Source organism: Epinephelus lanceolatus, chromosome 16 (genome assembly GCF_041903045.1).
Source record: "Epinephelus lanceolatus isolate andai-2023 chromosome 16, ASM4190304v1, whole genome shotgun sequence".
In the NCBI taxonomy this organism is placed as follows: domain Eukaryota; kingdom Metazoa; phylum Chordata; class Actinopteri; order Perciformes; family Serranidae; genus Epinephelus; species Epinephelus lanceolatus.
The window spans coordinates 42,179,358-42,323,536 of record NC_135749.1 but is presented as its reverse complement, the minus strand read 5'-3'; the positions used below and the strand labels follow the sequence as shown (position 1 = coordinate 42,323,536).

The window sequence follows — 144,179 nt, the reverse complement described above, 5'->3', positions numbered from 1 at the left end:
CCACCAGAGTTTCGTGTTAATCCGCCTAACCAATGTTGAGATATAAAATACTTCAATTTAAAGAGTGCCACCTTGTGGTCATCGCCTGACATTTTGCACAGAGCCTCAGGGGCTCATCAGGAAGTAGTAAACTGAGTTTAATGTCATTCGGATACACCAATGTGGAGATATGCAGCACTTCCTGTTTACAACGAAATCTGCAGGAAGTTGTTAATTAATAACTTGAGTATTGTTTGGAATATCAACATTTTCTTAATAACCTTTTGTTGAGAGGGTCCACAGATGCTGTGTGCAAAGTTTCATGCCAATCGGTGAAATTGCCTGGGAGGACAACATAGGTTTGCGACATTTTGCGAATTTGGGGGAAAAAAAAGGTAGGCGGAAATGGGCGTGGCCTATATCACAAGATTCAGCACAATTCACTGAACGCGCGGATATAAGGTTTTTGAATGTGCCACAAAGTATATGGGAGTTTTGACACAAAACGCACTGTCCTTGATTATAGCGCCACCTAGTGGTGGAAATTCAGGACGACAATAGATTATAAAATTTTTCGCCAGATCTAACGCGTGTGCCATCCTTCGCACCTTCACGCAACTCGGGGGAGCTGGCAGGACGCCTTCTGATGTGTCAGTTCATTTCTGTCAAAGTTAGATATTGCATGCAAGAGTGACTCCGCATATCCTTGATACAGTGCTGGAATGACATATTTCACATTTTGTGTCACTTCCTCTTTCCACTTGAGGGAGTTGGAGAGAGCACAAATTATACATCATGTTTTTGTACATCAAATATACACCACAGCATGTAACTTTCAGATAAATTGAAAGATAAGTGTTTGATGAGACCTACTTCCTGTTGCCACTAGATGGGTCTATGAGTATCAGGCAATATGGTAATGAAAATGTGTTCAGGGCGGGACTAATATGAATCATGTGAAGTTTGGTGGACAACGGACCATTTACTCCAAATTTATAGCAATTTCCTGTTTCATAGCGAGACATCAAAAGTAAACCTTCTGCAGCACGCATAGACAGTAATTATATGTCATGTTTGTGTACATCAAATACACACCACAGCACTGAAATTTCAGGTGAATCCAAAGATAAGTGTCTGGAAAGAAGTACTTCCTTTCACCACTAGGTGGCACTATGACTATCATGGAATATTGTCATATACATATGTTCAGGGTGGAACAAATATGAATCATGTCAAGTTTGGTGGACAACGGACCATTTACTCCAAATTTTTAGCAATTTCCTGTTTCATGGCGAGACATCAAAAGTAAATCCTCTGCAGCGCACATAGACACTAATGATATGTCACGTATGTGTACATGAATTATAGATCACAGCACTGAAATTTCAGGTGAATCCAAAGATAAGTGTCTGGTAAGAAGTACTTCCTTTCACCACTAGGTGGCGCTATGACTATCACGGAATATTGTCACATAAATGTGTTCAGAGTGGGACAAATATCAATCATGTGAAGTTTGGTGGACAACGGACCATTTACTCCAAATTTAAAGCAATTTCCTGTTTCATGGCGAGACATCAAAATTAAACCATCTGCAGCACACGTAGACACTAATGATATGTCATGTTTGTGAACATCAAATATAGACCAAAGCATTGAAATGTCAGGTTAATCCAAAGATAAGTGTCTGATAAGAAGTACTTCCTTTCGACACTAGGTGGCGCTATGATTATCAGGAAATTTGGTAATGAAAATGTGTTCAGGGCGGGACTACTATGAATCATGTGAAGTTTGGTGGAGATTGGACCATTTATGCCAAAGCTACAGCAATTTTGTTTTTCATGGTGAGACCTCAAGATTCTTGAGGTCTATGTTGTGACTTTTGGTCAACATAGTCACGCTTACATACACCAAGTTTGGAGCCAATCTGATTAAATCTATAAGACAAGTTTGTTCATTTACAAGCCCTGGAAATGGGCAAAATTGCACAAAAGTGGCACAAGTAAATTCAAAATGGCGGACTTCCTGTTGGGTTTGGAGCATGGCTCCAAGAGGCTTTTTTGTACATGATAGAGTGTTACAGGTGCCCACCAAGTTTCATACATGCAGGTCAAACCAGCTTTGGGGGCTGCTTAATTGAAATATTCTAGGGGGTGCTGTTGAGCCATCTTGGTGCATCAAAGCACAAAAATCACATCAGACAACAGGACTTGCGAGCTGTGATGTGTATGCCATGTTTGGTGAGTTTTCAAGCATCCCTTGTCACTTCAAAACAACATCGTGTTTGATGGCGAACAAGGTGGCGCCACGGTGACAGCGTTTGATGAAAACTCAAAAGCTTCATTTTTAAGCATCATCAAGGTCTAAGAACTTAGACCAGCAAGTTTGAGGTGGGTCTGATTAACCTGCTAGAAGAGGGACATCAAAGAATGTATAAAGTAACTTTCTGTTGCCAGAAGGTGGCGCTATGGCGGTGATTCAAAATTCCTCTGTAGATGTGTTCAGGGCTGGACTGTCATCATATGTGTGAAGTTTTGGCAAGATATTCCCACGTGGAGTCAAGTTACAGCAATCATTATCATCACGGCGAAACATCAAAGTTCGCCACCAGGCCATGGCTACGCCCTTCGACGAAAACTCACAGTTTCCACAATAAAGCGCCATCAACGTCTTATGACTTTTTTGACCAAGTCTGAGATGGATCTGGTCAATTCTGTAGGAGATGTACATTAAAGTCTAAAACATGACATTTCCTGTTGCCAGTAGGGGGCGCTATATTTATCTCTAATTACTGACATGTAGATGTGTTCAGGGCGGGACTGGCATCAATCCTGTGAAGTTTGGGCAAGATTGGACCATGTATGCTGGAGTTATAAACTACTTCCTGTTTAGTGGCGAGACCCCTAATTTTGACGCCATCCCACGGTCACACGCATCGACGAAAACTCAAGCTTTTGATAACTTTTCATCTTCAAGGTCTTGGGGTGGGAAAGACCAAGGTTTGAAGTCGATCGGATGAAATCTCTAGGACTAGTTCATTCATTTATGACCCCTGGAAATGGCCAAAAATGCATCAAAATTGCACAGTAAATTCAAAATGGCCGACGTCCTGTTGGGTTTACAGCATGCCTCCAAGAGGCTTTTTTGTACGTCTCTGGGCGTTACATAAGCCTGCCAAGTTTCATACATGTAGGTTAAACTAGCTTCAGGGGCTGTTTCCTCAAACTTTTGTAGGGGGTGCTACTGAGCCATTTTTTGGAACCCGCGCACGAGACCCTTAAAATATCAAATTTTTCACCAGTTCTGAGATGTGTGCAAAGTTTCATGAGTTTTCGGGTATGTTAAGCCTCCCAAAAAGGCAATTCATTTGGAGGAAGAAGAAGAAGAAGAAGAAGAAAAAATCCTTGCATTTCAATAGGGTCCTCGCACCACTAGGTGCTCAGGCCCTAATAATAAAAAATCCTTGCATTTCAATACAGTCTTCACACCGCTAGGTGCTCGGGCCCTAATAATTAAAGCTGCAGGCAGCGTTGAACAGGCCCTCGCAGCTTCACGCAACTCGGGGGGGCTGGCAGGACGTCTTCTGACGTGTCAGTTCATTTCTGTCAAAGTTAGGCATCGCATGCAGGAGTGACTTGGCATATCCCCGATACAGTGCTGGAATGACATATTTCACATTTTGTATCACTTCCTCTTTCCACTAGAGGGAGTTGGAGAGCGCAGTAATTATACATCAAGTTTTTATACATCAAATATACACCACAGCATTTAACTTTCAGATAAATCAAAAGATAAGTGTTTGAGACCTACTTCCTGTCACCACTAGGTAGCACTATGAGTATCAGGAAATGTGGCCATATAAATGTTTTCAGGGCAGAACTAATATGAATCATCTGAAGTTTGATGGAGATCAGAACATTTACGGCAACAATATAGCAGTTTCCTGTTTCATGGCAAGACCTCAAAATTAAACCCTCTGCAGCACGTATCGACACTAATGATATGTCATGTTTGTATACATCAAATACACACCACAGCACTGAAATTTCAGGTAAATCCAAAGATAAGTGTCAGGTAAGAAGTACTTCCTTTCACCACTAGGTGGTGCTATGACTATCACGGAATAATGTCATATAAATGTGTTCAGGGTGGGACAAATATGAATCATGTCAAGTTTGGTGGACAACGAACCATTTACTCCAAATTTATAGCAATTTCCTGTTTCATGGCAAGACATCAAAATTAAACCCTCTGCAGCACACATAGACACTAATGATACGTCATGTTTATGAACATCAAATATAGACCACAGCATTGAAATTTCAGGTTAATCCAAAGATAAGTGTCTGATAAGAAGTACTTCCTTTCAACACTAGGTGGCGCTATGATTATCAGAAAATATGGTAATGAAAATGTGTTGAAGGCGGGACTAATATGAATCATGTGAAGTTTGGTGGAGATTGGACCATTTATGCCAAAGCTACAGCAATTTCGCTTTTCATGGCGAGACCTCAAGATTCAACGCTCGGCAGCAGGTGCGCCATTCAACATTGGGCAAATCCTGTGATAACTTTTGGTCACAACATAGTCACACTTACATACACCACGTCTGGAGCCAATCTGATTAAATCTGTAGGACAAGTTCGTTAATTTACAAGCCCTGGAAATGGGCAAAAATGCACAAAAGTGGCACAAGTAAATTCAAAATGGCGGACTTCCTGTTGGGTTTGGAGCATGGCTCCAAGAGGCTTTTTTGTACGTGATAGAGTGTTACAGGTGCCCACCAAGTTTCATACATGCAGGTCAAACCAGCTTTGGGGGCTGCTTAATTGAAATATTCTAGGGGGCGCTGTTGAGCCATCTTGGTGCATCAAAGCACAAAAATCACATCAGACAACAGGACTTGCGACCTGTGATGTGTATGCCATGTTTGGTGAGTTTTCAAGCATCCCTTGTCCCTTCAAAACAACATCGTGGTGAGCAAGGTGGCGCCACGGTGACAGCGTTTGATGAAAACTCAAAAGCTTCATTTTTAAGCATCATCAAGGTCTAAGGACTTAGACCAGCAAGTTTGAGGTGGGTCTGATTAACCTACTAGAAGCGGGACATCAAAGAATGTATAAAGTAGCTTTCTGTTGCCAGAAGGTGGCGCTATGGCGGTGATTCAAAATTCCTCTGTAGATGTGTTCAGGGCTGGACTGTCATCATATGTGTGAAATTTTTGCAAGATATTACCACATGGAGTCAAGTTACAGCAACGTTTATCATCACGGCGAAACATCAAAGTTCGCCGCCACGCCATGGCCACGCCCTTCGATGAAAACTCACAGTTTCCACAATAAAGCGTCATCAACGTCTTATGACTTTTTTCACCAAGTTTGAGATGGATCTGGTCAATTTTGTAGGAGATGTACATTAAAGTCTAAAACATGACATTTCCTGTTGCCAGTAGGGGGCGCTATGTTTATCTCTAATTATTGAGATGTAGATGTGTTCAGGACGGGACTGGCATCAATCCTGTGAAGTTTGGGCAAGATTGGACCATGTATGCTGGAGTTATAAACTACTTCCTGTTTAGTGGCAAGACCCCTAATTTTGACGCCATCCCACGGTCACACGCACTGACGAAAACTCAAGCTTTTGATAACTTTTCATCTTCAAGGTCTTGGGGTGAGACAGACCAAGGTTTGAAGTCGATCGGATGAAATCTCTAGGACTAGTTCGTTCATTTATGACCCCTGGAAATGGCCAAAAATGCATCAAAATTGCACAGTAAATTCAAAATGGCCAACTTCCTGTTGGGTTTACAGCATGCCTCCAAGAGGCTTTTTTGTACGTCCTGGAGTGTTACATAAGCCTACCAAGTTTCATACACGTAGGTTAAACTAGCTTCAGGGGCTGTTTCCTCAAACTTTTGTAGGGGGTGCTACTGAGCCATTTTTTGGAACCCACACACGAGACCCTTAAAATATCAAATTTTTCACCAGTTCTGGGATGTGTGCAAAGTTTCATGAGTTTTCAGGTATGTTAAGCCTCCCAAAAAAAGCAATTCATTTGGAGGAAGAATAATAATAATAATAATAATAATAATAATAATAATAATAAAAAATCCTTGCATTTCAATAGGGTCCTCGCACCGCTAGGTGCTTGGGCCCTAATTAAAGCTGCAAGCAGCTGTGATCGGGCCCTCTCTCCCCCATGCAACCGCAGGGGTCTGAGGCATGCGGGGGCTGTGTCGCGAAGCGGGAAAGGAGAAAAAACCTGGCAGGAGTGGAAAAACTCAATGTTTCATTCATCCACCAGGTGGCGCTAAGAGCGTAACCAGATGTTGGCAGGTGCATTCAAGGGTGGACCCTCATCACACTTGAAATTTCGAGCAAATCGGACAATGCATGAAGCATTTATACCAAGCTGATGTTCTGTGGCGAAGGATGAAAAGTTGCCACCACCGCCACGGCAGCCTGCAACATGACAGGACACGTGTGTCACTGTGGAGATTCATCAACTTGATCATCATGTGGCCACAAAATGTAGCTGATCAGGTCAGGAGCTTGAGGTTGGTGTTTGTTAGTGTAAAAGATGGCATTTTCTGTTTCCACAAGGGGGCGCCATGAGCGAGATTGCCTGTGAGCATATGGAGGCATTGAGGGCAGGGCTCTTATCATATACAGAAATTTTGAAGCAGTTTGGATGAATTATGTGGGAGAGAGAGCTGCTTGAATACGCATGGCGATGGATCAAAAATGGCAGTGCCATAGCAGCCACGCCCTTTGACCTACAGATATGCAGAGCACAACTTTTGATCAGCATGGTCTCTGGATGATCTGTAAAAAATTTGAAGTCAATTGGATGAAATCCCTAGGACTAGTTCGTTAAAATACAACATGTGGAAATCACACCAAAATGACAAGTCAAAATCAAAATGGCCGACTTCCTGTTTGGAGTAGACCATTGGTGCCAGAGACTTTTCTGTGCGTCTGGACAACATACACATGTGTACCAATTTTCATGTTCCTACTCCCAAAAAAAAAAACCTATGGGGAGGGGCTTTTGAAAATTTCGAGGGGTCGCTATAGAGGCATTTTGTCTCCCTCATGGGTGACGCCCCTATCAGATGTAAGAGCTTGCCATTCTTGACCTGTGTATTAATTTTCATGAGGATATGAGGTCGCTGAAGCCATCAAAAAGCCAAACGTATTTTGTGGTGAGGGAGGCGCCATAGCGGCCACACCCCTTGACATAGAGAAAAGCTTTTAATAACTTTTCATCAGCATGGTCTCTGGATGATCTGTAAAAAATTTGAAGTCGATTGGATGAACTCCCTAGGACTAGTTCGTTAAAATACAACATTTGAAAATCATGCCAAAATGACGAGTCACAATCAAAATGGCCGACTTCCTGTTTGGAGTAGACCACTGGTGCCAGAGACTTTTATGTGCGTCTGGACAACATACACATGTGTACCAATTTTCATGTTCCAACTCCAAAAAAAAAAACCCTATGGGGAGGTGTTTTTGAAAATTTCGAGGGGTCGCTATAGAGGCATTTTGTCTCCCTCATGGGTGACGCCCCTATCAGATGTAAGAGCTGGCTATTCTTGACCTGTGTATCAATTTACATGAGGAGATGAGGTCGTTGAAGCCATCAAAATGCCAAACGTATTTGGTGGCGAGGAAGGCGGCATAGCGGCCACGCCCCTTGACATAGAGAAAAGCTTTTAATAACTTTTCATCAGCATGGTCTCTGGATGATCTGTAAAAAATTTGAAGTCGATTGGATGAAATCCCTAGGACGACTTCGTTAAAATACAACATGTGGAAATCATGCCAAAATGACAAGTCAAAATCAAAATGGCTGACTTCCTGTTTGGAGTAGACCATTGGTGCCAGAGACTTTTCTGTGCGTCTGGACAACATACACATGTGTACCAATTTTCATGTTACAACTCCAAAAAAAACCTTGTGGGGAGGGGGTTTTGAAAATTTCAAGGGGGCGCTATAGAGGCAGTTTGTCCTCCCCATGGGTGACGCCCCTATCAGATGTAAGAGCTCACCATTCTTGACTGGTGTATCAATTTTCAGGAGGAGATGAGGTCGCTGAGGCCATCAAAATGCCAAATGTATTTAGTGGCGATGGATCGATAGTCGCCACGCCGCCACATGGACACCATTAGACGTAGCTTCACAGCGTTCCTAAGGTAGCTTCACCAACTTGTTCTGCATGCATTAGAAGTGGAATAAAGTTGATGCGGTCAAGTTTGTGGCATTAGTACATGTTAAAGTAAAAACTGGTCACTTCCTGTTACCACCGGGGGGCGCTATGAGTGAGGTGGGATATTAACATATTGGGGCATTCGGGGCGGAGCCATCATCATCATGTGGGCGGGAGAGCCGTTCGAAATTCGATGGCAAGAAAACGAAAATCGCCAAAATTTGTCACACCCTAGCGGCCACGCCCCTTGACATTGAGAAAAGCTTTTAATAACTTTTGATCAGCATGTTCTCAGGATGATCTGTAGCCAATTTGAAGTCGATCAGACGAAATCTCTAGGAGGAGTTCGTTCAAATTTAAGTTGTGGAAATCGCCGTAACGAAAAAATTCAAAACAAAATGGCCAACTTCCTGTTGGGATTTTACCATGACGTCAAGAGACTTTTTTGTGCGTCTCCGTATGATACATGTGCGTACCAAATTTCGTTTGCTTACCACAAACTAACCCCAAAGGGGAGGGTTTTTTGAAAATTTGTAGGGGGCGCTATTTCGATATTTCATGTCGACCATGTGCAACCACCCAAAAATATTGAATTTCGGATGCGGCCGGATGAATGTGGAAAGCTAGAAGCATTTTGAAATTTGGGAAAGGGGCAAAATTGGGGCACCAAGTCCGGTAAAGAATAATAATAATAATTAAAGCTGCAAGCAGCGATGAACGGGCCCTCGCAGTCCACGTGCGTCAGGGCATGCTGCCGTCAGGGGGCGTGCACCTAGAAGTCTTGTCAGCTGTAATAAATAAAAAAATAAACGTTATCTCTTACTTTCATTTCCTGTATACAGGTAGGCACCCAACCCACATATGTATTTTTCCAAAAAGTAGAAGCTGAATACATGCCCGATAGTTCAAGGTCTTCTGACTCTTTAAAAGTTGACATGGTGTCTCTACCTCAAAGTTTGATGGACAAGAAGAGGTTGAAAGTCGATGAGTTTTGAAGAGGATTTGAAGATTTTCCAATTTACTTCCATTCACACTAATTAGACTGCCACCAGAGCGCCACCTATTGGCCGATTTGCACCGAATTTTGCACAAACCCTCATCCGGCCATGGAACACTATCAGCAAAAGTGTTGTGGTAATCCGACTGTATTTGGTCAAGATATGAAAGACTGTCTGTTTTGAAAACAATGTACAGGAATTTGTTGTTTTATATTTTGGCTGTTTTTTGGACGATCAAAATTCTTTTGATAACTTTTTGTCAGGAGGGTCCACAAATGCTACATGCAAAGTTTGGTGCAAATCGGTCAAATTGCCTAGTAGGAGTTCGAAAAAGTACGTTTTTCATTTGTTGCGATTTAGCGAATGGAAAGTTAGTGCGAAAGTGGGCATGGCTTACACCACACAATTCAGCTAAATGCAGAGAACACGTAAATAGAAGGTTTAACAATGTGCGACATATTATGTGGGAGTTATTAGCCAAAAACGCTTTTGCATTGAAAGTAGCGCCACCTGCTGGTCATTTTTGGTGTGTGAGTTACAGGGGCCAGTCTATACCACCCCTATCAATTTTATTTCCATGAGTGTTATGGTGTTGGCACAGTGCCAAATATTAAATTAGACGGCCACCAGAGTGCCACCTAGTGGCGGATCGGTAAGTCCGTCGTCAGATATCCTCAGGAGGCATTGACAATAATTATACCACGTTTCGTGTTAATCTGCCCAACCGATGTTGAGATATAAAATACTTCAATTTAAAGAGCGCCACCTGGTGGTCATCGCCTGATATTTTGCACAGAGCCTCAGGGGCTCATGGGGAAGTAGTAAAGTGAGTTTCATGTCATTTGGACACACCAATGTGGAGATATGCAATACTTCCTGTTTTGTACCAAATCCGCAGGAAGCTGCTATTTAATAACTTGAGTATTCTTTGGAATATCAAAATTCTTTTAATAAATTTTTGTCAGAAGAGTCCACAGATGCTGTGTGCAAAGTTTCATGCAAATCGGTGAAATTGCCTAGTGAAAAAAAACGGTAGGTGGAAATGGGCGTGGCCTATATCACGAGATTCAGCACAATTCACTGAACATGTAGATATAAGGTTTTTGAAGGTGCCACAAAGTATATGGGAGTTATGACCCAAAACGCACTTTCCTTGATTATAGCGCCACCTACTGGTGACCATGTGCAACCACCCAAAAATATCGAATTTCGGATCCAGCCAGACGAATGTGGAAAGTTATAAGCATTTTGAAATTTGGGAAAGGGGCAAAATTGGGACACGAAATGTTGGAATAATAATAATAATAATAATAATAAACAGCGTGATTACAATAGGGTCCCACGGACAACTTTGGCGTCGCTCGGGCCCTAATAAACAGCTCAATTTCAATAGGGTCCACGGACGACTTCGTCGTCGCTCGGGCCCTAATAATAATAATAAACAGCGCGATTACAATAGGGTCCGAACGGACGACTTCGTCGTTGCTCGGGCCCTAATAATAATAATAAACAGCGCGATTACAATAGGGTTCTACGGACAACTTCGTCGTCGCTCGGGCCCTAATAATAAACAGCGCGATTACAATAGGGTCCTACTGACGACTTTGTCGTCGCTCGGGCCCTAATAATAATAATAATAATAATAATAATAATAAACAGCGCAATTACAATAGGGTCCTCATGGACGACTTCGTCATCGCTCAGGCCCTAATTAAAGCTGCTAGCAGCGTTGTCGGGACCTCGGCTTCACGCTTTTTCGGCTTCCAGCTCACGTAGAGATTTTGAATTATTCGTGAGAGGCAAAATGTTGATAAAACAAGGTATGTCACTATAACGCAAGGTCATTTTTGGCAATAAACCCATGACTTGGGAGTAGAACTTTGATGGCTTCTGAAAACCAAATTACTGACAAGGACATCAATCAATCAATCAGTCAATCAATCAATCAATCAATCAATATCACAAATCACAATTTGCCTCACAGGGCTTTACAGCATACAACATCCCTCTGTCCTCAGGACCCCATGAGACAGAAGAGGAGACAGAGAGAGATGCAGGACAGATGATAATGACAGTAGCTTACAACAACATTAATGAAAGTAATAATATTATAACTATAATTCTGGCTATTGTGGTACAGTATGTTGAATTAATATCTGATAGTATACATCTGTCACAATAATCATATGTGTATAATAACAGTAGAAGTATGACACACACACAAACACACACACAGTCAGACAGACTGCATGTATTTAGGTGACAGCACAGGCACTTCAAGATTAGTTGACTAATGACTAATGATAACAGAATCAGCAGGAGGCATTTGACACCACAGCAGCAGCACAACCTCACACGTCACACTTTCCAGGCACCGCTGTGATAGAAATTAACCTGCAAGACAGTGAAGCACAAAGGCTCTGGAGAAGAGGCCGAGTTACTGACATGCAGTACGGCTGAGTTAGTGACATGCAGAGAGGGAAAGAAGGGAGAGAGAGGAGAGAGGGGGGACAGGGAGTGGAGTGTGTGTGTGTGTGTGTGTGTGTGTGTGTTTGTGTGTGTGTGTGTGTAATTGTGTCACTAAAAATTGCAAATTATGAGTTGCAGGTTGCTTTAAGGTTACATTATTTTTTTCTCCATGTCTCTCTCTCTCTCTCTCTCTCTCTCTCTCTCTCTCTCTCTCCCTGTCTTTCTCTCTCATACATACACCCACAATGAATATTTGGTATGTATACTCTGAGTAGGAGTTAAAAATAGAAAAATATATTATTTTTATGGTTGTTTTTCAACAAAGACAAAAAAAGTCCTGAAGGGGAAAAGTGTCTGTTTTTATTGAAAAATTGAAACTGCCCCAAAAAATGATAATGCATCAAAATTGGTGTTGTTATTTATCATTCACATATCACAGACTGTGATAAATAAAATAAAAAAATCCATCCAACATTTATTATATAGGTAATTTTAATTCATGTTTTTTTTCATTAAAGTAACAGTGACTTCATGTAAATAAAATGGCAAATAAATTGTGAAAATCCTCAAAAGGAATGAATATTTGATATGCATAATCTGAGTAGAAGTTGATTAAAAGATTTAAGTAAAAAAAATGTAGAGAAATATATTAATATTTAATATTTGTATGGTTGTTCACACCATCCCGAAGGGGACAGGTGTGATTTTTTTATAAGTGGCCCCGCAGGGTTAAAAAGTACAGGGTTCTTATAAAGGTGGTGTGAGCTTATATTTTGAAAGTTGTAGACATAAGCCATGTGACCTAATGAAACTTTGACATGTGTGATGATCAAACAACACGTCCTGCTGCTGTGAGGATTTAAGTGCAGCAAGCAGACACAAATATATACTAGTTAATGTCAGTGGAGAAACTGAGCAGGACTACATGTATTCCAATTCTTAATGAGGTAAAAGAGTTTCACCAGGACATCTTGTATTTACAGGTTTTTGGTATCAGGCATTTCTTTCAAAGTTTTAGGAATGAGCACCATGAGCTGGACAGTTTGGTAAATGTTATACTGTCATGTGTGTGTGACCACACACATACACACACACACACACACACACACACACACACACACACACACACACACACACACTTCACTCTGACACACAGGCTGCCAGAGTGAAGCTTTTGTTATGCTAATTAATGAGAGCTGCAGCTGACAGAGACAGCAAAATGGGTTGAAAGTTTCTTGAACTAGTCCTTCCAGTTCCCAAACCGTGGGTCCGATCTTCAATCTGAAAGCATCACCAGATAGATAAACTTGTTCTGAATGCAGAAACATAAAGCTTCTTTTCTTACAGAGATCATCATGAGGATTTGTGTCCTGCACCTTAGAACACCTCTCAAATCCAAACCATTTTGTTAATTCGCATTTTCACGTCATTCGCGTGAGTAGCAGGGAAGCCGGCTGTGCTAACTGGAGCTAAGCTAGTGCTAACGTTCATAGTACAACCATTCTGCAAAAAAAATTAAAGACACATATTTACAGAACTTACGAAGTAGACCAGTCTCCTCGGCATCTTTCACCCAAGCCTGCTCCTTTTTGTTGCGGTCTCTGTAGAGTAGACACGTAGTATCATATAGCTCCGGGTAGCCACTGACGACCATGGCTGAAATAGTACCTGCTCTGGAAGTCCCAGATGCATCGGAGGGCCAAACACCGTTGTTTTTGGGTTCACCCTATCCTGCAGAAGCGCAACCAGCTCGGCAAGTTTCACCACCTCCTCCAGGAACTCCGTCTGGATGATAGCCGCTTTCAGCGGTACTTCAGGCTGACTGGGGCCCAGTTTGAGGACCTGTTGGCGAGGGTTGGCGCCAGGATCTCCCGGCAGGACACCAACTACAGGCGCTCCATTTCAGCTGTAGAGCGTCTGTCCATCTGTCTCCAGTGAGTAGCAGTTTATTGTTGTGTCAACAACTGGACATTGTTGACACACGCCAGTGACGTCGGGAGAATTTCAACGCTGATTGGCTTTCGCAGCACAGCATCACGCGAATTCGCTTCAAAAGTTCAATATTTTCAACTCAAGTGATGAGGCGTTGGACGTGAATTTCGCATCTATCGCATCCATTGCGCCATGCTAGACGCCTCTATCGCGTCCATTGTGCCACGTTAGACGCCTCTATCGCGTCCATCGCGTCGCGCTAGACGCGTCCATTGCGCCGCCCGGCGCAAATTCGCGTCTAATCGCGTCTTTGCATTGACTTTGTATATAATCTTGAAGCACAAATTTGCGAATTCGCGTTTGGTGGGAACACAGCATTACATTGAAAGGGTAATACCGCACTTCCTGTTGGACTTAGGTCAAGGGTTGCAGTGCGAGATTTGTAGGTCTTGATGAGACGAACGAGCCAGTGTTGGTTTTTCTACGGGATTCCTACCGGTCACACCGGGCATTTTAGTGTGTCAAGGTGGCACAAAAAATCGTCAGGAGGTTTTGTAAGACATCACCTGGAAGATGCCATTAAATCCAAACCATTCGAATAATGAAAAAGTTATACAGAATATTTGATAAGGACACATTGATCGGTAATGTGTGTGAGTTTGAAGCTGATTTGATAAACGGTGTAGGATGAGTTGATTTTTTAAGGAATTTCTTAAAAAGAGCATTTTTGAGGCGAAATCTTACTTTGAAAGGGAAATAGCTCACTTCCTGTTGGGTTTAGGTCATGGTTGTGAGCGCGTGATTTGTAAGTCTTAATGAGATGAACAAGACAGTTTTGGTTTGATCTTTCTTTCATTCGTACAAGCCACAGCAGCCATTTTAGTGTGCCTAGACTGCTAGGTGGCGCTAGAGAGGCCATTTTGGCACTTTTCGGATTAATTTTTTCATTTCCTAAAATTTTTCGCCAGTCCTGACATGCGTGCCAATTTTGGTGAGTTTTGGAGCATGTTTAGGGGGTCAAATTCCAGTTTAAACTGGCGGCAGATGAAAGAAAGAAAGAAATAATAATAATAATAATCATGATAATGATAATAATAATAAACCTTACAAGAACAAGAGGGTCCTCGCCCTAATAATAATTAAAGCTGCAAGCAGCGTTGGGTGGGACCTCGCACTCGCGCCCGTTTCGGCCTCCAGCTTATGTCGTCATTGTGAATTATTTAGAAATATGAAACATATTGCCACAAACATCTGAAAATCCTTACAGAGCTGAACGGTTTGATGTTCAAATGCTTTCTGTAGCTGTAGGTATGTAGAAGTGATGTCACAATATGGAAATTAGATGTGTGAATTCACTCCCATCAGATTCCTCTTCCTTTATTTTGAGGATGAGATGACAAAAACAACACAAAACAAAATAAATCTATTGTGTAAATATGTTCAAAATGTTGTTTTACTGAGATTTATGAAATCCAATATGGCTGCCACCTAATGACGCCACAATATGCAAATTAGATGAGTTAATTTACTCCTATCACAAACTTTGGGTCATGATGAATAGTTTTCTCATTTACAGTATGCCTTTATCTCTCACCACTTTCAAGCCACAGCCTTTTGAAATGTTGAAATGAAAATGGAATATTTTCCTCAATAAACTCTGGCACCTGAAGGGTTAAAATGGAGATTCTGCCCCTGTCAGGTGTGCATGTCCTTTTCAGACAAAGGACTTGTTTCAGACAAAGGACTTGTCTCTGTACTTGTTTTATTAGATCTTAGTGCGGCGTTTGACACAATTGACCATCAAATTCTACTGCAGAGACTGGATCACTTAATTGGCCTAAAAGGTTCTGCACTAAGCTGGTTTAAATCTTATTTATCTGATCATTTTCAGTTTGTTGACGTTCATAATGAATCATCCTTACGTACCAAAGTTTGTTTTGGAGTTCCACAAGGTTCTGTGCTCGGACCAATCCTATTTACTCTATATATGCTTCCTTTAGGTAACATCATTAGAAATCACTCTATAAATTTCCATTGTTATGCGGATGATACTCAGTTGTATTTATCGATGAAGCCAGAAGAAAGTAATCAATTAACTAAACTCCATAACTGCCTTAAAGACATAAAAACTTGGATGAGCACCAATTTCCTGATGTTAAATTCAGACAAAACTGAAGTTATTGTTCTTGGCCCCAAACAACTCAGAGACTCTTTATCTGATGACATAGTTTCTCTAGATGGCATTGCTCTGGCCTCTACCACTACCGTAAGAAACCTCGGAGTAATATTTGATCAAGATTTGTCTTTTAATTCTCATTTAAAACAAACCTCACGGACTGCATTTTTTCATCTGCGTAATATTGCGAAAATTAGGCCTATCTTTTCGGGTCAGAATTGGTCCACGCTTTTGTTACCTCTAGGCTGGATTACTGTAACTCTCTATTATCAGGTAGCTCTAGTAAGTCCTTAAAAACTCTCCAGCTAATTCAGAATGCAGCAGCACGTGTACTAACAGGAACTAAGAAACGAGATCATATTTCTCCTGTTTTAGCTTCTCTGCACTGGCTCCCTGTAAAATCCAGAATTGAATTTAAAATCCTACTGTTAACTTATACAGCTCTAAATGGTCAAGCTCCATCATATCTTAGTGAGCTCATAGTGCCACATTATCCCACCAGAACACTGCGCTCTGAGAATGCAGGGTTACTCATGGTCCCTAAAGTCTCCAAAAGTAGATCAGGAGCCAGAGCCTTCAGCTATCAGGCTCCTCTCCTGTGGAATCGTCTTCCTGTTATGGTCCGGGAGGCAGACACCGTCTCCACATTTAAGACTAGACTTAAGACTCTCCTCTTTGATAAAGCTTAAAGTTAGGGCTGGCTCAGGCTTGCCCTGTACCAGCCCCTAGTTAGGCTGACTTAGGCCTAGTCTGCCGGAGGACCCCCCTATAATACACCAGGCACCTTCTCTCCTTCTCTCTCTCTCTCTCGTATTCTATTACTGCATCTTGCTAACTCGGCCATTCTGGATGTCACTAACTCGGCTTCTTCTCCGGAGCCTTTGTGCTCCACTGTCTCTCAGATTAACTCATATTGCAGCGGTGCCTGGACAGCGTGACGTGTGTGGTTGTGCTGCTGCCGTGGTCCTGCCAGATGCCTCCTGCTGCTGCTGCCATCATTAGTTATTAGTCATACTTCTACTGTTATTATACACATATGACTATTGTCACACATGTATACTGCCAGATATTAATACATACTTTCAACATATTGTACCACAGTAGCCAGAACTATAACTATAATATTATTACTTTCAATAATGTTGTTGTAAGCTACTGTCATTACCTGCATCTCTCTCTGTCTCTCTCTCTGTCTCTCTCATTGTGTCATGCGGATTACTGTTAATTTATTATGCTGATCTGTTCTGTACGACATCTATTGCACGTCTGTCCGTCCTGGAAGAGGGATCCCTCCTCAGTTGCTTTTCCTGAGGTTTCTACCGTTTTTTTTCCCCGTTAAAGGGGTTTTTTTGGGGAGTTTTTCCTTATCCGCTGCGAGGGTCATAAGGACAGAGGGACGTCGTATGCTGTAAAGCCCTGTGAGGCAAATTGTGATTTGTGATATTGGGCTTTATAAATAAAATTGATTGAATTGATTGATTGATGTAAGATGTAGACACGCACAGACATGGACGTCGGAACTATTTTCTGAGAGGGGGGACGGGATTTTTGTTGGGAGGGGCGGGGGAAGCACGCACACTTATCAATGATTAAGGACTTGATTTGAAGTTATTTTATAAGAGAACTAGAATGGATGAACACGGCATCTTTATTGTTAAGAAAATGAATCTTTGATAACTAAATCAAGCCATTTAAGGAACATAACATTATTTGTAACCTTGAATGCAAAAAAGAAAAGTCTGCGCTCCTGACTCAGGGCCGAATTCACAAAAGGATTGCATGGCTTTTGCAGCCGCTAAATGGAGCAGTAAAAATGGAGCAAACAGATACCGTCTAATTCACAAAGCACGCGCAGAGGGTGAAATGCTCCACTAACTGCGCTGCCAAGCAGATTGCATCTCGGTGCTCCGGTGTTATTTGCATGCATTTAAATGAGGTAATATGCATATATTTGGCGCAAAAATATAATATATATTTATGCAAATGAGCCTCATTGATAAACAACGTCTAATTCACTAACACCAGTGCTAATAGCCACACACAGTTTGAGTGAAGTAAGTAACGTCTTTAGAAAGCTGGTGCAAACTGGGCGCTCCTCTGTGGAAGCCTCTCGCCCAGACTTTCCAGTGATCGTGGCAGCAGTGATCGTCTGTTAAATCAGTCTGTAAATAATATTTTGACATTATTATTATAATCATTATTTCTTTAATGGCATCCGAAGATACTGATGCGTTGAACAGGTGACAGTCTGCGGTCGTTCTCAAAACGCACTTCTGTCACGCACTTCAAAAGCAACTTTCAATAATTTATTTTACGAAACGGGGGAAACAAACGTGAACAAAAACGGTTCCATAATTCATATTAAATTCAAAAGATAACGAAAAAACAGCTACAAGTGAGAGGGAATAGTGATAAAGTGGTCAAACTTGGTCAAATCCACAGCCTCAACCCATCCGACACTGTTAGACTGACTCACCAGCAGACATCACTACATGAGGGTATACAGTATTCAGTAGGCTACTCTGCCAAACAAAGTCTAATTAATACCAGCGCTAATAGCCACACGCAGTTAAGTGAAAAAAATAACTTTGCCATGTGTGGCTTATTGCAATCAGGGGCAAATCAGGGGCAAACTGCACTCAGCTGCCAAACTTTGTGGGCGTGTTTGCGCTGGTATATCATTAGCGCAATATCCTTTGTGAATAGGACGTTAAGACGGAGCAAACTGCGGGTGCATGTGAAGTGCAATTCAAGGTGCTATCAGTGGCCGCAGTTCATTCTTTGTCAGTTCGGCCCTCAGAGCTTTCATGCATTTCCAAAAGTGGACCTTCTCTCAGTTGACCTACTGATGAAGATTTTAAGCAGGGTCGAGACATCGCTCTCATCCATAAGGTCACTGTGAGCGTTCATAATGGCCAAATGTGTTAGTCTCTCCTGCGTCATGGTGTTGGGCAGCCAGGTTTTCAGCCTGCGCAAGGCTGAGAAAGAGCGCTCGGATGCAGGGCAGGGCCAGACAGAGCTTAATGAGCTTCTCCACCTCCGAGGATGGACACAACATCCTGGATGCCAAGGCTACTGTATGTAGTCAGGCAGGTTGCATATCACATCAAAAGCATAGATCTATGCATTAATGATATGAAAGAGATAAATGTAAGTCAGACAAATTGAGTTTAAATTCAGATTCTTTATTTTTTTTAAAGCGTAATGCAGTGGGTAGGGAGGCTGGGGTGCGGGGGTGCGTACCCCTAGTTCCGACGTCCATGCGCACAGACATCATGTTTCTGTGAGTTTGTGTGTGACAGCAGTTGCCATGGTAATTAAGTAAGTGCACCTGGCAGAAGAGCAGAGAGACACAGACAGAACACAGAGAAGAGATCTCTTTTAGTGGAGATTTAACTCCTCGAACAAGTTCTTCCCATTCCCAAACTGTTGGTCCAATCATCAAAATAATGTGATGGTGAGACAGATAAAGTTATACAGAAGAACTGTTTAGCAGCAGTTGAGGTGGCATGTGTGCGTATTTAAAGCCGATACAATTAACAGTGTAAGAGGAGATGTTTTTTTTTAAGAGCACGTTTGAGGCGAAATCTTACTTTGAAAGGGCAAATAGCCCACTTTCTGTTGGATTTAAGTCATGGCGCATGATTTGTAGGTCAAACACGCCAGTTTTGGTTTGATCTTTCTATGACATTCCTATGGGCCGCAGTGGCCATTTTAGTGCACCTAGGTGATGCTAAAGAGCCCATTTTGGCACTTTAGGGGTTAATAATGTGTATTTGCTGTTTCAAATGAAGATTCTGCTGCTGTAATCTGTCCTTTAAAGATTGTGAGACACAGACACAGAGAGCTGTGTGTGCATGTCTGTGTGTGCAGCCGTTGTCATGGTGATTAATGACTTGCCTGCACCCGAGGGGCACACATACCCCCTTTCCACCAAAGCAGTTCCAGTGCTGGTTCGGGGCCAGTGCTGGTGCTGGTTCTCAGTTGGTTCAACTTGCGAACCAGCTGAGAACCAATTTGCTTTTCCACGGTTCGAGGTGATTAGGGTGCCACGTCATTGCGTCACTGTATACGTCAGTTACGTTGAACAACAACAACAACAACACTACGAGGCCTCATCGGCATCCAAACACGGCAGATACATCATATTTGTGCTGCTCGACAAGATTTGTATGGACGGCAATTACGTTCCAGAAGACAGGTAATAACCTAACACAGTTTGTCTCTTACTAACACTGAACGTGAGATTGTTATGTTAGCCTTTGTTGTAAGCTAATGTTAGCAGAGCACAGCTAATTCACAATGCAAATGTGTAAAGTTATGTGTTGTGTACTTATTTAGACAACTGAGGGCTTATTGTAGTTTCAGCTGGACAAAAGAGGATGCTTAGCTATTGATTTTAGTATTGATCACTCTCCACTCAACATGCTTATTTACCTATACGTTTTTGTCCTACCCCATGCAGAGCTGGCTCATGAAGCACTTTGCGGACACTGGCAGATTGACCCCTGAACAACACACCTATGACTACAGATTAAGCAGTGCACAGTTGGTTGTGGAAATGGCTTTTGGGAGATTGAAAGGACGGTGGAGGTGCCTCCTAAAAACCTGCCATTCAAATGTTTGTTATATTTAGTTCTGGTTGTGTATGCTGCACATGTTTTGGCTGCTACTCTCCATTGTTTATGCTGTTTTGTTGCTGCCTACCCGACTACTTTTACCTGTGTTTGCTGGACTACTTCATGTCGCCAATATTGTTTCATCCTTCAGTTCAATAAATTCATATAAATGATTATGACTGTCATGTTCTCATTTTTTTATAAACACAGTGACTGAAGACATCTATGAAAAGCATCTTCATAAATGGGTAACCTGTTGAGGTCTTGACTTGTTTTTACTAGCTTTACTTGAACTTATTACACAGTTAAATTGTACATCATTAAGTGAAAACATACAGAAGCAGACATGTCTCTTTAGAAGGGAATTTATTTAAATACAAACAACATGCTATTGATAAAAGTGACAAGTGTGCATTGAATGTGCAAAACTAAAACTTCCCATGAAGAAACACACTGGTGTCAGTCTCCAGCTTCTGCAGTAGGGCATCATTCAGGTCCTTGCTGCGTTGCTTTGACCTGAGCTGCTGGATGGTGTTGGCGAGCTGCAGTGGAGTAGCGACGTTAGCTCGTAGTTAGCATCGTCTTGTTCGACGGCAGATAACTCTGTAGACCACATGAAAAACAGCGCTTTAAACAGTGACTCGTCGACTGCACATTATACAATGTTTAGCCAACTGAAAGTGGAGCTGGTAGGTGAGCCCATGGCTAAGTAACTTGCTAACATTAGCTAATGTTAGCAAGGCTAACCTGTTGATCAGTTAACATTAACCCCAGCAGATATCACAAACAATAGCTGTGTCCCAATTTAGTGCCGCATCCTCCAAGGGACGCGGGCCTAAATTGGGACACAGCTGTTATCTGAAGAAACTGGTAAAACTAAACAACTATGTGCAAGGCGAAAATGTTCGAAAACAAACTTACCGGGGTCCGTTTGCGGCAGCGTTACGCTTTCGTCCACCATCGCCTCCAGCATTCATTGCAGCGGCTGAGTGGCTCAATAACCCCGCCCCCTTCCCCGTGACGTATTGGTTCTTTCTTCTAGTCCAGCAAAGAACTGGTGCCACTCTGGAACCAGTTTTTCTGGCCCAGAGCCAGTTCTTTTGTCGGTCGAAACAGGAAAACCAGTTCCAAATTAAACACTGGCCCCGAACCAGCACTGGAACTGCTTTGGTGGAAAAGGGGTAACAGAGAGCTCATGAGACAGCAGATCAGGAAAGGCTGTTTAATATGGGTTTGAACTCCTCGAACAAGTTCTTCTAATTCCCAAACCGAATGAAAATAAAGTGATGGTGAGAGAGAGAGCCACTTCTCGTGAACGCACGTTTCATGTTTTATATCTCTAGAGTCAAAAATGTGGTCACACGAGCGAGTTTAAAATGTGTTGCACCTTAGCTGTTTTCCAGAAATTTAGCCTCTCAGTTTACATGGGAGTGAATGAGAAAAAAATCTGCGCTCCCTTCGCTTTGGAGCCACTCAGCAAAAATGTGTACGTGTGAGAGATTCCATGTCAACATATTTGTGACCAGGACAAATTTTCCTATGTTTTTTGGTATAAATTGTGTATGTACAGTGAAATTTGTGGCCTTGGCAGCAAGTTAAAGACAAAAGTTTTAGACGATTTTTAGAGCCCTCTCCACTCTAGCTCACAGCATTCCGTGCAATACACACCCATTATAACCTGACAATTTCTCCACTTTTGCTCATGGTACTTTGAGAGGCACAGATTAAAAACGGTAAAAGATATGAAGAAGATGAAAACATGAGTGAATAGATGAGACCTTTGGCAACATTTGAGTGCTGGAATGGAGTCTGTAGCACAAAGTATGGAGACACTGTAAAGGCTAGACAAAGCCCTAAGATTGGTCCCTTTCTCCCCCTGCTGCCATTCATTTCCTATGGGACAGCTTTCGAAGATCGTCAGGACGTTTTGTGACATGTCACCTTAAGGAGCCCATAAAATCCAAACCATTCGAATAATGAAAAAGTTATACAGAAGATCTGATTAGCACGAGCTGATCTGTCATGTGTGCGAGTTTGAAGCCGATACGATAAACGGTGTAGGAGGAGTGGATTTTTTAGGAAGAGCAGTTTTGAGGCGAAATCTTACTTTGAAAGGGCAAATAGCTCACTTCCTGCTGGATTTAGGTCAGGGGTGTCAGCGCGTGATTTGTAGGTCTTGAGGAGACAAACACGCCGGTATTGGTTTGATGTTTCTACAACATTCCTACGGGCCGCAGCGGCCATTTTAGTGCACCTAGGTGGCGCTAGAGAGCCCATTTTGGCACTTTAGGGGTTAAATTTTGATTTTCTCAAATTTTTTGCCAGGTCTGACATGCATGTCAATTTTGGTGAGTTTTTGAGCATATTTAGGGAGTCAAATTCCAGCTCAAAGAGGCAGCGGGAGAAAGAATGAAGAATAAACGCAGCAAAAATAGGGTCGTGAGGACTGCTCTGTGAGCCTCGGTCCCTAATAACAAAGAATAATAAACGCAGCAAAAACAAGAGGGACTTCGTCCTTCGGCCGAGGTCCCTAATAAAAGCACCAAAAACAAGAGGGTCCTTGCCCTTCAGCCGACGTCCCTAATAAACTCACCAAAAACCAGAGGGTCCTCGCTCTTCAGCCGAGGTCCCTAATAATAAACGCTACAAAAACAATAGGGTCCTCGCCCTTCAGCTGAGGTCCCTAAGAATAATAATAATAATTAAAGCTGCAAGCAGCGTTTGGCGGGACCTCGCACTCGCGCCCGTTTCGGCCCCCAGCTTATGTCCTCACTGTGAATTATTTAGAAATATCAAACATATTGCCACAAACATCAGAAAGTCCTTACAAAGCTGAACGTTTTGATGTTTGAACGCTTTCTGTAGCTGTAGGTATGTAGAAGTGATGTCACAATATGCAAATTAGATGAGCGAATTTCTTCCCATCAGATTCCTCTTCCTTTATTTTGACAAACTTTGGGTCATGATGAATAGTTTTCTTATTTACAGTATGCCTTTATCTCTCACCACTTTCAAGCCACAGCCTTTTGAAATATTGAAATGAAAATGGAAAATTTTCCTCAATAAACTCTGGCACCTAAAGGGTTAAAATGGAGATTGTGCCCCTGTCATGTCTGCATGTAAGATTAATACATACACACACATCATGTTTCTGTGAGTTTGTGTGTGACAGCGGTTGCCATGGTGATGAAGTAGGTGCACCTGGCAGAAGAGCAGAGAGAGAGAGAGACAGAACACAGAGAGACCTGTTTTAGTGGAGATTTAACTCCTCGAAGAAGTTCTTCCCATTCCCAAACCGTTGGTCCAATCATGAAAATAATGTGATGATGAGAGAGATAAAGTTATACAGGAGATCTGTTTAGTAGCAGTTGAGCTAGCATGTGTGCGTCTTTAAAGCCGATACAATAAACGGTGTAGGAGGAGATGTTTTTTTTAAGAGCATGTTTCAGGCGAAATCTTACTTTGAAAGGTCAAACAGGCCATAAAATCCAAACTAATCAAGTAATGAAAAAGTTATGAATAAGATCTGATTAGAAGGAGTTGATCTGTCATCTGTGCAAGTTTGAAGCCGATAGGATAAACAATGTATGACAAGAAGATTTTTTAGGAAAGGCAGTTTTAAGGCAAAATCTTACTTTGAAAGGGCAAATAGCTCACTTCCTGTTGGATTTAGGTCAGGGGTGTCAGCACGTGATTTTTAGGTCTTCATGAGACGAATACTGCAGTTTTGGTTTCATGTTTCTACGACGTTCCTACAGGCCGTAGCGGCCATTTTTGTGTGCCTAGGTGGCGCTAGAGAGCCCATTTTGGCACTTTAGGGGTTAATTTCATGATTTTCTAAATTTTTTCACCGGTTCTGATGTGCGTGCCAATTTTGGTGATTTTTTGAGCATGTTTAGGGGGTCAAATTCCAGTTCAAAGAGGCGGCGGGAGAAAGAATAATAAACGCAGCAAAAACAATAGGGTCGGCGAGGACTGCTCTGTGAGTCCCTAATAACACACCAAAAACAAGAGGGACTTCGTCTTTCGGCCGAGGTCCCTAATAAATGCACCAAAAACAAGAGGGTCCTCGCCCTTCAGCCGAGGTCCCTAATTATTTCTGATAGCCAATTAAATCCCAACATATTTGTTGCCTCTGTGCACTGCTCAGCCTCCCAGGTAAAGTTTACTCCAGGGTGCTGGAAAGGAGGCTCTGACCATTTGTCGAAGCTCAAATTCAGGAGGAGCAATGCAGATTCCATCCTGGCCATGGAACAGTGGACCATTGCAAGGCTGCTGGAGGGGTCATGGGAGTTTGCCCATCCAGTCTACATGTGCTTTGTGGACTTGGAGAAGGCTTACCACCACGTCCCTCGGGTCTTGCGGGGTACTGCTGGAGTACAGGGTGCCGGGCTCGCTGCTACAAGCCATCTGGTCCCTGTATGACCAAAGTGAGAGCTGTGTCTGCACACTTGGTGTAAAATCAAACACATTCTCGGTGGGTGTTGGCCTCCGCCAAGGTTGTCCCTTGTCACCAATCCTGTGATTTTCATGGACAGGATCTCACACTGTGACCTCCAGCAGGCACTGGGGCAGTTTGCAGCTTAGTGTGAAGCAGTTGGGATGAGAGTCAGCACCTCCAAGTCTGAGACCATGGTTTTCTGCCGGAAACCAGTGGATTGCCCCCTACGGGTTGGGAGAGAGTTACTGCCATTAAGTGAAGGAGTTCAAGTATCTTGGGATCTTGTTCACGAGTGAGGGTAGAATGGAGCGTGAGATGGATCAGCGGTCCGTCGTGGTGAAGAGGGAGCTGAGCCAGAAGGCGAAGCTTTCGATTTTCTGGTCCATCTACATCCCAGCTCTCACTATGGTTATGAGCCTCAGAGATAGAGTGAGGAGCTCGGATATCCGGAGGGCGCTCGAAGTAGAGCCGCTGCTCCTTCGCGTTGAAAGGGGTGAGTTGGGGTGGTTCAGGCATCTGACCAGGATGCCTCCTAGGCGCCTCCCACTGGAGGTGTCCCAGGCATGTCCCACTGGTAGGAGGCACCAGGGTAGACCCAGAACACACTGGAGGTATTACATATCTCGTCTGGCCTGGAGCCAGGAGGAGCTGGAAAGCATTGCTGGGGTGCTTTGCTCAGCCTGCTGCCTTTGTGACCCGGCCCCAGATAAGTGGATGAAAATAGATGGATGGATGGATGGATGGATGGATAGTGTCCTTGTCACTACTGGTAGTATGAGGTGGTACCTGCAGCCTAGGTTCACAGGTAGTGCAACCTGACTGTACTATCCAGTACTGGGAGGAGATCCCCCAAGACACCATCCATCGACTCATCAGGAGCATGCCCAGATGTTGGGGGTGCATACAGGCAGGCAGGGGCCATACACACTACTGAGTCACATTATGAGTTATTGTGATAAAATTTACACAAGTTGGATCAGCCTGTGATTTCAATTTTTTCTTTGATTTTCAGTGTGATTTTGAATCCAACCCTCAGTGGGTTGATGATTTTGGATTCCACTGACCCTTGTTATGTTGTTTTGTTCTCAACACATTAAACTTGTACGTCAGTAAAGACTTTCAATTTAAATAATGCATTCATCAAGATCTCATGTGTGACTTAAGTGCTCCCTTAATTTTTTTGAGCAGTGTACAAGGCTGTGAAAGTAAAATGACTTTTAATTAGTATTAAATTTATAGTTAACAGTAATGTGTAATTATGTGGTGTATCAATAAAGTGTATAAACTACACTAGAGAGTGGAGTCTCTACTTACACGGACAAACAGTGACAGCTGACTCATATGAACGGGTTGAATGTGCATTGGCACATTACATCTGGTGTGTGAAATGCTTATACATCTCACCGTCCCATGATAGACCAGCCCATGAATACTAAGTAGAAAAGTGGTGCACTATTGATTCACCTCACACATTAAAACTCAACTCAGGCTTATACACAGTTGCACCCAGAAAGAGAGATGTGCTCCAGACCAGGTTGCCAGGTAATGATATAAATAACGGCTATCTGCAGCATCACGTGGCAAACGATTATTAATAAGTTTAACAACAGAGTCAAGTGTTTGAAAAGTTTGGTGTTGGATGTAGGCCGCTGCTGCTATGTTAGCTCCTGCTAACACTCTGAAGACGGTCCTTCAGCACTGTGTCTAATCTGTTTAACAGCTGCAGGAAGTTTGTTGATCTAGTGGGGTGTTGGGCAGTCGGAGAATAGTCCTTCGGCGCAATCCTGTTGTCTTCCTCTGGAACTGTGAAAGACGTCCACACCGCAACAGATTTTGCCCTCTGGACAGCGTGCTGCAGTTGTTCTTCTTCTTTTCTGTGACTCCTACTGTGTCGGCTGTGTAGATGCTGCCCTTGTTTAGTCAATGAAAGCAGTCTGGCTTTGTATTATTGGCACAATTTATCAGTTGTAACTTTATTTATCATAATAATGCATTATCATAAAAATGTCCCATTATCTGCAAATAATTTATCGACCTGATATATATCATGCATCACTTGGTGAAAGGAGCATGCTAAAATGTTTCCAAACCAGGCAGTGATTGAATGTTTTTGCCATCCCATTATCAAGCACAGCCCGTGAAAGAGACTTTTCCTCAACTTAATTTGTAATTCAAGAACGGAGAACCCAGCTTAATTTGAGTGAATGTAGTCTGTGTGTGTTTAATCATGGGTGCGGGCCAGGCTGCTGGACTTTTATTAACAGATGCGGCTTTGACTTAGACATAATGACGGGTAACAGGTCAGATTTGGTACTGAGCTTTATGGGTATGGGCAGGTGCGGGTTTTCAAAAATGGACCTGTGCAGGACTCTGGCTTGTGGTGCTCAAAGTGCCTAAGAAATACATTTGAAAAACTCAACAGCAAAACTATGACCTACACTCAAGATAGTCCACAGACCTTGTTGTTAGCTGTTTCATGTAGGAGCTATTGTCTTTTTACTGAACAACACCCAAATATAGAGCGTGGACTGGTGGCTGGAGAGGTGCCAGTTCACCTCCTGGGCACTGCCGACTGTTTGTGCATGTGTGTGTATTTTGGACTTGTGTGTTAATGACAACAGAGCGAAAAAATTGAATTTACCCTCAGGGGGATTAATAAAGTATGTATATATCTATATCTATCTATCTATCTATATATAGATATATATATATATATATATATATTTTTTTTTTTTTTTTTTTTTTTAGTGAATTTATTTCGGTCATTTACAACTTGTAGAGTTTGAGTACACAAACAATAACTCATACACATAATTTATACATTGAATAAAACAATAGTTAATTTCCTTTCAGTACTGAAAACCAAAACATAAATATCTACAAATGCACTGACCGAAAAGTTATAGGCTGAAGTCTTAGCTTATTTTGCCTACCCTTCTTACATTAGGTTTTGTCAGCTCTCTTTGAAAAAAGATAGAAATAATGAAAGAAACGAAACAAAATGTGTATATTATGTACATAAAAGGTCCCAATGCAGTTGATGAATGGTGTGAATATGAATAGTGTTCATAATTCTGTTTTGTATTTACTAATAATACTATTATATATTGCAAAATTTCATTTCTATTTCTAAATAATTCCATAAGTTTACACCTTTTACTGTTATACATTTTTGCTTTACATTAGTTCTTGCCTTTGCTTTTTGGAACATGCAAAACCCTCTTAGATATTGACTCACTCTGACCTGAAACATCCTATGGATACTTCCTGGAAGTATTGTTATTGTTACTTACTTTATACATAATTTGTGCAGTTTAAAGTCAACCACATCAGTGAATTTGAGGATCTGTGAATTCATGAATAATATGTTTGTATGTTCATGATAATCAGCTCTGTTAATTATTCTTATTGCTCTCTTCTGTAATATACAAATTGGGTTTGTAATTGTTTTGTAAGTGTGTCCCCAGACCTCCACACAGTAAGTGATGTATGGATCTATGAAGGAGTGATACAGTCGATCTAATGAATTTCTGTTGAGAATGTATTTTGTTTTGTTCAATATTGCAATAGATTTTGTTATTTTGTTCTTAATATGATTTGTACTGTATGTGGTTTCCAGTGGTTTTAATTTGTGATCTATAATAACTCCTAAAATCTTATTTTCCCAGACTCTTTCTATTTCAGTGTTATCTATCATAATTTGTGTTTGATTTTGAGTTTTACGATATACAAATATTATATATTTAGTTTTATTTAAATTTAGTTATAGTTTATTAATATCAAACCATCGTTTTAAAGTTTCAACTTCTTTTTCCATTGTCTATAGAAGTTGCCTCAGGTCAGAACTGGAGTAAAGCAAATTTGTGTCATCAGCAAACAAAACAAAGTGCAACAGCCTGGACAGATTACAAATATCATTAATATAAAGAATAAATAACTTTGGACCGAACCTTGTGGAACTCCACATGTAACTCTCAGTAAGTCAGACTTTTCATCAATTAATTGTATATATTGATATCTATTATCCAGATAGTTACTAATCTATGAGTATGCTATCCATCTGATCCCATATCTGTCCAGTTTCCTCATGAGTAGGTTATGGTCGATGGTGTCGAATGCCTTTTTAAAATCTATAAATACCCCACTGTATATTCCTTATTTTCTATTGCTGTTGTTATTTTTTCTACTAGCTCCATTACTGCCATTGTGGTTGATCGATTGGTTCTGAATCCATATTGATGTTCACTTAATAAATGTTGTTTTGACCTCCTTCAAGCACTGGTTGACTGACTTGACAGACACCTTACATATGGAGAGAATTAGATTTATTCTGAAAGATAAATTGAAGGACTTTCATAAAATTTGGTGACCTTTGGTCTCTCATCTCGAAAGAGAATCTGACTCTAGTTTAAATGCACTCCTAGGGAGGGATGGGTGGGTGGGGGGTTGGGGGGTATGCTCTATTGTTGTTTTGTTTTGTTGTTGTTGGTTTTTGTTTTGATTTTGGTTTTGTTTGCTTATAATGTGCTATTTGTCTCACTTGTCATTTCTGTCAGGGATTGTGTTTGTGGAATTATTATTTTTTATTTTCTGTAAAAAAAAAAAAAAAAAGGAAACGCAACTGTCGATTGTCAATTTCACTGTTAACTGACTGGTTTCCCAATAAACATATTTGGAAACTTAATAAATGTTGTTTTTCTATGAAATTATCAAGTCTATGGGTGAATAGTTTTTCTAGAATTTTTTAAAACTGAGGAAGAAGAGAAATTGGCCTATACTTTGAAAAGAGGTGCTTATCTCCATTTTTGTAAATTGGAATGACTTTTGCTGTTTTCATTTGGTTTGGAAATATGCCTGTTTGAAGTGACTGGTTGCAGATATGGGTCAGAGGGTCAGCTATACTATCTATAATATTTTTTACTAGTGCCATATCAATATCATTACAGTTGGTGGATTTTTTTAAGCTTGAAATTGTTAACAACATCAATTAGTTCCTTTACTGTGATTCTTTTCAGAAAAATGGTATTAGGATATAGGTATATAGGAATAGTTTCATCTACATCATTTTTCATTATTGGGTAACAGTTTCTTTAGCTAAATTATAACCAACTTTCACAAAATATTTATTAAATTCATTTGCAGTCTCTTTTGTTTCGTCTCTTTTGTTTCGTCTCTTTTTAATTGGTTGATTGTTTTTAATGAAGTAATTTGGATAATTTAATTTTCCTGTACCTTTTTTAATTATACCATTAAGCACTTTCCATATACCCTGTGTATTGTTTCTGTGCAGTTCTAATTGTTTGTGGTAATAATCCTTTTTACTGAGTCTCATTATACTTATTAATTTGTTTTTATATTTTTTATACTTATTTTCTTCTTCCTTTGTTCTAGTTTTTTAAAAACTGTAGAGTATTTTTTTTCTTTTTACAGGCATTTTCTAGCCTCCTAGTGATCCAGGGCTTATCTTCATATTTAGCCTTCCTTTTTGTTCTTCTAGGATAGTGTTTGTCATAAAGGGTGGTAAAAGTGGACAGAAAATCCTCATATGCTGTATTTGGGTTATTATTCAAATAAACTTCTGTCCATCTTTGCTCCCTTAAGTCCTCTTTAAGAGCCTCTATGGCCTCTGGTGTTCTGTGTCTGATCATCTTGTAGGTATCAGCATTGATCTGGGTTTTAGTCTCACTGGGGTACTGTAGGGTTGCAAAAACAGGAAGGTGATCACTTATACAGTATCACTGAGAAGCAATCCACTTACTATTCTATTTTCAATTGTGCTGGTAAAGATGTTGTCTATTAATGTTGCACTGTCGGTTGTTATTCTGGTTGGTTTTAAAATGGTGGGAAATAAGCTTATACTGTACAATGTATCAATGAAGTTTTTTGTCTTACTGTGGTCATGTATATTTAACAGATCTATGTTGAAGTCCCCACAAATAAAGATCAATTTTTTTATCATTTATCTTGTTGTACATATCAATAATATTATCATTAAACATTTCAATACAAGATCCTGGTGTCCTATAGATGCAACTTATTATCATATTCTTAGTTTTTTCCATATCTATTTCTATAGTAACACATTCCATAATATTTTCTATTTGTATTGACATACTCTCTATTTTTTTAGATTTTAATTCACTATTTACAAATAGGGCCACTCCTCCTCCTTTTCTATTTAGTCTATTGGTTGTGAATAGCTCATAGCCCTCTAGTTTAACATTAGTTTCCTTCTCATTGTCCAGCCAAGTTTCTGAAATTGCAATTACGTCAAACATGGAAACATGGATATATATACATATATATAGATCTATATATGTGTGTATATATATACTGTATATTTATATACACATAGCACCACTAAGCTAGCTAACGTTACAGGAGGATGCCATTAATGTTTACATCTCGCACAAGACAAGACATCTCAGGAGCACAAGCCTTTCATACATAAGTGGATGCACCCTTTCTTCAGCGCGGTGATATGGTTTGCAGTTGCAGTTCAATAGAAAAAATTTTCCTACATGAAACTGCTCACAACAAGATCTATCTTTGAGGTGAACTGTATATTATGGTTTTGGATTTAAAAAACCTCAACAGAGTCAGGCTGTGATGTCAGCATGATGCATGAGAGGAAAAAGCCTTGCATTTCTACCCATATTCTGAGGCAGAGAGCACACATGTCCGCTGGCTAACTAAAAAACATAAACATAAAAACATTTTTACACAGCGATACATTTACTTTACAATTACATTTACAAAATAGATAAATAAAATATTCTAATTTCTGAGCATTTTTTGTTAAATCCGCATTCTTCGATAAATCCTAATAATTTTTCGTTATTTTCTAATATTTGAGTTAAAATGAGTCATGAATGAACATCTCACAACACAGAAGACTGTGAAATAATACAGAATGCTGTCTTCCTGATGGTACAACAGCAACCATCTCAATAGTTATTGAAACAGTTTTTAATGACTCTTTTTAGAAAATTAACTGTTGCACATTTAAAGAGGCAACAGATAGGATTCAGATTTTTTTTTAGCTTGGCGCCACCTAGCGTCAGCGGTGCTGCTCGCAATGTCGCAACGACCAAATTGACCGTGGGGATCAAAGATAATCAATAAAATGTAGGCTGTAAAGCCACCAGTATACCTCTAGGTATATGTAGAATGAGAAGGTGTGTGGACACTATACTAAATAAATGAGTAAAGAGACCGAGCAACAATTATCAGATTTATCTGAAGAAAAAACAAACAGTAATGCAAATAATTATACCAGAATGCACAGTAACAACTCACAGTAAATTATACCAATATGTACAGTATCAGTACAAACAACAGTAGACACGTAAGGGATAATGTATAGTGAGCCAGTGACTGTTGAAAAGTAAGTCCCGACAGGGGTGTATACTTAATTCTGATTGGCTGCAGGGTGTCCGTTAAAAGGTGTTATAGGACAGCTAAAAAGACGTTCCGGTCAAATTGCCTGATGACATTTTCTAAATTACTGCGCTGGCTCAACTGCTAGTTTGTAACCATAGCAACAGAGACTCAGAGCAGAGGCAACGGATTACAACGGGCATCATGAGTGATTTTATCGTTTCATTTAATTTATTTGGTGAATTTGATCATTTTGATGACTGGGATGCAGAAGAAGAGAGATTAGAGAATGAAAAGAAAAGGGAGAAACAGCACAAGGAGTGCCAGAGAGAACATGGCTTCTGCTACTAAAACATTCAAATGTTACAACTGGCATCAATATTATTAAATTTCTGGCAGAGTGTATTGATTGAGGAGAGGCGTTCACCAGACGAACGGGAGTGGAGGAGAAGATTTTACTCCACTTCTCCCGGTCGGAGATGCTGGGTGCCCAGTAGCTGCGGAGGCTACCCTCACATTTATGGCGAGTGACCGACATGACCTCCCTGCTCTCCAGGCCAGCTTGGGAGAGCTGTGTGGACTAACGTTAACTGATTTTGATGCTCCTCAGTCTAAGGCCGTTGCAGTGAAAAGTCCAGTGTTCACAACTGAGCGTAACTTAGCTGGGCAATGTCCGTCGATAGCTGCCTCAGTGAGAAGAGAACAGAAGGGGGGGGGGGGGGATATCACTGTCCGAGGGCTGCCGTAGAATGGCAACAAGGAGGTCAGCTGACCAACACTCGCTGCCCGGTCCCTGGTCGCGGCGATTTGCGATGCTGGCCAGCTAGGAATGAACTAGCAGCCAGTACAGTACAGTCCTCTCTCGTCTAGCTAACATTTAGCCGTGTTACTTAGGTTTGCTGATCCATTAGAAAGAAAGCTAGCTGGACATCTCTTTGGTCACGGAGCTCCCTCCATCTCTTGAATGCCTGACTGAGGTTTACTCTTGTTTTTCCTCTTCTTTTATCAGTCTCCTTTGCCTCCTCAGACAGAGGAGCTTGTTTTCTTTCACTAGGCTGTTTTTCACTTGTTTCCAAACTTTGTCCGTCTGCCATTGTGCTTGTGACTCAACTATCACATGCCCGATTCCTCATGAGGACCAGCTCCAGTCCCTGATTGGCTGACCGACCAGTTTCGCAATACATGACGCGTTTCCTACCGTAAAGCAGATTTTTTTCTGCAAAATTTCAGCACCGGTGGCAGAAGCTTATTACAAAGATTGCAAAGCCACTAAGTAACCTATGTAAATGCTGACAGACTGATTTTACTGTGGCCACTACCCTGTGCAACCCACATTATTTTCATAATGATATATTTAGGAAAAAATTATATCTGTTGCCTCTTTAACTTTCTAACAATGAATGCTAACCAACTCCTTTCTGCTCAGGGTTTCCCCTTAATGCTAGACTGGACCCCTCTCACCATATACAGTATATGAGCATCATCAGGCCACACTGGTCAGACCCCATAATAGAAAAGGTCACTGTCCAACACAACAACCCACAGACACACCGAGGGAAAACTGATATCCCCCTTTTCATGTGTTTGTCGGTTTGATGGAAAACAAATGAATTTTCCAGAATGTCTTAGAGTTCAGCTAGTGCTTTACAAAGACAGTAACAAACTTTACTGGTAATTCTGTTCCTTTTTCTCTGCATTCATATCTGCCTATTTGTGTGAACAGCTACAGTTTCTTGTACTAATCCTCTGGACAATGTCAGCCAAAAGATGTTTATTAATAACCAAGTGGGGCCTAGCGAGGGGGAATAACTGACATAGTCACCCTGTCGCCCCTGTACTCTATTCATCCCCTGGAGAAATCCAATTATAGGCATTACAGGCCAGGTGATGGAATAGGGTTACAGGACAGGCATTCCTCCCTAGTGTCAGTTTGTATTGTGTTTGTTCTATCTCTCAGCCTCTCACCCCATCACCAAGACAATTCATACAAATAAAAAAAATTGAAATACTCTTCAAACTTAAAAGGAGCATTTTGACAGTTATTTCATACAAGTATGAAAATGTGGTTTTAGTTATGAATTAAAGCATACTTTTCAGACACAGCATTTGCCTTTAAAGTCAATAGCCACGTTTTATAAAGAGAACTCTCAACCATTTCATGCATTTGTCACTTCTGAAAAGTAAAGATGAATGATCAAGAATGCCCTCTACTCTTGGAAAATTAATGAATTAATGTGAAATATATGAAATGACTACATTTATCATTAAGGAGTGGGTGCAGATTGGCGCTGTCATCATCTTGGCTGTGTCAGTGATTTTTTTGTCAGACACCAATGGCAAATGTAACTTTCACTGCGGTAAGATACACCGCCGGGCGACGTAGTTTGTTACGTGGCCGGGAGGAACCTATCACGGTGTTATGATAGTCGCCGGTTGGCTGGACGGCACCTGTTGTGGCAATATGATATGCTGGTGGATGGCGTCAATTTGAAATGCTGCCGGTAATAAAAGGAGCTGAAAAGTCCCTGTAGGGCAGGCAAGAGGAGAGGGGTCCAACAAACCATGTATATTACTCCGGGAGGCCAGTGTTCGCTTCGTGTATGAATGAAGAGCCAAACCATGATGTTTTTTTCTAAACCTAACGACATGTTTCTATTGCCTAAACCTAACCACCTGCTTTTGTTGCCTAAACCTAAGCATGTGCTTCTGTTGTCTAAACCTAACCACGTGCTTTTGTTAATGTCCCCGCATTGGTTGCAGCTTCCCAGAATGTCAGCAGCAGACGCAGGAGGATACCTAGCTTGTAATATCTGGACATAAAAGTCCACTGACAAAGTGGTGATATGTGACATCTTGGAATGGAACAAATAACCCAAATCTACTTTATAAGATGTCCTTGCAGAGAAAAGATAAAACATTTCTGGGGGGTGTAACTATCAATATTTTTTAAAACTCATCTTAGGTCTAACTGTAAGTACTTTGTAAATGAATACTTTGATCTTTCTTATTGATAAGTGTTATACTTGAATGAATTATTAAAGGGGCAATAAGCGAAATCGTTCACCACTAGGTTCGCTGTTGTGCACTGCCTGCAGAGCAAAACCAAGTGTCATAAGCCACTCCTCCCTCTACCTCTGCTCTCCAACACCCCCAACCCCCCCACACGCCTCTTCTGTGCCGGCGAGACGAGTACCGCAGCACGGACTATCACATCCACACGGTCCCGGTGTTTCTTCCGCAGGCTCCGCTTCACTCAGCTGCCCGATATACCCGCTGCTTCTTCCAACATTAACCTGAATAACAAACCAGGGCTCGGTGCTCCGGTTGGATCCAAACGGAGAGCAGCTAGCTGGGAAGCTAGCGGAGGCTAACTAGCTGTGTTAACGTTAGCAGCTGAGTGAAGTGGAGCATGACGAGGAAGCACCGGTTAGCCCCCGCTTTCACTGCAGGCAGATTCACTCGCCACAGGGGCGAGGAAATAAAACCTAAACAGCCAGCTTAGTTTAGCAGTTAGCAATGTCTTTCACTCACTCTCGGTCTCTGCTGTGTTTAGCTATTTCCCTGCTTTCCTGTTAGCGTTAGCACTACTCGGCTACCACGCTAACGCTCCAACTCCAACTGAGCCGGGAGCCGGGCTCACAGTCTCACGGAGAAGAGTTAGAACGTTAACATGGCAGCCCATTAGTGCTAACGTCCCCACGTTTCTCCGCCAGGCTCAGTGAGTCGGAGCCGAGAAGAGTGGGGACGTTAGTGTTAGCAGTAGTCGGCTGCCATGCTAATATTCCGGGAGCCTGCTTCTCGGCTCCAGCAAGCTCTAGCGTGGAGCCTGGCGGGCTCATGGAGAAGAGAGGAATGTTAGCGTTAGCTCCCAGAGTTAGCAGTAGAGCTACTACGGCTACTGGAGTAGCTTGCAGCTATGGAGTGCTTCTACCAGCTCTTCTAGTCACTGAGCCTCGCCTCCATTTCAGCAAATATATTGCATTTATTACAGGGACCATCATCACTGAAGTAGGCAGGGGAATAGCTAAACACAGCCAGCAGGCTGCCCGCCGGGCTACATTTTACAATGCTAATTGCAAATGTTAGCTGAGCTGCCAGGCTACTCACCTAACACAACCGAAACGCTTGACCCATTGCTGGGACTGAGCCGCAAATAACTCAAGCTTCGGACATTAACCCATGCTTTGATTGTAACACTAAATTTAATTGAATCTACATAGCGACGTGTGCCTAACGTTACTGTAACACTAATTAAAACAGACATTTGACTTTATCTTGTACCTGTCCAGGAGAAGAAGAGCTTGCCCCAAGTCAGATTGTATCCCCTTTAGCTCTTGCAGTGCTCTCCACCTTGGAAATGCAAGGCCAATGTTAATCCGAGTTCTGTCCCTTTCTTTATCCGACAACTTCTTTGCCAACAACGGTTGTTTCTTTAGAGGTAATGTCAGATCCTGGTTGTCTTCAGGTGGATGTTGTGCTCTCTGCCATTTCATTTCGAAAATATGCGCTGCCATTGCTCACCGGCTGTAGCCTTTTATAGGGAGGGAGGGCCAAGGGCTCTGAGAGGAGGAGGGGGGGGGGGGGGGGTTCACATGAATGTACATGAACACGCAGCCGGACCGGCTTGTAAACAATGGGCTGGAGATCAACACAGAGAGAGGGTGTCTGAGGTCATGCTATACTCCAGATGAAATTACACCTCTAGTTCTTCACATAGCAATTTTTTAATTTCTTCAATCTAGAAATGATGAATTTTGCTTATTGCTCCTTTAACATTAAAAACAATTGCTTAAACATCTATGAGGCTGCAACTCCTTCCAGTTCCCAGGTCGTCAAGTAATGACACTTGGTCATGCCCCTCAACATCTAACAGCAACGCGCAGCGCACCCTTTAGCAGCTTTATGCGACACACAGCTTCAACACATTGTAACATGTGGCTGATGTTGTGAAATGATCGCAGTCAGGTTTAGGCATCAAAACTACTTGGTTAGGTTTAGAAAAAGATTATGTTTTAGGTAAAAGTAAGTGAGTTTGTTACATATCACTGTGATGTAAATTAGTAATGTCAGTGTGTGACGACTACACATAAATCAGACAAGTTACAGTAAAACAACATTTTGATGGGGTGCCTACTACCTCACCTGGGGCCTGTATCACGAAGCAGGATTAATGTCTTAGGGAGGTAACTTTAGGGTTAACCCTGGGTTTTTGGTCTCACAAAGCCGGTTCAGTTCTTATCGGGGTAGATCACTGTGGTAACTAACTCTGAACAGCTATCCTGCTCCGGAGCAGGGTAAGTTCAGGGTTGAATCTGATCTTATAAAAAGCACCACCCACTGGCCAATCAGCTATTCGGAAAAAAATGACTCCGCTGCCCAATGCAGCCCAGTCATGACGGGAAGTTTAATTAATTTGATTGATTTTGATTTGAAAGTTTATTTTGAACATTAAAAAAGAAAAGAAAGCAACAACAACAGACAATGAAAAGATTGTTCAAAAAGGAGTGGAAAGAAGTCGAAATTTCATCCCACCCCTTCATAGGAAAGAAACTGATAATTTGCGGACACTTAATAGCACCATTAATTAGTGCCAACATTTTGTTTTGTTGGAGGAAATGATTCCTGTTAAAGATAATGGGCCTAATTGACAGCTTTGCTGCTGGAAATGTGGAAAGTAGCCTATCATGTCTACACTTCATGGTGTTTGAGGGATTTTCCTTTTTGTTTTTTAAAGAGGGAGACTAGGTATATCAATATCATCAATATCAGGATGATTTTATTCAGTTTGGTGTTGATATGATTTAATTGTGACGTCAGCTTTAAGCTTTATTGTAGCATATATAACGTTATGACAAAGAAGACCAATTTATCAGACGGGTGCAATCAGTGTCAGATGTATAGGTACAGGTACTGTAGCTACTTGAACCAGTGATGAGTAATTTAACCTACACATAATTTTATTTGCTACCTTGTTTTGTCTTGATTTTTCCCTCTCTCCTCCTCTATTTCTTCTTTCCTTACCCGTTTTTTTTTTCTTCTCTATTATGTGATTTCATTGATGTTTTGACAGGGGAATTTCTTTGATAAGCCTTTAGTGGCTTCTAACCTCTCCGGCACTTTTCTTTTTTTAATCTTGTAAATTTTTTACTGTCTGTTTTTAACATTATGTGCAAATAATCTAATCTAAACTAAAACTAAACATTAGTCATCCCGTTATGCGTTGCCACGCATGTTTCCTCCTCCTGCAGCTGCCACGGTGTTGGCCTTTTCTGTTATGTTGCTTTTCTCCTCCTCATATTAATCTCTGATCCTCACGAGAAATACTTTTTTTTTCCTCACATACGGCGCTCTGTGAGGATGCTCAGTGACACTGCGCTTCTCTCATGATTGTGATTGGTCCGCTGCGTGCACGTTCACGGCTCTTGATAAAGCAACCCTGGGTTGAGTTACCGAGTTGATATCCAGCGTCGTGATACCGATTATCCTGATTGCCACTGTTAGGGTTATTCAACCCAGGATAGGTCTGGGTAACCCAGGAAAGGTTGATCTCGCTTGGTGATACAGGCCCCTGGTAGAGCAGGCACCCCATGTACAAAGGCTATGTCTTTGCCGCAGTGGCTGTAGGGTTGATTCCAACCTGTGGCCCTTTGCTGCATGTCATCCCCCCGTCTCTCTCCCCCTTTCACTCTAATAGGTGTCCTGTCCAATAAAGACTAAATGCCAAAAAACAAAAACAAACAAACAAACAAAAACAACAACAACATTTTGGTTACACACAGGACACGGACTGTGGTCTCCTGGGTAAAAGTCTCCTTATGGGGGTGTCGGTGGCTTAGTGGATAGAGCAGACGCCCCATGTACAAGGCTGTTGCCGCAGGGGCCCGGTTTCAACTCCAGCCTGTGGCCATTTCCTGCATGTCACTCCCTCTCTCTCTCTCTCTCTCTCTCTCTCCCCCCTTCACACTTGTCTGCCCTGTCAATTAAAGCCTAAAATGCCCTAAAAAAATATCTTAAAAAAAAAAGTCTCCTTATGACTGACTAATCCACCTCCCCTGCCTTCTACCCTAGTGGACTTTCTTGCTCTTCATACTACATTAGTTTCTCTCAGCATCAAGTATTAGCACAATGAGTTTAAATGAGAGTTACCTGAGAGCAAGCTGCATCTTATAAAGAAGGTAAAGGGTGCCTTTGGCATTGATATCACACGAAAAGGGGCATTTCAAAGCATCAGTATTTGACAATGGGAATGACAACAGTCTGGGTATTCATTTACTAAAGTGTGATAAAGCTTCCATTCATTCCTGCTGCACTTATAACTCATCTAATACACGAGGTCAGTGAGTTTTAATGATTTCAAAATCTTCCAAAAATCAAAGCAATCACAGTCAGTTCATACAGATATTATCAATACACATATTTTCTTCACTTGTAGGACTCATCAATCCCCATCTGCTGATACAGATCAGGTGATATGATCAAAAGACCCCCAAACAGCCTCTAACTATATTAATTGTTCCTTCTCCAATGTGCTATGATAGAGGATGTAATTCATATCGCCTTCCCTTTAATCCCACAACATGTCTTCCACTGTAAAAGTAAATGGTGTCAAACTGATATGTGATTGTAGCAGTGCTCTGCTCTCTCACTTAATGGCAGTATCAGCTGTTATTTAATTGCATGGTGGCCATAACAAAAAGGAAAATTAAATATGGAAACCTGTTCCATGCTTTTGTATTAAGTGTTCCAAAGAAAACAAGCAGAAGAAGAAGAGGAAGAGGAAGAAGAATCAAGGGAGCCTGAAACATTTTGAAGAAAAAGCATCAACTGAAGTCAATCACAAAGGCACAGGTGCTTTAATTTCTATGACTAAAATCCAACCTTTGGTGTGTACATTGAGCAGTACGTGTCGGACAGAAAACGACTAAAGCATTTTTATCATGTCTATATTAGCATTATGACTCAGCCTCCTTGTATGTCATATTGGATAAACAATATTGATCCCATGCAGGGAAATCAATCAATCAATCAATTTTATTTATAAAGCCCAATATCACAAATCACAATTTGCCTCACAGGGCTTTACAGCATATGACATCCCTCTGTACTTATGACCCTCGCAGCGGATAAGGAAAAACTCCCCCAAAAAAAACCCTTTAACTGGGGAAAAAAACGGTAGAAACCTCAGGAAGAGCAACTGAGGAGGGATCCCTCTTCCAGGATGGACAGACGTGCAATAGATGTCGTACAGAACAGATCAGCATAATAAATTAACAGTAATCCATATGACACGATGAGACAGAAAGAGAGAGAGAGAGAGAGAGAGAGAGAGAGAGAGAGAGAGAGAGAGATGCAGGACAAATGGTAATGACAGTAGCTTACAACAACATTATTGAAAGTAATAATATTATAGTTATAGTTCTGGCTACTGTGGTACAATATGTTGAAAGTATATATTAATATCTGGCAGTATACATGTGTGACAATAATCATATGTGTATAATAACCGTAGAAGTATGACTAATGACTAATGATGGCAGCAGCAGCAGGAGGCATCTGGCAGGACCACGGCAGCAGCACAACCACACACGTCACGCTGTCCAGGCACCGCTGCGATATGAGTTAATCTGAGAGACAATGGAGCACAAAGGCTCCGGAGAAGAAGCCGAGTTAGTGACATCCAGAATGGCCGAGTTAGCAAGATGCAGTAATAGAATATGAGAGAGAGAGAGAGAGAGAGAGAGAGAGAGAGAGAGAAGGAGAGAAATGGAAGTTATCTTTCTATTCTCTCTGATGTTTTCTTCAGTTTTGAACCCATATCACAAGGAATAGGTCAAAATTACAGTAGCTCAAAAGCTGGAATTCTGAGGTATTTGTGTCTCCAAGCACAAAACATACATGTAATCACAAGTTGTTAGAATGCAGCTTGACTTTTTATTAGAGTTGGTACTGCAGAGGATAGTGGAGGGTGCGGTTGTGTGGGTGAGTTAAGGAGCTTAAAAGTGGGAGTGTCTTCTCCTCTGCCATATAAATGATCTCCCTGCTATCTTTGCCTGGGTTTAGTGTCTCTCAGCTCATCCATCCTGCACCCATTTGTCTTCTTGTCTCTACTCATTGTGTGCGGTTGCAAAAGCCCATTAAACCTCAGCAAAAATGGAGGCCATCAAAAAGAAGATGCTTATGCTGAAATTGGACAAAGAGAATGCATTGGACCAGGCTGAACAAGCTGAAGCAGACAAGAAAGCAGCCGAAGACAGAAGCAAGCAGGTGGGTTATGAACACAGATGCAAATCATGTAACGCAAACCCATAAAAGCATGTTTCATCAAACAGACTCTTTAAAATAGTCTTATCAAACAGGTTTGGGATAAACTGACTTAGTATATGATTCTCTGATGCAGAGAAGAATTTCTAGCCATGTTCCTTCCATAAGGTTACCTGTCACTCCTTAAATTCAGTGAGACTGTCTTTTTCATCAACCGTTTCATAAAACTACTATAGGTGAGCAGTTACTGCTTATGCTTTTAATTATTTATTGCTGTCTCTTGTATTTTTTATATCTTTTATATGCCTAGTTTATTTAAATTCTAAATCTGACTCTTTCTCTTCTTGACTGCTGCAACACTGGAATTTCTCAATTGTGGGATTTATAAAGGTATATCTCATCTTATCTCTTACAAAAGCTTAATGATGTCAATTTCTTGTCTTCTGTAGTCAGTTTTATCAGTCTTACAAAGAGTTCTGCAAAGGCCTAAAGCTAAGACCCAAGCCTGGCCTATCTTTAAAATTCAACCCAACTGAATCCTGGAAACCTGGAGCTATTGCTATTATTGCTTTGTTTTACTGCTTTCAATCTTTCCTGTCGTCATTTTTTTTCTACTTGTGGCACATGACATGCTCACAGTCAGCAAGTGAATTAATAATTGCATTTGAAATTCATGAATCCCCTTTAAAAAGTAAACCTGAAACACTCAAGTTTAAAGCTTTACAAAACAAAATGACCCTAAACCTGATATTTTGTTGGGTTCGGTTGAGTAGTTTGTTTGTCTGTTTAGGCTGGAACTCAGCAGCATCTAATGCAAAATTATTTCATATTTTAAAATCAAAACATTGAAAAGTGAAAAGTGACTGCACATTTTGTGAATGCATTAGCTGACCATTACAAGAATTGGGGAAGCGGTTCCACTTTAACTTTAACTTTGGATGTTGCACCTACTAGCAAAATGGATAGAAAGCAGGGTCCCACCCCTGTGCTAGCATCTGTTCCACAATGTGTAATAGCAGATTTGAAACGTGATACTGGGGGTTCTCTGTCCATATTTGGAGTAAAATGACTATCAGCTACTTTACTGGCTGTGGGTGGCTGTGGCTCAGGAGGTAGAGTGGGTCGTCCACTTATCGGAAGCTGGGTGGTTCCATCCATGGCTCCTCCAGGCTGCATGTTGAAGTATCCTTGGGCAGGACACTGAAACCCAAATTGCTCCTGATGGCTGTTCCATCGGTGTGTGAGAGTGTTAAAGCTGAGGAGCTGGTGGCACGTTGTATGGTAGCCTTGGCCACCAATGGGTAAATGTGACATGTAGAGTTAAAGAGTTTTGAGTGATCAGAAGACTAGAAAGGTGCTATACAATGCAGGTCCATTTAGAATTTAAGTGCATGATTAAAAAATACATAGGTAAGAAATATCTGTAAATAGACATGCTGACCACTTTTGTTGAGTTGTTCCTGATTAACTCTGAATCAGCCTCTGAGCTGCACAAAGCTAAAAACAACTCATTACTTCATTCTTAGTGGACAGCTGTCTGTCAACAGTTCCAGATTAATTCAGTTTTTGAATTTGTTTTCATTTAAGTTTGAAGAACCCAAAATCCAGACTTGTGTCAAATCATCGGCATTCTAATAAGGTTAACTCACTTATCCATTTACGAAGAACGGGGTCCAGCATATTTCCACATTTAAAAACCTCACTGGTAACTGTTTAATTTCCAAAAGACATGTTAGAAGAATGATGAATGAGATGTCCTCTAATTGGCAGTCTTCCTGGGAAATGTTCAAGGAGGACTACAAGGAAGATACTGAGGGTCTCTTTCACTGCATTATAGATTCCTTTATAGACTCCATCTGTTACTGTGATGACAGCATTGTACCATCTAAAAAGGAAACTGGAAGACTGCCAACTGGAGGAGGAGCAGCAGCTCTGCCACATTGTTTTCAGACATTTGTCTACCTCACACTTTTGTTAACCAAGAGCATTTTATGCAAGATTATTTTCACTACTGTAGTTTTTTGGTTTTGAAGTAGTAGTTGAGGCCATTTGCATTTTCAGGAAGTTTTTCTGATGTAAAAGTTAGCTGGAGAAAATGGAGCTCCTGGCTAAATTAAGCTACTGGATTACTGGCATGGAGCTGGAGTTTCATATACCGTGTTGGAGAGTAACTCATCATATGTAACAGAGTGATGTAATTATATTACAAAATAAATGTATCTGTAATTTTTTACAGTTGCTGAGAAAAAATATGAAATAAAATTACAGTTTCTTAACAAAATTTTGGTGTTTACAAAGGGGTTACATATGTTTGGGGTTTTTTTGCTCTGTAAAATAAAACATCATTCTGTTGCTTTGCATCTTCACTGTCCAGGAATGGCTTCTTTTGACATATTTTCCGAAAATGCAAACAGCAAAGCCTTTGAGACAAATTTGAGAGCAGCACCAGTGTTTTTAGGACTTTTCAGCTTTATTGACCAGTTTAAAACATTTGTCAGGAAAGTAATCAAATGTAATTAGTTACATTGCTTTAAAGAAATTAAAATAGTACATTACTTATTACATTTGTAACAGGTTAACTAGTAATCTGTAACCTATTACATTTCAAAAGTAACCTTCCCAACACTGCATATAACAGAGATGATATGGAGATATTGTTGCAGTGACAGAACAGCCAGTGTGAAGGTCAAAAAGAGGATCAAGAGGCAAAAGAAATATAAACCTTTCTTCCATGGATTTTCATAGGGCACATGAGGTCACTCAACAACAGGGTTGATGAAGTAAGCGCAATATAGTCAACAGCCATGTTAACACTGAATGAGGAGGTGCTGTGATATGACAACTGTGCCATGAGCAATTGCCTGGTCATTCATACCAGTAGCCCATTTCTCTGTACTGGTCAGCAAGTCTTCTCTGCTCATGTGTGCGTGCGTGTGTGTGTGTGTGTGTGTGTGTGTGTGTGTGTGTGTTTCTGTTAGCCTTGCTCTCTGTTTACACAGTTGACAAATATGTGGAATAAGTAAGCATGGGAAGCATATTTCATCATCTATAAGAATCAGATCCAAATGTAATATATCCTTTTTATAGTTCAGAATAGGTTCAGTCTGTTTTTTTTTAACCAGATTTGCTCACAGCTCGCAGAAAAATAGCCTCACCAACTTAGCCTGAGTGTCAGACTGAAGCTCCCAGAACCTTCAGTCTGACATCGCCTCCATTGAAGGCGATTTACAAGGGGGAGGGAATTTGATTTTTCCCTAACCAATCAGTAGAGATCAACAACTCACCTAGAATCTGATGTCATTAGTATCCATGCCTCAGGGGTGCCGAAAACAAGTGAGCATTGCCCGTTTAAAATGTCTCCATCGTCGTGCATGCCCAGCTGCGTCGCCGTTAAATCCAGTTTAGCAGCTTCCTTAATTTGATCCTCCATTAACACAAGTAGTGGCAAAATACCTCGATAGCATCGTTAATGTGGTCTGTAGGATCTGTAGCGGTCGCCATTGTTGCTATCCTCACCAGTTACTCACCGGCGTACAGCTTGACATCAGCGTGGCGCTGATTGGCTAATCGTTAGACCCGCCCCCACCCCCAGCATTCATTGGTCCGTCCATCATTTGGACGAGATAAATCGCAAATTCATTGCAGTATGCCAGACCAGAGATGCAAGCCTACTCAGTTGAGTGGGCGGGGTCTTTGGTCTGGAACCAGGCTATCACCAACTATGACAATTGATTGCAAGCTGGTGTGTCCAGTGTGAACTACCCAGTTAGTTAACACAGGCACCAAAAGAAAGTGGGCAGTGCTCCACAGAAAATCAGCATGCTTCACAGCAACTCCCTATCAAGTTCACCAATACCAGCTTCATGCTAATATTGGTGGACAGAGAAAAAAACAGAGCAGTGAGAAGAGAAGATGAGGTCTTGCTGTCTTTGTTAAGCCTTTATCCAAAGCGACTTACAATAAGTGCAATCAACTGTGTGGCTACAACCACAGTATTGCAAGAACTGCAGGACTGCCTCAAGTGCTACATTTAGAAACAAAAAAGAAAGGGTTTATTATTTATTTATCCATTTATTTATTTATTTATTTATCATTATTTTATGGGCCAAGGTGTGGTCTGAACAGATGAGTTCTGTGATGAGAGATGTGCAGTTACTGCTGTCCTGATGTCAATGGGGAGTTTGTTCCACCATTGTGGAGCCACCAGCAAACAGTTGTAATTTTGTTAAGCGGTAGCCGAGCCCCTTCATAGTGAGGGAGCAGCAAGCCAGATGGCAGTAGCAGAGCAAAGTGAATGGGTGGGGATGTATAGTGGTCCTGTAATGGGTACGTTGAAAACCAACCGCACTGCTGCATTGGTGTAACCCTGGACTTGTATCTGTGAAAGAATGTATTAAACTCCTGATACTGAATTGATGGCAGTGTGATTAATAGCCACACTGTCAGTTTTCACAGGCCATCGTTTTGACTGTTCACTATTATGTCATATACATATGTTCTACAAGGTGCAGACGTTTGTAGTCACCTCCCTATCAGCTCTGCTAAATTTCTGCTGACTCTGCTACCTGGCCAGTCGAGTATTTCAAATGTAAACATCATGGAAAAGGTGTACCTGCTACGATCCCAGCCACATGGACAAGCAAGTTTATTTCTGCATTCATCTGTACATTGGTGCAATCCCGGCCAAATGGATCTTCTCTGCCAACTAGCATCCTGCTAGCCATTGTACAGGCATTGGGTATTAATCTGGACGACCCTCATGCCCCCATTAGTTTCCAATGGGATATCAGAAAGTGAGATGTTCTTACCTCACTGAAACTTGGCTAAGTGAAGCTCAGCACAAGTTCAATCAGGAAGACCTTCTTTGTGCTTCATCCATTCACAATTCTCTCCATCCAACTCCCACTGCTATACTATGGGTATTCACTCTTGTAGTTATCCAATCAAACTTCACTATGAACTCTATCAGCCAATCAGGATGCTACTGCCAAATTTTAAATCTGCTCTCTCCTCTGCTGTCAGCTGTCATTTTAGGCAAAACTGTTGCGCCTTCCTCCACCCTGTTCACCTCCAGCCATCATATCCAGATCCCAAGACAAGCTCACCAGAAGCCCATTACCCTTTTTATCCAGATCATCAGCGCTTCTCCATCTTCTCAACATCTTCATCTCATCTCATCTTCACCACCTCTTCCACCACCAGTGTATAGACCCTGGGGGGGTTCCCTATTCTACTATGGAGTCATCACCCTCCTTAAATATATACTATCTTGATGGGGTCTAATCCACAAAGACTTTTTCACAATTTACACACTTATGTGTAAGTAAATAAATATTCTTTTCACACAAAAAAAAAGTCTCTCCTGATTGAAATCCTGTTATACCGGACAGTGCCATTCAACTAGGTCACTTTTTGTTTTACATATCGAGCAGAGCAGAGCAGACGACTCAAACAAAGGGTTTGTATGTGCTTTATGGTTATTCGGGATTGGTGTAACAGTAGGAATATTGAAATGTTGTCCCATTCCTGCTTGCCCTGCATCACAAGGAGAATGTACACTCTGGATCACTGCTAAAGCCTGTTCAGAAGCAGCTACAGAGTGGAGTCCCTGTCTGCGTTCAGGAGGAGTGACCATGTGGTCATTCTGCTGAGGTTAAAATATGTGAACAAACTATGATGCATGCCCCCAGTAACTCATGTGATAAAGCCGATCAGATGCCGCCCTACAGTCTGCACTATGTGATTCAGATTGATGTCGCTGATGACATCATGACTGAGTCTATGGTGGAATTTGTTTTTAAAACAACAGAAGCAACTGTACTTAAAACTACAGTTAAATCATTCCAGGACCCATAGCGCCTCATTTTCAAACTGTATAGTTTGCATAAAATGAACAATGCAAGCATTATAGTACTCAATGACTAGCGCTAAAATCAGCCCACGTAGTTGTCCCTCCATTTTGACAATAGAGAGTGTCAATAGAGAGCAGCTTTCTCACGCAAGCCATTTTATTTGGTCCGCTTGTAAATGCTGCCGTGAGAACACAAACCAATTCCAGGCAATTATGCAACTTTACGACAAACTTAGTCCCTGATTCGGACCAAAGCAAGCAAACTCTAGGTCTGAAAGCATCCTTAGTGTACTGGTTGTAGGTTCCATGTTATAAAACTATGACCCATTAATGCTAAAGTGTTAGATTTTTATATAATCAGAGCACCATTAAGGGGACATTGTGTAGCATTTTCAGTTGTTTACTGGCAAAAATTGATGTCTGCATTCATAAATATGTCATCATTGGTGTATTATTACCTCTACCAATAATCTGACTTATTCTCGTTAAAGGTGAATTTCAGATTTGTTTGTACATTGGACGGGTAAGTCGTTTTGGGGGTTCTGTAACGTTTCGCCATCTTGAAAATACATCCACCAGCAAGCGACATATAGCACTACCAGGGACAAGCCCCGCCTTTGGTGTTTTCGTTGAGAGCCAAGCCAGCGCTGCGTAACTGAGAAGCCGAAGGAGAGGAGCAAGAGGTGCTTCATTACTACCCTGGCACTACTGCAGCATAACAAAGTCCCACTCTTTGAGAATAATGCAGGATCATGCATATGCAGCATCACGGGAGGCGGAATCCTCATCACCAAGAAAGCGCAAAAGGGAATCAAAAAGGCAAGGTGACCGGTGAATTCAAAAAACGGGGTAGCCTTTCCCAAGTGGAAAGAGCTGCTGAAGGAGAAAGGTAATGCCAGTGCCGCTGTCAGTGGTGCAGTGATGCGAGGAGAGGGATGAGGTGTGTGAGGTTAAGCCACTTGTCAGTTGTCAAAAGACAAGAAGTGATTGGTTTGTTTCGATTTACACCTGGCAATTTATACAGCCAGCATGATGAAGAGGGGGTTTGTCAACTCGCGTCGCTTGTGTCTGTGTAGGAGCCTGGATGAATACTCCAAGAAGTATCGGATGATATGGTTTCATCAATGTTATCATAGCTTTTTGGTACACAGCGGCTACCATTTCAATACGCGTTTGAAACAGTGAGGCGCTAGAGTGCCCTATCTGTTTGAATGCAATATATGATTTCAATGTTAGATGGGACAAAGTCCTACACACTGTGGCTTTAAAGGTTGTTACTAAGTAATTTTAGCAATCTTGGGTAAAATTTCTCTGCAGTCTGAAGACATCAGTATGCATTACATGAGGTGCTTGTCAGATTGTCAAACAGCATGTGAAACCCGCAACACCTTTCTGATTTCGGAGTTAGGGATGGCTGCATTCAACAGTTATTATCACTTTCTAAAACATACAATTCAGCATGCTCTAACAAGACTTGGTAAGAACTAATTTGAAACATACCTTGGCACTATGTGAGCAAAAATATTTTTTATCAAAATATTCTTTGGGATGTGAGTGCAAGGTAGATCAAAAGCTAGTTAATATGAAATTACAGGCTCACACTTTTCTAAGTCTGTTACTGAAACAGGTTTTGCTAGCTGTAATCCTTACTCTTGTTCACATTAACAATTAAAATGTCTCACTTTAATGCACAGACCTACATTCAAAAGTTTTTTCTGAAGATAACATTGAAGCATAAGTTGGAGTTAGTCAAATCAATTGGGTTTTAGTGCTTAATTCACTTTAGGCACAGAACATAAGCACTGAAAGCATGTCAGGAAGGGATCTATTAATAGCCAGTATGAACAGGAAGAATGATTATATCAAAAAAGAAAAGTGCTTCAGCGTACATATTGGTATGTGAAAATTGTTTTCAGACTGACTTGAAAAAATGTGACCATACTGGAATGACATGAACTTCCTGTAATCCCGGGTATTATATCAATGAATAAAGCATGTCAAAAAGACTCTCATCAATACATTTTGATGGTGTTATTGTAAACCTGCTAACTATGTGTTTGATCTCTTACACCATCAGCATGAAGACGAACTTCTGCAAATGCAAAAGAAGCTGAAGGGGACGGAGGATGAGCTTGATAAATACTCTGAGGCTCTTAAGGACGCTCAGGAGAAGCTTGAGGTGGCCGATAAGAAAGCTGCTGATGTGAGTAATACATCTCCAAAAGTGCAATACACAATTGCTGTGATTAATTCATAATTATTGACATTATTTCGCTTGACTGTTTTTTTCCAGAGAACAGAAACTGTATATACCGTTAGAATGAATTTGGGTCTTTAAGAGGTACAGTGATTGGTTCTGCATCTTGTTTGCTTTCGTGTATTATTTCTTACTGATTAGATAGAGGAACTGTCACACATAGTAAACCTCTAAATATCACAGACTTTTTACCTTCTCATACTGGTGTACAATGTGAGCCCTGAACTGAGGCTCTGATAAAAGCTGTGATGCTGCCAGTGTAAACCAGGCCTGGCTGATGCCCTGCCTCCTCCTCCTCCCTTGCATTCCATTCTCATCATGCTCCGCATGGACTACTCACAGCTGTCAGGGGGATTCAGAGCCCTATTTTGGCTATGATGTCAGCCGCTTAACCTTGGCTGCAGTCTTAACAATGGTCCATGTCCATTTTAGGAACATCATCCATTCCGCCTGGGTCACAGTATTTATTTAGTCCCCCTTAACTCTTGCTACTTAATTACTCAATGAAATAATTACATTCTGGTGTCTCACACATTTCGTCAGACTACAACCATAAATAAAACACTGGAATGTTGTACACTACATAGAAGCTATTACAGCACATGAACAATCGACTTCTATGACTATGGCTCCTGTTAACCACAAACCATGATGATCCACAATCATAGAAGAAGAAATAGAAAACACTCCTGCCTGTATTCTCCTGCTTTTTTTTTTTTTTTTAAATCAGTTTCTAACGTTGAGTTAATCCTAAGTGTACACAGTTGTCTGCAATGGCCATTTTTCTGTCTGGAACAAAATACCAATGTAAGGGTGTGGCTCCACGGTGAGCAAGCTTCAAATTCTAGTTTATCAACTAAAATCAACACTCAGACACTCACTCATGTCATTCACAACTTCACTTATCATGACTAGGGACCTTCCCTAAAAAAAAGAAGAAAAGATTTAAAAAAAGAAAAGAAAAACGTAAAACGCAAGCAAATAAATAAATCTCATATCATTGGAATTTATTTAAAAACAACCTACATAAAAACATCTTGAGCTGTGTTTACTTTGTTCCATTTACTCCTGGTGCCCCCACTACCTCACTAAGGCCCTGTTTACACCTCATAACCTGGTAACATGCCCCTTGGGTGATTGGATCACAAGTGGGTGGCTCTAAGTAAAGGTGTGAACCCAATGTGTCCTATATGTGTGTTGAGATCTGATCGCTCAGACCACATTTGGAGGTGGTCTGCAATGCTGTTACACAGGTTAGAAGCAGCACTGAAGGTGTGTCTCTTGAGACACTCTCCTCCCGACAGTCAGTTAGTTCAGTGTCTACCCGGTAAGGCACAAACTAACACAGCAGCAGCTCTTAAACTGTCCGACAAACTAACACCAACACCAAGACAGCTCAACTATGTCATTAAACCCAATAATAACCGTAAGGTAACATTAGCTGTGTAACCCTGTTTGTGTGAGGGGTGACTCTCAACAACTGGCAGAGGGACTTCATACAGCACAACAAGCGTCCCACTGGTTAAAAACACTCCTGATTGGTCTTTGCAAACGAAAATTATCTGAAAATGAACAAAATGTTTATTTGCATACAGAGATGAGATATGAGATCCAATCACACGTGGTCTTGTGGAGATGCTCTTTTAAAAAAAATTGTCATATCATTTCATGTATCTCACTAATCATACATAGCTTTTGTATTAATCGTAAGTGCTAATATCGCAGGCAACTGCACTTGCTTGCATTTCTTGAAGACGTTTCGCCTCGCATCCAAGAAGCTTCTTCAGTTCTAAATGACTGGTTCAAAGTTGCATGCTATAAACCCTGTGTGGGTAGTAACCCTTGCAGAGTTGTAGGGGTCACATGAGCTCTTAGTTTCAGAGTCGTTAAGGTCACAATGTGAGTCATTGACCCACACCAGGGGTGAATGGGTGTGAAGTCGTCTGGGGAGGGATCCCAAGACTGCATTGTAGGTGGGGGAATCCTCCTGAGTTTCTCAGACACTCCTGCAACATAAGGAATGACAATGTTGTTACATTTTTGTGTCTCTTCCTCTCTGTCTGCTCTGGGTCTTTTAGAGGGTTTTGCAAAGGCCCAGTTGATAGCCACAGGTTTGAAGTGCTTCCCTGGTGTATTTCTGTTCCTTCACTTTCCCCTCTGTCCTAGTGGGCACATTTTCAGCCCGATGATTCAGTGTCCTGATAACTCCCAACTTGTACTCCAGTGGGTGGTGAGAGTCAAACAGCAGGTATTGGTCTGTCAAGTCAAGTCAAAATTTATTATAGCACAAAAAAATGCCTCAATGGGCTGTACATAAAAAGACATAAGCAAAACACAAATAAAATATATAAAAACAAGTGAAATGACTATGTAGAACAAATTAAACAAACAAAACAAAACAAAGCAAAAACAAAACAAAAATAACATTGGCACTTGTATATATAAAAAACTAAACATAAATTGATGCGCACAATGACTGAGTAGTAGTAGATAACCATGATGTAGTATGTAAGGACAGAGACTATGTGATGTTAAAGGCAGATGCAAAAAGGTGTGTTTTGAGTTTACTTTTGAAGGAATCGACTGTGTTGGCTTCACAGATTTGAATGGGAAGGCAGTTCCAGAGGAGAGGGGCTCGGTATGAGAAGGCTCTACCACCTGTTGATGATTTATTAATTTTGGGGATGGATAGGAGACCGACATCATGGGATTGTGGAGGCCTGATTGATAAACGTGGAGTAAGTAGAGATGAAAAGTAGGATGGTGCAAGTCCATGTAATATTTTATAAGTTAAAAGCAGAATCTTGAAGTCCGATCTAGTGTGTACAGGGAGCCAGTGTAATGAAATGAGAACTGGGGTGATATGGTCAAATTTTCTGGTTCTGGTTAATATCCTGGCAGCAGTATTCTGAACGAGTTGTAGTTTCCTAATGGTTTAATTTGGTAAACCAGAGAAAAGTGTACTGCAATAATCTAATCGGGATGAGACAAAAGCATGAACCAGTGTTTCTGCATCAGTCATGGAGAGAATGGGACGAATCTTGACAATATTACGTAGGTGAAAATATGCTGTTTTTGTTATATTATTAATATGGTCTTCAAAGGAGAGATTAGGATCGAATAAAATACCGAGATTTCTAACACGGGGGCTTTGTGAAATGATAGAACCAGCCAAGTTTAAGGTGAGATTGCAGAATTTGTTTCTGATGTGCTATGGACCTAGGATTAACATTTCAGTTTTTTTCAGTATTTAAGAGAAGGAAGTTTGATGACATCTTGTGTGCACTGTTCTAGATGGATCAGTTGATGCGAGGTGTCAGGCTTGATGGATATGTAGAGCTGAGTATCATCTGCGTAAAAGTGGGAACCTAGTTTGTATTTATTGATTAATGAACCGAGGGGTAGCATGTAAGTGGTAAAGAGAATGGGACCAAGCACAGACCCTTGTGGTACACCATAATTGACCTTTTTGCGTTCTGAAGAGCACTTATGAAAAACAAAGTGAGATCTGTCGGTAAGGTAGGATTTGAACCAGGCGAGAGCAGAGTCGGTGAGTCCTATGTAGTTTTCTAGACAGTGAAGTAGAATATGGTGATCAAGGGTATCAAATGCTGCGCTGAGGTCTAGAAGCAGCAATACTGAAGCTGAGTCGGAATCGGAGGCGAGTAGTAAATCATTGACCACTTTTGTCAGTGCGGTTTCCATACTATGGAATTTTCTGAAACCGGATTGATGAGGGTCGTATAGATTATTGAAGGAGAGGTGATCAGTGAGTTGTTGGGCTACTGCTTTTTCTAGGATTTTTGAAAGAAAGGGGAGATTTCCAATTGGTCTTTAATTATTGATGACATCAGGGTCCAGGTTATGTTTCTTGAGTAGTGGCTTGATTACGCCTGTTTTAAAAGATGCAGGTACTGTTCCACTGGTAAGAGCTATTAATTATATGTAGTAGTAGTGGGCTAACAATTGGGAAGAGGTCCTTAATGTACTTAGAGGGAATAGGATCCAGTAGGGAGGTAGTGGAATTGGAGGAGAAAACCAGTTTAGAAAGAGTTTCATCGGAAATTGTCTCGAAGTGGGTGAGTTTGCAAGGTGAAGACAGGTCGTATGAAACCACCATGTCCTGGGTGGGAGATGGGAAGATGGGTCCGTGTGTAGGTTTTCTATACACCTCTATGTTTAGGTTCCTGTCCTGTTCAATGTGTACTGCACAGTCTAAGAAGGGTAGACCGTCTCCTCTGACATCCTCCCGCGTGAATTTAATGTTGGGGTCCACTGCGTTAATGTGTTCCGTAAAGGTTTCCACTTCCTTAGTTTTGATTTTGATCCAGGTGTCGTCCACATACCTGAACCAGTGGCTAGGAGCAGTTCCTGTAAAGGTGGTCATATAGTGGCCAGTCTTTACATGGAAGATTGGGAGAAGAGAGCGCTGACCACCTTTACAGGAAGTGCTCCTAGCCACTGGTTCAGGTATGTGGACATTGAGCCATTGAAAAGCTGAAAGAACAGAATTGTTTAGATCTGTATTGTTAACTGGATTGATTGTGTTCTTTATTTTTATCATTATTATTATTATTTTTTTTTATCTTTTATTTTATTGGGGTGGGTTCGCCACAGGCGGGCTGGGAGGACGGGTGGGATGAGGGGGGTCCGGCGCCCGTGTGGGGAGTTCTAATGTTCATGTCCATGGTCTGGGAGGGATCACTGAACACTCTGGCTTTTTGTTCCTTCTATGTGTGGCCTAATGGAGAGGGAGGAAGTTGCATGACAATGCCACCAGGGGAATTGCAACCCAGGAAATACCTCTGACCAATACCCTTACTAATAAGGTCACACAGATTTGTTACACTGAGAGGACGAGAGACGGACTTCCAAATATAACAAAGATTTATTGATTAAAAGAGGTTTACTATGTTTAAAAGAACACAAAGATACCAAAAATACACAGCCTGAGTGCCAAAATAATAAATGTACTTTGCTGTATGAAATAAACAAATAAACTAGGAACAGGGCTAAGGCTTAATTTAGCTGATAGACTAAATCAAAACCAAAGGGAGGGACACAACTCAAACCAAAAAACCCCCACTACAAACCAAACCACCACGTGCCACGCCAAATTAAGGGGAGTGAGAGGGGAACCACCACAGGGGGAAATCTGCCGCACACTTCGCCAGCTCATGTCCTGGAAAAGGAAAGAAACAAAATTATAAAACTGCTTGTGGGGGGGGGGGGGGGGGGGGGGGGACACTCAGGCAGATACAGTAGGTAGTACAGTTAAAACAGGAGACCTATACTAAACACACACACACACACACACACACACACACACACACACACACACACACACACACACACACACACACACACACAAACAGGAACAGAATAAACCCAATAACTGATTAAATGACTGACACCAATTACAAATACACAAAGGAAACACAAAGTAACAAGATTATAATAAAACAAAACAACCTAAACCCCCAAAACTCAGCTGCGGGCGGAAACCAGGAGTAGTAACTAGTTGTACAGTAACTTAAGAGCAAACCCACAGCGGAATATTGAACTAAATAAAAAGAAAATAATCAAACGAAACAAATAAACCATATAAGCAAACAGAAAGAAATTAATCGAACAAAAGGAGTTGTGTTGGGATGGAGAACCTGAAGCTGCATATGCATACGGCAAGGTTACCGGGCGCACTTTAATCAATGTGCGTAAAATACTGTCACTGGCAGCAGCAGAAGACAGAGCGACCACACCGGGGCTGGAGACCGTGGACAGCCGCCCCCGCCCCCAGACGGCACACTCCTCAATCTCCACAAAGTTGCGCGCACACACACAGCACGGCCGACGGCGCTGTAAAGTAATAACCGGCAGCTATCACACCATGATGCGCTATTAAATTACTCATATAGCAGCACCTATGCCTACCTTACAAGTTGCCGTTTTGTGCCAACAACTGGAGCACACTAGACAGAGCCCTGTCCCGATAAACGCCAGGCCAATGTGAGCACACGAGCGAAAGCAGGGCCAATTAAACAGGTGGCACCGCTGCGCAATCAGGCCCAGGTGACACTGATTGAGAGTGGAGGTGGAGCAGCACTCAACCTGCCACATATGTCTGGACTTTGGATAATCACTGATTATTGACTATGCCTCTCGGACCTTTTAGGACTGTGGACACACCACCTGGACACTCTGGATGTGGGCATCATTCCCCTATAAGGCAATGTTCGTATTGTAAAAGTGAGGTTATCATATTTGGTTATATGAAATGGTGGAAAAATTGAATAAAAACAGTTGATAACATAAAAAAAAGAAATTTTGCCTGCTGTATGGAGATGCATTCTGATGCCAGGTGTGAACAGAAAATACTTGGAGCTGTCCACTTGCAATTTAATCACTCAAGACACAAATTAATACCAGGTGAAAATGGCTCAGTGACAAGCTAACAGGTGACTTTAAAGTCACTACTATGGTAATAGTGTGAAGTAATTGCATTTTACAAAGTCAGACTCACCTTTATCCACAATTTTTCCATCTATCTGCAGAATCCAAAAGTTTCCACACATTACTTCTCAGATGGTTTGGTGTAATGGTTTTCTGCTCAGCACAGCTGTAGGCAGAACACTGGTTTGTCTAAACATGTCTGCACCATGTTTATCTGTGCTCAGGCTGAAGCAGAAGTGGCATCTCTGAACAGACGTATCCAGCTAGTAGAGGAAGAGTTGGACCGCGCTCAGGAGAGACTCGCAACGGCTCTGCAGAAGCTGGAGGAGGCTGAGAAGGCTGCAGATGAGAGCGAGAGGTGATTTCTTGCAGTAATTTCCTCATTATCATCAGTGTTACATGACAACAGGGATATGTACCTAAGGGACGGTTCTGGTCTCAAGTTATTTGTTATTATAAGGAAGCAGTCATTACCAATGAAAAAGTCAGATCTTGGGCTCCTTTCAACAATACTGTAATGAATATATATAGAGAAACAAATCATGCATGTAAAAAATAAATAATTCAAGATATAATATTGTGCAAGTTAAAACAAAGAGATAAAATATCACATATATAAAATCTAATATAAAATAATATTAATTTGTGGGGGGGGGAAAGGGGTTATTGCAAATGAATAAACAGAAATGTAGTAAATGCCTATACATGATGAGAAATAATAAATATAAATATACAGAGGTGTAAGCTTTTTTTAAACAATGTAAAACACTTAGTAAAAGTATACAAAGGTAAAGTTCTCAGTGCTCAAGAGTTCAAAAGTTTTATTGTCTGTGGAATGAAGCTGTCCCTAAGCCTTATGCTGCAGTGCCGGCTGCCACATGGCAGCAGGTGGAACAGTTTGTGGCTGGGGTGATTGGGGTGTCTAATAATTCTACTGGCCTTCTTCCTGTACTGCTGGTAGAGGTATTCCATGGATGGCAGCTACTGGTGACGTGCAGTGCAGTTTTCACACCTCTCTGTAGAGCCTTATGGTTGGGGGGCGTACAACTGCTATAACAGACGGTGCATAGCAGCTGGGTCAGGATACTTTTAAAGATGTAAGTCAGTATTGAGCCTCCTCAGCCTGCAGATGAAGAAGAGCAGTGCCACGCACAGACATTTTGATGGGCAGGTGCTCAAGTGGAAGAAGGAACATCTCTTCCACAATTTGATCTTTTTTGCACACAGAGTGTTCTGGTGCAAAAAAACAAAAAATGTGTGCATGCAAAGTACATCCTGCTAGGAGGTTTCTATCCGCCAGCACCAGAGGGTTTCTTGAGGCCTCAGTAAGGATATTTGTGCACAGTTATGAGCTAGAGAAAGGTCTGTCTTACAAATGAGGTGTCTCAAGCTCTACAGTATACTGTATACATCTAGCACCTTATACATTTATCATTTATTAATAACAGGCTACAACAAAGACATAAATGACACACACTGTGCACACTTTAGTGCTCTATAAAACCATTCAAAATCAGCAAATCTTGACAGAAACCGAAAAGCCCTGTTCTCTGAATAAATGCAATAATAAACCAAACAACCTACCTTCCAAACTACAAAGCAGACCTATGTTCAGTTGTAACAATAAGGCTAAGTGTGTTCTGCTCTTCTCCTCACTTTATTTTCCACTCCTTTCTTCTACTCCTCTCAATTTGTTTTCCTCATCTCCTCATTTTCTTCTCCCTTCTCTTTTATTGAACAGCCACATGCTAATTTCTATAATTATCTTTTAAATAAGCTTTAAATATTCTTAAAGAATACCAGGGAACAGATGCGTGCAGTGGCTGCACCTCCGCTGTCTCCCGCTGCACCTCTGAACTCTTTCAGCATAGCATGTTAGAGCAGGACCAAACCGCATGTAAAACATACTTTTAAATTTTAAATTTTGGTTTAAAGAGATACATGGAGGTGGAAAAGTAATTTGGCGTCTGTCTCCGCTCACACCGGGCAGTTGGTGAACCTGAATCAGCCAAACAGCCAGACTAGCTCACATGTAGCTAAGCTTAATAGTGAGTTCTTCTCCTAATTAGACTGGCTGTAAATGAGATGTTTTGTAAGTGGTTTGATTTCACAACAGTAACGAACAGCTGCGAGGCTCAGGTCAAACAACATTGTCACCTGGCTGTCCATGAAGGCAGGTCAGGGAGATGTGATGCTGCTCTGCAGGGCGCTTGATTGCGTGTCATAACTGTTGTGGCTTTGATGACAAGTGAAGCTGAAGAGGGAGGGGCTGGAGCTCAACTCAGATGCAACTGACACACAACACGCCTTTAATTGAAAATTGATGCCATGGGCCAAATTTTAAACACTAAAGTATACAATTATTGAAAGAAATAGAAAGACATGTCTCACAAAAAGGGCACTCATCACCATCTTGTTGTTTATTTTATATTATATACATGGCGATGTGTCATGGTGACAGCCTGTCTTAGCAGCTATTGCTCTTGTCCTTTATGTCAACTTTTTTGTCACCTTAAACGTGTGTTTTCACAGGTTTTGTTAAGTAGTGCAAAGTTTCAAGGACATTATACTTTGCCAAGATGCAGTTCCAGGGGCTAGGATGCGTTTTATTATTATGTTTAATTGGGTCACTCCTGGTAGCAGAGGGTAGCATTGGCCTTTCCTACACACGGGATCAGCTGATCGCCTTGCGACCGACCGCAGTGGCTGGAGAAAAGCCCGAAATCCTGGAGGAGTTGAGGAAGACACGACGGGGCTGTAGAGTGGGTGTTAAATGGAGGATGAAGAAAAGGAGATTTAAACTCTGTATCCCAATAATCATCAGGGGAAACGTAAGATCCCTGGCAAATAAAATGGAGGAACTGGACGTGCTTGTCAAGACACAGAGGAATTACAAAGAATGCAGTATAATGTGCTTCACGGACTCATGGTTGCACGAACAGATACCGGACTCCAGTGTGACCATCCCTGGCTTCCACACAGTCCATGAGGACCAAGACACCACAGTGAGCCGCAAAAAGAAAGGAGATGGTCTTGTCGTGTTAATAAACTGTAAGTGGTGTCATCCTGGGCACATCACGGAGCGTGTCTGCAATCCAAATATCGAGCTGATTGCCATCAGACTATCACTATCATAACTAGGACAGTGAAGAAATAGTCTCATGAGGCCATGGAGTCCTTGCGTGGGCTCTGGAGTCTACTGACTGGAATGCCCTCTATGAACCACATGGGGAAGATATAGATAGCATTATGGATTGTGTCTCTGATTACATAAATATCTTTGTTGATACCACTATTCCCACTTAGTGATCCGATGTTACTCAAATAACAAACCCTGGGTCACTAGTGACTTGAAGGCCCTACTAAATGAAAAAAAGAGGGCCTTTAGGTCAGTGGACAGAACAGAACTGAAACGTGTACAGAGCATGAACGTCGTTAGACCTGGGCATTCCCGGCTATAGCCCCGGATGTTTTGGGCTCAGCCCCGGATCTTTTAAGCCTCCGTTTTTTGGGGGGGGTTTTACTAATAAAGCACCTCGTTTCCAACTTAAAATCCATGTCACGGCACAGGAACACAACAGACAGCAGCGAACGCAGCACAGCAGCACACAACACACTCACTGTCACACCAGCTTACATGGCATATGCCCATATATGGGCAGTCAATTTTCAAGTGCAACTTGAGTAGGTATTACAATTGTATTTATTGTGCATACTGGTGGCCAGCACCGAGTCGCCGTGTTTTACTTAGTCTTGTAGTAAGTATGGATATTAGACGATTTTTTTGGAAAAAACAAAAAGGCAGCACACCATCTACACACCATCATGTGAATCAAATTTTCTCCTCTGTGCTTTGGAGGCTCTATCTCCACAACAGATTGGTCGATTTGAGTGATTGACACCTTGTTTGATTCGTTAGAGCCAATGGAATGATGCTATACCCACCAAAACCAGCTGCTGCATGCGGTCATTGTAATGCTTCCCCCTGGAACCTAAAGCCCGTCATGTTCGCCCGGATTCATTTGAATGCAGCACATGTCCGTCTACTAGGATGTACCGTGTTTTACCGGCAGAATAAACTTTTCATGGCAAAACAACAAAGGTAAGAGAAATTTTACAACTATCGTTTGGCGAAACGATTTCTGCTGTTGTTGTTCTTTGGCCTCTGTCTCTCTGATGCTTTGGTGTAGTGTGCTTTGGCGCGTATGTGTGGAAACGGCAGAGTATCTGCTTTCTTTTGAGGTGTATGCTGTATGTTTTGCACAACGTGGCGTCGAGTTAGAGCCCAAAATATGGCGAGTGGGTCGGCACATCGGTGCTGTATGGAGTTTTGTTGTTATTCATTTAGTTGTTGTTTAAGCTGTGTTTGGGGCATGTAAAAATGGTTTATACAGCCTTGTAGCCCAGGTTCTGCTGTTTAATTTGATGTGCAACATTACTATATTCTTCATGATTAGTGCATTGTTTCACACTGTGTTTGCAAAGTCGTTTTCAAAGTCCCCCAGTTGGGGAGCTTTCGGGTTTAACAATTTGGGCAACCCAATAAAAGAAGACGAGTGCTCATTCTTTGACAAAATGCTCTGTCAAAATACGTTAGAATCACGTTTTTAACAGGGAATTATTCAAAATTTTGCCAGGGAAGAAACCCCCCGACCCCCAGGTAAAAAAATTGTTCCCACTTCAGGGCTAAAGCCCCGGATGTTTTCAACTCCTAGTGATGCCCCTGGTACAGAGTGAACTTAAACGGAGACTCAGGGAGAGTAAAAACTCCTGCAGGCAGAGACTGGCAGAAAAATTACAGCGGAGTGAGGACAGGGAGGTGTGGAGTGGGATGAGGAAGATCACTGGGTTCCAGAAAAGTGGTGGGGCTGCGGTTGAGGGAAACATACAGTGGGCTAATGAGCTGAATCGGTTTTGCAATAGGTTCGACTCAGGCTCATCCACCAGCAGTCCCCCAACTGCTTCACTGAGTTCAACCTTTTTGCCCCACCAGTCCCTGCAGCAGTTCTACTCTGACCCACCTCTGTGTCTTTCACCCCCCACCACCACCCTGCTGACCGCCAGTACAGACCATGACTCATGCCCCACTGGATTATACATCACAGCTAACCAGGTGATGAGGGAACTTTTAAAACTTAACCAGGGAAAGGCTGCCAGACTGGATGACATCAGCCCTTGTATACTGAAGGCATGTACCAGTCAGCTGTGTGAAGTATTACAACACCTGTTCAATATGAGCATGCATCTATTTTATTTATTTATTTAAACGTTATAAGGGGGTTGGATTGAGCTGGCTGAAGAGCTATTTAAGAAACAGGCAACAGTTTGTGCAAATAGGTGACCATAAATCGGAGTACATGGACGTTACATGCAGAGTATCACAGGGGTCGGTATTAGGTCCGAAATTATTTATATTATATATCAATGACATATGTAGAGTATCAAAATTATTGAAGTTTGTTTCGTTCGCAGACTGACTGATTGTGTTCGGGGGAGAATTTGCAGCAGATTTTGAAGATGATTACAACAGAAATAAACAAACTAAAACTGTGGTTTGACAGAACTAAATTATCATTAAATCTTTGTTTAAATCAAAACAAAAATTATGCTGTTCGGAAGACATAAAACAGATTCTCATGTAGAACTGATAATAGATAACACACAAATAGAAAGAGTATATGAAATTAAATTTCTTGACCACAAAATCTGCTGGAAACCCCATGTAGATCATATACAAGCAAAGCTTTCAAAGTGCACTGCAATTCTTGGGAAAACAAGACATATATTTTGGACTGCTGCGACAATGAAATTTCCCCCGGAGGGATTAATAAAGTACCTACCTACCTACCTACTAGAAGTCAGTATTGTCAACACGCAACTTCATTCTCCGTTTCCATCTTCAGTCAGTGACGTGTACAGATTCAAGATATGGGCCCAAAACTATACGTAACATGATCTGTTTCTTCGGGACACTTTGCAAACGTACACTCGGATTGCCAGACGCAGTCCCCGGCTACTAAGGCCAAGCTTTCCACACACACCTTGCTTCAGTCCCTGGATATGCCTCAGCCTCTGTCTCGTCAGCGTCCTCATCATCACAGCCCTTTATGTAGTATATATATATGTACTATATATTTATATGGATTTTTGTATATACATATTATTTGCAATGGTATAAAATTGTATAAACCGTTAAAAAGGAATAAAAAAAAAAGTGTATACTTCTTCCTACTCCTTTTTCGAACTTGTGTGCATACTATGATTTGTTGATATTTGTTTTGTTTTTTTTAATATATGTTCAAAAATAAAATTCATTCATTCAGTCATTCATATTTGGAAGGGACAATGCATATTAATGAACATCAGTATGAGATACAGATGTAAATGTGCCAGAGTTAGCAGAATTGCTAATTTATATCCTTAGTCATGTCTACATGTCCCCTCCATCTGGAAAACATCATGCCTGGTCCCAGTTCCCAAGAAGGTGCATCCTGTTGCCCCAAATAACTACAGGCCCATTGCACTGACCTCTCATATTATGGTTATGGAGAGACTGGTCATAGCATATCTCAGACCAAAGGTGCGTGCATCACTTGACCCACTGCAAATTGCGTACCAGCCCCATGTAAGTGGGGATGACACAATTATATACATGCTGCAGATGGCCTACTCCTTCCTGGACAGACCCAACACCACAGTGAGGATCATGTTTTTTGAGTTCACATGTGCATTTAACACAATTCAGCCTGATATTTTAAAGACTAAACTGGAAACCATGAAGATGGAGGCTTCTCTGATCACATGGATTGGGAATTACTTGACGGGCAGACCATTTGGGGGGCTGCGGAGCTGAGTGTCTGAACGTCTGGTGAGTAATATTGGAGCCCCCCAAGGAACAGTGCGCTCCCCTTTCCTCTTTACCACCTACACATCCAACTTCAATTACAACACAGACTCATGTCACATCCAGAAATTTTCCAATGACACGGCCATTGTGTGGAGGGTGGACATGATGAGAAGCACAGGGGCCTGATCGACAGCTTTGTTCAGTGGAGTGAGGGAAAACAAGCTGCAGCTCAATGTGGCTAAAACGAAGTAGATGGTGGTGGACTATAGGAGGAACAAGTCCCCTTCTTCTCATCTCCAGTCCACATAAATGGGAGTGACGTGGAGATTGTGGACAGATTCAAGTACCTGGGTGTTGGGCTGGGCTGTCTACAAAAAGGGCCTGAGCTGGCTGTACTTCTTAAGGAGGCTGAGGTCTTTTCATGTAGGCAGTAAAATGCTTAACATGTTTTACCTATCGGTTGTGGCCAGCACTCTGTTCTTTGCTGTGTTGTGTTGGGGTACAGGTTTAAACAAAAAGAAAAAGAAAAAAGATGGCAATAGACTGAATAAAATAATCAAGAAGGCCCAGCCTGCTGTTGGTCTGAAGTACTGTCGAAATTTCACAAGATCATGGACAATACCACCCATCCCTTCCATAAAACATTGGACTCGTACAAAAGCACATTCAGCAACAGATTAATTCTGCCCCGCTGCTCGAAGGGCAGCTACAAAAAATAATTTTTACCTGCTGCCAGGTATTTTTATGTATTTATGTTTGTATTCTATGTTTCTGTGATCTATGTTTTTGTCCTTGTGTCTTGAAATTTTTATCAGTTGCTATGACATTTTAATTCCCCTGCGGGGATAAATAAAGTTATGAAGCTCAGCGTAAGTTCACTCAGGAAGACTTTTTTTGTGCTCATTCATTCACAACTCTCTCCATCCCACTACCACTGCTTCCTCTAATTAGCTGACTATGGGTGTTCACTCTTTCACTTATCCAATCAAACTTTGCCACAATCTCTCTCAGTCAATCAGGATGCCACTGCAAAATTTTAAATCTGCTCTCTCTTCTGCTGCTGTCAGCCATCATTTTAGGCAGGATCTTCGCGCTGGCAATTGCTCACCTTACCTTTTTCTTTCAGTCTCTTGTTGATTGTAACAAGCCGATTTTAAATTGTGTATTTTAATGTATTTTGGGCTGCTGCGACAATGAAATTTCCCCCGGAGGGATTAATAAAGTACCTACCTACCTACTAGAAGTCAGTATTGTCAACACGCAACTTCATTCTCCATTTCCATCTTCAGTCAGTGACGTGTACGGATTCAAGATATGGGCCCAAAACTATACGTAACATGATCTGTTTCTTCGGGACACTTTGCAAACGTACACCCGGATTGCCAGACGCAGTCCTCGGCTACTAAGGCCAAGCTTTCCACACACACCTTGCTTCAGTCCCTGGATATGCCTCAGCCTCTGTCTCGTCAGCGTCCTCATCATCACAGCCCTCCACATGCAGCAGGCCTCCCCTTGCAGCCGGCCGGCATTCTAACTGAACCAACGATTCATTCTGCCTCCAGCCTCTCCAGCCCTGGTGCACCCAGATCCCTTTCAGCAAGAGAGCCAGCGGTTCAAGCCATCCAATCAACAGCCGCCCTAACTGTTTTAAGGGAAATTTCCAGAACATCCCCTTTAAGTTAGGTGTGTCACATATGATCTGTCTTCTAATCCATTAAGTGCTGCAGATAAATATTTATATATATTTACTGTTGTGTTCTGAAAGCTATTACTATTCCAGGCCACTAGGTGGCACAGCTATGTTGATGTTGTGACATGACTGAAGAAGAAGAGCCAGAAAGCTCCTGGAAGTGTCGCAATGTTGTTGTTGTAGAAATGTGCGAAAGAAGTAAAGACATGTTAAAGTTACTGCTCCGACTAGTGCTTCTTTTCTAACTGCAAATATACGGCATTTACATATATTTTCATTACTGTGACGCAATTTATTTCATTCTCCTGTCGCCCCTCGTTTCAATGTGAAAACAATTACCGTAATACTGTAATAACGGCAGGCCTTGATTTTCAGTAGTCATCAGTGATGGGAATACAGCGTTATAATCAAGGTAATCAAAAAAGTTACTGTCTCCCCCGTTATAACGCTGTTACCGTTATTCACAATAAAATGTGCCGTTACTCGGCTTTACTTGAGTTCATTGAAGTGGCTCTTACCCAAGCAAGCTCGTCCTCAGTGGAGCTCTAAACTTTTTTTCTTTGGTGAGGGCAGGTGAGGGGGAAGGTAGGGAGAGACAACCGTGGTGATGATTGGCTTCGGGAGAGTAAAATTTCATCATAAACCAATCAGAGGCAGAGTAGGGCGGGTATTCACAAGCACACATGCAGGGTTGCCAGGTCCGCTTATTGGCTGCAACTTTGGGCTTGTGTTTTTTGTAAAGTCACTTACAAATATTGGTAGTCACGGGTTGCGTTTTTTTGGGCTTGTTTCTAAAGTGGAGTTGCTTACTTGGGCTTGCTCTCTAAACATCGCCTTTCTCTCTATATATATATGTCTAAGTTATTTAAATGCATGATAGTATGTCGGACTGCAGGATGTTTCCACAGCTCCACTCCCTCCTCCCCTCTCCTTCTCCGCATACACACAGGTGAGGGTCAGTCAATGAGACTTTTCACATTTAAATTGTGCAATTAACGGACGTTCTTACACACACACACACACACACACACACACAACAATGCAGTGTAGTGTAGATAAGTGTACAATGTTTTATAATAATAATTTATTCTATTAAGTGTCAATTTCATTCATTTAACATATTCAATGTTGAGTTTCATTACATACAGTTCCATTAAGGGGGGGGGGGGGCGGGGGGGGGGGGGGCGGATATCTAAGCAATTTGACATAAATGAGCATTTTATAAAAAAGTAACACTTTAGGTACTTTTCCAGGTAATTAGTTACTTTTCCAGTGCAGTAACTCAGTATAACTCAGTTACTTTTTGGGGAAAGTAACGAGTAACTGTAACTAATTACTTTTTTAAAGTAACGTTCCCAACACTGGTAGACAGTGGGCTTCATCAAAGTAAGCATATTAAGCAGGCATATTATGTCCACTGTTTCACAACGGCATTTGCTTATTTAAAGCAAAACAAGTTGTTATCTTCGTCTTCATTCATAAAAATAAATAAATTCTCATGCGTATCATGTCGTTATCTTACCACACTTCCTGTATCATTTCAAATTAAAAGCCCCTCAGCGATTTCTTTGGTGTGGGTTTTATAGATGACCGCCATAGAATATACTATTATCTAGCGCAAACAATTAAAAACACACTTATTTACATACTCGTACTAATTCACTTCCTCTACTTTTAGGAAACTTAGTGTGGTTTGCATGCATGTCTATGTATCTGCTGAGTTATAGCGTTCTGCTAGTCTCTATGAATAAGTAATTAAATGAATGTTTTAAATGGGAAAAAAGTATACATGTATATTGAAAATAAAATCAGGATTAAAGATAAATGTATGAATAAATAATATAACGTGGGCAATAATTGATCATTCGTGTATAGTTAAAGGTGGCGTATGTAAGAATGTGACCAAAACGGTTACTGCACTCAAATTCAAAATACTGTCCGTGTGTGTCTGCCGCCCGTTCGAGCAAGTCCGGCTTCTCTGCTGCTAATGCTGCTGCCGGGATACAGCGGAGGAGGAGCCGGCTGCTAATGCTATGTACCGGGACACTGCTAATGCTGCTTGCTGTGCTGCTAACATTTGTTTCTCAAAAAAATCAGTCAGGTCGATGACCCACCTGCACATGGGCTACAATGTATGATCGAAAATGAATAACAGTTGAAAGTATTAGCTATGATGCTAGTTAGCCAACTTTGGCTAAAGCTTACCTGTCGAGGAGAAGAGGAGCCACTTCGATATCCGATTTCAAATTCTTCTCCTCTTTTAACTGTCTCCACCGTTCTAAAGCATCTCCTATATAGACCCTCGCTTTGCCTTGAGTTTTGTCTCTGCGTTTTTGGGAATCATAACGAGGTTGTTTGGGTTTAGTCGCACCGTTAGCCATTGTAGCTCAGTTGTAATTGGCAACCCGGATGCTGAGACTCTATTGACTGCGTGACTGGTAGGCGGCGGTGGATAGCGCAACAAGCCAAAACACAAATTCAAAACATAAACATGATTTGCGGACTGTAAATTTTTTAAATGCGAATATTCTGGCTGTACTATTGTTGTCGGTGAGATCAGTATGTTATATTAACATTATTCCTTAGTCTCTGTGACATATTAGGATGATTTTACAACTATTTGCTTTAGATTTCTTACATATAGCTCCTTTAAAGCAGAATGAACAGAGTTCACATTCAAGTGAGTCAAGGACAGAGGGATGTTGTGTGCTGGAAGCCCTCTAAAGTAATTGAGATTGTGATGTCGGCATTCATAAATCAATTTCTAATTGAATTAGTATTACTAGTTTTTAAGCCCTTCCTGAATTGCTCTGCGATTGGTCTACAATGAACTTGTCTGACTAATATGTAATGCACTTTGGGTTGCCTTTGGGTCTGAAACGTGCTATAAATAAATTTGCCTTGCCTTTTCTAGACAGGTTTCGATGAGTAAATTAAAAAAACAAAAATGAAAATAGAATAAATAAATGAAAATAATAAATAAATAACTAAATAAACAACAACAACTATAAACAATTAAAAAAATTGACACATTTTCCTTTAATTTTGTGTCCTCTGATTTCTTACTCTACCTGTTTTACTCTCATAATCCCCTCGCAGCAGGGCCTGTATATCTCACACGGCATCGGAGGGGGAATTTCTTGGCTAGTTCTCTTCGCTTGACTTCATATTACCCAAGGAAAAGTCTCGCGACCACTATCACAGTGTCATCCTACCTCCATCTGCCTGCTGCGTTGTCATTTATCATATGCACAGTAATACAGAAGCAGTTATTGGCACGTCTTGGGCTCCCTCCATAATGGTTGATTAACATGCACATTAACAAATAGGTAATCATGTAAACAATAATAAAAGAAATTCTAACATTATTGCAAAAAAAGAAAATACTACATAAATCATACATACTTCAAATCAGTCAGCCCCCGTCAGGGGCAGCGCCAGGAATTTTGGGGCCAATGAAAAAAAATCACATTGGGCCCTCCTGCGCAGCTGTTGTCACCACATCTCTAGGACCTATCTGACCCATTAAAAGCTTTACATAACTCTTTGAAGGCTTGCAACTATCTTGCTTCTTGTAGCTTAATACTACCAGTACAATATTTACTGCTAGTGAGTTGTACATGCAGCAGTTTGCATATAGTATGCAATTCACTATTTGATGCGAGATTAAAAGCCACCATAACAAATGTGTTAAAGGCCATCTTTTACAGTCCAAATGTATTTTTTATTGTAAAATCTCAAATTGGAAAATTCTCTTAACATTAATGAAAGACTTAAAAAATAACTTAAATATATATTAACTTTTCAGTCAAAATAAATTAAGATCATCATCTCAAAATAATGAAAACAGTAGGGTTTTTTACTTAGCTGCACATATATGCCAACAAGAAAATAAAGTTGAAATTGAAATTCAATCTAAATGAAAGCATCTAACTGGATTATTTTAATATTGCCTCTAACTTTAATACAGGGTGAGTTAGGCTACTTAATGTTTCCAACTGTCCAGCATCCAGTAGAGACAGCTGTGGGCTGTTTTTGTTTCATAATAATCATTATGTGGAAAAATAATTTGTTTGAATTTCTGTCATTAAAAAATATTTCATTTTCTTTTTTGTAATGGTGAAAAAGAGCAAGAGAGAGAGAGAGAAATTCCCACAGACTCCCTGCAATCATGCTAACTGGCATGCCATTCAACACAATGTTGCTCACCTTCTTCATTGGGATGGGGAGGGGTAAAGTTATGTGTAGACAGGGCTGCTGCTTCTGACTCATCTGTTGTTGAGTCTGGTAAAAGGGGCAGGGACAACTGATTTTATATGAATATCTTGCTAAACATTTACCTGCACTGATTAAATGTAGGTTAGAAAGGAGTGAAGTGTAGGCTAACACTAGTCTGTAGCTAGCTTATTTCACTATGGACATTAAGCTAACAGGTTCATTTCTACCACTCACAGACTATAGGCCACCCACCTTTCTTGGAGAAAAACTGGGTCACATACTGACACCCTTTCTTTTGCCTCTCCTCTCTCTCCTTTCCCTCTTTCCTTTTTTGAAAACCAGATTTTCTTTTAGTACTACATAGCATGATGATGACAGTAGTATTCTAACGCAACTGCTGACTGCTACTAGGCTCGTCACCCTCAGTGAGCTAAGGCAGGACCAAACCATTTCATGCAGATACAGGGAAGTGGTCAGTCAATATGGATGTTTACTTTTTGGTCAATGGGGATATTTAACTTTTACTGCCAAAAACAAGTAAAAACAATGAGAACATTAATTTTATTACTATATTTGAAAAAAAAAAAGTATTCTTAATGATGATGGTTTAATAATTTTATATTCATTTTTACCTATTTTTGGGGCCCCTGTCAGTCAGGGGCCCTTGGAATTGTCCTTACTTTCCCCCCCTATATGGCGCCACTGGTCCCCGTTAATGAGAAAAACGTATGCAAACAGGAATGTAGTAAATGCACGCACTACCATTAATATATTTAAGAAGGCATAAACGGTGCGTAAAAACAGTAATAAAAAGACCGGATGCAGGCACATCGTTGTCATAACAGCTGGTGCTCAATAGGCCCGTTTCCACCGCAGGAACTTCGGGGTAATTTTACGGGGCCGGGGCCGTTGGTGCATGTCTCCACCGCAGGAACCACCCCCAAAGGACAGAGTTCCGGAACTTTTACGGGGGCTAAACAAGTCCCTGCCTCGGGGTAGGTACTCAGAACGGCCTTGAAAGACTCCTGGCTGGGGTTTGGGGATTACTTGGTGCTGATTGGATATACTCAAGGAGGGATGTGACGTCAACAGAAAGCAACAAAATAGCCGGCATTTTTAAAACTCAGCAGACGAGGGTTAGCTCGTTCATATAGCTTTCGCCGCCATGTAAAAAAACTCAAACTCAAACTCAAAATGGCCCATGAAAAAAATATTCTTTCCAGCGGATAACTTAGTTACAACATGATTGAGCTTGCAAAGCAGTTTTGTGTTGATGTGTGTGGTATTTATTCAGTTTTGGGAAATCACGATGTCTAGAAAGCATCAGCTAACAGCAGCAGCAAAGCTAACATCAGGATGTCATCTGTTAAAAGCCTCCTGTTGTCGGATACGACATGAAACTACTCCAGTTAGCTCAATCATGTTGTAACTAAGACATCCGCTGGAAAAAATATTTTTTTCACGGGCCATTTAGTGAGTTATTACAGACACCGCTATCGGCTAACGTCGTCCCTACGTCACCCCGGTCAAAATGGTCGTGCAACGATTATGTCACATCCAGAGGCAGCCCGTAACTTCACAGGAACCTTCCTCGTACTCCACTCAGTGGAGACACGGCGGTTGAGAGGGCCGAACGAGAGGACGTTCCTGTAGTAGTTCCTGCCCCCCAAATAGTACCAGGAACTTCTTCAGTGGAAACGGGCCTAATCATCCTGCTTGCTCTCTTATACGCCACTGATTGAAGAGGTCCTTGCAATGGCAGCTCCGTCCTGGCTCTGGGCTGTTTTCTCAGCCCTCGCACTGTTTCATAATTGTCACATTTGCACGACTGCAATTCAGTGGTAATGACACACCGCTCAGTTCTGGTAATCTCAGTTCCCAGTCGTAAATAGCTTAATGTCATTTGAGCAATTATATCCATCACAAATTCACTAATTCTACGATGTCATCCATGACTCAGTGCCCGGAACGTGCCTCAGTCTGTGTCATGTAGAGTAGACCGTAGGGCAGCCTCTAATCAGCCTAACCATTCCCGATGTCTCGCATATTAATAACTATAATAATAATAATAACTTTATTTATATAGCACCTTTCAAAGCAACTGTTACAAAGTGCTTCACACATAAAACAATTAAAAGAAGCAACGATCAACATGCAAAACAACAATTATCAAGCAAAATCACAATCAGGAGTCAACAATTTAAACAAAGGCCATGCAATAAAAGTAAGTTTTGAGAGCTGATTTAAAAGTAAGAAGTGAATTTTCATGTCTGAGTTCCTCAGGTAAGCTGTTCCAAAAGGTTGGAGCTCTCAAAGCAAAAGCCCTGTCACCCCTGGTCCTTAGCCTAGAGCGAGGGATAACTAACAGGGCCTTGTCAGAGGATTGCAAGCTACAAGCTGGTGAGTAACGTATTAAAAGCTCAGCCAGGCAGCTTGGTGCCAAACCATGCAGGGCCTTAAAAGTCAAGAGTAAAATTTTAAAATCAATTTTAAAATGTACAGGTAACCAGTGAAGGGAGGCTAAAATAGGTGAGATGTGATCATGTTTTCATGCTCTATTTAAAAGTCTGGCTGCAGCATTTTGGACACCCTGAAGCCTTTGAATCAAGTTTTGTCCCAGGCAAGTAAACACAGCATTACAATAGTCCAGACAAGATGTTATAAAAGCATGAATCATGTTTTGAAGATCATTAAAAGAAATAAATAATCTGATTCTAGGGATGTTTCTCAAATGAAAAAAGCACGACTAGGTTAGCCTTTTAGGGCATGCATAGTTGTTGGTAACTCATTTTTAGCTCAGCGAAATGGCCGTGTGGTCTCCCTCTCATATGTGGATGGCATCACTGCACCATAGATGTTCCATTCCTTATAGCAGTGATCCAGAGCATCATTCATCCACTGCCTACAGGGGAAATACAGCTGGTCAGTATACTCTCAAGAATGCCCATGTAAACTCTAATCCTCTTTGTGACACTTATCCAGTACTGTGGTAGGGCATTTATCATAAAAGACCCAATGCATCTAATTGGGCAGTATACCTAGCGATACACCATATTTATCTCAGTATTTTCAGTTGCAAGTCGAGCCATATTTGTGATATCATAAGCATTTAAAAGAAAAAAACAAACAAAAAACAGACTGCTCAAAATGAAATGCAGACTGGGACCTTATTCCCATTTGAAAACATGCAGCTGCACAATGTTACTCCTCAAAAACACTAGTAAGCGGCAAGGTTTTATGGAGTGCTGTAAGTTCAGTTCATTCAAAACACACCTAAAACTACAGTGGCTGACAAGGACAAACGCAATGCAAATACAGAAAGGCACTGCAGAAGAGAAACACTACAAATAAGAAAACAAATGCAAAAAGAAAACGCTGCGTATACACTCATAGAATGGAAGTGCTCCAGGCCTCCTGGGGCAGTGCTGAGCTTCCACCTGAGAGACAGATGTGTGAGCAAGAAGAAGAAAGTTATGTTTGGAGGAACGTTGGAGCTGGGACAGGCAACACAGAAAGGTACGTATTCTTTTTTATTTTTCTTTCTTTCTTGTTTTTCACATGTGGCCCTCATCTTTTACTGTATAATGAAAGTGAAGCTGATTTACACAGCTGACATCAGCGTGCTAGACACTTTGAGTTCTACAAGAGTAGTGTATCTGTAGTAGTAATGTTAGCTAACGTTACTGTAACTAACGTTACTTTCCAGTACACCCCAGGTTTCACTTCGGAGGCCTACTTTTCTGAACATTTTTTAATGCATAATACAGAGGTCATGATTATTGTAGACTTATTCATTACAGACTTTTAACAGCTCATCTCATAAATAATTTGATATTAGTTTTTGGGATATAAAATTAAATATTATCTATTAGTGTTTAGAGCTGAACCGCTGTGAAACAATCATGAAATAATGTTTTCTCTGATTTGCCTGCTGTCTATCAGCGCTGAGCGCCGCCTCCTCCGATTCAGTCTGTACCGCGGACACAACGCTGCACTGCTCAAGTCCGAGGAGGAGGACAGAAAACACTTGCTACTCATAATAAAAACTCCATGGGCTGCAATAATCCAAGATCAGAGGCTCACCACAATAATAGGAAATATGCACAAGTGGGATAAAAAAAATGGTGAAAGTGATTACATCCAGCAAGGACTTTCACCCAACGATCATTATGATGATAATAATAAATAATAGCAATGATAATTATAATCTAACACAATACATTCATAAAAATGAAACAAAGGAGCCTAACATAGGAAACAGATTATCATGACGTTTATATTAAAATCCTAAAAACAAGGAAAATCAAATCAAATAAATCCACTATAAAAACACTTCAAGACTTCTATTAAAGTTTTTTTAATGAATGTGGTTTTGATATGCTTTACATTTAGTTAAAAGGCAATAGTTGGGTCATCTATAGCAGTTCTGTGACCGTGGAGAGCGAAGGTTCGTTTCTCACTGGATTTGTCATCTATAAAGGTTAAAGAAAAAAACTAGCCGGGGTGCCCCTCACAAAAATGTGGGGAAATTTTGTAAGAGCCCTATATCCAAAATGGCTGCCGTCAGCCAAGCTGGAAATGTAATGGTTTTTAATGGTTTTGCCCACAGTGCTGCATAATACATGGTTTCTGGGACTATTTGGGTCACGAAATTCATAAATGATGTAGATTTATTGATTTGACCTATTTTTGACCTTCAAATTCAAGATGGCCGCCAATTTTTGGCTCTTTAACCCTATGGGCCCTAGGCCTTTTGGGGGGTATTTTGCCTGCCTTTACTTTAAAGGTCATATCACAGTCATTATAAAGGCTACGTACACATGCTATATCTTGTTTTTTCCAGGACAATCTGGGCTAACCAGATTTGCCATCATTTCATGTCCTTCTGTGTACCTGTATTTTATATTAATTTTTATATCAATCAAAAAAACAAATCTGTACTTTTTTAAATCTTTTTTAAATTTTTTAAATCTTTTAAAAATCTGGCAATATAAGAACCATGATGCTGGGACATTCTGTCACTTCACAGCTGTCCAAAACATGTGGTTTGTGCCAGGCTAGTCTCGCCACCAGACAATCAGAGATCTCCGCCTTCTGATAGTCTGGGGACACTCCTTTCTAAAGTGTGTTTAACACACCGGCAAAAACGGCTGGCAACAAAGCAACGCCTCTTGCATTTTTGAAAAGGACACGCCTTCTCGGAAATGTGCGCTCCTCCTTTTCTCATCCGCAAGGAAACAAACACACAGAGAGCTTGAAAATGGATGCCGAGAGATTTAACTCCGTTTTATCAAACGTGTGCTCATCCGTGAAGAAAATATTTTTTCCAGCGGATGTCTTAGTTACAACATTATTGAGCTAACTGGAGTAGTTTCATGTCGTATCCGACAACAGGAGGCTTTTAACAGATGACGTCCTGTTACCTTTGCTGCTGCTGTTAGCTGTCCCTGTCAGCTGCCGCCACTGATGCTTTCTAGACATCGTGATTTCCTAAAACTGAATAAATACCACACACGGCAACACAAAACTGCTTTGCTAAGTCAATCATGTTGTAACTAAGATTTCCGCTGGAAAGATATTTTTTTCACGGACCGTTTAATGAGTTATTACCTATTACAGACACTGCTAACGGCTAACAGGGCTAACAGCTAACGGTTAGCCCAGCTAAACGTGCACACAGAAATAGTAATGTTTGTTCAATCATTGTGTTTATAGACTTTACAAACATCGGATTAGTCCATACGGTGATACAGTGATGTGAAAAATGTGATATATAGGCTATATATATAGCTAAAAGCTCTGCTGGTTTTCTACCCGGAAGTATTTGTAAACAAGTATTTGTAACATCAGTCCGGCCGGACGGATGAGTCATGGCCTTGTAAAAGATTATGTTTGTTTCTTTTAGTTGGCGAGAATGTGTAGCCGCAAACGCAACAAACATCCACTGAACTTTGACGGCGTTTTCTGCGAGCACGGCTCAGCCATTTTGTACCGCTACACATGTTTCTAGTGGGACTATGTTTACAAGCACAAGAGTTCAGCAAGCCACCGAAGGACCGCCCTGCAGATTTACTATTGATTCTGCAACATAGGGAGTTTTTTTAAACTCTGAAATTGTATTCGCCCATCTAAACACAAAATCAGGGAGAAAGACATCAGTCTTTAGTTAAGCAAAGCGTCTAAAGACTGACTTGTGAGTCTAGTGCCAGGCGGACATGATTGCCAGTATTTTTTCATTATTGCAAGAAATTCCATTGACTCATTCACAAGTTAAAAATGTGTTTTATCTGAGAGAAACATGCAATATTTACATCTAAAGGCCCGAACATACTCGGGCAGAACGTACACGGAGCGGACTCGGAGGTTCGCCCGGACCAAAAGCGGACGTCCGCAAGCCCTGTGCGAGCAAAGCTTAGATTTTACGACCACGCAGACTCCGCTCCACACACCAGTGACTGCTCGGCATGTATTTTTCACATCGACGCGCAAGAATTGGGCATGGGGGGGGGGTCACCATGCCCTGCCCTGTCAGCATGCATAATTAGGCTACAGTTGTCTTGTCATCTAAAGTTTGATGGAGTGTCAACTGGACAATATGGAGATATTTGCATCTTGAAAGCTGGACTACAAATGTGGATAGACAGGGAGAAACACAGGCAAGCCTAAGACGTGGTAAAATATGATATTCCTCACTATATGAAGTGACTGATAACAAGATCTGTATAAAGGGTTGTAAAGAAATTCGTCAGGTTTTTATTTTGTAGACAATTAATCTGGATTTATAGCATGATGGGATGACAGCACAATGATGTGTGTGGTATCACTGGAAAGCTCTGCTCCTGCGCTTTCATGTGATATGCATGGCATTTCTGTGTGAGCCTGCATTTGCGAGTAATCCATCCAAGAGTAATGTGTGTGCAAAGCTGTATGAAAGCTTTGTTATACATAATTTTAGTTTACTTTTATCATTTTTTTTTCGCTGTGAAAACATTGGACTACCGACAAGTGCTTGGTCTTGTCGGAAAGCTACTGTTCCTCTGTTTCACGTGATATGCGTGGCTTCTATGACGCACGGTCGCGGAGAAAATCAATAGAGAAAACAGGTGTGAATTTGGATGCACTATGCATCGTTCGGGCCCATTTTTCAAAATCGTCATAGAGCCTTAATATTAGGCTCAAATGAAAGCTCTGCGCTGAGTTCAATTATGGACAGTAAAATTACAACATACACATAGATCATCAGATGTCTGGGGTGGAACCAATGAAAGCAGGGAGACAGAGAAGATTCTTTAGCTTGGAGTTGTTTTTATTAACATTTTTTTAATTATTTATTTCATTCATTCATTCATCTTCTAACCACTTCATCCTCTTGAGGGTCATGGGGGGGCTGGAGCCTATCCCAGCTGACATCGGGTGAGAGGCAGGGTACACCCTGGACAGGTCGCCAGACTATCGCAGGGCTGACACATAGAGACAAACAACCATTAACGCTCACATTCACACCTACGGACAATTTAGAGTCATCAATTAACCTAATCCCCAATCTGCATGTCTTTGGACTGTGGGAGGAAGCTGGAGTGCCCGGAGAGAACCCACGCTGACACGGGGAGAACATGCAAACTCCGCACAGAAGGGCTCCCACACCCGGAACGAACTGGCAACCCTCTTGCTGTGAGGCGACAGTGCTAACCACCACACCACCGTGCCGCCCTATTTATTATGATTTTTTTATTGAATTAACTAAAAACACTCTCCATCTGAATCTGTTGAATCTTCACACTGACTCCTCTCATCATCACTGCTACTCTCATCTGAGCAGTCATGAGGTGTGAGCTGCTGGGGCAAGGTGGGCAGGGTGTGATGCACTGGTCAACCCTTTCCATTCACTAGTTCCCATCCTTGACCAATGGGAGAAGGATGCTTTTGCAGGTTGTAATGGAGCTGGCAATATGTAAGGTAGTTTGTCCTTTCCATATGAAGATTCAAAGAGTCATCATCAAGTGGGAGACAGATTGTACACATATTCTTCAGTTTGTGCCATTTGGAAACTCTGGCCTGCCCGCAGCTCACATCTGCACTCTTAGCATAAATGATTGAGAGGACAAATGGGTGAGTGGGTGAGAGTCTGGAATTAAAACATGAAGGATATGAAGGCATTTGTCCTCTCTATCATTGAGGAATCAGTGTGAAGATTCAACAGATTCAGATGGAGAGTCTTTTTAGTAAATTCAATAGATAGATAGTGTTGAGCCCTCTCGAAGACAAACTTCTGTTGCCTTTTGGTTCCAGACAAGTTTTCTATTCTATTCTATTCTATTCTATAAATCATAATAAATAAATAATTAAAAAAATGTTAATAAAAACAACTCCAAGCTAAAGAATCTTCTCTGTCTCCCTGCTTTCAATGGTTCCACCCCAGACATCTGATGACCTATGTGTATGTTGTAATTTTACTATCCATATCTGAACTCAGTATGAGCAGAGCTTTCATTTGAGCCTAATAGTAAGGCTCTATGATGATTTTGAAAAATGGGCCCGAACGACGCATATTGCGATCAAATTCACACCTGTTCTTCTCTATAGTTTTTCTCCGCGACCGTGTGTCATAGCGAGAAGCCACGCATATCACATGAAAGCGCAGGACCAGAGCTTTCCAGTGATACCACACATCATTGTGCTGTCATCCCATCACGCTATAAATCCAGATCAATTGTTTACAAAATAAAAATCTGACGAATTTCTTTACAATCCATTATACAGATCTTGTTATCAGTCACTTCATATAGTGAGGAATATCGTATTTTACCACGTCTTAGGCTTGCGTGTGTTTCTCCCTGTCTATCCACATTTGTAGTCCGGCTTTCAAGATGCAAATATCTCCATATTGTCCAGTTGACACTCTATCACACTTTGCATGACAAGACCAACGCACTTCACCTTACCCAGACAACTGTAGCCTAATTATGCATGCTGACAGGGCAGTAGTCACCATATACATTGAGGGGGACACAACCCCCCCCCCAATGCCCAATTTTTTTTTACTGCGAACAAAGTGGCAAATATTATCTTGGAGGACACCATTGCACTTGGTTGACTATTTTTCTATTGTCTTAAGGCCCGAACATACTTGTGCGTACTATAAGCGGAGCGGACTCTGCGAGAAAGGTCCGCAGTCATTCGGGTTTCCATAGTCGAGCGCACTTCCGCGTTGTAGTTTCCTGTAAAAATGTCTGTGAAACACACTACATTACCCACAATTCCTGCGCGTCGATGTGAAAAATACATGCCAAGCAGTCACTGGTGTGCGGAGCGGAGTCCGCGTGGTCGTAAAATCTAAGCTTTGCTCCGCGTACGTTCCGCCCAAGTATGTTCGGGCCTTTAGATGTAAATATTGCATGTTTCTCTCAGATAAAACACATTTTTGACTTGTGAATGAGTCAATGGAATTTCTTGCAATAATGAAAAAATACTGGCAATCATGTCCGCCTGGCACAAACCACATGTTTTGGACAGCTGTGAAGTGACAGAATGTCCCAGCATCATGGTTCTTGTATTGCCAGATTCCAGAGAGTCTCCCCTCTTCATATATGGCAGAATATGTCAACTTCCAACTTGCTATGGTGAGATACATGTAAGAATCTAAGAATTTAGTAACACAGATTTGTTTTTTTCATTGATATAAAAATTAATATAAAATACAGGCACATAGAAGGACATGGCAAATCTGTTAGAAAAAAAAAAAAAGTTAGCCCAGATTGTCCTGGAAAAAAAAAGATATAGCATGTGTATGTAGCCTTTAGAATAACTGTGATATGACCTTTAAAGTAAAGGCAGGCAAAATACCCCCAAAAAGGCCTAGATGAGGGCCACATGTGAAAAACAAGAAAGAAAGAAAAATAAAAAAGAATACGTACCTTTCTGTGTTGCCTGTCCCGGCTCCAACTATCCTCCAAACATAACTTTCTTCTTCTCGCTCACTTGTCTGTCTCTCGGGTGGAAGCTCAGCACTGCCCCTGGAGGCCTGGAGCATTTCCGTTGTATGAGTGTATATGCAGCGTTTTCTTTTTGCATTTGTTTTCTTATTTGCAGCGCGTTTCAGTATATGCAGCACGTTTCTGTATATGCAGCGTTTTCTCATATGCAGCACGTTTCTGTATATGCAGCACGTTTCTGTATTTGCAGCATTTTCCCTTTGCATTTGTTTTCTTATATGCAGCACGTTTCTGTATTTGCAGTGCATTTTCCCGTTGCATTTGTTTTCTCATATGCAGCGCGTTTCTCTATTTGCAGTGCGTTTCTGTATTTGCAGCATGTTTCTGTATTTGCAGCATTTTCCCTTTGCATTTGTTTTCTTATATGCAGTGCGTTTCTCTATTTGGAGTGCGTTTCTGTATTTGCAGTATTTCGCGTTTGTCCTTGTCGGCCACCGTATGAAACACATTAAACATGGCATAATAGCAACAATTTCAAACACAACTACATAATCGGCTTCACTATAACTCGCAGCATTCACAGACAAAGCACCTGTCTTCTACTGGACACATTTTCCCCACAAATACTACATGCTAATGTTCTAGCTCAAGCCTATGGCATTCTAAATTGTATAAACAAGCCTAGCAGCCATCGGACTCTCCTCTACTCATATGAAGCCAGGGTCAACAGCAACATTTAACGTAGTCATTTCTACCGTCTTCAGGACCTCATGCAAATGCTCTATCATGGTCCATGGGACCTCATGCCATATGCTCTAACACCCATGGTCTTTGGGACCTCATGCAAATGCTGCATCATGGTCTGTGGGACCTCATGTCGTATGCACAGTCATCCATGGTCCTCCAACTATATGCTGCATTCACTAACACTGGCTTGTCTGCTAATTGCTCACCTTTATCACTTTATAGTCCACTATCATACATCACCCATGATTATGTCCTTGTGGTTATCTTATCACAATTTCTTTCTTGCTGATTTATTTTCTTCTAGTCTTGGGACCTATCCTGCTGTACTCATTTATTCAAGTTGGACATAAATTAACATAATTCTATTAGTTCAATTCTTTTTAATTTGCTTGCATTTATCATGCTGCTCACTCATTTATATGGCCTTCGGGACCTCACGCAAATGCACAATCACGGTGTGTGGGACCTCATGCTGTATGCACAAACACCCATGGTCTTTGGGACTTCATGCAAATGCTCTATCATGGTCTGTGGGACCATGACCTTAGTTTTTGTTCGGTCTTATGACCTTTTATTTATGTTTGGTCCTCACTGACCTTTTATTATATTCTACATATATGCCCAGGTCACTAGGACCTCGCACCAGTCATGGTAATTTCAGTTTGGTCATCAGACCCTTTGTGTTGCTGTCATGCTGAAAATTGCTGCCTTTAACTTACGTTTGGCCGCCGGACTTTTGTCTTCCTTTTGCATTTTTACTTAAGTTGGTCTTCTGACCTTAATTTCTGTTTGGTCTTATGACCTTTTATTTCAGTTTGTCCTCATTGACCTTTTATTATGTTCAACATATAGACACCCCTGGTCACTAGGACCTAGCACCAGTCACAGTATTTTCAGTTTGGTCATCAGACCCTTAATTTCTGTTGCTGTCATGCTGAAAATTGCTGATGTTAATTTATGATTGGTCACCGGACCTTAATGTTGTTTTTTTTTAACATTTTATCTAAGTTGGTCTTCTGACCTTAATTTCTGTTTGGTCTTATGACCTTTCATTTTAGTTTGTCCTCGTTGACCTTTTATTATGTTCAACATATAGACATCCATGGTCTGCAGAACCACAGACTTTTCAGCTTTCCTTTCTGGCATATCACCATCATTTCTGTTGTCACAGCTTACTTATCTCTGGCTTTATATCATTTGGTGGTTAGACCTCAACACGTTTCCTTGCTGCTTTCCTTTTCAACACTTATTTTGCATCTATCATCATCTACTTGTTGGTGGCTCCCTAGCTGTCATTCCAGACATATTGCTACCACACATTTCTCATCAGAGTTGTACTAATTTCATTCAGGGCTAATTTCTGTCATAGACTTAACTATGCAGATATCCATTCCATAGTCTTTCACATTTTGCTTAATAAACCTTCTCTAGCTGCGCATCTCCCAATAATTTTCTCTTTACTTATTTATTGCTGGTAAGGTAAAGATCACCTCATGTCAATTGGTTGGTTGTCCCTCTCCCTTCTTACTCTTCTTTTTTGGGGGGGTCCCTACTCAACTATGCATTCATCATCCTCCTTAAATCATACCACCTCTATGGGGTCTAATCGCCAAAGACTTTTCACATTTCGCATTCCTATGTGCACATGATAATAAATATTATCAAATATTCTTTTTACTAGAAAAAAACATTTCTCTCCTGATTGAAATGAAGCTCAGCATAAGTTCAGTCAGGAAGACTTTCTTTGTACAACTTTGTACAACATTTACAACTCTCTCCATCCCACTCCCACTGCTTCCCCTAATTAGCTGACTATGGTTGTTCACTCTTATGGTTGTTCACTTAGCCAATCAGGATGCCACTGCAAAATTTTATATCTGCTCTCTCTTCTGCTGCTGTCAGCCATCATTTTAGGCAGAATCTTCGTGCCCTCCTCCACCCCATTCACCTCCAGCCATGGTATCCAGAGTCCAGGACAAGCTCAACAATGGCTCATTCTTCTACTCATCCAGATCACCAGCACTTCATCTTCCTCTCATCTCATCTTCACCACCTCTACCACCATCAGCATCTCAACCCCGCAGTGGTTCCCTATTCAAATATGGATTCATCACCCTCCTTAAATCATACCATCTCTACAGGGTCTAATCGCCAAAGACTTTTCACATTTCGCAGTCCTATGTGCACATGTTAATAAATATTCTTTATACTATAAAAACGTGTCTCTCCTGATTGAAATCTATCTATCAGTTGAAAACACATAGCACCTCAAACGCTCCCAGCTGGGCGTTTCCTGGGAACAACTGGCATTTTCAGCTTGGAAAAAAAAAAACCTTTGGTGGGCCCTAGATAGTGGAAATTAAAGCTGATATAGAAACTGCTACTATATCAACCAATCCAAAAAAAATGTGGTTTCCTCATAATTAGCTGATGTTTATGAAAGAACTGACTTCTTTTTTTTCAGTAACTTCTGGTCTGTAATTTACTTTTTTTTTTTTTGCTTTATGAAATATATTAATTAAAATAATAAAATTTTGTTTGTGTGTGCAGAGGTATGAAGGTGATTGAGAACAGGGCTCTAAAAGATGAAGAGAAGATGGAGCTTCAGGAGATTCAGCTGAAGGAGGCTAAACACATTGCAGAGGAGGCTGACCGCAAGTATGAGGAGGTGAGTTTTCTGCAGTATCATAGTCAGTGTGTTTACATGGACAGTTTAACTCCACTTTCATTCGGAATGAAAGACCATTCCGATTAAAAGCGGTCATGTAAACGGTTATTCTGATTCAAAAATGGTCATTCCGATTGAAAATTAAATCCGATTAAAGGGGGTGGTTTATTCCGCTTGTCATTCCGAATGAAAGAATTTTGTGTGCATGTAAACGCTCATTCAATTCAATTCAATTCAATTTTATTTTTAAAGCCCAATATCACAAATCACAATTTGCCTCACAGGGCTTTACAGCATACGACATCAGCGGATAAGGAAAAACTCCCCAAAAAACCCCTTTAACGGGGGAAAAAAATGTTAGAAACCTCAGGAAGAGCAACTGAGGAGGGATCCCTCTTCCAGGAGAGACAGACGTGCAATAGATGTCGTACAGAACAGATCAGCATAATAATAACAGTAATCCGTATGACACAATGAGACAGAAAGAGAGACAGAGAGAGAGACAGAGACAGAGAGAGATGCAGGACAGACGGTAATGACAGTAGCTTACAACAACATTAATGAAAGTAATAATATTATAATTATTCTGGCTACTGTGGTACAATATGTTGAAAGTATATATTAATATCTGATAGTATACATATGTGACAATAATCATATGTGTATAATAACAGTAGAAGTATGACTAATGATAACAGCAGCAGCAAGAGGCATCTAGCAGGACCACGGCAGCAGCACAACCACACGCGTCACACTATCCAGGCACCGCTGCGATATGAGTTAACCTGCGAACCATTCCTCTTTAAGTTCATTCCGGTCTTTCTGCGCATGCTCGTTTCCTTGCCCTTCTGGCGCTATGACGTATATAGCGCGCATAACAACGGGCTGAAATAGAGCAGTCGGACTCGTTGCACTCACCGGTATCCATATGCCAAAGCACGGTCTTCTATCTCCCTTCTTCGACCTTCTACCTCTTCTCCTCAACAGACTAAGCATTAGCAGAACAAGGTTGTTGTCGTACTGCTGCTTCAAGAATATAACCTAAACAAGGCACTAAGAATGGCATCATCAAGCATCTTGTTATCCGGAGCGAGGACTATAGTGTTTTCTTCCGGTAAACGTAAACACGTAACATCCGCCCCGCCCCCTATCTAATCAGAAACCTTCCCTGCCCCAAACCTTGCGCAGACCCGAATAAAGGCGATTAAACTGATCTCCCATGTAAACCCTTATTCGGAATGAATATTTCTCATGTAAACTACCTGGAAAAACTTTAATTCCGAATGATTTCATTCAGATTTATTTCATTCTGAATGAGAAGCCATCACGTAACCGTACCCAGTATCTCGTGAGTGAGAAGCTCCTAATGATGCTCAACATATATGTACCGCTGCAATGGTGATTTTTATATGTATTATGGCAGTATTAATAATAATATAGCCATACAACCAATGTTATTGCTTCACAATAAGCCAATAATATGTGCAATGGATAAATGTTAAGTGACACTGAGATCAGCACTCTTACTGACCAGTCCACATAAAAAAGTAAAGAAGGCACATTTAACTGTGGCTATAAAGGAGTTGATTATGTTTTAATGTCTGTGATGTATGAAACCTTATAATATACATATGTATAAAATTCCATTTGCCCAGGTGGCTCGTAAGCTGGTAATTGTAGAAGGAGAACTGGAGCGTACAGAGGAGAGGGCAGAGCTGGCTGAGGCGTGAGTATCTATAACGTTTACCTTACACTCCATTGTCTTCTTATAAGATTTGACTTTTCTATGTGCTTTTTAGTAATAAGGCCAGATCACTCGGTGGAAGAATAAGAACTGAATGTCCAGAAAAATTGCAAGATGAGTTACAAAGTCAAGCTTCTCAGCTGTCAGGTGTCACAACATCCTAACTCCTTTTACAAAGTAGAATGTATTTGCTGACTTCTGCTTGTGTGGTCAGTTTGATTTTAGATACAGCAACGTACTGTTTTTTAAAACAATGTGCAACCAGGGTTAGACTGGAAAAAATCTTTCAGGGCGGGAAATATAGGGCGAAATATAGCCCCAGTCAGACCACTTTTTAGGCAGGGGGTCTGGAAGTCTGCTATCAGGAATATTTTACTTCAAATACTTATTTTCCTGCATTCTGGTGAATTTGAGTGCATGTTAAACACAAAAACTAAGGAGCCAACAGCACCTTAGTACAATGTGCATCAAATAAAACCCAAGGTACATATCATCAATCAATTCAGTCAATCAATTTTATTTATAAAGCCCAATATCACAAATCACAATTTGCCTCACAGGGCTTTACAGCATACGACATCCCTCTGTCCTTATGACCCTCGCAGCGGATAAGGAAAAACTCCCTCAAAAAACCCCTTTAACGGGGAAAAAAAACGGTAGAAACCTCAGGAAGAGCAACTGAGGAGGGATCCCTCTTCCAGGACGGACAGACGTGCAATAGATGTCGTACAGAACAGATCAGCATAATAAATTAACAGTAATCCGTATGACACAATGAGACAGAGAGAGAAAGAGAGAGAGAGAGAGAGAGAGAGAGAGAGAGAGAGAGAGAGATGCAGGTAATGACAGTAGCTTACAACAACATTATTGAAAGTAATAATATTATAGTTATAGTTCTGGCTACTGTGGTACAATATGTTGAAAGTATGTATTAATATCTGGCAGTATACATATGTGACAATAGTCATATGTGTATAATAACAGTAGAAGTATGACTAATGACTAATGATGGCAGCAGCAGCAGGAGGCATCTGGCAGGACCACGGCAGCAGCACAACCACACACGTCACACTGTCCAGGCACCGCTGCGATATGAGTTAATCTGAGAGACAGTGGAGCACAAAGGCTCCGGAGAAGAAGCTGAGTTAGTGACATCCAGAATGGCCGAGTTAGCAAGATGCAGTAATAGAATACAAGAGAGAGAGAAGGAGAGAAGGTGCCCGGTGTATTATAGGGGGGTCCTCCGGCAGACTAGGCCTAAGTCAGCCTAACTAGGGGCTGGTACAGGGCAAGCCTGAGCCAGCCCTAACTATAAGCTTTATCAAAGAGGAAAGTCTTAAGTCTAGTCTTAAATGTGGAGACGGTGTCTGCCTCCCGGACTGTAACAGGAAGATGATTCCACAGGAGAGGAGCCTGATAGCTGAAGGCTCTGGCTCCTGATCTACTTTTGGAGACTTTAGGGACCACGAGTAACCCTGCGTTCTCAGAGCGCAGTGTTCTGGTGGGATAATATGGCACTATGAGCTCTCTAAGATATGACGGAGCTTGACCATTTAGAGCTTTATAAGTTAACAGTAGGATTTTAAATTCAATTCTGGATTTTACAGGGAGCCAGTGCAGAGAAGCTAAAACAGGAGAAATATGATCTCGTTTCTTAGTTCCTGTTAGTACATGTGCTGCTGCATTCTGCATTAGCTGGAGAGTTTTTAAGGACTTACTAGAGCTACCTGCTAATAGAGAGTTACAGTAATCCAGCCTAGAGGTAACAAAAGCGTGGACCAATTTTTCTGCATCTTTTCGGGTCAGGATAGGCCTAATTTTCGCAATATTATGCAGATGAAAAAATGCAGTCCGTGAACCTATGTCCGTGAAACTATGTCATCAGATGAAGATATCATGAAGAAGGGAGACAACACAAGGACTAACCCTTTACCCTAACCAAGCTAACCCTTTATTAAATAATTTGCTATTTAATAATCATTTCATATATAAATTCAAATATCTCATCTGAAGGGTGGTCTGAAGTATTTGGCTTCTCTTGCTCATTTCTCATTTTAGCAAAGCATCATCTGCAAGAGCCTTTCTTTTTTTATCTCACTCCCTCTCTGCTCCCCTCTTCCTCCTCTTTCCACCACAACCCATTTTAAAGCGCCCCCAACCTTTCTGTGCTTGACTGACTGCTTCAGGAGCATTTGACAATGTGTGATGCCTTCCCAGCACTCCCAAAGAATAAAGCTTTTTAGCTGTGGCCCATTTAGTGGGCCAGGCCACTGGAAAAACTTCCGCTATTCCCAACAGCCAATCTTGGCCTGTGTGCAACTCTAAATTAATCTAATAATCTTATTGACATCTGTGTTTTGTCTCTTCTCTTCCTTGAAATCCAAACTAAACAAGTAAATGTGCTGAACTGGAGGAGGAACTGAAGAACGTCACCAATAACCTGAAGTCTTTGGAGGCCCAGGCTGAGAAGGTAGGTCCAGGATATAGTACTCAGACCAGCAGGCACAGCATGCTTTTGTTATTCTGCAAATACACACAGGAAACAAATTAAATGAAATAAATTAGTGGAGAAACACAAGAAAAGCTATCCTTGGCCCAATCCCAATTCCCTTTCCTTGGTCCTACGCCTAGTTTTGGAGTGTCCTCAACTGAGTAGTGGCCCTTCAGAAAAGAGCAACAAGGGTAGGGTTTGATATCTTAAAGCAACACTTACCTTTCTGGATATTTTACACTTTTCTTTGTGTAGGTTAAAATGCTATTAATAAGCTGATGGCACACTAAATTCAATTCAATTCAAATAAACACAAGAAGTTTGTGCTCCAATAAAAAAAAAAAAAAAAAAAAAGGGATCAGCACTCAGTGAATAATCCTCCTAAGCCCTACGATAAGCTATTATGGCAAGGCTTAACTATACAGACCCGTGAGCAGTGATAACTAACATGTCTTTGGGGTCATCGGGTGGGAACCTCCTTTCACCGGTGTTTCGTCTAGTTAGTCCCACGACACCTCCAGAAGGCTAGACAGTGATCTCTGGCGTCCCAGAGACACTCCCCTAATGCCAGGTCTCACTGCTCCCCACACTAACCGAACAACCTCCTTTACCTTACCTATACTACCACAGAGGAGGTAGACCCAGGGAAGGAAGCCTTGTTAGGCTATCACACTCCCCCGCCGGGTTAGGCTGTACAGTCTACCTCCCCAGGACGAGCCCTCACAACAATGGCACCTCCAGGAGGCTGGACAGTGATCTCAGCCCAAACAGCACTGCCACCTTCAACCAAGCCCAGGCTCCGTTTATGCGAGCTCCAGGCAGAAGCAATGCTGATACTACCTTTACTAGCACATTCACCATACTCTATTTCACACGCTACATAGCATAACTACAATGTAAGCTAAAGTTAAAGGAGATAAATGAACTCACAGGATCAGCAAACACACTCACTTTGCAGCATGGTCTCAAACAAAATGGATTCAAATAGGCCACTCCCACACTTAAATAACCTTCCTCTTCCTGGATTTCCTTCCTAATAAGCTGATGGCACACTAAAATGTAAGTCAATTCCACCAGAAATAAAAAGTCATCATTATACCATTCTCATATGGTTCTAAGAAAACTCAGACCAATCACTGACTGAATGCAATGATTGGTCTGAGTTTTCTCCTGTCCTGTCTGTCTTCCCCTCGTGGAGGCCTCCGACTGACGTAACCACTCGCGCAGCATCTCCCCACTATGAACACGGTGCAACAATAAGTGAATTCTTAAGTGCAATACAGTTACAAGTTTCTAACAGACATTAGAAACTGCTGCAGAGATCTAACGCTACAACCAAGAGAGCTCAGGATGTGTAGCAAGCTTGGCCTGCTACGTCGAGCTAGCCCTGAGATGACTGTGGTTTCGCCTGGAGCTATCCTGATGGGGAGACGCCGGCAGTGCTGTGACAGGACACAGGAGCAGAGGAAGCGTGGAGGGGTTAGCTCTAGGCTAAGAGCTAAGAGCTAATCCCATCAAACCAGCTCTTCCCAGCGGCCTTCTGGTGAACGTCCACTCGCTGGACACGAAAATGGATTACATCCGACTGTGGAGATCCAATCACCAAGGAGTGAGGGACTGCTGCGTCCTTGTGTTCACTGAGACATGGATGAATGGTAACATATTAGACTCCGGTGTTGAGCTAACAGGGCTAACACTACATAGAGCAGACGGGGAGGCTGCATCATCTGGTAAGCTCAGGCAATATACACAAACAGTTTATGGTGCTGTGATGTGAAGAGGATCTCACAGTTCTGCTCTCAGGATGTGGAGTTTTTGACTGTGAAATGTCGACCCTTTTCATCCTACTATTGCACTATATGTTCTTTCTTATATGTTGCACGAATTGTTTTTAAATGTTTTGTTTCTTTTTGCTTGGGGTATGCTAAATGTCGCATGCCAGTTGCTAATGGCTAACATTAGCCTACTGTAGCATAGCCTCTGAAACATTAACGTTATCTTCCTTGTGCATTTCAACTTACTATTAACATTAACGCTACTATCTAACGTTAACTGTAACCTTATTCTAAAACTCATTAGTCATCACTGACTGAGTTTTAAAACTCCAGGGTTGCATTTGTAATGTTACACTCACTGTCCTCTTTCGTGTATCTAACGGTACCTTGCCAACGCCTACGTCTTCCATAGACGTAATGGGGACATAATGGAGGAGGGGGGAATAGGCCGTTGGAGGGAGGTGGAGTTGCAGGAGGAGAGGGATGGGACTTTGGAGGGAGGTGGGAGTTGTGGATGTCCAAATTTTTTCTAAGTGCGGTGTGAAATGCAAAAAAGGTAAGAGTTGCTTCAACCTGGGAAATGGGATGCCACTTGTTACATCGGCACTAGCCGACAATAGTACATACATAACACACCGGCAACAAGGCTCAGGGTCTTCCCATTCTGGACGTTGGTTTCTACAATGCCACTTGCAAGTGTGTTGTTTTTCATCATACTCTGTTTGATGAATACAATGGCTGGACAATGTGTTGACAATAACTTAGCAAGGTGTTAGATATAACACTAACATTATCTGTGTCTGTTATGTGCACGTTAACATTTTAATGTTGCTAATTATGCTTGGTTGATGTTTCAATCACGCAACAGACCCCTCCAAGGCTGTAAGATGAAGCAAACACCAAAGTGCCAAAAATTGCAGTTCTTTGAATGACCATTTGAGGCTGGCTCTATAAGCCAGTCAGTCCCCATAGACCTCTATGTTAAAATGCCCAACTTTACAGGAAAAATAAACATGTTTACAGCCTGGCATTAAAAAAAGGTTTTGGTCTCTACAGCTAATGTCCTCCTTCATGACAAATGCACAGGGGTTGAATATTTATATACCTCTACCATTTACATTTTATTAGGGCTTAAAGCGACAGGCTGTCTGTGAGGTGTTGCTACACTCTATGAGTCAGATCCACCCCTTGCCTCTCCACAGCTCGACCTTCATGTCCAAATATGGTCACTTCTGGCTCCAGAAAAATAAGATGGTAACAGCCAAAATGCTGAACTGGAGGAGTCTTTTCAAAATAAACTTCTTTACCACAGGAAATCTCGTTTCTGCTGGTTAAAGGCATACCGTCTCATTTTACAATAAATGTCCAATATAGATTTACTTCATCTTTAGCTTTACTTCCTCAGGATTAGGCAACATAAGTACATGGTCATGGTTACGTTAAAATAAGTATGTTCTTGACTTTGTGCTGTAAACTGCTATATGTCACATGACATACGTGACATACTACGCTAAGCTCTTAAAATAACTCAACGTTGATTTAAGGTTTCACATTGGACAGGACCAGCAGTCTCCTGATTTGTTTGACACATCCACCAATTGTCCCTTCCACTTTTATTTACACTTCTTACAGAAGCTAAAGGGTGTCTCAGTGCATCATTATCTGACACCAAAAGGCAACTGACCAAGCATCAGTATTTGACTGGATGGGAGTGAGAACGGGTTGAAGAGATAGAAAGAGAGGAGTGGTGTCAACACAGCAATAAGAAAGAAAAAGAGTTGTTGAAAGGAAAAACAAAGATGATCACACAGCAATTATCTTCTTTGTGATGAAATTTCACATTATTTACTACTTAGCCTGCATACTGTAAGTCAAGTCAAGTCAACTTTATTTATATAGCACTTTAAATACAAACTGAGTTCATCCAAAGTGCTCTTACAGCACACACACAGTAATGATAACATATCATTACCGTTATTATTGCACCTGTAGCAAAAACTGTATCCTTGCTGTTTTTATACTGTCACCATATTGTGACAGTAACAGCAACAATGACAATCACGTTGTGTGCAATTAAAGGCCAGTGAGTAAAAGTGTGTTTTAAGATGACTCTTGAAAATGTCAGTGGTGGGGGAGAATTGAAAGAATTCCAAAATCGTGGGGCAGCAATAGTGAAAGCTCTGTCGCCATAATACTTAGTCCTGGATGTTGCGACAGACAGAAGTCTTTGGTCAGATGATCTCAGTTCTCTCACAGGCCTCTAGTTTCGCAGACCAGGCGAGGCGGAGGCACAGCGCAGCTGCGCTTCGCCAACTGGGTGTGGCCAGGCGGATTTTGCAAGTTTGGCACACCGTGTGCGCTGACGCAGCTATTCCTCTTTCCCACCTCTGTCCCTCCTACCTGTGCAAGTCGGAAAGAGGGAGGAGAGAAGGCGTGGAGTGGGTTTTACACAGCCGATTCACATCACACCAATCAAATGAGCCCTTCTCCTTGCCCTTAAATGCGCCCCGCGGAGGCGTAATGAGAGTTTACTCAATTCACCATGGCAGAAGAGAGCAGCAGCGTCAGATGGCCAATCTTCTCCCAGGAGGAAACTGATATCTTGGTCCAGGAGGTCCAAGCTCGCAGTGTCCGAATATACGGAACTGCGAGCAGACCTCCACGGGCTGATGATGCAAAGGTAGCCTGGGAGGAGGTCACCACAATTGTAAATCAATGTTGCGTTTCTCTCGTGTGCGCGCGCTCTCTCTTTCTCTCTCGCAGTCTCACTCTGTTTATTTTCTTTTGACTTTTCTAAGATGACAGATGCTGAATATATACTCCCTATCTGATGCTGTGGCTGTTTGTGGTTGGCTGAGAGGGATGTGAACTCATTAGTTTGCTGCTGTGTTAATCAAATCAGGTTGGGTTTCCATTATGCGTGCCAAACGGTGCCAATCCCCTTTGATCTGACATCAGATGTGACGGGACCGTCAATATAGAGATACATTTATGTGCTAATTGCAGATAGTTGCATTGAATAGTGGTTTCTGTGGGTATTTATTGCATCGTTAATGTGCCTGACATTCTGGAGACCTGCCTGTGAGGTTTTGGTGACGAGTGCCCACTGTCCGCCGGTCAGCCAAACTGCCACTACACCGGCTGCGCTCCGCCTGCGCTGACAGTAGACCTGGTTTCAGCTGGTGAGCTTTTAGCACACCTTCGGTGAAGCCTTTTGGCACGAAAATGTCACTGCACCAAGCTGGATCTGTCGACACCTCCCCCTGCTGCGCCGCCACACCCATCTCAGCGCACCTCGGTCTGCCAAACTACTAAACTGAGCGTGCCACGGGTTGCGCTGCTCGAAACTAGCTCTGCGCAGGGTTCGCCACCCTGCGGCAAACCGGGAAACTAGAGGCCACATTGTGATATGGGGAGAGGACCTCTGTGACGTAAGAGGGGGCAAGGCTATTTAACACATTGTAGACAAACATTAGAATCTTAAAATATAGTCTACTCTGTAGCTAATAGGCAGCCGGTATAGGGAGGCAAGAATGGAGGTAATGTGCTTCCTTTTTTTTACATTGTTAAAACTCTTGCTGCTGCATTTTGGACTTGTTGAAGGATAAACAAGACTTAGTAATACCATAATACTAATGAGTTGCAATAATTAAGGTGGGAGGATATGGAGGAGTGGATGACTTTCTCCAGGTCAGAAGTACAAAAAATTGATCTGAGTTTGAAGATGGTGCACAGCTGCATGAAACTTAATTTTACAACTTGATTGATTTGTTTGTCAAATTTAAATTCCAAATCAAATATGACCAAAATTTTAACATGTAATTTAACAGGGGGGGGGGGGGCGCAATAGGCCAAGATGAAGAGAAATAATGCTGGTCAAGTGCTGTTCTCCAAATAAAATAAAAAATTAAAGCTGCAAGCAGTGTTGGGCGGGACCTCGGACTCACGCCGTTTCGGTCTCCAGCTCACATAGACAGTTAAAGACAAAAGTTGTAGACGATTTTAGACCCCTCTCCGCTCTAGCTCACAGCTGACAATTTCTCCACATTTGCTCATGTTACTTTCAGAGGCACTAGCTCACTTCCTGCTGGATTTAGGGCAGGGGTGTCAGTGTGTGTTTTGTAGGTCTCAATGAGACGAACAAGCCAGTTTTGGTTTGATCTTTCTATGACATTCCTACGGGCCACAGCGGCCATTTTAGTGTGTCTAGGTGGCGCTAGAGTGCCCATTTTGGCACTTTTGGAGTCAATTTTTTTCCTTTTATCAAATTTTTCTGCCTTCAGCCGAGGTCCCTAAAAAATTGCAGCCACCCAGGATTTGATGTCATGAAGACAGTTATTGAGGTCACTTAGTTTGTTGATGTTGTTTGGCTCTAGGGGAGGTACATCTCTGTGTCATCCGTATAACAGTGAAAAGATACATTATGTTTTTGAATAATTTATCCTAGCGGAAGTAAATAAATGGAGAAGAGGATTAATTTATTCTTTCTTCAAAAAGTTGATATGAGGCACATGCCAAATTGCTTTCACATGGATTTGCATCTGAATTATGTTGTTTCTCAACACAGTACTCTCAAAAGGAGGACAAGTATGAGGAAGAGATCAAGATCCTCACTGACAAGCTGAAAGAGGTGAGCAATAACGAATGGCGACCTTAAGATATAGTTTTTTTCTTTACAACCTGTACTATACTGTAAAGGATTTCAGTAAGATGCTAAAGGTTGACATACCATTGCCTATTCCGTGTATTATAGTTTGTTTACCTCAGATGCAACTGATCAGACTTGCTCTTTGTCATCGCAGGCTGAGACCCGAGCTGAGTTTGCTGAGAGATCTGTAGCCAAGTTGGAAAAGACTATCGATGATCTGGAAGGTTGGTGGAACATTGACCACAGTTTTTCTCATAAGTTACATTTGTCTGTTTCATACATATCATATTAACATTTCTAAAGTAACAGGTCAAATGACATGTATATGTAATTGTGACAAGGACACCCCTAGAGGTCCTGTGTCCACGCCTCGAGAGGTCAGAGCCAAATGTGATCCAAGGAGGCTCGTTAAGTTAGGATAACAACGCAACATTAGGGTTTCTGATCTTCCTACTGCACCTTGGAAGAAAGTGGGAAAAGATTTGTTTCATTGCAAAAGGGAAAGATTATTTGTTTGTAATTGATTATTATTCAAACTTCCCAGAAATTGCTCTGCTCACAAATGCAACTGCCAACAGTGTAACCACTCATGTCAAGTCCATCTTTGCTAGGCATGGAATACCAGAGACTGTAGTTAATGAAAATGGTCCATGTTATAACTGTAGAGAATGGCAGCAGTTTGCAAAACAATATGGTTCCACCATGTCACATCCAGTCCCCAGTATGCACAGGCAAATGGCAAGGCTGAAAAGGGAGTGCATATCATCAAGCAGCTTCTGAAGAAGGCCACAGACAGTAAGTCAGATCCTTATCTAGCTCTGCTGAGCTACAGGTCTGCCCCCTTGACTGTGGTCTGTCCCCAGCAGAACTTTTGATGAGTTGCAAGTTATGCACAACCCTGCCCTGCTACACAGAGGTTAAACAGAGACTGGCGATACAGACAAAAGTGGAGAATCTGAAATGGAAACAAAAACAGCATTACGACTAGTCGACTAAAGCTCTCAGACCACTTGCAAAGAATGATGTGGTGAGAATCCAAGACAAGGATGCTTGGAACAGGAAAGCTACTGTTCTTTAGGAAGTAGGACCAAGGTCCTATGAAGTGAGAACTGAGGAAGGACGTGCTCAGAAGGAACCGTCAACACCTTCTCAGAACCAAAGAGACTTTTCAAGAGACACTGTGTGGTGATACAGATGGAAAGGATGCTATGTCACACGTAGACACGGTACCTGAGACAAGTGATGTTTCCACAGAGTCGCCTGTATTGAGGAGATCTGAACGTCAGATCAAAAGACCAGTTAGACTTGATCTTTAAAGCAGTATACTGGATTCTTAGGTTCTAATGTTATTTTTTGTTATTTTTTTTTTGTTTTTTTGTTTTTTTTTAAAAAGGTACAAATATGATTTGTGGTTTTGAAATGTGTTTATTCGTCTAAAAGAGCTTGGTGTTAATTGAAAACATGTTGAAATGTTCAACAAAGACAAGCTGGAGAAGATAAAAAAAAATGATGATATAAAAAGAAAATGTTGTAATTTTGATGATGATAGTTTTGATTTACAACACTAATATTATCCATGTGTGCTAAGGCAAGTGTTTTCTTTTGTTCATTGTTCATAACGTCAAAGAAAGGGGGATGTGTTGCTATGCAGTTATTTAAGTGTATTACCAGAGGTGACCAGTAGAGGGACCTATGTGATAAGGAATGTTGCTAAAAGGGAGACCAGACAAAGAAGGAGGCACTTTCTGTTTGGTTATGAAGATGTGTAAATGATAAAATAAAGTTTGAGTGCTAGTTTTCTCAACAGCTAAACATATGGCGATATATATGGGGAATGGAGAGGCAGTAGAAAACAAGTTAATGCACAAACTGAAGCAGATTAAACATCTCACAATGTCTGGTGATATGTATACAGTTATTTTTTACATAAACACCTTTACATACTGTTATACAACTAATCATCTCTCCGAGCAAAGTTTTGACTGTAAGATTGGTTTAAGATTGGCTCAGAGAAGGACAAGGCTTGTCTCGAACTATCTGGATCCTGGTCAGGAAAACCTCCCTGAATGGTTCATTTAACTGAATTAGATAAAAGCTTAAGGGACTCTCCTTGCCTTTCTAGACATTCGACCACTCAAAGGACTTTCACAGTACCTGTCACTTTCACCAATTTACACACACATTCATACACTGGTGCACCTGCTACTCAGTTTTAACCAATCAATGCACTCACATACTGGGAGCAATTTGAGCTGGGGATTGAACTGCCAACCTTCTGATAAGTGGACGACTCACTCTACCTCCTGGGCCACAGCCACCCCCAAGATCTTCAGAAATTGTAATACCTACCAACTTGGGGCTACAAACCTTGAATCTCTGTGTCCCTGGAGCAGGTGACTCACTCATGGCACCACCAGGAAGACAAAGAGACAACCTGATCTCACAGAAATACATGAAATGACCACAACCTCTTAACACCGCATTCCGTGGTGGCAGCAGTAATTGGTTGAAACAATGCCAATGTAAAGTCAATTAGGATCCTTTTTCGTGATGGACACACGGATTCCCTGATTCAATAACGTCACGTCAACCTCGTTTTCCTCAATAATATCTTTAACATTTCTGTATACACACAAAAACACGAAGTGTCTTTTATAACTCAACAATATGGCAGGTTAATGTCAAGGTCATAAAATAAAATAAATGTATTTTGCCAGCTTTTGATAGCGTAGGGCTTTAAGAGCATTGTGCTGTGGGCCGATGGGGCGTGTTCCACTACTGTTTTGTAGCTACTGTCTGCCGTGTGTGGGCTTCATTCCATTTCAGATTGCCGTCTGTCTGCCGTAACCGAATCGAAACGCCACTAATAAATAAATAAATAAGAAGAAAAAAATAAGGCTGAGCACGGAAGAACCAGGGAGGAAACACCATCACATGGAGTGCCTGCATCGGGAGGCGGCCGCCGCGGCAACCCGGCAACCCTCCACTCCACCAGGGGAGAGCGGACCCCAAGCCAGCTCCACAGAACCGGCGGCCGCTGATTTTTCATAAAATGAAAAAATCAAAACTTTGTCATAGAGCTAAACCAAATACATCATTGGAAAGGTCTCAACCTGTAGAGTAACATATGTCAGTATGAAGATTCTACATGGCTCCTGCTTTCAGCCATTCGCCTTTGAACCTTGACCTTAGTGCATGTTTGAGGGCTTATAACTCAGCAACAAAAGGGGGTACAGACATGGGACCAACTGTTATAGAGAGCTCTTGACCTCACCAATCATGTGAGTGTAGTCAACAACTGGGGGTGCTGTCAGATATGGGTAAAATATGGATAAAATAAATTTTTCACCCATTTAGAAATTAGATATTTAAAATCTGATTACACAAGTGTGTTTACCATCCTCTTAAAGTCCACAGTGTACTCTCAATTCAGTATTTACAACTTCCAAATCTAGGAAAAACACATATTTTTTAAAAACTACAATTCCCTGGGACCGCACCATGCAGTTTGATACATTTCAGCAACATAGTTGTAGTTCTTCTGATTTGCAAAGTAGGGTTCTAAATGGGGCTGTAAAAAGATATATCTACCTAATATATCTAATATCCAGTAAAGCCGAACTAGTTATTACACTGCACCTAGATGAACTATGTTAAGAAAAAGTACAGATGTTGGCTAATTTTCAATATTTTAGCTAACACGCTAGAAACGGCATTTTTGGGATGGTAGGTTTGTTTGTGGCTTGTAAAATAGAGTTGTAAAATAGGGTCATAAAAAGATAGATCTACTGAATATATCTAATATCTAGTAAAGCCGAACTAGAAATGACACTGCACATAGATGAACTATGTTAAGAAAAAAAGCAAGGATGTTGGCTAATTTCAGATATTTTAGATAGTACTCTACAAACAGCGTTTTTGGGACGGTAGGTTTTTTGCAGCTTGTTGTAAAATAGAGTCGTAAAAAGATACATCTACTGATTATATCAAATGTCTAGTAAAGCCGAACTAGTAATGACACTGCACCTAGATGAACTATGTTAAGAAAAAGTAAGGATGATGGTTAATTTCAGATAATTCAGCTACTATGTACTACTGTAGAAATGGCATTTTTGGGACTGAATATTTGAATAGGCCTATATCAAATATCTAGTACAGCCAAACTATCATGTATTATTATCATTATTATTGGTGGGAAATTATAACAGAGGAATATATTTGCCATTTTAATATCAAGAACACTTTAGTGTTTTTGTGTGGATAGAGGACGTTGTTGAATCAGGGAATCCGTGTGGACACCACGACAATGGATCCTAATTGACTTTACATTGGCATTGTTTCCATGGTACCAGCACGTAATTTCAACCCATTATGTGCTGCCACCATGGAATGCGGTGTTAAGAGTTCGTGGTCATTTAGGCAGTGAATTCACCTGTCTTTATAGCCATATTTAAACCAATAGTTGAGGTGCATCCAGATTGTTTTTAATCATATCACTCTGAATCAAATTGCGTTTTAAGTGTAACATTTAAGAAACAATCAGCTTTAGTTGTTTTTGATGTAGTTGTGTAGAACTGCATTGTATTGACTGGTCTCTAACATTATGTTCCCCCATTTCCACACAGGATGTGGACAAATATTGTCCAAAAGTTTAACCCGGGTTCTCACCAGGGTTTAAGTTTCTATTTATGCTAGTCATTGCAATGCATTTAAATGCAGTTATATTTTTCTGGTCACTAAAAGTCAACCCGGTCTCACTCCAAAGTCGTCCAGTGCTTGGTCAGTGACTCTCAGCATCAGACACCGATAAAAAAAGCTGTCCTTTCATGTCGACATGATACGCAGCCAGTCTCCGTTATACTATAATGGCATCCTGTGGCATCAGGGGGAAATGTCTCAGGTCAACAATGTAAGTTCAGGGCTTGACGCTAACTTTTTTCCCAAGGAGCACATGTGCTCCTAAGTTGAAAAAGTAAAGAGCACACAAAGAACTTTAGGGGCACAATGTAAACTGATCAAATAATGTGTTTTCCGTAATAAACATGATGCAAATAGACATTTACAAACAAAATTATTTAATGAATTTGTATACAAAATGTACAGAAAGGTAAAATCATCAAGTTTCAAGTATTGCAATTTAATTTTATCTTTAATGTTATTATCTTATATATATTATCTTTGCAATATGATTATCTTATATAATGTTATTACTATCCTAAAACATTCTCCAGGTCCTCTGAAACTCTGCAGGACTTATTCCACCCTGCCCAGCAGCGGTACCATGGCAAACGGTCCCTAACTGCGGGGAGAACGGAGCCTCTTTTCCCGGTCCCTCTTCTCCACCACACTTTGACTTATTCCCACCCAGCTGACAGCCTGGCCGTAGAGAAAGGTCCCTAACTGCATCAATGAGTGATTAACATAGGGGGGATCAAAATTAAATAAATAAATAAGATAAAAATCAACCAGCCACCCTCCTCCCCTGACAGTCCCTTCATAAGTAAAGAACAGTCCCTAAAGTGCGGTGAGGTTTGTGGACCGTTACCTGCCACAAGAGAGAAACGTGAACGGCTTGTTTCTCCTCTGACACGCTACATACCTGTGTGCCGCCACGGCTCGGTTGTCCAGGTACTACTGGGCAGTCATGACACCAACGAAAGAGGAAATTACTGGACCTGGAGTCAGACTTCTCTGTTGCGGTAAGCCGTTATCTTGCGCACTATGATCCTCCGCCATATTCCTGTCTGTGACCCCCGTTCAACCCACAACCGCCGTGATAATAGGGGCGCCCCAGCGCCCACTCCAGTAACTTGACGTGGAAATGAGCGGTAGTCTAGAAAACTGGCGAGGTTTTTTTTTTTTTCTTTTTTGTGGAGAGCGCTCGTGCACCCTCACATAGATTGCGCCCTGGGCGGTCGCCCACATTGCCCATAGCAAAAACCATCCCTGCCTCCGCCACACTTTGACTTATTTCCACCCTGCCGACAGTGGGACTTATATCAGAGATACTGGATGAAGGGAGATACCCAACTGTAGGCTTATCCAATGTTAAAAAAACGGTTACTCTTCCTGTCTCCTAAGTGGGCGTGGTTACCTCCAATCAGAGCCTGTTCTCCCTCAACCCCCCCCTCCTCCCCACCACCGTGTTGAACAGAGGCTCTGTGGATGTCTGTGTATGCGGATCGAGAAGCAGGTGGAATGAAAATACATTCTTCCTATTACTGCAGCCTATTGTTGCACAAAGCTTGGGCATTTTTTATTTATTACTAGCGGTAAATAACTGTTTGTAAGCTAACTGTGATTTTACCGCCTGTTTATCAAGATCACGAGATCTCGCGAGAACTTGTTTTCTGAGATGGACAGGGCTCAAATAAAGTTAACTTTCTCTTGATCTGTGCGGATGAAAAATGCAGCTTTAGCGTCAGAATGTTGGTAAGATGTGTGGCTTGTGGAAAATGAACCCAATATTTACTTTAGTGACTACAGGGCTAAAGAATTGACCATAAATTGTGATCACGTTCATTTTCCTCATTGACGACAATACATTCAGAGCTGCCTCAAGTCTCCTACGGGGGCGTGGCACTGACGTCACTGAATCAGGAAGTGAGCTGAGTTGGGTATCTCGCTTCATCCAATATTCAATTCAATTCAATTCAATTTTATTTATAAAGCCCAATATCACAAATCACAATTTGCCTCACAGGGCTTTACAGCATACGACATCCCTCTGTCCTTAAGACCCTCACAGCGGATAAGGAAAAACTCCCCAAAAAAAAACCCTTTAACGGGGAAAAAAAAACGGTAGAAACCTCAGGAAGAGCAACTGAGGAGGGATCCCTCTTCCAGGACGGACAGACGTGCAATAGATGTCGTACAGAACAGATCAGCATAATAAATTAACAGTAATCCATATGACACAATGAGACAGAGAGAGAGAGAGAGAGAGAGAGAGAGAGAGATGCAGGTAATGACACTAGCTTACAACAACATTAATGAAAGTAATAATATTATAGTTATAGTTCTGGCTACTGTGGTACAATATGTTGAAAGTATGTATTAATATCTGACAGTATACTTGTGTGACAATAGTCATATGTGTATAATAACAGTAGAAGTATGACTAATGACTAATGATGGCAGCAGCAGCAGGAGGCATCTGGCAGGACCACGGCAGCAGCACAACCACACACGTCACACTGTCCAGGCACCGCTGCGGTATGAGTTATTCTGAGAGACAGTGGAGCACAAAGGCTCCGGAGAAGAAGCCGAGTTAGTGACATCCAGAATGGCCGAGTTAGCAAGATGCAGTAATAGGATGAGAGTGAGAGAGAGAGAGAGAGAGAGAGAGGGAGAGAGAGGGAGCCCGGTGTATTATAGGGGGTCCTCCGGCAGACTAGGCCTAAGTCAGCCTAACTAGGGGCTGGTACAGGGCAAGCCTGAGCCAGCCCTAACTATAAGCTTTATCAAAGAGGAAAGTCTTAAGTCTAGTCTTAAATGTGGAGACGGTGTCTGCCTCCCGGACCATAACAGGAAGATGATTCCACAGGAGAGGAGCCTGATAGCTGAAGGCTCTGGCTCCTGATCTGCTTTTGGAGACTTTAGGGACCACGAGTAACCCTGCGTTCTCAGAGCGCAGCGTTCTGGTGGGATAATATGGCACTATGAGCTCTCTAAGATATGACGGAGCTTGACCATTTAGAGCTTTATAAGTTAACAGTAGGATTTTAAATTCAATTCTGGATTTTACAGGGAGCCAGTGCAGAGAAGCTAAAACAGGAGAAATATGATCTCGTTTCTTAGTTCCTGTTAGTACACGAGCTGCTGCATTCTGAATTAGCTGGAGAGTTTTTAAGGACTTACTAGAGCTACCTGATAATAGAGAGTTACAGTAATCCAGCCTTGAGGTAACAAAAGCGTGGACCAATTTTTCTGCATCTTTTCGGGTCAGGATAGGCCTAATTTTCGCAATATTACGCAGATGAAAAAATGCAGTCCGTGAGGTTTGCTTTAAATGAGAATTAAAAGACAAATCTTGATCAAATATTACTCCGAGGTTTCTTACGGTAGTGCTAGAGGCCAGAGCAATGCCATCTGGAGAAACTATGTCATCAGATAAAGAGTCTCTGAGTTGTTTGGGGCCAAGAACAATAACTTCAGTTTTGTCTGAATTTAACATCAGGAAATTGGTGCTCATCCAATTTTTTATGTCTTTAAGGCAGTTATGGAGTTTAGTTAATTGATTACTTTCTTCTGGCTTCATCGATAAATACAACTGTGTATCATCCGCATAACAATGGAAATTTATAGAGTGATTTCTAATGATGTTACCTAAAGGAAGCATATATAGAGTAAATAGGATTGGTCCGAGCACAGAACCTTGCGGAACTCCAAAACAAACTTTGGTACGTAAGGATGATTCATTACGAACGTCAACAAACTGAAAACGATCAGATAAATAAGATTTAAACCAGCTTAGTGCTGAACCTTTAAGGCCAATTAAGTGATCCAGTCTCTGCAGTAGAATTTGATGGTCAATTGTGTCAAACGCCGCACTAAGATCTAATAAAACAAGAACAGAGACGAGTCCTTTGTCTGAAGCAATCAGAAGGTCATTTGTAATTTTAACTAGAGCTGTCTCAGTGCTATGATGCACTCTAAATCCTGACTGAAATTCCTCAAATAAATTATTATCCTGGAGAAAATCACACAGCTGGTCTGCGACTACTTTCTCAAGGATCTTTGACATAAAGGGAAGATTAGATATTGGTCTATAGTTGGCTAACACCTCTGGATCCAGGGTGGGCTTTTTTAGGAGAGGTTTAATTACAGCTACCTTAAAAGACTGTGGTACATAGCCTGTTAATAGGGATATATTGATCATATCTAATATATGAGTGTTAACTAAAGGAAAGACCTCCTTAAGTAGCCTAGTTGGGATGGGGTCTAAGAGACACGTTGATGATTTAGATGAAGAAATCACTGTGGTCAATTCTTGAAGAGAAATTGGGGAGAAGCAATCTAAATATATATTAGATTCTACAGCTGTGTTTGAGGTTAGATAGGTAGGCCTACCATCTGAGGGCAGGAGGTCATGAATTTTGCCTCTAATAGTTAGAATTTTGTCATTAAAAAAGCTCATAAAATCATTACTGCTAAGGGCTAAAGGAATACAAGGCTCAATAGACCTTTGACTCTCAGTCAGCCTGGCTACAGTGCTGAAAAGAAACCTGGGGTTGTTCTTGTTTTCTTCTATTAATGCTGAGTAATAGTTTGCTCTGGCATTGCGGAGGCCCCTCTTATAAGTTTTGAGACTGTCTGTCCAGATTAAACGAGATTCTTCCAGTTTGGTTAATCGCCAATTCCTTTCAAATTTTCGCGATATTTGTTTTAACCTACGGGTTTGAGAGTTATACCAAGGAGCAAACTTTCTTTGCTTTGTTAACTTCTTTTTAAGAGGAGCTACAGAGTCGAGCGTTGTTCGCAGCGAGCCTACGGCGCTATCAACAAAATGATCAATTTGGGAGAGGTTAAAGTCGGCACGGGAAACCTCTGTTACTGAAGGTATTGGTATTGAATTTAACGACGAAGTAATCTTTTCCTTAAATTTTGTGACAGCACTATCTGATAAACATCTAGTATAGTAACTGTTGCTGAGTGGCGTGTAATCGAGTAAAAAGAAATCAAAAGTAATCAGATAATGATCTGATAGCAAGGGATTCTGTGGAAAGACTTTTAGGTTATCAATTTCAATTCCATACGTCAGAACTAGATCGAGGGTATGGTTAAAACAGTGAGTGGGTTCATGTACACCCTGACTGAAGCCAATGGAGTCTATTAATGAGATAAACGCGGTAGCCAGGGAGTCATTATCAACGTCGACATGAATGTTAAAATCGCCTACAATAATAACTTTATCTGATTTAAGAACTAAACTGGATAAAAACTCTGAGAATTCAGATACAAATTCAGAATACGGGCCAGGAGCACGGTACACTATAACAAATAAAAGTGGCTGCGAGGTTTTCCAGGTCGGATGTAAAACACTAAGAACGAGGCTTTCAAATGAATTATAATCTAGTTTAGGTTTAGGGCTGATTAACAGACTAGAGTTAAAAATGGCTGCAACTCCCCCTCCTCGGCCGCTGCCTCGAGGAATGTGGGTATTATTATGACTGGGAGGAGTGGACTCATTTAGACTAACATATTCATCTTGACACAGCCAGGTTTCAGTGAGACTGAGTAAATCAATATGATTATCTGATATTAATTCGTTTACTAACACTGCTTTAGACGATAGAGACCTGATATTTAACAGTCCGCATTTAATTCTCCTGTTTTGTCTTTCTGTCACAGAAGAGGTTTTAATTTTTATGAGGTTGTTATGCACAACTCCTCTTTGTTTAATTTTAGATTTAAATAATTTAGGTGGTCGGGGGACAGACACCGTTTGTATAAAACTATGAAAACTATGGCTGGGTAACTGAACTAGAAGCTCAGAGAGGCGTTTAGGACTGCAACTCTCTGTCCTGGTCTCAACTCTGGGTTGTCAGGGATTTAAATTACTAATAAAATTTGCCAGGTTCCTAGAAATGAGAGCAGCTCCATCCAAAGTGGGGTGAATGCCGTCTCTCCTAATAAGACCAGGTTTTCCCCAGAAAGTTTGCCAATTATTAACAAAACCCACATCGTTTGCTGGACACCACCTGGACAGCCAGCGGTTAAATGATGACATGCGGCTAAACATGTCATCACTGGTCAGATTTGGGAGGGGTCCAGAGAAAACTACGGAGTCCGACATCGTTTTTGCATATTCACACACCGAGGCAATATTAATTTTAGTGACCTCCGATTGGCGTAACCGGGTGTCATTGCCGCCGACGTGAATAACAATCTTACTGAATCTACGTTTAGCTTTAGCCAGCAGTTTTAAATTTGATTCAATGTCGCCCGCTCTGGCCCCAGGGATACATTTGACTATGGCCGCTGGTGTTGCTAACTTCACGTTCCTCAGAATAGAGCTGCCAATAACCAGAGTTTTATCCTCAGCGGGTGTGTCGCTGAGTGGGGAAAAGCGGTTGGAAACGTGAACAGGCTGGTGGTGAGCCGTGGGCTTCTGCTTGGAGCTGTGCTTCTGGCGAACCGTAACCCAACCTCCCGGCTGAACGGGAGTTACCGGAGGACAGTTAGCTGAGGCTAAGGCTATGCTATGTGGCTCCGCACGGGCTACAGGGGGCTGGCTAACTACCGCAGCTACTGAATGGTTTTCCATGGTGCGGAGCCGCGCTTCTAATTCACTAAGCCTCGCCTCCAACGCAGCAAATAAGCTACACTTATTACAATTACCACTGTCGCTAAAGGAGGCAGAGGCATAACTGAACATTTGGCACACCGGGCAAGAAAGAGCAGGAGAAGGAGAAGCCATGGCTAAGCTAAAGTAGCTAACAAGGCTAAGAGCGTGCAAACAACAGCTAAGAGATTAGCGAGAAAGTCGTAGAAAGAAGGAGAGCTATAAGTGCTTAAACAGAACCACTGTGGGTTATGACTTGAAGTAGACGTTAAAGCAGCGTTAAAGCAACTGAGGTGAGAAAGCAGGCTAGCAGAATTCACCAGAGCAGTACAGAGACACTGTCACAGAAACACCGGAAATGACACAACTCGCTTACCGCAATACGTCAGCACGTCAATCTCTGCTTAGATTCACTATGCTGACAGTGGCTTGGAAAACCGCCCATAACTGTGTTACACGGGGAAGAGGGAAGGCGGCTGGAGTTCCTTCAATATTTGCAGTTAGATTATCATATTTTTTTACTGACAAAAATACAGCCTGCTTCGGCTGATTTTTTTATGCGCACATGTGCCCCTAAATATTTTTTACAATTCGCACACACCTATTTTTAGTCGCAAATGCGAGTGAAACGCTCGCACTGTCGAGCCCTGAAGTTACAGGGTCCAAGTAGGATGGGTGGAACCACTGACTTTCACCCAGGAGGCCGGTGTTCGCTTCCTGTGTGATTGTAAAGCCAAACACAGTTTTTTTCCCCCAAAACCAACCACGTGCTTTTGTTGCCTAAACCCAACCTCGTGTGTGTGTTGTTGAAGGAAAAAAAAAGTCAATTTTATGGTGTTGTACCGACGTAGTACTCTTTTGAAAGAGACTGTATGCAAAGTGTACGTTTCCTGTGAAAACGTAAGTGTATTTTGAAAACAGACCATGCATGCAACAGGCTGAAGTTGACATGTCGTCCCAGAACGTCAACAACCAAGTTATATCTTGATGTGGAAAGTCCATGACCAAACGGTGATGTATGACGAGGTCAGGGTGAGAATGTGTTGTAATAGTTATTATCACATTTTCCACCAGATTAATTTCAGTCTCTCTGTTACATTTTTCCCTTTTCCTTTGCCACACACTTTTTCTTGGTCTGTGTGTGGACATATACAGATGAGCTTTATGCACAGAAACTCAAGTACAAAGCCATCAGTGAGGAACTGGACCACGCCCTCAATGACATGACCTCTATGTAAGTAGTGATTTGTGTAATTTCTGACTGAGAAGCTTGTGAAGCCTGCCAGTGTAACATTCCTTTATCAAAAATAACTTAATTGTGTACTGCTCTGTCTGGCTGTAATGCTGGCTGGCTGTTGCCCACGTACTACACCCAGTGATGTCACAGTGTGCTCAGGTCTAGACCAGTTCTAGCAGTGCCCCACCAAATGCTCCACCTTCCCCCACCAGACTAAACATTAGCACAGAATAATTCTCCATGTTGAGCAGTTCATTGTCACTAAAGAAGATGGCAGTGTTGTATTTCTGTATGTTAAGTGAATGGAACAGAGGCAAGACAACACCAATCAATTCTTATGACTTCTTATGTCTGTCAGTTCTTAGGCCTACAAGTCAGTACTGCAAGACACCAGCACAAACACAAACAAATGTGTTTTATTCATCAAAGACAGGAATAACTTAATGCATCACATTCGCTGAATTTACAAGAAGGGATAAATAATTCAGAATTTGTCACGGACGACATTTCATAATGCCTGGTTCACACTACACAACATTTCTGACCATTCTAATGGTCGCTATGTCACACCTGGTGATTGTCATAAAATCGTGCCGTGACTTGGTTGACAGACTTGACAGACTACACGATGGTCCATACCAATCATGCCAGTCCTCTTTCATGACATGTGCAAGATGTCTTTGGGTTATTCTTGTCGTATTTTTATTATCATTACGTTTATTTCAGTTACTGTGTCTGTTCAAGTACCAGCCGAAATGTTTTTGTAGTAATGTAAAAAGTGCCACCAGATGTCAGGAGCTACATTTGAAGTACTGCATGCAAACACACAAGTCACTGAATGCTCCACAAGTTCCTGCAAATGTTTCACAATAAAAGCCTTTTTACAAAATGAAGGAATTCTCTAAATCGAAGTTATAATGGGCTTCTATTTTTATACAGATGTAGAAAGTGTTGAGTTTGAAATGGCGGTGCGATGCATTAACTTTATGAAGGCAAACTGGAGTGGATAAAAAGTAAAAATATAAAAATACAGAGAAAATAATAAATAATGGCCCGTTTATAATAGAGTCTGTTTCAAATGAAACTTACTGTATGTCCATTTCCAGTTATGAAGAAATAACATTCTATGCTAGCTTGATGCTAATGGCAGTACTCACCAAGTTGCTTAAGGGCCTCTGCTGTTTCACCCCATCATTTTCTCTGTTGTGGTAACATCCCTAGTAATCTCGCCACCAGACAATCAGAGATCTCCGCCTTCTGATAGTCTGGGGACACTCCTTTCTAAAGTGTGTTTAACACACCGGAGAAAACGGCTGGCAACAAAACAACGCCTCTTGCATTTTTGAAAAGGACACGCCCTCCCGGAAATGTGCGCTCCCCCTTTTCTCGTCCGCAAGGAAACAAACACACAGAGAGCTTGAAAATGGATGCCGAGAGATTTAACTCCGTTTTATCAAACGTGTGCTCAGTCCACAAGATTGTGGAAACAAAGGACTTACAGCGACTTTGTTTAAAACTGTATCCGCCCATCTAAACACAAAATCAGGGAGAAAGACATCAGTCTTTAGTTAAGCAAAGCGTCTAAAGGAGGAAATATCAAAAAGGCTGCTGAGGTGTTGTTGTCGTACAGTTGTCCGCGGCAGCAGATCACTCTGTGTTCCTATTGGTTAGAGTGACGGCTGTGATGGGAGCAGTCGTGAACAACAAAAAGAAAATCAAACATGCTAGACTTTGTGTTGGAACGTCATGAGGCGTCCCAGACCTAGCATCAGTTGTCGTCTACCATGACACCCTACACAAGATGAAATGATGGATTATCGTCATTCACGATCCATGCCAACACCGTACGTCACTGCGTCGGGCTATAATGGGGCTGATATCGTGTAGTGTGAACCAGGCACAGGGTTGATAAAGTTTTCCTTCACTCACAAAATTCAGCGATTTTTGAAGGAGTCTGGTATTTTCTCCCCGGATGACAAAGGAGTATATTGTATTTACTGCCCAGCGAACATTTTTCCGTTGAAAAGACCCTTAAAAAAATGACACTGGTGAAAAGATGTTCAGAAATGGTTCAAAAGTGAAAGTTTTTTCACTGACTGTAGACGTTGATTGAACGTTAACATTTAGACCACATTTCACCAGGATTTGCAATAGTGAGATTTCTCATCCTCTACAGTATGCAAATAATAGTCTACTGTCAATGTATAGCCTAATTAAGAAATCACGTCGAAATATCTCAGCTGAAAGTCAGTATTGCAAATCCAGGTGAAATATGGTCTAAATGTAACCGTTCAATATATATATATATATATATATATATACACATATATATGTGTATATATATATATATATATATATATATATATATATACACACACATAAAACGATATATATGTATGTATACTTTAATTGTTTTATTTTTTTACCGAGACATTTTCTCATAGGTTGAAATGTTTATTTTTCATACCACTAGGACCGTCTTTGAAGGCATAGTCCTATTACAAATGTTTTACCTGTATTTGCATGTTTTTTTTTTTACTTTTCCTTAAAAGAAAAAAAAAAAAACAGAACACTTAGGTGTGATGCAAGAATTGCTCCAATGTTGTTCTAAATAAAAATTTAGATAAAAAAAAAAAAAAAAATTCTGTGTGTGAAAGCACTTTTTAAAAAAAGTCACAGTGTAGAGACAGACAGACAGACAGACAGACATAATCAGATGATGGAAAGGTGAACAGTGCACACAATACATTACATAAACTGTGTCGGACAATTGTCTGTCAGTGAAAGAAAACCCATGTGATGTTTCAAAAAACTAAGGTGGTGGAAGACGCTCACAGATCTTTTACTTAAAAACTATCAACAGTGTAGAAATACTGTTCCAAGTAAATGTTCTGTTTTCAAAATAGCATTCAATTAAAAGTTCAAAAGTACTAGCATTTTGCAGAATGGCTCATATCTGAATAATATAGATTATAGTATTGGATTATAATTGTTGCAATAGATAAATGTGTTGCAGTAAAAAGGACAGCACCTACCTCTGAGAAAAAGTGGAGCAGGAATGTAAACTTGCATAATGTGGAGATACCCCCCTAAAGAGGTCCAGACTAAGCCAAAAATGTCCTCAAAGCCTAGTTACGCCCCTTTAGCTCTACATGAAAATATTAAACAGAGCACAGTTATAGTTTACAGTCATAAAGAACACTTATATTAACCTGCTGGCCATGGAGAACAACAGATATCACTACTGCCCTCCCCCCATTCAAGCAGTGTAGAACCTGGCCTAGCTTTGGCCACGATAATCATGTAATGAAAATCTGATATCATGCCAGCCCTAATCCAGATATTGTTTAACATTTGGACAATTTTCTTTTCCTAAGCGTCATCACCTTATAACATTTCATATTCCTGGAAAGTCAAAGTCTCCCAGGCATTGAAAAGCCTGGTATGAGAAGTTTGTTAGCAATTTTTTATTTCTGATTAGAACCATAACTCAGTTGAAAGACTGAACTTTGTATACAAAATAAATTGAAAGCTTTATGAGGCCCCTCTCACCCCTTAAAGACACAAAACAGTTTAGTCTGCCCTTTTTGTCTCTGAACACAGCTAGAGCTGAGTGAGCTACTGCTTATGCTGCTGGAGCCCCAATGTACACCATCATGTCTTTTCCCAAGAAAGGGAAACAAGGGTTCCAAAAAAGAAAAAGAAACAAAGGATACTGACTTTGGAAAAAGGAAAAAAAAAAGGTATATGTGAGAGATGTGGTTCAAGAGAGGAAGGGCAGGGGGCCTGTCAGGGACCAAGCAAAAAGGCAAAAGGACAAAGGTGTAAAAAGGAAAATTGTTTTTAATTTGTTTAGCAAAAATGCCAAAAATACAGGGATCCCAAATAACTCAAGTAACTAGAAAAAAATAAGCTACAAAAACTAGGGCCCAAAATCAAAAGGAGGTCAACTAAGCAATAAAGAACTAAAGCTTCAACCTAACACAACATAACTAAACACCAAACTGACCTCACTTTAAATGACACACGAGGGGGTTATATAGACTCAGACTAGACCTAGACAGAAACAGGGGGAACTTGACTGACAGTAACAACATTAAACATTCAACAAACTTAAAGATACCTAAATATAAACAACCTATCAAAAGCAACTATATACAAAAAAATAATTAGATTACAAAAAATGAAAACAAAAAGGCAAACAAAGAGATTTTTGGAGAATTTCAAATGGAGTACCCCCTTCTTCAATCTCCATCCTGGCTCCTTCCACTTCCTGTGGGCTGTCCTTAAAAGGCCCTCTTGCTCAGGCTTCCAGCCTTTTGCCTGTAGAGCTCGGAGAAACAAACAGTAAGTATTAATTGCAATTTAAAGACCATGTGATAGAATGTTACCTAGTGATGGTGAAAGCTTCATGAAGCATTGAACCACTTTGACACACCTGCTTCAAGGATGACACACTGCTTTGAAGCATTTCATACAGTCAGAAGAGTGACATCTGCTGGCTGTGTGTCAAAACTGCATCTAAGTGGAAGACCTGGAAAAGCCTCAAGACTGCCTGTAACGAGGCCTCGCTCCCGGTAGTCACGTGATTGTGGGCGTGCCGAAGCAGGGATCGAAACACTGCCTCGGAACACTTGCGCTTCAAAAGATCAATACTGTGTCGAGCAAACTGGCTCGAGCGTAACATCACTAATGTTAACCAAATTGTGTGCACCCAAATTAGAAAACAAACTGTCAAAATGAATAAAATGTGTGGTATGAACATAAAAGACTATGTGTAATGTCATTATTTGATAAAATGTCTGAGTGTAGAAGGTGTAAAAATGTAAAAGAATACTAACACTGGTGGGCATAGAGACTGCTTGTGCATAGGGCCCAGAATTTGGTGTTATGCCCCTTTATGTGTGATCATGCAAGAGCTTTGCAGTACTTATTTACAAATTGAAAGTGACAAATGTTTGTATAACATGATGTTGCCACATTTACTTTCTCTGTGAAACGGGTCCCTGGTTGGCTGACAGGTAAGGACTGAAAAGCTCAGCTGTGACAAACTCTACTCATCCATGAAAAACCTGTTGAATGGCCTTCTGCTGACTGTTACTTGCATTTTGGAGGTATGGTTAGTTAGGACATACATTTCAACTCTGTCTCTTGCTTCTTGTGTTTCCAGCTAAATGTCCAGAAGCTCCACCATCCTATCAGGCTGTGGTTTCAAGACTTGGTCTTTTGGTGAACATCGCCTCTGGGCTCAGTCTGTCCCTCTCCCCTCCCTCACGCCCCTTTATTCATCTCAGCTCTCTTTCCTCAACTGTTAAAACTGTTAGAATGTGTTTGTGCCTGTTGTACTTTGTTTTCAGCACTTTGTGTTTTCTGTTTCAGGATGTTTTTGTCTGATTTCACTCTGCATTGTTCTTCTATATCATTTGTTCTGTACCCGAGTTATACAAGAGAGGGAAGAAAGTTTGAGTTAATGCATCTGCGTCCATGGCTTTTTTTTTTTGTTATACACTCAACCCCAAATTGCTCCTGATGGTCAGGCTGCATCTGTGTGTGCCTCTATATTTCTGCCTCATCAGCATGCAAGGCATGAATTTCACATTTTAAAATGCCAATCTTTTAAGTCATTATTAGCTGGCTTCAGTGATGTGTCTGTGGTGCTTCATTCTGGCTTTAAAAGAGACATCATTTGGGTAAAAATATGCCATCAAAGATCCTATGATACAGGGACTGGAAGAATAGTCACAGGACTTGCAAGGGGACTTGCTGATTACCAGGAGCCAGGGGTGCGCCAGGAATTTTGGGCCCCATGGAAAAAAATGACATTAAATGACATTAAAAAAAAGTGCTAAAGGCCATCTTTTACAGTCTAAATGTAATTTTTATTGTAAAATCCCAAAATGGAAAATTCTCTTAACATTAATAAAATACTTAAAAAAAATAACTTAAATATACATTAACTTTTCAATGAAAATAAATTAAGATCACCATCCCAAATTAATGAAAACAGCAGATTTGTGATACCAATAAATGAACAACACTAAATCCTACAGAACACTGACCCAAATTACCTACAGTTCTGTATCACCACCACTAGATTACATACATTGGGTGTGTGTGAGTGTGAGTGAGAATGAAACCATTTGCCATTTTGTTGTATTCAGATGAGGTAACCAAAGAGCTTTTGGTGACTTTGTCTTACAAAATTCCATGAGTTGGAGAAACGGTACAGCCTGGGGAGAGAGCTGTCTGTTGGCACAAGGTCGAGAGAAAAAAAGGCCTTCCATTATAGTTACAGGAAATTGGTGCTTGATTTTTATGGAATTTAGGTTAATAAAATGGCTGTGAAAACTGTGGTGAACGGTCAAACTGGCAAGCATTCTGCAAGATTGTCCATCTTTGAGGAAAACTTTCTAGGACTTGGAAAAACAGGATTTCTGGAAAAAGAAAGTTCACACTGTATATGCAGTTCTTTAAGTTCATACACTGCTAAAAAAAAAAGAAAAAAAAAGCATCAGATCTTGATGAACGAATTATTCAAGTTGACAATCTTAATTAATGTACATTGTATGATTTGTTGAGAACAGAACAACATAACAATGGTCATTGGAAACCAAAACCATCAGCCCACTGAGTGCTGGATTCAAAATCATACTGAAAATCAAAGTAAAAAATTGAAATGACAGGCTGATCCAACTTGTGTGAATTTTATCTTGGCAACTCATAATGTGACTCAGTAGTGTGTATGGCCCCCACCTGCCTGTATGCTCTCCCAACAACATCTGGGAGTTGTTCCTGATGAGTCAGCAGATGGTGTCCTTGGAAATCTCCTCCCAGACCTGGATCAAGGCATCAGTGAGCTCCTGGGGTGTCTGTGGCGGTATTTGGTGGGGTCAGAGGTACCGATACCTAACGTCCTATAGGGGATCAGTTGGATTTTGGTCAGGGGAACCAGAGGGCCAGTCAATGGCATCAATGCCTTCATCATCCAGGAACTGCCTATATACTCTGGCCACATGAGGCCGGGCATTGTCCTGCACCAGGAGGAACCCAGGGCCCACTGCACAAATGTAAGGTCTGACAATCGTTCTGAGGATTTCATCGCGGTACCTAACAGCAGTCAGGATACCGCTGGGTATGATATGGAAGTCTGTGCGACCCTCCAAGGATATGCCACCCCAGACCATCACTGATCCACCACCAAACAGGTCTTTTTGGATGATGTTACAGACAGCATGATGTTCACCACATCATCTCCAGACTCTTTCACACCTGTCACATGTGCTCAATGTGAACCTGCTCCCATCTGTGAAGAGAACAGGGTGCCAATGGCGCCCCTTCCCAGTTCTGGTGTTCTCTGGAGAATGCCAGTCGTGCTACACAGTGCTGGGCTGTGAGCACAGGTCCCAATAGAGAATGTCGGGCCCTCATGGCATCCTCATGGAGTCTGTTTCTGACAGTTTAGTCAGAAACATGCACACCAGTAGCCTGTTGGTCATTTTGTAGGGCTTTGGCAGTGCTCCTCCTGTTCCTCCTCACACATATGAGCAAATACCAATCCTGCTGCTGGGTTGATCCCCTTCTATGGTCCTGTCCAGCTCACCACGTGTACTGGCCAGTCTTTTATCTCCTCCATGCTCTTGACACTGTGCTGAGAGACACAGCAAACCTTCTTGAAACCACACATATGGATGTGCCATCCTGGAGGAGCTGGACTACCTGTGCAACCTGATTGGGCTGCAGGTACCGCCTAATGCTACCAGTAGTAACAAGGACACTGGCAGAACACAAAACTAGAGAAGAATCAGTCAGGAAGGATAAAGAGAGAGCAACTGTCTGTGGCCACCACATGCAAAACCATACCCTTTTGGGGGTTGTCTTACTTTTGCGCCTATTGTCACTTTCATTTGCACCAAAGCAGGTGAAAGTGATTCACAATCACTTGTTCTTCCTAAATGGATAGACTGATATCCCTGACTTGGTGTTATACTGTGATGATTAAATGTTCTCATACTTTTTTTTGAGCAGTGTATATTATGTCATTATGAATTTTGGTTTACAAGTAGCTATTGGTGAAGTTTTGCTATTGACTGCAACTATGGGAAACAACATTTCAGTAAGGTCATTGGTGGTAGGTGGATTTTTGAAAAGCAAGCCAAATCATTCATTTAGCAAAACTCAGTGTATAGAACTGTGGCTGGGGGAGATATTAGCAATATGCTAACCTCTCAGTCGAGGGACTTAATTGATGTAACTCACCATAATGTGAAAAAAAGTGTTAGACAAAATACTAGAAACATCAGCTTAACACTGAGTGTATTTTGGTAATTTAAATCTAAGTTTATAGTATTTTCTCTACCCTCATGACTATAAATGGGGGAGAATCACTAAATATCAGTTAAAAGTTTTACCCCATTTACCTGTCGTATCTCCCCTTAAATTCAGTCAACACCTCTCTAAGGCACTTTTAACAAAAATACAGTAGGCCTATATGCATGAACCCTCAGGAAGCAGGATTTATTGCATTACACTGCAATAGCTTTAGCTAGATGAACTTATTAAACAGACATTGAGTTGAAGTGCCTCTATATTTCTGCCTCATCAGCATTCAAGGCATGAATTTCACATTTTAAAATGCCAATCTTTTAAGTCATTATTAGTTGGCTTCAGTGATATGTGTCTGTGGTGCTTCGTTCTGGCTTTAAAAGAGACATCATTTGGGTAAAAATATGCCATCAAAAATCCTATGATACAGGGACTGGAAGTATAGTCACAGGACTTGCAAGGGGACTTGCTGATTACCAGGAGCCAGGGGCGCCGCCAGAAATTTTGGGCCCCATGAAAAAAAATGGCATTAAATGACATAAAAAAAATGTGGTAAAGACCATCTTTTACAGTCTAAATGTATTTTATATTGTAAAATCCCAAAATGGAAAATTCTCTTAACATTAATAAAATACTTAAAGCCGCTACAAGGAACTTTTAATTGGATATGCAAAAGTCTCTCATTTCTGTTGATGTCTGTGCGTGATCTACAACAGCAAATGAGACCATCGGTGTGAAGATAAGCTATTTCTATATAGTGTACAGTACAGGCCAAAAGTTTGGACACACCTTCTCATTCAATGCGTTTTCTTTATTTTCATGACTATTTACATTGTAGATTCTCACTGAAGGCATCAAAACTATGAATGAACACATGTGGAGTTATGTACTTAACAAAAAAAGGTGAAATAACTGAAAACATGTTTTATATTCTAGTTTCTTCAAAATAGCCACCCTTTGCTCTGATTACTGCTTTGCACACTCTTGGCATTCTCTCGATGAGCTTCAAGAGGTAGTCACCTGAAATGGTTTCCACTTCACAGGTGTGCCTTATCAGGGTTAATTAGTGGAATTTCTTGCTTTATCAATGGGGTTGGGACCATCAGTTGTGTTGTGCAGAAGTCAGGTTAATACACAGCCGACAGCCCTATTGGACAACTGTTAAAATTCATATTATGGCAAGAACCAATCAGCTAACTAAAGAAAAACGAGTGGCCATCATTACTTTAAGAAATGAAGGTCAGTCAGTCCGGAAAATTGCAAAAACTTTAAATGTGTCCCCAAGTGGAGTCGCAAAAACCATCAAGCGCTACAACAAAACTGGCACACATGAGGACCGACCCAGGAAAGGAAGACCAAGAGTCACCTCTGCTTCTGAGGATAAGTTCATCCGAGTCACCAGCCTCAGAAATGGCAAGTTAACAGCAGCTCAGATCAGAGACCAGATGAATGCCACACAGAGTTCTAGCAGCAGACCCATCTCTAGAACAACTGTTAAGAGGAGACTGCGCGAATCAGGCCTTCATGGTCAAATAGCTGCTAGGAAACCACTGCTAAGGAGAGGCAACAAGCAGAAGAGATTTGTTTGGGCCAAGAAACACAAGGAAAGGACATTAGACCAGTGGAAATCTGTGCTTTGGTCTGATGAGTCCAAATTTGAGATCTTTGGTTCCAACCGCCGTGTCTTTGTGAGACGCAGAAAAGGTGAACGGATGGATTCCACATGCCTGGTTCCCACTGTGAAGCATGGAGGAGGAGGTGTGATGGTGTGGGGGTGTTTTGCTGCTGACACTGTTGGGGATTTATTCAAAATTGAAGGCACACTGAACCAGCATGGCTACCACAGCATCCTGCAGCGACATGCCATCCCATCCGGTTTGCGTTTAGTTGGACCATCATTTATTTTTCAACAGGACAATGACCCCAAACACACCTCCAGGCTGTGTAAGGGCTATTTGACCAAGAAGGAGAGTGATGGAGTGCTGCGGCAGATGACCTGGCCTCCACAGTCACCGGACCTGAACCCAATCGAGATGGTTTGGGGTGAGCTGGACCGCAGAATGAAGGCAAAGGGGCCAACAAGTGCTAAACACCTCTGGGAACTCCTTCAAGACTGTTGGAAAACCATTTCAGGTGACTACCTCTTGAAGCTCATCGAGAGAATGCCAAGAGTGTGCAAAGCAGTAATCAGAGCAAAGAGTGGCTATTTTGAAGAAACTAGAATATAAAACATGTTTTCAGTTATTTCACCTTTTTTTGTTAAGTACATAACTCCACATGTGTTCATTCATAGTTTTGATGCCTTCAGTGAGAATCTACAATGTAAATAGTCATGAAAATAAAGAAAACGCATTGAATGAGAAGGTGTGTCCAAACTTTTGGCCTGTACTGTATATCCATACCTTTAGGAAACTGTCTCCAGGTCCGACCCAGGTTGCTTCCAGGACGAAACGATTTACGGCACTCAGACAGCACACGTCATCTTACCTAGCTGCTTACATTTAGTGACTCTTAGAAATAGTCGCTATTCCTCCTCCTCGACCCAATGTCCGCGGGGAGTTAAAATAGCAGCAATCATCGGGTAAAAGTTCTGTGAAAGCACTGGACTCACCAACAGCCAGCCACGTCTCAGTCACACAGAGAAAATCCAATCCTCGGGAAGTCAGGAAATCCTTCAGGATAAACGTTTTGTTCGCTAGCGATCTAGCATTTACCAGCCCAATCCTGGCAGGAGCCGGCGGGTCCACGGTGTTAGCTGTCCGGGGAGCCATACAGAGGCCGCAGGTTGTGCAGATTCACCCCGCGCCAGCAGGGACGAGGAGAGCAGGGGCCGCGTGGCTGGAACACCTCATCCGGGCCGACGACAGGTACCAGCCAGGCGTCGACAGGGTCCAGCGAGTGCAGAGAAATAAAGAGGCGAGGCACCGCTCCATACTCAGTCCAAGAAGCCGTGGAAGTGCTCGCCAAACAGGCCTTCAGCCTAGGGTGACCATATTTTGATTTCCAAAAAAGAGGACACTCGGCCGGCCACGACATAGCCTACTTAAATGATACTCGCAGTTTACTCAAAGATGCCTTATAATTTTTATATATATAAAATTTATATGTATGGATAGAAAATTCAGTTATATTACAAAATAATATCTCTCAAAGACAGAAATTCAGATAGGCCCCAATAGGGGACACATACACACACTAGAGTGTGGCTACCCGATCCGAGCCCGACGGTACCCGACGGGTCGGTCCAGGTTTGGTCGAAAATGTAGCTATAAATTGTATTCGGGCTCGGGTCGGATTCGGTCAGCTTTCAGTGAAAATGTAGTGTAAAAATAAATAAAATCCTATTGTCTGTCCTGTTTATTGCTTGGGCACTGTTATTTACGTGACAACACCTGAACATAACACACACAGACGCACACTGGCTGTTTGTTTCTATCTCTCTCCTCGCTGGAAGTCTCAGACCTCCAGCCGCCCGCCTCCGCCTTGATTAAACGCTGAAAATAAAATAAAAGAGGGAGACAGGTTTTTCCTATTTTATCTTATTTTGTTTTATTCCTCCCTCTCCTCTCGCTAGAAGCGTCGGACCTCCCGCCTCCCGTCTCAAACACGGAGGTCTCCCTCTCTGCAGCTGAGCACCCACGGCGCACGCCCGGCCTGTTAAATAGCCTGTAACCACTGTGTGACACAAACTCAGTGCTTTGGTCATTAAATAATGTCGGGCTTGGTTCGGGTTCGGACAGAAATATGCTGCCCATGCCGCACTCTAACACACACACACACAAACACACGGAAAACCGGACATTATCATCAGTTTATAAAAACCCCCCGGACGCCCCGGACGGGACGTGAAAAGTGGACATGTCCGGGCAAAAGAGGACGTTTGGTCAGCCTACTTCAGCCTTACCAGCTGACCGCTGCGTTTACCCCAGCGGCAGTGGTGCTTACGCCGGAGAGGTGGAGCTGGGGCGAGGCAGAGGTGAGCTGGGATCCCCGATAGGAGAGGGGCAAAGTTTTCCCGTCTTGTTGTTTCATTCATCCCCAAAAACAAACACATGCACGAGCCAGGTAAGCGTCTTTACGACAATACGCACTAGAGCTCATGGGAAATGTAGGCTTCATTCCGGCAAAACACTACCGCTTTTGTCCACAGGGTCGCCAAAATCAACTCCAAATGAAAGTTCCTTGTAGGGGCTTTAAAAAAATAACTTAAATATACATTAATTTTTCAATCAAAATAATTTAAGATCACCATCTCAAAATAATGAAAACAGCAGATTTTTGATACCAATAAATGAACAGCACTAAATCCTACAGAACACTGACCCAAATTACCTACAGTTTTGTATCACCACCACTAGATTAAATACATTAGATACATGTTTTTGTGTGTGTGTGTGTGTGTGTGTCTGTGTTTGTGTGTGTGTGTGTTTGCAAGCTGCTCAAATAAATTGCCCTTCATGGGAATATTAAAGTCTGTATCTATAGTCGTCATTTAACTGCCATAATTCAATCTAAATGAAAGCATCTACATCTATCATCTATCTTTAATACAGGCTGAGTTAGGCTACTTATTGTTTCCAACTGTCCACCATCCAGTACAAACAGTTGTAGGCTGTTTTTGTTTCATAATATTCATTATGTGGAAAAATAATTTGTTTGAATTTCTGTCATTAAAAAACAGCCGGACTGGGTGAGAAGACAGACATCAGAGTTCTGGATATACTGGAGTTTATTTAGGACTTTGGATGATGCATGATAATGATGATTATGAGGTTCACTCTTAGAATTTTAATTGAATAGCCTACCCCTGCTCTCCAGTAAAGGAGGCATAGCACAACTAGGCTACTGCTAAATGAATAAGTAATTCAATAAAAAAAGACAATATATTTGCTTTTGATGGTGTGGTTATTTGAAAAAAATAACAATGAGGATCTGGGACAGCAATCAGATTAGTTAGCGTTGCATGTTATTGCAATAACTGCTTTAGTTTGATCGGATGTTAAAAACTGCTGTGATCAGCTATGAAGATGGCATGCAGCATGTGTACTGTACCCCATAGCCGTCAAGGTGGAGGAGCAACACATAAATGACAACTGATGATTCATAATGAGAAAAATGATATAATACATGAGAATACACAAGACAGACATATTGTTGTAAGTACTTTGTACAGTACTTATTCTAATATTGTATTTTCTGCAGTGTGAAACATTACATAGACAAAACTTTAATTATCGCCCAGCTAACTGCTCATGTTTTGAAAATCAGTGGATTTGAGTTTTAGAGTTCCTGTTTGAGCTTAGAAACAGCAGCTGAAATCATTTCACACAGTCCTCATGAGGATCAATACTGAGCTCAACTTTTCAATCAACATGGATGAGAAGTCCGAGAAGTTCAATTCAGCAATTTAGGATTTTGAATTGATATTGGGTGCTACGATAAAATCAAAGACTTATTACTGATGACCCTCAAACAGCAGGGCCCTATTTCAGAAAGCAGGCTCAACAAACTCTGAGCCTAATACCAATCTCCGGGTAGACTGATCCTGAGATGAGAAAAAGCTGATCAGCATTAGATCAATCAACTCTGAGTATGTTTAGCTTGAGGGAAGCACGTTCACGGTGAGCACCAAAATACATTATAAATGGAGTGCAGATAACCTGATTTTCAGTGGCAGAAAGCGGAGTTAAAAGTAGAGCCACTTATTTCATGCCCGCTGAATCACAGATTTTAATGACGGCGAATGAAGACATGAAAAAAAAACAAATCTATTTCGGCAGCTGCAGCTAAACAGTGTGAGGTGTGACGGGAAAAGATTGTAGAGCGTGTTAATAGGTAATGTAAAGTGACGTTATGTAATATGACGAGTTAATGCGTGTCTAATATACAGAAAATATAGAAACATTTTTATATCTTAACAGTGTTCATATATTTTGATGTAATTTACTATATTCTCTTATTCAGCTGTAATCTGATGGGCACTGGGCAGAAACTCAAAATCAAACACAAAGATATTGTACAGACTGGTAATTTTGCTTATACTTATGTCATTCTTGCAGTATTAGGCAGAGGGGACACACAGCAAAAGGCTGCAGGCTGGAATTGAACCCGTGGCCACTGCAGTAGCAGGGACTGTACAGTGCTGTGCAAGGGGCGCCCACCCCATCCACTAAACCACCGATGCCCTGTAGTATTTGTCTTTGATAATCCTTTCTGATTTATGCCCAGGGAAAACCACAAAAACAGGTAAAAGTCTTTTCAGAGCCAGAGTCACTTTTCTTATGGCCCGACAAACCGTTGCCTTGTTGATGTGTTCATTGTCTCTGATCAGGGGCGTAGCCATCATTTCAGAAGTGAGGGGGACAAATTGTTCAGAGGTCTATTGAGTGATTTATCATCCTCTCGCATTCAATTGCACCTCTCCTTGGCAGCGAAAGAACAACATAACCACAAACAGCCACAATACAGCACCAGCGGACTGACTTTAGTTCTTTAAAATTATATACTATCAAAATCTAAAGTTTTAGCTGCCACACTCTGGTTGAGTTGACACAGAATGACCCTCGAGCATCTACAGGGTAAGTAGCCAGATAATGGATAATGGGCGGCTGTGGCTCAGCGGTAGAGCGGGTTGTCCACCAATCAAAAGATCAGCGGTTCAATCCTGGGCTCCTCCAGGCTGTATGTCGAAGTATCCTTGAGCAAAAAAAAATATGTGCAAAGCAATAGTGAGCACAAGTTCTGCGCAGAAATTAAGGAGGAGTGGGTTTATTCCTATGGAGTAAGACAACTATCAAAAAGATGTGTGCATAATTTGAACCATTTGTATTCGTAATGTTAAACGATTTGTATGTCAATAAAATTGTTGTACACAAAATTCTGTTGTCATATATGTGAGTCTGTGAAATTGTTCAGGTTAGGATTGTTTTGTGAGTATGAATCTAAAAGCTGCAAGTGCAAAGTCTTGTGAATGCAACTCTAATTTCTACGACTATGAAGACCTCACTGTGAACACGAATTCAAGTTTGTGGGTACGAGTTGAAAAGTGTTGAAATTACGTCACTGAGGTCACAGGCAGGTCACAGGGGAAAGTAATCGAACCGCAATTCCTCCAAACGCGCATGCCCCAAAGGCAAAGATGACAGCGGACCGGGTGGAGCTGCCAGCTTATGTTACTGTGTCCTATTTCTGCAGTCCTGTAAATCATTCTTTAGACCAAACAGCCTACATCAAGAAATTTCTGATGTAAGCCACTAACAGCAGATTTGGAACAGAAGGACATACAGGTTTGACTCTGAGCTGAGGGTAAATGATGAAGGTATAGTGTACAGGTGAAGCCTAATCCACTGAATCGTGTCCAATAAGAACAACCCAAATGTGTCTTTATTTTTTGCTAATTTTTCATTTTCATTTCTGCCACACTATCAACACATGCTCATTCTTCCATACAGGTAGGCCTACGTGTGGTTCTGAAATGAAAAGTAAATACATGCTATCTATAACTAGGTTGTAAATAAACCAGAAACATCAAATTAAATGAATAGTATTAAATACATCTGCATCAATAACCTGGAAAATAAGCCAACAGTTCACAAAGAGACAAACCAGGCATACATTTAAGTACTCATGCTGCCATCTACTGGTGGAGAGTCAGCTTAACCTACTTCCACTCTGTTTTGCTCAGGCAACAGCACATTACGGTGGAAACCCAGTTAAATACCACTGCTAACAGTAACAACTATGCACACACAGTAATTGCTGGTAATTGTTGGTTAAACTATATTGCGAACTGTATTGCACCAAAAAATGCAAATCATTAATCTAAGACTTTACTCATGCTGTGTAGATGAATCAAATGCACAATATTAATCTACATGTAATCAATCCCTGTTTCCATTGGTCCATTTTTTTGTGTATTTATTTACTCACTAATTTGTCTGATTGATTAATTTATATTAATGTATTTTTCCTCAGATGTTACCCTGGTATGTGCTCACATAATGCTAATGTTACATAATGGCTATTGTATTCTCTTGGGTTTTATTTTGAAAGGCCCATATTTAGTTGGACTTCCAGGAAGCTCACCTGTCTTACTTTTCCTCACGTTCTTTTCAAGAGGAAAGATGAAAACAGGCATTGGAAGAAAATCCGTGTATAAGCCGTGTATCATTCGTTCATTTGTTTTTCAAAATAAAACCAAATACGAAAAAACAAAATGATGACTTGTTTTTTCAATATTTGTTTCCAGAACCAAAATGAAAAAACGGATTAACGCCTCCTTTTCCGATTTCTGATTTTCTGTTTAAATGGAACATGGAAAAAACGGATAACGGGCCGGATTCGGGCCTTTCATACACTTTCAATATTTTCATCTCTCCGGAAGCCAAGTTTTTTTCTTTTGCAAGCACTGGTTTCTTGCCGGACCGGTCAGAGTGACAACTACATCCGGTTCATGGGAGCTAACGCTTTGGCTAACAACCGCTGCGTGTGGAGGCTGCAAATTTGGAGAAATTGTTCAATATGAGGTAAGTTGTGCTAAGGTAACAATACGTGCCAGCTTACTGTTTGCTTCTACAGCTGACATATTGGAATAGACTTCATGTGGCGAGTAATTTTTACGTTATTTGAAGATTTGTTTGTCGCGACTTGTGATTTCGCCACATTCAGCCATAACGGCATAATGCTGTATTTAGGTGGATTTCAGCACTCACATGCATTTTCTTTGGGAAATGCCACTCTAGTTAATTTCTATAATATTATAAAAGTAGCATGCTGGGATAGAAATGCATTTTTTGTACTTTTCCACAACACAGAACAAAATGAATGCATCAATGTTCTATGGGAAGCGACCGGGTGGACTTCAAACCAGGGTCCCACCAGTCTAAAGTGACGACAGCTGTCTTGACAGTGGGGATAGTGATGAAGACTACACTCCTACACCACGTCGGCACTATCCACTAAGCTACCGACGCCCCCATTGCTGCCGGTTTCATCATCTGGTCAGGAGTGTAGTCTGTACGCAGCATGCACATACCCCATGCACAGAGGCACTGCCTTGCCGCAGCGGTCGCGGGCTTCCTAGCACCAGTGTTCTAGGTGAAAAGCTTGAGCTCTGTTTCAGATTGGATTATAATAGTTGGTGTTAAAGTCAGGACATTGAAAATAATTGTGTGGCATCAATAAAATCTACATACCTGAGACGGGAAAATGTGTTTTAATATTTATTTATTTATTTATTTATTTTACCATTTTTTCCATTTATTCCTGTTGTTGCTAATTTGTATCATACCTAAATGTACGTACATTTAGTACAAGTATTTGTTATTGTTAAAATAACATATTTGTTAAAATATTACGTTGCAACCAAGTACTGTATGGTTTTGACATTTTTCTAGCTTGTTAAAAAGGGACATACAGTAAAAAAAAAAAAAAAAAAATCTCAAATTTTAGGGGTTCTGGGATTCAATTTAGGGGTGCTTCAGCACCCCCAAAAATGGCCTAGAAACACCTAGGTTTCCACCGTAATGTGCTGTTGCCTGAGCGAAACAGAGTGGAAGTAGGTTAAGCTGACTCTCCACCAGTAGATGGCAGTATGAGTACTTAAATGTATGCCTGGTTTGTCTTTTTGTGAACTGTTGGCTTATTTTCCAGGTTATTGATGCAGATGTATTTAATACTATTCATTTAATTTGATGTTTCTGGTTTATTTACAACCTAGTTATAGATAGCATGTATTTACTTTTCATTTCAGAACCACACATAGGCCTACCTGTATGGAAGAATGAGCATGTGTTGATAGTGTGGCAGAAATGAAAATGAAAAATTAACGAAAAATAAAGACACATTTGGGTTGTTCTTATTGGACACGATTCAGTGGATCAGGCTTCAGTTCGTAGTCGTAGAAATTAGAGCTGTATTCACAAGACTTTGCATTCACAGCTTTTAGATTCATACTCACATAAAAACAATCCTAACCTGAGCAATTTCACAGACTCACGTGTATGACAGCAGAATTGTACTACAACAATTTTATTGATTGTTTAACATTACGAATACGAATGGTTAAAATTATGCACACATCTTTTTGATAGTTGTCTTACACCATATATTCCTGGATTTTACAATGACTGGATGGAAAGAGATATTTGGTCTGTCATCCATTTGTTAGATGTTTCTGGTGATATCTTTTGAGGATTTCTGTATGAAATTTAATATCCAGTGTAAATGTAAACAATTTAATAAGGTTATTAAAAGTTTACCTGTTTCTTTTATGAGGATGGTTAAAAATACACAAACTCATCTAACTGTACCTCCACATCTCCCCAAACTGATCATTGACAGTCAAGATTTCTCAGTTGAGACTTTGTCTAACAACGTAATTCGTGGTCTCTTCACAAACGTTCTCTATCCTATGCAGTTCAGTAGGAACGCAGCTTCTCAAAGTTTTTGTCTGCCTACTTTAAAGAAATTACGCACAAGTTACTTAAATTACTTTTACCTCCAAAAGCCAAGAACTCCACTTTAAAATATTTAATGATATATACCCTTCAGAAGAACTTCTTAGACAAAGATTTAACATTGATCACAATAACTGCATATTCTGTGATGAGGACACAGAGACCACGGATCACTTGTTCATTTTCTGTGTTTATAGTAATACTTTTTGGAGTGACATGTATGATTGGCTAGAGCCAAAACTTATATCTCTCCCCCAATTTTCAAGAAATGATATTACGTTTGGAATGACAATAGAGGATAAAGACACTAACATTCTTTTGAACACTTTATTTATTTTAGGGAAATTCTTTATTCACAAATGTAAATGCATTAAAACACAACCCCTTTTTTGGTATTTAAAAGAGAACTGACTTTGTACTGTAAAGCTTTGAAGCACATGAAAAAGAAACTGGCAAAAAGTCTTCTGTACACTATTAATAACATTAGCCTATATTCCTGGCATGAAACTAGCTAGCAAGCGATTTAACATAGGTAACAATAACATTATTATTCTTGTTAACTAGCTTAACTTGATATATTGGCATCTATTAATTAGTCATCATTTAGCTCATTTAACATCATTTAACGTTATCTACATGCAACAGCATTACTCAACTTACACGCTTGTTTGGAACAAAATGTGCAAGGTTTTTTGCTTCTTGCTGGCTGGTTTGCTGAACATAGTTAACACAAAGCAACACTTCCCAGCAGCACACGTCTGGTCTATGCGATTGATTCAGATCACAACAGGACAGCATGTGTGTGCGCCTTGCGCCATCTACTCATAGTGCGTTTCAAGACGGCTGGGAAAAACACGTTATCACATGTTAAAAACGAATTGAACGGTTGTAACAGCTTTAAAAGGTGCGGGGACAGAGGACTCAGATACGGGAAGTGCGGGGGACATGTCCAACGCGTACCCCGTGTCCGCTACGCCGATGTCTCTGATGTTGTAAAGAAAACTGCCACCGCCGAAGAATCAAAGGGCAATGCACAAAATTTGCTCAGATGATAATGCAAATCTACGATCTGGGTGGAACAGATTGTTAGATAAATGAAAGTGTGAGGTGAAATCGTATCTTTCAAATAGACACTCCTCCAGGGAGAAATCCAAATGGGATGTTATCACCTTCTCCTTATGCAACAGCCTCTGAATAAACTGTGCCTCAACGTCCACGACTTTATTCACAAAAGGACACGCCATGTCTCTCCTTCCTGCTACATGCTCAGCAGGCGATCGGGAACTACCCATTGGTTCGACATCCCATTGTTCGACCATATTAAACCCATTGTTCCGAAGTCCATTCCGAAATCATCATGATGCCCTCTGGTTAAGGTTTGGTTAGGTTTAGGCACAAAAACCACTTGGTTAGGGTCAGGAAAAGATCATGGTGTGGGTTAAAATGAAAAAGAAAGTGACAAACACATAAGCTGTGAGCCTGCTCCGCCTCAAGGTTTTCCTACCTGACCCAGAGCCGGTCGCGGCGCACCATACGCCCGCCGCGAGCCGTTCAGCACCGCGGACAGTCGGACTAATGGGATGTCGAACCAATGGGCTGTCGGACCAGTAACATGGACCCAGGCGATCGGCCTCAGGCTTAGATGAAGCAAACCTGTGAGCCAGCAGTTTTGTTTTACGGAGTATGTTGCCAGAAACTAGAAACTGACTCAGGGTTACACTGAACTGTTGACCTCCAGTTGTTCAGCTTCTCATCTTACTGCAGTGATGTAGGCTAGACCTGCACCCCAGACTGTGTCAATACACCGTGACATCACTGCTGGGTGTGGTTACAGGTGTAACAGAGCTTATTAGTGATGCTGGCTGTAATTAGAGCACACTTGAAACATACAACCAGAGAAAACTCTACTTTCCAGTCTGGTGTTAAGTAATCTCTCAAGACAGATTATGCAATTTACATTGTAGAATCTGATCGGCAGCCCTGTGTGAAAGACGACTACAGAAGGGGGGGGAGGGTGGGGCTTTGAGTTTGAACTGCTGCGCTTTAGCCAATCACAATGGAGGGGGCGGGGCCGAGACGTGCAGGTGTCCCCAGGAAATGTGTACCTACAAAAACAGCAAGCTCCGTGTCCATGGCGACCGCTCCACCCGAAACGCCGTCTCGTCAACGTGAAAAAATTTTTTTTCCAGCGGATGTCTTAGTTACAACATGATTGAGCTGACTGGAGTAATTTCAGGAGGCTTTTAACAGATGACGTCCTGATGTTAGCTTTGCTGCTGCTGTTAGCTGTCCCTGTCAGCTGCAGCCACAGATGCTCGATCATGATTTCCCAAAACTGAATAAATACCACACATAGCAACACAAAACTGCTTTGCTAGCTCAATCATGTTGTAACTAAGATATCCGTTGGAAAAAAAAAAAATTTCACGGTCCGTTTATTGAGTTACTGAGTTACTACAGACACCGCTAACGGGGCTAACAGCTAACGGTTAGCCCAGCTAATCTACATAACCATGTTATTAATTACAAAACGTGTACACAGAAATAGTAATGTTTGTTCAATCATTGTGTTTATAGACTTTACAAACATCAGATTAGTCTAAACGGTGATATAGTGACGTGAAAAATGTGATATATATCTATATATCTGCCTGTTTCTCCTGTTTTTTTTTTTTGTTTTGTTTTGTTTGTATGTTTGTTTGTTTGCTTGTTTGTTTGTTTTCTCCTTCTTCTCTGCATGCATTGTCGCTATATAACTCAGGACTTAAGCACCTGTCCCTCAATCCCCCCTGTCTGTCCCTTACTTTCCCCTTGACACACTACGGTGTATCACGGCCCTCTCTGGCTCGTATTAGGAAGTTTTTCCAATAAAGACTGATAGGCTAGTCTCCAGGGAGGGTGAGTGACAGTCACAACCACGCACAGTATGGGTATAAAATACTTGACTGCAAGATTAACAGTGCATCAGTCTTCATAAAAAGCTTACACCCTTTTGTGGCGCTAAGCTACTAAGACTAATGCAGACAGGTTTGAAAAAAAAAAAAAGAAAAGAAAAACTACGGGCAGTGCCTCCAGAGGTAAAGGAAGAAAAAAAATATCCTATTTTTTTGTTTGTTGTTGTTTGTTTTTTACTGATGGATTTCCAGATTGAGTGTTAAATTACCCTTTAAAGGGACAGTTCAGCCCTAAATCAAAAATACACATTTTTCCTCTTACCTGTAGTGCTATTTATCAGTCTAGATTATTTTGGTGAGAGCTGCAGAGTATTGGAGATATCAGCTATAGAGATGTCTGCCTTCTCTCAATATAATGCAACCAGATGGCATGTGGCTTGTAGTGCTCAAAGCCCCCCCAGACATTATGTAAAAGAACTGTTAAACCACATTAACCCCAAATACTGTATTTTCTCACTCAGCGGGAAAACTGGAAGTACTCCCAGCTGATCAGTAGAGTGGCTCAAGGCTGCAGCAGGAGGGTTTGTATTGGATGCTTTGTGCTCCACTGTCTCTCAGAATAACTCATACCGCAGCGGTGCCTGGACAGTGTGACGTGTGTGGTTGTGCTGCTGCCGTGGTCCTGCCAGATGCCTCCTGCTGCTGCTGCCATCATTAGTCATTAGTCATACTTCTACTGTTATTATACACATATGACTATTGTCACACAAGTATACTGTCAGATATTAATACATACTTTCAACATATTGTACCACAGTAGCCAGAACTATAACTATAATATTATTACTTTCATTAATGTTGTTGTAAGCTACTGTCATTACCTGCATCTCTCTCTCTCTCTCTCTCTCTCTCTCTCTCTCTCTCTCTCTCTCTCTCTCTCTCTGTCTCATTGTGTCATATGGATTACTGTTAATTTATTATGCTGATCTGTTCTGTACGACATCTATTGCACGTCTGTCCGTCCTGGAAGAGGGATCCCTCCTCAGTTGCTCTTCCTGAGGTTTCTACCGTTTTTTTTCCCCGTTAAAGGGGTTTTTTTTGGGGAGTTTTTCCTTATCCGCTGTGAGGGTCTTAAGGACAGAGGGATGTCGTATGCTGTAAAGCCCTGTGAGGCAAATTGTGATTTGTGATATTGGGCTTTATAAATAAAATTGAATTGAATTGAATTGAATTGAAACCATATACCATATATGAAAATGAAAGCAGGAAGTGGGTCTGTAAACGGTGTTTACAACAGACATTTTACTGTTCACCTTCAATTTCTCTACCAAGTGTCTAACCTGGAGGTTTGCTTCCAACCTGTCAGATTGCCTAACTGCTCAAGGTTCTTGACCATTCCGAGTTATTTTTTAGCAATACCACCATGTTGCCAGGTCTCAGCTATTCATTTGGTGATTATACTGTTATAATAATTGATTGAAATGATGGCCAGAGCTGTTAAAATAACACTTAAAGGGCCACTGTGTAAAATGGGTTGAAAACCATTGAAAACAGTGACATCAGTGGTCAAATTCTAGATTGCAGGGCTCACTCGCTCACCCCTCCCGTCGGGTAAATGACGGTGGCCTCGTAGGGACAAAAAGCCTTGCGCAGACATGAGTTTTTCAGGAGTAGGTCTATCTAGCGATGAGGTGAATGTTTATTTAGAAATCTAAACCATGTTACGATATTGTAATGAATCACTCACGAGCAGGAGACCAGAGTAGCGTTCGGGGAAAAGGCCAGTTTATTTGAGTACTCCAAAAACTCCGGAAGCACCTCCAGGGGGTAAAAGACTCCGTCCCAAACTCTGACTCTTCTAGCGTAACACACACACTCCATACACACATACTCGTTTACAATACCTAGCCGGTACCCCCTCCCCTCTCTGCTCCACCAATCTCCAGCCCTCACATTGACTGACAGCGTAGCCTGTAAACAGAGCTCAGCTGTTTATTTAGCCTAGCAATATCTCCGGACTATAGTAGCTGCAATGGACGACTTTGAACGCGATTTTGAAGAGTTTCTTGTAGCGGACACAGATCCAGAGCCAAACCTGTTTGAGTCGGAGCATACAGATGAGGAACTTGGATGCTGAGCGGGTGAGAAGAGATGCTGAATCCTCCGCTCCCATTTTGCTGCACAGAATGGGATTCGGTGCCACCATCGGAGATATATCATCAGGAGGAAAAGCGCCGCAGAGAGTGCATCACAAGGAGTGAAGTTGCGTCTTCTTTTCCTCGCAGATGACAGTTTGGGTTCATTCTCTCCTGTTGCGTGGTAAGTGTGGTCCATTCGCAAACTTTATAACTAAAAAACCTTTCACTACTCTCTACTGACGAACTACTAACACTCTCTGCTGTTTCCTCCTCCTTCTTCCTTCCTTCCGCTTTCTTCGTTGGTTTATTTATACACGCGAAATGCGTTCTCTGGCTGGCTGGATTGTCCTCTCGGTCTGCCGTACATACATGGCGGCGCAAGATGGCGACCTCTCTAAAGCAAGGCCCTTGCTATATATATATATATATATATATAAAAGCATAATTATAAGGCTACGGAAACCAAACGAATTTTATTTTATAGCAATTGTACACTTATATAAACATATTAATGGGTAGAATATTCAGATTCAGATTCAGATTTGACAATAAACCATGCCAGATATTACACACTGGCCCTTTAAGGAGGCCACAAGGGGACGCGTCATGGAGTAGACGTAGGAACCGCGAGGTCCCAGGTTTTATACATAAATAAGCTATAATTCATTTAAATGGTCTGATGAAGCGACCTTTTACTTTGATATTTTAAGAGTTAACAACATATTTCAGTTTTTTGGGCAAGACTTTTGGAGCAAAACGCCTCCCAAACCTTCTAAAACTGTGCAAGCTAGTACCTCAGAGGCTAACGCTTCAGGCATTCCACGAGATTGTTAAAGAAGGTATCCAAGAAGAGAACAACGGCCTACTAGAAGAGATAAAACGAGCCATATTGCCAATTAAAATCGCCCTTGATGAATGTACCAACAAACTGCGTGACCACGAAAAAGGACTGAATAAGCTAGATGAATGCATGGAGGCTATGGAAACATGATATGCACAGTTGAACAGTGACTATGAAAAACTGCAAGTGAAAACTGATGATCTGGAAAACAGGGGAAGGCGTAGCAATTTACACATCATAGGAGTACCTGAAGGTCTGGAAAAGGGAAATACCACTCAATTCGTTGCCGGCCTTCTATACGACACACTTGGAGGTCCTGACGGTTAGGAGGGGCCCCCGATCCTGGACAGGGCACATCGTACTACTGCGCGACTACAGCATTTGAGTCTACTACTACCAGGAGAAGGAGCGGATCCAGCGTCTGGCCAGACAGAAGGGACGGCTGGAGTTCCAAGGAAAGCAGATCCTCATCTTCCCAGATAACAGCGTTGACTTAAGTAGATGAAGAGCAGCATTCAACTAGGGGGGCTCCATTGGAAAGTGGAAGGGGTCAGGTATGGTCTCATATCCAGCCCGTCTCCGGATCTCCTTCAACGGGCAGGTAAAGATGTTTGAAGCCCTGCAGGCAGCAAAGGACTTCATAACATTCAAGATCCAACCAGCCACAGTTTAAGGCAATTATATGCTTTTGTTTCACACTGTTACGGCTTACCCAAGCATTTGGTGAGTTTCTAAGTTCCGTTCTATCACATACATATAAAGCTGTCAACATAGATTGGCTATATCAGACTGAAACAGCAATCTGGACGCCTGAATTTAACTGTGGGGAATCCATTGATTAACAAATTTTGCTTATGTTCTAAAAAAAACAACCCAATTATTTTGTGTTAACGGTTATGTTTTTATGGAGTAAACTGTTAAACTCTCTGTAGCCTGACATACTGCGGTAAGCATGTTGTGTCATTTCCGGTGTTTCTGTGATAGCGTGTCTCTGTGCTGCTCTAGCGAACTCTTTCTGTTTTTCCTCACTTTAGTTGCTTAACATTTACTTCACGTCTTAACCCACACTAGCTCTGTTTAAGCACTTACAGCTCTCCTCTTTTTAACGACTTTCTTGCTAATCTTATCTGTTGTTTGCACGTTATTAGCCTTGTTAGCTACATTAGCTTAACAGTTAGCGATGGCTTCTCCTTCTCCTGCTCTCTCTAGCTCGTTGTGCCAGATGTTTAGTCATTCCTCTGCCTCCTTTAGCAACAGCGGTAAATGTAACAAATGTAGTTTATTTGCTGCGTTGGAGACCAAGATAAGTGAATTGGAAGCGCAGCTCCGCACCATGGAAAATCACTCTGTAGCTGCAGTAGTTAGCCAGCCCCCCGTAGCCGGTGCAGAGCCACATATCATAGCCTCTGCTAGCGGTCCTCCGGTAACCCCCGTGCAGCCAGGAGGTTGGGTAACTGTCCGGGAGAAGCGTAGCACTAAACTGAAGCCCACAGTTCACCACCAGCCTGTTCATGTTTCCAACCATTTTTTCCCCACTCAGTGGTACACCCGCTGAGGAGAAAACTCTGGTCATTGGCAGCTCTATTTTGAGAAACGTGAAGTTAGCAACACCAGCGGCCATAGTCAAATGTATCCCTGGGGCCTGAGCGGGCAACATTGAGTCTCATTTAAAACTGCTGGCTAAGGCTTAATTCAGTAAGATTGTTATTCACGTCGGCGGTAATGACACCCGGTTACTCCAATTGGAGGTCACTAAAATTAATCTTGCCTCGTTGTGAGAATATGCTAAAACTATGTCGGACTCCGTAGTTTTCTCTGGACCCCTCCCAAATTGGACCACTGATGAGATGTTTAGCTGCATGTCAGGTGCAGTCCAGCAAACGATGTGGGCTTCAAAGATAATTGGCAGACTTTCTGGGGAAAACGTGGTCTGATTAGGAGAGAAGGCATTCATCCCACTTTGGATGGAGCTGCTCTCATATCCAGAAACCTGGCCACGTTTATTAGTAATTCCAAACCCTGACAACCCAGAGTTGAGTCAAGGAATCAGAGTCGCGGTTCTAAACACTTCTCTGAGCTTCTAGTGCAATTACCCTCCTATAGAGTTATACAAATGGTGTCTCTCTACCGACCACCTAAATGATCTCACTCTATAAACTGAACAAAGAGGAGTAGTGCATAACAACCTCATAAAATTAAAACCTCTTCTGTGACAGAAGGACAAAACAGGAGAATTAAATGTGGACTGTTAAATATCAGGTCTCTATCATCTAAAGCAGTGTTAGTAAACGAATTAATATCAGATAATCATATTGATTTACTCAGCCTCACTGAAACCTGGCTGTGTCAAGGTGAATATATCAGTCTAATTGAATCCACTCCTCCCAGTCATAATAATACCCACATTCCTCGAGACAGCAGCCGAGGAGGGGGAGTTGCAGCCATTTTTAACTCTAGTCCATTAATCAGCCCTAAACCTAAACTAGATTATAATTCCTCTGAAAGCCTCGTTCTTAGTCTTTTACATCCGACCTGGAAAACCTCACAGCCACTTTGTTATAGTGTACTGTGCTCCTGAATTCTCACAGCTTTTATCCAGTTTAGTTCTTAAATCAGATGAAGTTATTATTGTCGGTGATTTTAACATTCATGTTGATGCTGATAATGACTCCCTTGCTACTGTGTTTATCACATTATTAGACTCCATTGGCTTCAGTCACAGTTTGAAGATTAAACCCACTCACTGTTTTAACCACACCCTCAATCTAGTTCTGATGTACGGGAATTGAAATTGACAACCTAATAGTCTTTCCACAGAATCTCTTTCTATAAGATCATTCTTTAATAACTTTTGATTTAATTCTACTCAATTACACATCACTCAGCAACAGTTACTATACTAGGTGTTTATCAGAGAGTGCTGTTGCAAAATTTAAGGAAATTATTCCATCAACGTTAAATTTAATACCATGTCCTTCTGTAACAGAGGTTTCCCATACCACCTTTAAACTCTTACGAATTGATCATCTTGTTGATAGTGCTACAGGCTCACTGCGAACAACACTCGACTCTGTAGCTCCTCTAACAAAGCAAAGAAAGTACGCTCCTTGCTACAACTCTCAAACCCGTAAGTTAAAACAAATATCACGAAGATTTGAAAGAAATTGGCGATTAACCAAACTGGAAGAATCTCATTAAGTCTGGGAAGGCAGTCTCAAAACGTATGTAGCCAAGTGGAAATAAGAGTTCACACTAAAGCCACTAGATGGCACTGTGCCCCAGACTGTGAGGTGTTCTATAGGAGATCGCGTGAGAGAGTGAGAATCGCGGACCAGAAACAGGAAGTGATGAGCAGCGTCCGCTTGGAGAGAGAGACTCACCTGTTCACCAGAAGGGATATTTGTTGTTTTTCGAGTGGGTAAATATGTTTAAAATGTTACTTTCTGTATGAAACGCTTGACAGATGATCACTTTTGAGATCGTATAGAAGTGTAACATGTAATGTTTACCGCAGATAGCGACGTAGTCGTTCGGATGTTTACAGATTTTGAGTACATGTGCTTGGTCGCGGAGTAAGTAATTAAGATGTCAACAAGGTTAATACATGCTGAGAGTATTGTTAATTCAGTTTACAGAGTTACATTTTGCTATTGTTCATGCTGGAAAACTTTAACTAGTTGTGTATTTTTACTGAAAATGATGTTTATTTTCGTGTGTAGAGCTGCATGAGTTTGACGGCCTGTCGCCACATGATGTGTATCTGAGTTAGTACAGAGATAAAGTGTTGTAAGTATATTAATGGGCTGTATGATTTCATTTCATATTAATGTACTAATGTTTCATATTCTGTGGAAATAACTGCATGTGAATTTTGTTTATTTCTTTTATTTTGTTTAGCAGAAGAACTACCGCTACAGTTGTTCATGCATTTTCATGCATTCTCATGTATTTTCGTGTATTTACATAAAGGTGTTCATGAGTTGTTAATGCACTGGCATTAGTGCACTTTGAGTCAGAAACGTTGTTTACCGAGATAGGTGAAATCCTTTGAGTTTTGAAGAGTAAGATATTACTTGAAGTGAGGCTCTTCATGCCTGAAGATGTCCATTTTTGTTTGTGAATGAAATCTTTGTTAAACCTAAACCAAATTGAACTCTCCAAGATAATTTAATACTACTCTCTTGTTTTTTTAAAGAGTATTCGGAGAAATAAAGATCCCGTAAATTAGTTTGTGTCCTGGGTTATTTTAAATTTGACCAGGCTACACGTATAAGAGGGCCCTCCACAATGCCAGAGCAAACTATTACTCAGCATTAATAGAAGAAAATAAGAACAACCCCAGGTTTCTTTTCAGCACTGTAGCCAGGCTGACAGAGAGTCACAGCTCTATTGAGCCTTGTATTCCTTTAGACCTTAACAGTAATGATTTTATGAGCTTTTTTAATGACAAAATTCTAACTATTAGAGGCAAAATTCATGACCTCCTGCCCTCAAATGTAACCAGTCTGCCCTCAAACACAGCTGCAAGACCTAATATATATTTAGATAGCTTCTCCCCGATTTCTCTTCAACAACTGACCTCAATGATTTCTTCATCTAAATCATCAACGTGTCTCTTAGACCCCATCCCAACTAGGCTACTTAAAGAACTCTTACCTTTAGTTAACACTCACTTATTAGACATGATCAATATTCTTCTATCTTTATTAACAGGTTATGTACCACAGTCATTAAAGGAGCAATAAGTGAAATTCATCATTTCTAGATTGAAGGAATTAAAAAATTGCTATGTGAAGAACTAGAGGTGTAATTTCATCTGGAGTATAGCATGACCTCACGCACCCTCTCTCTGTGTTGATCTCCAGCCCATTGTTTACAAGCCGGTCCGGCTGCACGTTCATGTACGTTCATGTGAATCCCATGGCGCTATGTCGATTCAATTAAATTTAATGTTACAATCGTAGCATGGGTTAATGTCCAGAGCTTGAGTTATTAGTGGCTCGGTCCCAGCAATGGGTCAGGCGTTTCGGTTGTGTTAGGTGAGTAGCCCGGCAGCTCAGCTAACATTTGCAAATAGCACTGTAAAATGTAGCCCGGCGGGCAGCCTGGCGGCTGTGTTTAGCTATTCCCCTGCCTTCTTCAATGATGATGGTCCCTGTAATAAATGCAATATATTTGCTGAAATGGAGGCGAGGCTCAGTGACTAGAAGAGCTGGTAGAAGCGCTCCATAGCTGCAAGCTACTCCAATAGCCGCAGTAGCTGTAGTGCTAACTCTGGAAGCTAACGCTAACATTCCTCTCTTCCCCATGAGCCCGCCAGGCTCCATGCTAGAGCTCGCCGGAGCCAAGAAGCAGGCTCCCGGAATGTTAGCATGGCAGCCGACTACTGCTAACGCTAACATCCCCACGCTTCTCGGCTCCGACTCACTGAGCCTGGCGGAGAAGCGTGGGGACGTTAGCACTAATGGGCTGCCATGCTTACGTTCCAACTCTTCTCCGTGAGACCGTGAGCCCGGCTCCCTGCTATGTTGGAGCGTTAGCATGGTAGCCGAGTAGTGCTAACGCTAACAGGAAAGCAGGGAAATAGCTAAACACAGCAGAGACCGAGAGTGAGTGAAAGACATTGCTAACTGCTAAACTAAGCTGGCTGTTTAGGTTTTATTTCCTCGCCCCTGTGGCGAGTGAATCTGCCCAGAGTGAAAGCGGGGGCTAACCGGTGCTTCCTCCTCATGCTCCACTTCACTCAGCTGCTAACACAGTCAGTTAGCCTCCGCTAGCTTCCCAGCTAGTGGCGCTCTGTTTGGATCCAACTGGAGCACCGAGCCCTGGTTTGTTATTCAGGTTAATGTGGGAAGAAGCAGCGGGTATATCGGGCAGCTGAGTGAAGCTGTGAAGCAGAGGTGTTAGCCAACTATAGACCAATTTCTAATCTTCCCTTTCTTTCAAAGATCCTTGAGAAAGCAGTCGCAGACCAGCTGTGTGACTTTCTATGCGATAATAATTTGAGGAATTTCAGTCGATGATGAATCATCTCTACGTACTAAAGTTTGTTTAGGAGTTCCACAAGGTTCTGTGTTTTGACCAATTCTGTTCACTTTATAAATGCTTCCCATCATTAGAAATCACTCTGTAAATTTCCATTGCTATGCAGATGATACACAGTTGTATTTATCGATAAAGCCAGAAGAAACGGATCAATTAACTAAACTTCAAAAATGCCTTAAAGACATAAAAACCTGGATGAGCTCCAATTTCCTGATGTTAAATTCAGACAAAACTGAAGTTATTGTTCTTTGCCCCAAACACCTCAGAAACTCTTTATCTGATGATATAGTTTCTCTGGATGGCATTGCTCTGGCCTCTAGCACTACCGTAAGAAACCTTGGAGTAATGTTTGACCAAGATTTGTCTTTTAACTCCCATTCAAAATGGACTGCATTTTTTCATCTGTGTAATATTGGTCCACGCTTTTGTTTTGTTTTAGGCTGGATTACTGTAATTCCCTATTATCAGGTAGCTCTAATAAGTCTTTAAAACCTCTTAAGATAATTCAGAACGCAGCGGCACCTGTGCTGACAGGAACTAAGAAACGAGATCACATTTCTCCTGTTTTAGCTTCTCTGCACTGGCTCCCTGTAAAATCCAGAATTGAATTTAAAATCCTACTCCTAAATTAGAAAGCTTTAAATGGTCAGGCTCCGTCATATCTTAGAGAGCTCATGGTGCCATATTATCCCACTAGAACACTGCGCTCTGAGAATGCAGGGTTACTTGTGGTCCCTAAAGTTTCCAAAAGTAGATCAGGAGCCAGAGCCTTCAGCTATCAGGCTCCTTTTCTGTGGAATCATCTTCCTGTTACGGTCCGGGAGGCAGACACCATCTCCACATTTACGACTAGAGTTAAGACTTTCCTTTTTGATAAAGCTTATAGTTAGGGCTGGCTCAGACTTTCCTGGGACCAGCCCTTAGTTAGGCTGACATAGGCCTAGTCTGCCGGGGGACCTCCTGTAATACACCTCCTATAATACACCGAGCACCTTCTCTCCTTCCCTCTCTCACTCTCTCCTTTGCTAACACTCATGTCATCCTTTAGTTAATACTCATATATTAGATATGATCAATATATCCTTATTAACAGGCTATGTACCACAGTCTTTTAAGGTAGCTGTAATTAAACCTCTGTTTTCAGTTTAATGTTCCCTTCATGAAAATTATAAAACAAATGTGATTCTGTTCCTACTCCTAGGAAATTAAAACACTCAGTGAATGTTCCTAGAATTTTTTTAACAATACCATTTACATCAATACCAATACATTTAAAGTGTCACCATCACATACTCACTGAAAAACCAGAGAAAAAAATTCTGTCAACATTGACATTTGTGGGCGGCACGGTAACACAGCACAGCAAGAGGGTTGCCGGTTCGATCCCGTGTGTGTGTGTGCGGAGTTTGCATGTTCTCCCCGTGTCAGCGTGGGTTCTCTCTGGGCACTCCGGCTTCCTCCCACAGTCCAAAGACATGCAGATTGGGGACTAGGTTAATTGATAACTCTAAATTGTCCATAGGTGTGAATGTGAGCGTGAATGGTTGTTTGTCTCTATGTGTCAGCCCTGCGATAGTCTGGCGACCTGTCCAGGGTGTACCCTGCCTCTCGCCTGATGTCAGCTGGGATAGGCTCCAGCCCCCCCGTGACCCTCAAGAGGATGAAGCGGTTAGAAGATGAATGAATGAATGAATAAATTGACATTTGTCTGATTTATTGGAAACTATAAAAAAAAAAAAAAACGGAGAAAAAAAAAGGAGAGCAAACAGGAACACTTTCTGCTAAGGATCATACAGGAACATACAGAAACTTACAGGAATTAACATAGATGGAGGAACACTGCAGCAGGAACATACAGAAACATACAGGAAGTAACATAGATGGAGGAACACTGCAACAGGAACACACAGAAACATACAGGAAGTAACATAGATGGAGGAACACAGGCCTAGTCCTGGCTTTCTGCAGTTTGGTCTGCTGCTTCACCCCCCTGTAAAATAGAAAAAAAGTCATGTTAGATAATCTTTTATTGCAACACACGTCACACTATCATACAAACAAACAAAAGTTTTTAAGACTTGGCTTTAAACAGCCAATACAGGGTCTAAAATTATATTTTTGGCTCACCAGTCAAATGCCTGTGTAATGGCAATAATCCGTGGTGATCATGAAAAACACAGAGAGCTGTCCTTTGGGCATTTATTTTCTTTGAAATAAATTATCAAGCATTCAGACCCTGGAACCCCAGCTCCCAGGCGAATGAGAGACAAATTAACATACAGAGTGGAAGTACTTATGCCAGAGAAACAGATAATGCCTTTGCGTACACAGAGAGAAACTACTTCACATATGCTGACCTTGTGGGCCAGATAAGGTTTAAGACATGGAGACAGACAGAAAAGGCCCAAACTGCATGCAGTATGAAATAGGAATAGACTAAAGCCCTGTTCGGACGGGATTAGTTTTACATAGGGACGAGGGGTAAAGTAATAATTACCAGAGAACTTAGTCCCGTCCATGTCAGTAATCATTACCGCACGATGTCAGTAAAGATTACTGCGACTTTTACCTTCTGTAAAAGGGTCCAGGACAATTACCTCAGGTAATACTTATCCCATGCGAATAGATCAGCAGTAAATGTGTGTTAGGGCTGTCAAAAAAAAATTGAAGTTAGAAATATATTCAAATATATTTATTTTTTTATAAGTTTGAACCTAAATTGGATCATTCAAATATCATTAATAATTAATTAATACTATCAGTAATGTTGTATATCACAGCAAATCCCGTTCGGGCGGAGATGGCTCGCGCATGAGCCGGGCCAGAGAGGGACGCAGCGGGAGGGAGAGGCGCCGACGGAGGAGTCCGCTGCACCAACACCACCCACTGCGCTGTCATTCAATACCAAGTCCTTCTGTAACAGAGGTTTCCCATACCGACTTTAACCTCTCCCGAATTGATCATCTTGTCGATAGCGCCGTAGGCTCGCTGCGAACAACACTCGACTCTGTAGCTCCTCTTAAAAAGAAGTTAACAAAGCAAAGAAAGTTCGCTCCTTGGTATAACTCTCAAACCCGTAAGTAAAAACAAATATCGCGAAAATTTGAAAGGAATTGGCGATTAACCAAACTGGAAGAATCTTGTTTAATCTGGGCAGACAGTCTCAAAACGTATAAGAGGGGCCTCCGCAATGCCAGAGCAAACTATTACTCAGCATTAATAGAAGAAAACAAGAATAACCCCAGGTTTCTTTTCAGCACTGTAGCCAGGCTGACTGAGAGTCACAGCTCTTGTATTCCTTTAGCCCTTAGCAGTAATGATTTTATGAGCTTTTTTAATGACAAAATTCTAACTATTAGAGGCAAAATTCATGACCTCCTGTCCTCAGATAGTACCTATCTGCCCTCAAACACAGCTGTAAGACCTAATATATATTTAGATTACTTCTCCCCAATTTCTCTTCAAGAATTGACCGCAGTGATTTCTTCATCTAAATCATCAACGTGTCTCTTAGACCCCATCCCAACTAGGCTACTTAAGGAGGTCTTACCTTTAGTTAACACTCATACATTAGATATGATCAATATATCCTTATTAACAGGCTATGTACCACAGTCTTTTAAGGTAGCTGTAATTAAACCTCTACTAAAAAAGCCCACCCTGGATCCAGAGGTGTTAGCCAACTATAGACCAATATCTAATCTTCCCTTTATGTCAAAGATCCTTGAGCAAGTAGTCGCAGACCAGCTGTGTGATTTTCTCCATGATAATAATTTATTTGAGGAATTTCAGTCAGGATTTAGAGTGCATCATAGCACTGAGACAGCACTAGTTAAAATTACAAATGACCTTCTGATTGCTTCAGACAAAGGACTTGTCTCTGTACTTGTTTTATTAGATCTTAGTGCGGCGTTTGACACTATTGACCATCAAATTCTACTGCAGAGACTGGATCACTTAATTGGCCTAAAAGGTTCTGCACTAAGCTGGTTTAAATCTTATTTGTCTGATCATTTTCAGTTTGTTGACGTTCATAATGAATCATCCGTACGTACCAAAGTTTGTTTTGGAGTTCCGCAAGGTTCTGTGCTCTGACCAATCCTATTTACTCTATATATGCTTCCTTTAGGTAACATCATTAGAAATCACTCTATAAATTTCCATTGTTATGCGGATGATACACAGTTGTATTTATCGATGAAGCCAGAAGAAAGTAATCAATTAACTAAACTCCATAACTGCCTTAAATACATAAAAACCTGGATGAGCACCAATTTCCTGATGTTAAATTCAGACAAAACTGAAGTTATTGTTCTTGGCCCCAAACAACTCAGAGACTCTTTATCTGATGACATAGTTTCTCTAGATGGCATTGCTCTGGCCTCTACCACTACCGTAAGAAACCTCGGAGTAACATTTGATCAAGATTTGTCTTTTACTTCTCATTTAAAACAAACCTCACGGACTGCATTTTTTAATCTGCGTAATATTGCGAAAATTAGGCCTATCCTGACCCGAAAAGATGCAGAAAAATTGGTCCACGCTTTTGTTACCTCTAGGCTGGATTACTGTAACTCTCTATTATCAGGTAGCTCTAGTAAGTCCTTAAAAACTCTCCAGCTATTTCAGAATGCAGCAGCACGTGTACTAACAGGAACTAAGAAACAAGATCATATTTCTCCTGTTTTAGCTTCTCTGCACTGGCTCCCTGTAAAATCCAGAATTGAATTTAAAATCCTACTGTTAACTTATAAAGCTCCGTCATATCTTAGAGAGCTCATAGTGCCATATTATCCTACCAGAACACTGCGCTCTGAGAACGAGGGGTTACTCATGGTCCCTAAAGTCTCCAAAAGCAGATCAGGAGCCAGAGCCTTCAGCTATCAGGCTCCTCTCCTGTGGAATCATCTTCCTGTTACGGTCCAAGAGGCAGACACCATCTCCACATTTAAGACTAGACTTAAGACTTTCCTCTTTGATAAAGCTTATAGTTAGGGCTGGCTCAGGCTTGCCCTGTACCAGCCCCTAGTTAGGCTGACATAGGCCTAGTCTGCCGGAGGACCCCCCTATAATACACCGGGCACCTTCTCTCCTTCTCTCTCTCTCTCTCTCTCTCTCTCTCGTATTCTATTACTGCATCTTGCTAACTTGGCTTCTTCTCTGGAGCCTTTGTGCTCCACTGTCTCTCAGATTAACTCATATCGCAGCGGTGCCTGGACAGCGTGACGTGTGTGGTTGTGTTGCTGCCGTGGTCCTGCCAGATGCCTCCTGCTGCTGCTGCTGTCATCATTAGTCATACTTCTACTGTTATTATACACATATGACTATTGTCACACATGTATACTGCCAGATATTAATACATACTTTCAACATATTGTACCACAGTAGCCAGAACTATAACTATAATATTATTACTTTCAATAATGTTGTTGTAAGCTACTGTCATTACCTGCATCTCTCTCTCTTTCTCTCTGTCTCATTGTGTCATGTGGATTACTGTTAATTTGTTATGCTGATCTGTTCTGTACGACATCTATTGCACGTCTGTCCGTCCTGGAAGAGGGATCCCTCCTCAGTTGCTCTTCCTGAGGTTCCTACCGTTTTTTTTTTCCCCGTTAAAGGGTTTTTTTTGGGAAGTTTTTCCTTATCCGCTGCGAGGGTCATAAGGACAGAGGGATGTCGTATGCTGTAAAGCCCTGTGAGGCAAATTGTGATTTGTGATATTGGGCTTTATAAATAAAATTGATTGATTGATTGATTGATCAATCATGTCCTGTTACTGCATCTCGCTAACTTGGCTCTACTGCATGTCACTAACTCGGCTTCTTCTCCGGAGCCTTTGTGCTCCACTGTCTCGCAGGTTAACTCATATTGCAACGGCACCTGGATGGTGTGACGTATGTGGTTGTGCTGCTGCCATGGTCCTGCCTGATACCTCCTTCTGCTGCCGTTATCATTAGTCATACTTCTACTGTCATTATACACATATTATTATTGTCTATATTAATATATACCTACAACATATCGTACCACAATAGCCATAATTATTATTGTAATATTATTACTTAGATTAATGTTGTTGTCATTACTGTCTGTCCTGCTGCATCTCTCACGGTCTCTCTCTGTCTCTCTTTCTGTATCATTTTGTCATACGGATTACTGTTAGTTTATCATGCTGATCTGTTGTGTACCACATCTATTGCACGTCTGTCCGTCCTACAAGAGGGATCCCTCCTCAGTTGCTCTTCCTCAGGTTTCTACCATTTTTCCCTGTGTTAAAGTTTTTTTTTTTAAAAGTTTAAAGGAGTTTTTCCTTATCTGCTGTGAGGGTCCAAAGGACAGAGGGATGTCGTATGCTGTAAAGCTCTCTGAGGCAAATTGTGATTTGTGATATTGGGCTTTATAAACAAAATTGAAATTGAAAAATTAGCTAATGCCGCTCCATGGCGATCCTTAATAACAAACCAACGTCATGAGGTTAAGATTCAAAGTGTTTATTGTCATATGCACAGTGAGGAAACACGTTTCCCTGTACAATGAAATTCTTCCTTTGCTGACTGCAATGAATACCAGAAAAATATCAACTAAATCCACACTCAATTATAAATAGATAAAAAAGTAAACAATATAGATAAAAATTATGAAAGGAATATTTACACAAAAGGGAATATATAGACAAAAACTGTAGGGAAGAGAAGGTCCCGGTGGGGTGCGCTCACTGTGAAGAATGATGTATGTGCAGATTAACACCTCAATACATTTTACATTAATCTGCGGAAAGAAGAAAGTTTCTGTGTATTATATATTTATTATATAAATATTTAATTGATGGTCCTATGAGAACGATTTGTGATATTACCAACAGTTTGGATACAAGTGTGATCGGAACATTTAAAGTCTTCAGTGCACATACAGAGTGTGGACTTTACACACTCTGTATCTTTGAAGGAGACATCTGGTGTTCAGCAGGAAAATCTTTGAAATTAAAAAATATTTGCATATATGTAGATTCTGGAATTTTTAAATGAGGAAGAAGGATTAACCCCCAGGCATCACTTTAATTTACTACCCTCTTGAGTCACTGGGAACAAAAATGTCCACTTCCAAAAAACTGCAATAAAAATTTAACTGATTAATATTTTTTTCTGCTTTTTTCTGCATAAATCTCTTAAACAACTTCCACTCTGCCCAAATCTACCAAACATTCAATCATTTTGAGGATTTTAACCCTTTAAATGCCAGTTTGATTACTTGATGTCACTGTTATTTATGAAAAAAAAAAACAACACAAAAAATAGTTATTTTCCATAAAACAAATGTTGGGTGGCTGGAGGATTTTTTTTTTTTTTCAAATCAGTCTTGGATATGTCAAAGAATAGCCAAAATATTAACTTAATTGCATTTATAGTTTTTGTGTAGCATCAGATTTAGAATTTACTACCCTCTAAGTCATTAAGGACAAAAATGTCCAATTCCAAAAACAATACAGATTAATATTTTTTTTCTGCTTTTTTGGGGTAAAGCTATTGATCGATTGATTGATTGGTCAAATACTGAATAAATACCAGGATTTTAACCCTTTAAATGCCAGTTTGATTACATGATGCTAATATTTTTTTATGAAAATACACACAAAAAATGAGTTCTTTTCCATATAACAAATGTTGGGGGGCTGGGGGGATTCTTTTCAAATCAGTCTTGGATATGTCAAAGATTAGCCAAAATATAAGCTTTGATGCATTATTAGTTTTTGTGTAGCATCAGAGTTAAAATGCACTACCCTCTTATGTCATTAGCAGACAAAAATGTCCCATTGAGTCCAATTAAAACCACATTTCCTAATCTCATAGCCATTACAAAATATATTCATGCATTCTGTAATATTAGGGTGTCATTTTTGAGAATAATAGTAAAATTTGTCATTTTTACTGTTCACCACTAAAATCATCCATTTCCCCATTATAGGCCTATGCATAAAAATGCTTGTCATTTCATTAGTTTTTCATTTCAAAGAGGTCGCTGTGGAGAAAACAAAAACAACAGTTAGTGAGTTTATGCACCTGGGCCCTATTTCAGAAAGCAGGATTAGTGAAAACTCTGAGTATGTTGAGCCTGAGATGAGGGAAACTCTGAGTTTTCCGTTTCAGAAAGCCAGCTCAGCGAAACCCTGAGTCAGT

The 144,179-nt window shown here is 41.2% G+C and overlaps 1 protein-coding gene and 1 long non-coding RNA gene across 2 annotated transcripts; both read left to right on the top strand.

Moving 5' to 3' along the window:
- Positions 1 to 41,246: 41,246 nt before the first annotated feature.
- On the top strand, positions 41,247 to 110,780 carry LOC117248496 (tropomyosin alpha-1 chain). Its single transcript, XM_033613638.2, has 10 exons — positions 41,247 to 41,466; positions 49,392 to 49,517; positions 56,246 to 56,379; positions 82,006 to 82,123; positions 83,779 to 83,849; positions 86,262 to 86,337; positions 92,701 to 92,763; positions 92,936 to 93,005; positions 105,224 to 105,302; positions 110,476 to 110,780. The coding sequence occupies exons 1-10, from the start codon at positions 41,353 to 41,355 to the stop codon at positions 110,477 to 110,479; spliced, it is 855 nt and encodes a 284-aa protein (XP_033469529.1). The 5' UTR covers positions 41,247 to 41,352; the 3' UTR covers positions 110,480 to 110,780.
- An 11,273-nt stretch (positions 110,781 to 122,053) lies between these two features.
- On the top strand, positions 122,054 to 123,491 carry LOC117251616 (uncharacterized). The gene is made up of 2 exons (XR_004501244.2): positions 122,054 to 122,152; positions 122,441 to 123,491. It is a non-coding gene; the product is annotated as an uncharacterized LOC117251616 (long non-coding RNA).
- The last annotated feature ends 20,688 nt before the right edge of the window (positions 123,492 to 144,179 follow it).

What these genes read in the sequence shown, in the direction of transcription:
- LOC117248496 (XM_033613638.2), top strand. Translation starts at nt 41,353, where the DNA reads ATGGAGGCCATCAAAAAGAAGATGCTTATGCTGAAATTGGACAAAGAG. An exon ending in GCTGCAGATGAGAGCGAGAG is followed by an intron (nt 56,380 to 82,005) that starts GTGATTTCTTGC and finishes TTGTGTGTGCAG; the next exon opens with AGGTATGAAGGTGATTGAGA. An exon ending in TCACTGACAAGCTGAAAGAG is followed by an intron (nt 92,764 to 92,935) that starts GTGAGCAATAAC and finishes TTGTCATCGCAG; the next exon opens with GCTGAGACCCGAGCTGAGTT.